Genomic DNA, 144,179 nt, shown 5'->3' on the forward strand with positions numbered 1-144,179 from the left:
CTTCCTCGAGAGCATCATAAACAATGCCATAGGTCAACACTCGCCAACCTCATCAGCTTCAGACACAGTCCCAGGAGACACGACTGAATATTTCAACAGTCTGCAAATTGATTCCAATAAACTAATCGATGGCATGAAATACAGAAAAGAAAAATCCTGATCGACTTGCATCACACCAGGCCAGCTCATCTACGAGTTTATCATTGACATTCTAAAGACGAAGAAGATCCAGAACTGATTCAACAGCGCAATAAGGAAACAATCAGTGGACTATCAGATCCAGAAGACTGTTTTTAAAGTTAATGGACATTAGAAATAATCTTTAAAATATAGAATTTCCAATTTAAAAGAACGCGCACAGAAAAAGGAGCAGCCACTTAACCAGATTCGCCAATTTCCAGAGCCGATACAAACGAATTTATTGAAAATCGCCTCTGCAACAGATCCTATCCGTCATAATCCTGCCACACTTCCGTCACAGTGTCGCCAGCGGCAGCGGTCTAATCATCGGACCCGTAAACAGCGAAAGTCTCATCGATGGTGGACGTATGCCGTTTGGCGTTGCCCCAGAGAAACGAATGCTGGCGGGTTTAATAGGGCCGGCAGTTGATTAATGAAGTCCGTTAATAATGACCATTTTCCGGGACTACCCATAATCCCATTTGCTCGAAGAGGTGAGGTCAAAATACGGAGGTTAAGTTCGAAGAGGAAGAGTGGGTGGAGAGTCGAAAGCTGCGAAGAGAGAGAGAGAGAGAAGCGGAAACTCTCCGGATGTTAGAGGGAACGCATGAGTTTTATGCGTCAGCGCGTTGTATGAAGAGGTCGGTGTGTTTTGGAACACTTCCCTCTGATAAGAGAGGTTTGAGAATGGATTTTTAAGATGCCCTCACTTCTGAGCCTATGCTAGAGTTATGTTCTGTGACAACAGGTTATAAATGCGGCCCCCTCCCCATTTAACTAAATTGTGCCATCCGGCACGTTCACAGCTACTGACTGAAAGATGTTCCAAGACGGGTCAAAGATACAAAGTCAAAAGTGCGAGGAGTAATTGTTAATTCTTAAGTACGCTAAGCAAGATAACGTGTCTGGCATGTGTCCTAATGTTGAAGTGATTATTGAGGTGGTTTCGATTACAACCACTGTTTTATATCGTATATCATAGTCGGTTTGCAAATGTGTGCCACTCCAGATATTCCACGTCCTGTAATGGTTTTAAGTTGGGCTAAGAAGTGGCAACTGAAGTTTAACATTGACAAATGCAAAGTACTGCATATGGGTAGAAGTAACCCCAGAGAAATGTACCAACTGGGTGATACTACACTTAAGGTGGTAGAAAATGAAAAAGACCTGGGAGTAATTGAAGTTTTAGATATGAAGTTTTCTGAGCAGTACAGATAGGCTGCCAGGGCAGATCATGGAGTCTTGTCAATGATATTTTGCTATTAGGAAAAAGGAGGTGATTATCCCTTTGTATAAGGCAATGGTCAGGCCACGCCTTGAGTACTGCGTACAGGTCTGGAGGCTTCATTTTAGGAAGGATGTAGAGTTGCTAGAACGAGTACAGAGAAGGGCAACAAGATTGGTGAGAGGAACAAAGGGGTGCGCTTACGAAGAAAGGCTTAAGTTCTGCAACTTGCAGCATCTGGAGACTAGGCACCTGTGAGGTGATCTGATCGAGGTGTATAAGGCCTTGAATGTCATTCATTTGGGTTGAGCAGGCGCAATGCTGATTGGTTTCAAGGGAGGAATTGGACAAACCTTTAGAGGAAATGGATGTGTGAAATGGTTTTTTTTTTTTTTTTTTTGGCTGCTTGCGTTCTTGCATCATATGCCTCTATTACTACAGATTCTTTCATTTTATTTCAAAAAGCGATTCGGAAATTTGCAAACTCCAGGAGCGTAGGATTTATAAGAAAAGTTTTCAGGAATGCAGGTCTTAATTAGACAACAGAGATTTTATTTAAGACAAAATTCAAACCAGAAAACGAAAGACAATCTTCCCCCCCCCCCCACACACATTATTAGATTGTACTAATCATAACCTCGATCCTTTTACCGGAATTTCAGACTTTTTAGCCCAACTTATAAGAATCTACAATTAACTTACTAAACTATAACCATCCTTATATTGTAGTGCTCGTATAAACAGCTACCCGCTTTCCTTCTCCTTTCTGCTCTCCTTTTTCTAATTTTTATATTTCCGGGCTTTGTGTATTGCAACGCAGAGAACACATTATTCACCGGAAACACCCATGTAACACACCGCACTGCTCTACTCCACAAACACTGCTTTCAACCACTTACTAAAAACATTCCACCATTGAGATCGAGTGCTCGGTTGCCATAGTTACCTCCTCGCTGACAACCATGTACGAGAGGATGTATTTAAGCAATCTAACAGTGGTTTTATTATCCATAATGATCGAAGTGTGTACAATAACCAAAGATGATCTAGGAAAGGCTTCTATAGATAAAAAGAGGTGACCTTTTGGAACCTTGGCTCTTGTAATGCTCTCGATGGATTGCAACACAGCTACAACCCTAAAAAAAGAAAAACGCAACATCCCACACCTCATACCTGTAAAAAATATTTGCACTGATACGCCTGCTTTATTGGCCACTGGTAGAAAAATCTCAAATAGCGATATATGCGTTGCTAAGTGACATTTTCATCCAAGGACAGAACAAACACGCCGGGCTGATGCAGCAAGGCAACAAACAAGTTAATTATGAATTCACCAAAATCTAAAAACACTTTAGGTCTAGACGTCTCGTACCATATTAAAATTGTTTTAGGTTCTTCGAGAACTGTACCGGCGCGTTCATTGTATGATACAAACGCCAAGGAAACGCTACGAAATGTCAAATAACGGACTTGAGAACTTAATAACTGGCCGGATTTCCCAATACTGTGTACTTCTTGAACGTTGAATTTGTTGTAATGTATTTTTAATGTGTTTTTGCAATCGTGTTTTATCCTTCACCTCAACAAACGAACTATAATAAGAATGACCTTTGAAGGTCATTGAAATGATATATTGAGAAGTTAATTTGTCTCCGGCAAATCAATAGAAATACGATCTCTCCCTATTTGCATTAATAGATTCGTCCAGTGCCTATAATTAACCCACTATGAAAACTGATTTAAAAAAAAAAAAGAAAAAAAAGTACGATCGGTGAAAGGCAGAGGGAGGGTGTGGAGGGTGATCATTAATAATAAATCTAGAATAAGAGATAGGAGACGTGCCCCGGTGTATAAATTACGACTATCTTTAAAAACTGTTCATTAAAACTAAATAATTCTTTAATTTGTCAGAACCATCATAACCATTACTGACAGCTTTCATTCATTTCAAGAAAACGGCCATTAAATACGCTCGAGTGGGTCAAGGCACGGCACGTGCCAAAAAAGGAAGAAAAAAAATAAAATAAAATAAAAATTGGCCGGAAAATACAGCGGTCATATATTTTTTGATTACTTTGAGTATCTTATTAACTTACAACGACACCTATCGATTTTTTTGTGCAACAATTATGTACTGTTCCCGGCGAATATACATAATTTGAAGAGTATCGCGCCATATACATAATTTGAAGAGTATAGCACCATATTACATCGATATATCAGTCTCTCGGGACAGTACATGTCAATTATCTTTCCCATTTGTGTTGCGGGCAAAAGTAGAAAGAGAGAAAAAGGCAGTATCAAATTCTAATCGTGTACAGTGGCTTTTGATGTTACAGTGGTCGTTAACTACAAAAGTTCATTATATAAATTGCTGTGGCCGGGAATGCGTATGTTAATTTTGAGGTCAATGTTGAATTTGTCTCTTTTATGACATCAATTTTACATTGTCAAGCTACACAATCGGACGTGATGCGAATTCGTAACAACTTATCCGGCGAATATTTATGGGCTCATCTATCACTCATTTCTATCCTTTAAATGTTATTTTATTCTTTGATCTCCTCTTTTATCATTAATGAAGACTTATATCGTTCTTTAATAGGGAGAAACCGCATAGTTGTAGAATCAGTGTAACTTCTTATATGATTAATATATAAGAATACTTATGATAAATAAGAAATTGCACCTTCCCCACCCCCTCGAACGTGCTGATGTTTTAAAAAAAAATTTTTTTAACTATGCTTCATTAATATATGAATTATATGTTTTTCATTTCTGTGATCAGTCACTGATGAAGGAGACTTGTAAATGCCCTTGAAACGTTAGCAAGTTCAATGTTTGGCTCTTATGATCAAAAGAAAAGTGTGACCCAATACTGTGTGCTGTTAAAGATTTAAGAGACATTTTAGAAGACGTTTAAGTATTTTTTAAAAAAATATTTATGTATTCTTAACGATTTAAGAAGATACTTAAATAATTATCGCTCACTGAAAATAATTTAATAAAAGAAATAATACTTAAATACCCGACATATTTGGGCTTTAAAAACCGAAATTTAAAATACTGGATTCTTATTCTAAAAAAAGAATAAAAAAATTTCAGTAATAAATTTGCATTAATGCACGGCTGAATTTTAAAAATAAAATATTTAATATTACTGCATTATTTTTTAAATATTTATTTAGTCTTAAAATATTCTAATATTTTATTATATTTAATATAAATATAAAATCATATTGTCGAATATTTAAAATACACTGATATCGAAAAAGTTTCGGCCTTAAATTTTAAAACTTTTACATTCAAAAAAATTAATTTATTTTTAATAACTTAATTATAGGCATTCAACAGAACTAATTATATATTTAAAAATATTAAAAATGGATTGTGTACGCAGTCTGTACAACAAACCTTAACGAAACTTTTTTTTTTTTTTGGATGTCAGAAAAATCCCAAGCACATGTCTCTGCTATGATCTCGCTCTCCTTTCGCTTCTGTCTGCAATCTCCAGTGTCTACTTATCACATTAACGTGACCTCTAAGGTACTCACTTAATACAATAAGATTAACTGGGAAAAAAAGAAAAGGAAAAAAACCCTGAAAACAGCAGAATTCACTCTTTTGTCTCCACGTTTGGAGCGTGACAAGAGGATACGTCTGCCGAACGATCACAGGTCGCCTGTCACGTGGCGATGCGTGGAATTTAAGGTCTTCACTACACTTGAAATCGTAACCTTGGTCACGCTTCCAAGAGATAAAAAGCAGTTTACATGGATGAATCTTTTCAGCACATTACTGGAAATAATTGGGCAGCTTTTGTGCAATGTCTGGTCATTCCGGTGGAAGGTCATGTCAAAAGGTGGAGTCGTTCTACCAAATCTCTTTAGACTTCTGCTGTTTTTCATACATACAAAGAGAATATTTCAAATATTTTTTGGTGTAATGTGATACAAGGCCTGATAAGAGGGTTGAAATTCTGCTAATAAGGTTGGATTTGGTGAGACTCCATCCCTCTAAGCCTACCTCATTATGTTGACATCCTCAACCTCCTATTAAAGTAATATTTGCAGATGCTACACTCGTGTCGAATGAGAATAGGAAGTTCCTGTTCTAACCGGAAGTAAAACACGTATAAAGGAAATGCGAAAATTTCAGTTTGCGAGTCCATGTGGATCTTCTACATTGTAAGTGCCCGTGCAATTAATTATATCGATTCCAATTGGGCCCCTTAAATGCTTGTGCGCAGAATTAACAACCAGTATTTTATTAACTACTCCGTCTAAGCCTAATTAATCAAATAAAAATCACTTTAGGGTCGCTGACTGTTTGAGTAGAAGACGAACAACAGTAGGAGATCTCAAACTTGGACGTTTAACAATGGAAACATCGCTTGGTTCTTTTGTCCTTCTCTGACATACACCTTTCTCTCGTGTCATTGTAACTAAAGGTAGCCTTGGGGGGGATAAAATGCAGCTTCTTTCACGAGACTGCATCCGAACAACAGGCACTCAGGAACATTATTATTACCTTACAGCGAAATCAACCCCTCCAAATCTACCCTCCCCCGTCAAAAAGTAATCCTGTTAGCTTCCCTCCGCGTGCTTCTAACTACAGTCACTGTCTACTGCAGCTCTTGACATCACGCTTCGTCGATGAGTAGCTTTGTTACAGCTAGCAAGCCCCCTCATTCGACATCAGAGAGGGGGCTCGCGGGAGGGAGGGATAGAGAGAGAGACGAGAAGGGGGAGTCGATGTTACCGTTTTCAGATACGGTCTGGAGTCCTTGGCCATCACCTGTCACGTGAACAAGATAAGGGACCGAGAAGGCCAATCATACACCGATGTAGGGAAAAAAACTAAGAGGGTGGGACGCTTACATGCCTCGTGCCTTTTGCCAAATTGCCAGACCAGTACCGCGTTGTCGCTCAGGACGTGCGCTTTTCGCCGCATGAACGCTGGTTTTCGAAGGAGCGCGACGGTTTCCTCCGGGCGCCGATAGAGGGCGCTGGCGCACCCACCGATAAAACGAAGCCGCGCAGTGATGTACAGTTTGAGTTGTGCTAGTGGCATGGTGCGCTGTAGGTTGGTGGTGCTGCCGCTCTCGTGGTCGATGGACTTAACAGTTTATTCTCTGACTAATCTCCACCGGTAAAGCCTGCTACGGACTTCAAAGTGAAGGACGCGTCACTGGCGTTCTTTACTCATCAAGGTATCGTGGATTGCGAATGTGTTGCGAGTGCTTCTGGAGGACCATCAGAGCATACGATGTTATACGCGATGGAGGAGCTCCCAGTCATGGCCTTCCACACAGCGTAAGTGTTCCATTGTTTACTTAATTTGGGGATCGCGTTTAGAGGGGTGGGGGATGAAATGCTAAACGAAATGTTTGCGTGCGGTGGAGAAAGGGTCGAGCAATAGTACTCAAAATCGGGAAAAGAAAGGAGGGTGGGAGGGAGAGAAGAAGTGGACAGAAAAAGAAAAAAAAGTTATTCCGGCGTCTTAAGATTCTTCGTAAGCACCCCAAACCCTCTTCTTAACCACAGTGGCAAAACTGTAGTTTTAAGCGTCCCCAGACTACCGAAAGTTAGAATTATGTGTTCCTTTACGTTTCCTCGAACACAAAAGAAAACAGATAGAAGAACTTAAAGTGGATACTCGGGGGATGCCATCAGCCACCGACGACTGCGAGTCCTCTGTCCGCCTTTGAGAGATGTACCACTTGCAGGCACAATCCCCGTGATTCAACGTTAAGACCCTGTCACAAATGTCGACGAGTATATCAGCGTTTATGGCCGAGATTCAGAGACGCGTCTTAATGTACAGAACGCGGCAGCGGCAGTTTAGGGATTTCGCCTTTACCTGTCTATCGCTAAGGACACAGTCCTCTCCTGCTAGCTGCATTGACATCAATCTAGGTGGATCGCAGAAAGGGAAAAAAAAATAAATAAAGAAACGAACCTCTTCGTTCGCCTTGCAAGTCCACCTGGTTACCCCATCATGAGATTTTTTTTTTCTCCCCTTCCTCCTCTTCCGCCGTTTGGTGTCGCGAAGTTCCCGCCGCTTTAAACTCGGCTTTCATGGCTTTCCGCACAGGCTCACCGATGCACGCCGTTGCAGTGGCCGTCAGGGGCGGAGGGGAGATCGAGTTGTAGGCTGTCGGTCCATATACGCCGAACAGGGTGTGGTGGACGTACGGATGAGGAACTACGGGTCCGCGACACACCTCCTCAATCCTGGAAAAAGGGCAAGCGGGGTTCTTACGGGCGGCGTCGATAAAACGCCAGACTAACGAAGGAGAGAAAATAAGGGACTCGGAAAGTGGCGATGTAATACGTAATCTGGAGAGAAAGAAGAATAAAAAAAATTATAGCGTGGAAGTTCGTAAACTTCCTTGCTCCTACTGAACTTAAGGTTGTTTCTAAAGGCTTTTGCTTATTTTTTTATATATTTTTTTTATTCCTCTTTTGGATATCCATCGCGCCATCTGACCTTCGACTGTTGACGCTGGAAGGCGCGCGTCGCTATGGTTTCGTATCTGTCTTGTGGTTGTGTCTATAGATTGCGGTGGGATGACAGGAGGCTGGAAATTTTGCGAACAACAAGATTGGAACTAGTCAATCATACAAGTTTGTTCTGAGCTGCAATCATTAACTGAAGCGCGTGGCCCAGTCGATATCCATTGTCTCAATAACTGTCCAGGTCGATATTGAATAACAATTCAACCGAGCAAACTGAATGAACCCCCTGGTCTGGTGACACAACTACGATTGTTTAATGATCCCGCTTAATTAATCTGAAAAGCGTCGTACTAACCTACTGCTGCTAGAGGATTAGTGTCCGTTATCCTGTAGCAACCAAGATTAACTTTGGATTAAAAGGCGTTTTCTTATGATAAGCATCAGGCTTCTACAGTTTTTTAAGACTAGGCTTACTCATACTGCAATTAGAGTATATGTTAGACTAATTTTAAATATTTAAAAAAAGAAGTTTATATTGATAAGTATTAAGCAAATCAGGAGCTGACAATTCTTCAAAGCAACTACGAAACTTAAGTTGAACTTTCATCTATAAACAGAAGATAGTTTTAAGTTTAATATTGCATACGTATTGAAAGGAACAACTTGGCATTTCATTATCCATAAACCGGGCCTCAATTCTCTTGTAAATTATAACCCCAAACATGAATATCAAAATAACAAACGCGATCATTAATCCTACAAGTATCTGTAGATCTAAAAATACTGCGTGTTTTTAAGATAAAGTCCAAACAGGATGAATGAAGGGTGAAATAACTGGGAAACTTTATAAATATAATTTCGTGCTTAATAACCGTTATTAAACTTTTTTTTTTTTATCCGATGATTATAGCAATATTTCAAATTTCAGAAGAATAATTGAAGTGCACGCAGGATCGGCCTGATTTTGGGTCGCCTCTGTCCTATTTGGTTTTTTTTTTGCTTTTATCCCCACAACTTTGCATATCACCTATTTGCCATACACAGTGGTCTCATGAACAGAGAGTAAACGTTATTAAAAACTATACTAATATTGCATTATTAGTATCGTTTATTTATAACTGGTGCCATGTTCTAAATTTATGAAAAAAATTGCGTACCTCCGGCTTTATATATACAGTATATATATATGAAAAGACATAAGGGTGAACTGGGTGAACCCCGGAGACAAGCAAATAAATATATTCCTCCTTAGAAAGATAAATAAAATTCCGTTTATACTTCTGGACGGCCACACAAGGTCAAATGAGTTCACAGGATGGCCTCGTATTCTCTCCATCTTAGAGAGAATAAAAGAACATACTTTTTTTGTAGTTACACGGGCTTGAACCACGGTTAAGCAAAGCGCGTGCACATGCAAACTCAAATAGAAAATTTAAACAAAAAAAAAGAAGTATAATAAATTGATGTCGAGTGATGAAATACTGAAGTGGACACTACATTCTGGAGCTTTTATGCAATACAATCGTTTTGATGGTAAAGATATCGAAGTTAATACACCAGAGCTGTAGCTAGTACTCTTCAAAAATTACCGAAGAATAAGGGCCTATAAAGATGGGGGGCACACGGATCTGTTCCATTAAAAATATAAAGGGTCCCCTTCTATGGTGTTTTCATGGAAGCCCAAAATTGTAGTTAGGCCACAGATCGGTACATTCTTCTTGTAACAAACATTTGCAAGTGTAGCTTTGGACCCAGTTGTGTTCAAATATTTCACCACAAATGATTCATTGTATTTCATTTGCTATTGCTACTACGGATTCAAAACAAGGGACTGAACCTACTTTATATCTAATAAAGTGGATTCCTTATTCCTCCATTTGATGTAAAGTTTTAAACATTTCCACCGATGTTCAAAACAGATCCACGGATGTTTTAAGTTCAGTACCATTTCCTTTAGGCCATAAACGGGTCTATTGCATTGTTACTTTTCCACAATGATCTCTTTCTGTAAGGACTGGAATTAAGATTTTGCTGTCTGAGTTATTCTTCTAGGTCTTCTACTGCAAGGTGGTAATAAATTTTCTAATATTCCTTCGGCCCATTTGTTCTTAGGCCTAATTCACTTTCATCAGAGTTTGTAGCGCTTATGAAATGTTAAAATCTGTTAAATTTACAACAACTAACACACGCGATGCACCTTTCATGGATTCTTCACTCCAGGAACCCCATTGATCGATCTTTCAGTGAATGTAGTCATTCTGATCTTCTTTACTAGCAATAATAACCTACAATTAATAATACGCTCAAAGCTTTCCTTCTGTCTAATTCCTCTTAAACCGGGCCTAGATTAGTTTTATTAATGCGAGGCCATAGTTTATTTCTATGATAGACTGCTAGTTATAACTATTTCATAATTTCGAAAGATTTAAGCCACCGATTTGCAACCAGGAAGATTGTTAAAATCCTCCTAGTTGAACCCTAACTCGGGATCCAATTTGTTATATTTGGACTTCTCAGCAGACCTTGCCCCTTATTAGTGGTACACTTAAAGCCATATTCTGTACTTAATAATTGCTCACAGTAATGTTTTGAAACTTGGTTATTCGTCCAAATTTCATTAGTTTACTTCAGACTGGTTAAAAATTACCACGGAGCAACAACGGCGCTTGTAAACCTCTCGGCGAATAGGCACGGCACGTACACTTGAATGTATGTATGCCAGAACACTCTTCCCGTAACTGCTTTTAAGTTTTCTTGCGAATAACCCGCGTTTCTGTCCACCTGCTCCAAAATTAATTCATCTGGGTATTGTACCAACCGCTTATTTTTCCTTCTCCCATACAGAATAAACGCTAGCGCAATAAGTTCGTAGATACAACTCCTGTTAGGCCCTGTGTGCTCCCAAATAAAATTCTATCGAAAAAAAAAAAAGTTTCCAAAAAATTGATCTTTGAGTTCTGACGTCACTGAACGTGTTTATCTGCTTCGAAGATATTGTACAATTGAAAGGTTTTTTTTTTTTAGTTACTTATTGTGCGCTTTTTAAAATCAGCAACGCTGGTATAATGCTAAGAATATCATTAGATGCACTTCGAAACTTAGGTATTGTTAAAAAGCAGACGAAAAAAAAAAAATCAAAAGATCGTGAGATGTTTCATTGCAAGCTTGCCATGCTTTGTAACGTTTGGTCAGGATTTCTGTATTGAATCAAGCAAAAAAATTAACGATATTCGGAAAATGTCTAAATATTTTGAATAAAAAAAAAGTGCGGTTATTACTCAATAATTAAACTGTAGTACTGGCAGTACTCGGTTATTACGTTACACATCCGTTATGTCTGAAAATGAAAATGCAGACGAAAACCAAACCAAACCAATCATTGTTTAGAAACAGATTTATCACGTGAGTTTTTGCACGAGAATTCTTCCTTCAACAAACGTTGCTATTAGCATCAGTTCGTTTGGCGCCCATAAACAGTGGAGTTAGTGCGTGGCTATCTTTTGGAGCGCAAAAGTTGGCGAGGATTTTTTCTACCAAAAAAAAGGTACGAGTTGTATTGACTTAATTGTTAAATTAAGCACGCATTTGACAATTAATTTCCAAAATATTAATTAAAATCATTTATCTTAGGTATATACAGAGACGATGTTCAAAAAGGGCTTCCGTCATGTTTCTAAATAACAATGTCCGTGAAATTTAATCCAAAACGCTGATTTTTATCGTAAAGTCGGCTATAAAAGCGGCGAATCTTCGTTTCAAGCGGAGAACAAGCCGTGTTTACTCAAAAGCACTACGCCGGCAAAGTAGTATTGGCCGAAAAATTATAGCTTTTCTCTGGCCTTATATTGTCTGTGGAAGCTGGAGGTAATTGTTTGCGTAGCTGTGGACTAGCGAAGGCTGTAAATTTTCCGAAATAGCAGAGGGAAAAGATGCTTCTGGTTTCTTGGGGAATTATTTCTTGTGTTTAAAGAAGATGACAGCAACTTAATAAAGCCGGTGATTTATTTGTACGTAGTTTAACTTCCCACACAAGCTAAATACGACCGAAACAATAAAAGCGACTTGTTTAAACTGTAGGCTTACAAGAGAAAGTCAGTCAGGTGCACTGACTGGATGGCAAAGAATACAAAAGGCCGATGAAGACTTGAGTTTTTATTTGTAAAATGTACATAAAGGGTTTTGCGGCATTTGGACAATGGTTAGATGAGACTGTGGTAAGATTTGATGTGTTACGTTGGAATCAACAAACCGTTTTTGCTAAGCCTAAAAGAAGTTTTCCAGTACTTGGGTTGCAGGCAGGAAGGACTAGTATAAGACACTCCGTGTCGAAAATTATAAAATTATCTCCAATAAATATAAAAGTTCTTGTTTTAAGATTGATTTGCATATTTTTTGGGTTTAAAGCCCAATTCCCTTTTGAGGTCAACTGATTACACTGCAGACTTGAAGAGGCTTTTAAGAATTCCTCCAGTCACCAAGGGGAATCGAATCTGGACCTGGCGAAACTAGTATGCGATTACGAAGGGTTCTTTCGAAACCATGCATGTAATTTTGGTGACGTCACGTTGGATAACGTCTTCCCACTATTAGGGACGAATTCATAAAATTTCAAACGGTCAAAATATACGTGTACGGGCCCCCTACAGAGTGAACCCGCGAGAAATTTTTCAAATAATCATACTAGAAACAGTTTTTTACTTATAATATGGAATATTCTACAGAAACACTTAGTAAGTTTAAAAGACAGTACAGTAGACCAAAGTTGGGCATTGTCACTGGCCTTAAATAATCGTCTAACCATATGCATTAATTCAGCCCTGCCCACTATACCAACAATCGTCTATATACCAACAAACTGAATACTTTAAAACCTTAATTAACTTCATGCACAATCCCTGACCTGTCAATGTCGCATTGCTTTAGATTAAGTAATAACATCAGAGACCAACATACGTTATATTGCCTTAAAGTTTGTGTTCTGAAGGTTAGTTTGTCCTAACTTAATTGGAGTTTCCGGGTGCGAAACCCAAATTATACTGCCGGGTGAGAAGTGGCGAAAGAATTTCATTCTGAATTCGAATCCTGAATTTTTAATTGGGCAAACTAAGTCGATACAGAGTCGGATATCCCTATTCGTATTGTCTGTTATCAGAGGGATGGCGCTAAACTGGTACAAAAGGCGGAATTATTGTTAGAAATATTATTCTAGCGCGAGATGTGTCAAAGGTCACGTCAGACTAATGCAGTTCGTAAAAATGTTCGTACATTTGCCTAAAGACTAAACTTTAAAGCCATTTTAACTATTTTCGACACACACAAACTAAAAATCAGAAGTAATATAGAAAACTAAAGGTTACCTGGATTAATACCCGAGCTACAGCTAGTCATTTATCAATCTTGAAGCAACTTTTGAAGACTTCACAATCACAGGACACTGGTGGCGTGTTCCAACAAATTCGGATTTTACAGCTACTCTGACCTGGATAATGCGCGTGTGGGGAGTCGGAGGATACGCGTGATTTTATAAGGGGTAGGGTAGCTTAAGTTCTCTGAAAAAATCTCGTTTAAATAGAGTGGCATAGATTGTAATTTTCTTTATACATTATTAATCGTCAAATCAGCTCTGACTGAATTTCCTTTTTTTTTTTTTTTTCAACAGCAGCTGAACAATTTAAGGCCTTGTGCACGTTCTACAGTTTTTTTTTTTTTTTACTATTAAAACAATATTCTATTTTTAAATCCAAAATAGATTTAAGCTGTTTTAATATGCCTTATTCGATAATATCTTGTTTATTGATTGCGTGTGGATTTTGTAATCCAGATGGTCGGACAGATTAAATAAATCCTCGCATCAACTGCGGGATTATTTCTTCCTTTCTGAGTTAACGTTGGGAGGAAAGCGGAGCAATCGATCCATGAAATCCCGAAATAAGCAAAGTTTGGAAGAAGAGGGGACCTTTGTTGGGGAGCTTATAATTGAAAATTTTTTGCATGGATGGCAATAGAAAATTGCGTCGAATAGCACGTGGCCACAACCGGTGGACCCAGAATAGTGTAATGAATATGAAAATTGGATCTTTGCCGAGGTTACAGTTCACCACTAATATTAACCAAACAGAAGCGCATAAACAGTTAATATTTATCGTATGATCTGAAGCTGAAATTGTAGGTTTTATTGGAGCATAAACTTTCAGATTAATCCCAGGAGTCGTGCTACCACGAAAATAAGCCCGTAATGTCACTGTTTAATGGAACTCATTTAGAATTTTTCGTAGTTAAAAGCAGCTATTTTTAACTCATTTGGCCCTTGATCACAATTGCACAAACACGATCTCGTAGTATGTAAGCCTGAAGACTGACCAATAATAGTTGATACTCTAAGATATTCCTCTAAACAACCAAGGAGCCGCATGCATCCATCTAGGATGTACGAATTTTACTCAATGCAAGGAGTTAGGAATCTTCTTAAAGCAAAGCTAATATTTGTCATATACTCAGATGCATGATTTCATCACCATTCTTGTATTTTATTGCTAATCCTGATTTCCAGTTCGCCACTAACTAAAGGGAAAAATTAACGCTGTTCATTAATCCCATACTATCACCTGACTTCCACGGATTTTGCCGTGGTAGATCCATGATGACCAACTTGGTTTCCTTTTGGCCGTTTGTATTGAGTTAGATGGAAGTGGTGGATACAACACTAGGCGTATGCCATATAATAGATTGGTTATCCAACTTTGAAACTAGAAATGCTGGATTCACTTCGCTGGTATTTCTCAAAGGAGATCATATACCTGACAGGAATTCCCTCAGGGTCCTCGCTTAGACTCCTGTCATATAATATACAACCAGTGACCTTATTAAAATTATCTGTATTGTACTAGTCTAATGTACGCCGATGACAGACCTTCTCTCTTGTCATAACAAGAAGAAATGTTATTCTTCAGGACTTCGTTATTTTTAGTATTTGAGCGGATAGAAATAATTCCAAAATAAACACTGCGAAGTATCCTAGAACATGACCTTTGACTCCAGAAAATAAACTTTAATTATACCATAAATCCTAATAAATCGGGTTATTACTATAATAATCGCTGTTATAATCACTTAAACTAGTACAACTGTTTTCCCTAAAAAGAATATACTTCACTTAGAACTTATATCTAAAATAATCAATTGTAAATATTTAAATTCTCAAGTTGGCATGGTCTTAAAGACCGAGCTTTAGATGAGCCAATCATAACTATCATCGTTATTATTGAATAATTTTTAAATTATACTAGATCTTTTAAACTTTGATCAAGCTCACATGGCACTTCAACTCATTTGTTCTGTAAATTTCCATTTGTATTTTAAGTTTACCAGGCAATCTTCATCAGGTTTTTAAAAGAGTAAATCAGCCCAAAGTTCCTTGTTACCAGGAGGTTTCAGACTGATATTTTCGGAAATTGCGAAGTCTCGTTTGATATTGCCAAAAATATGGAAACAGAATAATCCTAAACTGCTCTTCTGCAATGATGAATTCCTCAGAACTCTTGGGCTCAATCATCTTTTGAGGTAAAAACCTCACTTGGAGTACAATGGACTTCAGTTAGAGTCGTAATAGCGATTTCAGTAGGTGTTATTTATGGAAAATATTTAACTTTGGCTGCCCATGTTTACAAATCCAGTCTAAGACTTGCAGCCACAACAGAAACATGTCTTGATGCATCTACTAGAACAGAGTTTCACAAGGACATTAAAAATTTCACCATTTTGTGTTGCTGCACAAACAACTCACCATCTTTGTATTGGTCCAGCCATGGTACTTAAGACAGTAATTTAAAAATGTCTCTCATCATCAAAAGAACAACATTCGCTGGACAACCAGCTCTCTGTTGCTGCTCCCATAAGATGATCCATGAATAAGCTAATAAAATTAAGTCGTTACTATTTCCATAACACAAATTCTAGTTCCTTGAAAACGTTGATTTTGTCGTCCAAATTATTAATCTGGCCAGCAGTAATTAATTTATATTTAAAACCGTTATACGTATGCTCAAAAAAATTATTATAAATGACAACTAGTTATTAATAGATATTTTATCAATTTTACAATCGATAAGCCAAGGTTTCCCTAACAGTTTTTCACTTTTAAGCACTAGAGGGCGTCGTGCTTGCAGGCTTTTCTATTGATGGGTTTGAAAATGGTCGATTTTGAGAAAGACCAAAAATTTAAAATGCGGTAAGTGTGGTCTCGGCGCTTACCGATTTAAAAGTGACGGATGGATTTGATCTTGAAGAATTGCCTTCAAATTCTGACTTTCTTTTCGGTAAGAACGAAGAAAAGAGAATTTGGATGGGCCTTGTATTGCGACTGCGTATTTAGAAACCATGTCAGTATCAATCCCACACTCATCCTAGGGTTTACCCCGAAGGGCCAGACTCAAAAGTAAACAGATTTCGTCCTTTTAACGATGTTTTGTTTCTTTATAACCGTTCATTTCATTTTATATTTGATTCAGTAAACAACAGAAATACGTACATACCACCAGGGGTCAGTGGTAGAGTTAAGTATATACCGTGGTCAAGCGCGAGAGTACATAAGTACGCGTGCTTTGAGTGACCTGGGATTCAAGCCCGTGACTGCTAAATACGATGCTGTTTCTTGTATTCTCTTGATCTTGTGAACTCCTCTGACTGTGTGGTCCCCTCAGAGTATAAACAGAAAACGTAATTTAATTAGCTTCAGAAATCTTTATCTTATGAGCATGAAAGATTTACAGAACTACCAAGCATTTTATGACGTCACAGATGTGGCATATACTGAGTTTCACGTGAACCTTGTAAAGTTCAGATTTTATTTTTCGATCTTGCAACAGAACCCCGTGTAGATGTTAAGCAGCCCCACTTCTAGGTACAGTCCCACTTTACCGTGCCATAATCTCCATCTTACACTACCGGTTAATCCGCTTGCCTTACTGGATTAATGCTCTGCTCTTAACACTGTCCAATGAGCATCATATTTGCTACCAATGGAGGCCCGTTAGAATTGATGAGGTGCCTATTCCAGGACACACTATCAATAGAAGAAAGCAGCATGCGCGCTGCTACGTCTTTTCTCGGGTTCTGAGATTCGTTCAGGGCTACTTGCCAACGTAAGTAGTCAATCAAAAAGGAACTTAGTGACTTGGTTGAGAGCGCACAGTGTATTTATCTTTGGATAAGTGAAAGGCGGATTATCTTACTCAATTTCCGACGCTTAAACAGCCTCGTAGTCTCTAATCTTCGTTTTCCTTTGACTTGGTGCGCAAGTTCTTTTCACAGGTCTGAATATAAATCAGTAATTATCACAGTGCCACCAAACAATGAAAGCTACAAACAATCATGGCGATACCACACGACAATGAAAGCTACAAACAATCATGGCGATACCACACGACAATGAAAGCTGCTTGTGGTTTCCACTTCTCTTTAGAAGCTGTTTTTTAATAATGGAAAATACCAAAATGCAACATTGCGTCATTGCAATTAAAAGGATTCCCACAATTGCGAAAGGTGACTTTGGCAGAGAGACCCCACCGCAGTAACTTGATGACGTAAGCAGGACACAGGACACGTGGTGTAGGCACAGTGTTGCAGTTGAGTAAAGAGATCATTTATTAGCGGGGGTATTAGCTACAGCCCAAGGAGTTTGGAACATGACAGCCATTGGCACAGTTGGACAGCGACGAGGTTGGTGGGGGTGGTTGGGGGGAGGTGAAAAGAGTGGAGGGAAGGGTAAAAGGACAGACACGCTCGAGGCCTTCACGCTTGCCACAACCGTTCCTCGAAAAACCCCATGTGGTGCGTATTAGACACTAATTAAAAGTTCCCCTGAATGAACCGAATAGATTGTGGATAATCCCCCAGGAACAGCATTAATGATACCGGCCCCAACGGAGAGTAAAGGCATCGGTCGTCTGCGTTAAACGTTGTAAATGTGGCTTTATTTCGATAAACAGGAAGTAGAAATGGAAAGATATTGGTTTTGATGGGAAAAAAATGGGAAACATCTAGTTTCAGGGCTAAATCGTACGCGCGAGTATTGTCGGGATGAAAAACTACTACAAGCATCTGAACTGAAAAATATCATTTAATTTTTAGGCTTAGGATTACAACCAAAAGACACTGCCGCGAACAGTGCCCCGCGTTGCTTAATCACGCGCATCTCAGTGGCTTAAAATTGAAAGTTATTACCGCAAAGTGCGCGTAATTGTTACGCTGAAACAAGAAAAGGCTAATCTCCGGGAGATGAAGTTTCCATGGCAATATTTTAACGAATGTATCTATCAACCGGATCATTCCTCCGTGTTTTATAGCGTTCATTCTTCGAAATCGATGTGTGCTTCGTTTCTTTTCGCTCGCGACCCGCCGTTTTGTTTAACGTAGATCCACCTCGGCCACATATTGCATCTCGGGGCCCCTGCAAGTACACGCGATTTCCCACGACTTAGTGCTCGCGCGCGTTTCAGCGTGAAGGCGTGGTCTTTTTGTTGACGCTAATAACTCCGAGGCCTGCATACACTTGTATGGCCAGCGTTGTGTGCCTGAAGTGTATGTGATTTAAGACTGCGTTTTCTGCGCTATAGGGGTTTAATTTGAGATAAGACTTGCTGGCCGTACCGACAATAAATTACCGAAGTGATCCTGACGGAGCTGTAACGGAGATAGGTACGGGAGCGCGTGCGAAGGTAATTCTCCCCCCCCCCCCTCTCTCTACCTTTTTTATTTTCTTTTTTTTTTTTTTAAAAGTTTTGAGTTTTAATTGCGTGGATCTTTGGAAAGTACTTAAAGTTGGGAATTTGTCTTAAAGAAATCATTACTTCCTCTGAATGGTCTTTTAGCTGTCAAGATAATTGTTAATACGATTCTCCGATGCTAATGTTGTATGAGCTCTTATTTGCCCTCTTAAACTGCATGGCATGAAGCTTCTGGGTCTTTAAGCAATATGGTGGACTTAAATACATTTGTGGGACTCTTACTCCATGTAAAGATGGCTTTCTATACACGATGCCAAACTTTAGGAGGTTATAATGCCCCTGACGCAATATAAGGTGCATTTTCAACCATAGAGGAGTTGGTTCAACTGCTGTGACTAGAATTTCCAAGTTCCTATTCTGGAAGATACCAAGGCGTTATACATTTTGTGTGCTATCTTTTTTTGAGCATCATAAAGTTGGATTTCTGTTAGTATTACCAAATGCATCCGGATACCCCTGAGATTTGGGAAAAATGAGCCATTCCATCTTCCATTCTATTTATACAAGATGGCTACATTACTGGCTTCGATGCTTCTTGTTTAGATTCTTGATTCATTATGGGAGTTTCAGTTTGGCTTTAAATTTGGACACAGGTACGTCTGTCTGCCTCCTTGGTGACTTTTGTAGTGATGTTGCCACTTGTTGTCTCTGGAGCCACCATTGGTGTCGGTGCCATGGATTACTGATCCTTGATCTCTAGAAAAATGATTCGTTGGCTGGTGCCTTGGAATTTTTTCTTACCCGTGTCCACTCCTTTCAAAATTTACAAAGAACTAGGTCGAACCCAGAAGATGAAGCGTCATACCTGGTTAAAATGTCATCTTTACAAAGCTGGTAGTAATGAAAACAATTACATTGAGAGTGATAATGAATGTACAAGTGAACGCGCGCACATACCATGTGGATAAAAACTCCCTCCCCCTCCACTCACCATCTTTAAGATATTAATATAAAAGGGCAGTTTGAAAAGCAAAGTAACATGTTTTTTCGAGAGAAACTGTTCTTTCTCCAATAGTGGAACGTTGCATGAATGTTGCAATACGTAACGTTTGTTTTCTTCTTGTTGCAGAGCCTTGTACACCTTTTTGACATTAAAAGCCTAAACCAAAATGGCTACCCTACTTGAAACGTAGACATTGAAGAAATTCTTTGAAGGCTCTAACAGTCATACCCAGGGAACAAGTCCGTTTTTGATGCAGTTAGTTGAAACAACGATGCAACCCCTTATTTAGACGACAAAGGATACGGCGTTAGAAACGGAAACTCATTCTTTAATGAAAATGACCCTGAATTTTACAAAATATGATTGCACTCATGGCTAGGCAATTCCCTGAGTGTGATGGGTGACTGATTGAACGTCTTTTCGCTATGAGCTACCTTACTTTTCGAACAGCCCTCGTATTTAAATTAATAACAGAATGGCGTGATGGGAGATGACAAAACTCTAAACTGAGTTCAAATGAGGCATTCTCTCTTTCACCAGGAAGTACCATCCCCCATAGTTATTGTCAATGATGACCCTTCAAGAACAGGACGCACCACGGGAATGATTTCTTCGCCCCCCCTCCCCCTGTCGATAGTAAGCAAAACTTCCTTAAGACGTTATCTTTCAAAACAGAAGCAAACCATTTCCCTACCGCAGGAAGTTGGGTATCAGCGATGCCCCTCGTTTGACTGCATACCACAAGACATGCAATCGAGTGACCTATTGTATCCCGCATCATTATTTTTCTTCTTCGTCTGCACGAGCATTTACCCCGCACTACAATTATCCAATTACAGCTAGTAATGTTATCCAAATAACATTCTCCTCTGAGAGCTCTGCTTTTACTCATCCTCAAGGTTTCGTAATTAGGGGAGGCCTTACATCTGTCTAATCTGTGTTAAGTTTACTGGATCGGCCTTTTACGTTTCAAACATTAAGTTTCCAAAGACTGCAGATGAATGTCCACTGGAAGGAAAAAAAAAAAATGGAAACCAACCTCAGTAGGTTTCCATTACGATCCCGTTATTAAAACTAAGGGTAATTAGGATATTCTTAAGGCTACAATCCCCCCTTAATGTCAAAGAACGATTTTGTAATGTCTTATGGCGTATTCGAAAGTTGTGGAACATTTTTCATCCTTTAGAACACACTTTAACCTTTAAAAAAAAAATCTGGCTGTGTTCTAAATAACGACATCTCTGAGCGAATCGAAAGCACGCCTTACGACTGCGAGAGGGAGGCGCAGGTTGTCAAACTAAAAAGAAATGATACGCCTGTGTAAATATGCTCCTGCGACCAAGCTTTTATAGCTGCAATCAAAAAATAGGGAAGCTCAGAGAACAGTGGCTTTGAAAAAGTTTTGGCTTTTGTGATAGAGTACGGGTTATGTGGTTTAGGTATCCCCTTATCTAACAAGATGGAGATATTGTTGATCACAAGGGACTCCAGTAATGCGTGCGTTACTTGGAATATTTGTTTCTTCTAATCTACAGTGTATATTCGTAACCAAAATATTAGAAACATTTTATAAAATGCGTGTCTTCTGCTTTTTATAGCTTATTAACAAGTCTGTTTCTCTGTACAAATGAGCATAAACTTCCGTCCATCCTCCTCCTAACCTCACTTCTAGAAAAGCTGCGCATACCTTCTGTCAAACTGCCTTCCACTTCCGCTTCAAGACGCCTTCTAAAAATAACCCTCAGACATGGTCCTGGACATTTCGCATACCGTCTTCTGAACCCCCTCCCCCCCACTCAAACAGCTATTCTCGTGTTGTTTGGAACTTGAACCGATTGATACAATTCGCTGACTCCTCCTCGCTTTCGATAGACTTTGATGTTGGTGCCGAACTGTTTAGAGATACAACCGATGACCAATGACCACCTGGTTTTCTCGTGACTCAATTCCCTCAGCGACCATCCGCTAATCTCTAGTAGGTCTTGGCGGCAGTTCCCTAACCCAGATGACAAATTTGTTTACGATCCGTCTAATCGATAGCCAAAACTATCGACGACTATCCGAGACAGATGGAAGAGTTCACAGGGTTGCAACTTGTTAAAAATCGAGATGAATATTTTGCAGTTGGTTAGCGTGGGAAAATATCTGAATATGAAATAACCACGAATCGGTTATTTAATTGCTTGTTCTCACTCAAAAAGGGTTTAAAATTTTCTGCGTCTACAAAATTCAGGACCCTGTTGCCATGACTACCAATAGAATGTTCCGCGCGTAAATATTCGCCGTTTAAAGCAATATCTCCCAAGTTTCATTTTTGTTTAATGTGGGGAACCGAATTGGTTGTCTGCGCGCACTCACATTCAGGACTTACTCGATTGTATAATATGCAAATACATTTCTGCCTAAACCGCAAAATACCACAGATCAGTGTGGAATGAAGACCTGAAAGAGACTAGCTAAGAAAAAAAAAAAAAGAATAGTCAATCGTCTACATCCGGATATTGGACTGTGGAGTTTACTCCACAGCATTCACTTGTCGGAATGCATTGTTCACCTCATGCGGCAAAATTTCGAAGCCGGTGTCAAAAGCATCTGCCATACTCGCGTAGCTCGTGGTAAGGTGTCTAGACGATGACTTTTTTTTTCCTTCTTTCTTATCTTCCCTTTACATCGATCGAACAATCTCGATCCCAGGTGTGCTCCACCGAAAAGGATCTTCAAAGTAAATGCAGAGACAGGGTATAAATAAAGTCAGGTTAGCGCATCCTGTAACCGATGGCCTTCGTGGACACTATTTATTTAAGATCAAGAAAATGCAAAATGACACGAGGGTTTATTTTGACGGAGGACGGTGCCAGTGCTCGCGCACAAGGGGGGGGGCTGCGTCCTTATAGGTCCTTTTTCTCTTGCACTTCAATGGAAAGCCTGTTTGTGTTTGCACTTTCGCTGTTTTTTTTTTTTTTTTTTCCAGTTTTAAAGATTCATCGCTACCCATTTCATCTTGACAGGATTTATCTCCCATGCTTTACAGTGAAATATACACTGCCTTGTCAATATAATGGAACCATCACAACCGATGTGCTAAACTTTCAGAAACTGATGGCTTCTCCTCTCTATACGTGATGTTGGCAAAAGGGATTTCTGTGACAGTACAACGCTAAGATAATGTTCGAAAAGCAAGATGGAGTTGAAAAGGATTTCTAGACCCAAATAGGAGGAAGGAGGAAAAAGGTTAACCGATTTCTGTTTTTATAAGGACTGAAATCTATCGAGTTCAACAAGTAATCAACAGAGGGCGCTTGAAACTTTATTATAAATTAAATACCGGTTTTAATATCCACAGAAATCTTATTTTTTAGCTTATCCTTAACTTTTCCGAGTTTATAGTGCAGTTTTTTGTTTTTAGAACGCTAATAAATCACAACAGTTCCCTTTATTTAATACCGGTCTAAAATTTCAAACGTGTCTGTTCTAACACCGATTTAATCATGAGGCACTACCTTCTGAAATTTTAGAAGCTAGAATAACCTAGTTAGGAGTGCTTGGTCTGCCGACCGTACAACAGCTAGCTGCAGAACGTACTATCACTGGGGTTAAGGGTCAAATGAATAACTGCCTTAATTATCTCGTTTGCCTTTCCAGACTGCATAATCTCTAACTGTGGTAAATGCTACAAATTCCAAATCTTTCATTACGGAATGTTGCCCTTCGTGTTTGAATTCTTTTTCTGGTAAAGAGAGAGTGCTTTGGTCCTTGAATCTATTCAAATGCTTAGATACATTCCGGGTGAATTTTAATAGGAAAATATATTAATGAGGTTATATTAAGGTTATGCTTATTGGATATGAATGATGATGTATTTGAACTGCATCTATTTAGAGCCCAGAATAGATTTTTTGGAATGGTCAAGCGCGAGAGTACATCAACAATAAATATTAATTGTCCTTATCGAATGGCTAACTAAATTCTCAGAGCGCAATCCAATAGAGCATGCCTTGGATGCTGTAGGCAGGAGTATTTCTATTCATGGGTCAGCCTTTATGTAGTGATGGCAATTGCTACTTGGGCATTACAAGTGTCAGAAAGAGGGGTGTTACACCTGCATTGTTATCCATGTAATCAGAGATGCGTTCCATGGATTCATTTGCATGACTTATTTAGGATTGAAATTTGACCCGTCTGTGTATAATTAAGAACACGTAAAAACGAATGCTTCACTGATGTTCATCATAATCTAATGACGCGTGTTTTGAAGTTTGTTCCCTAATTTTTTTGAGCATCAGTGTATATAATTTGCGTTAAAATGTATCCGCTGTCAAAATCAGTACTAGTTGTCCTGCGTTTATTTAGGGCTAATAATACCATCTGTTTGGAATAAATCGGATTGCGTTGTTTAAAACGTCAGGCAGCTAAGGATGTGAGGATCATTCGTGTCTAGTAAACTCTGTTTAATTGTCTGTCGAAAGTAATTGGATTCAGTAAACATATCCATCGTTATAATACGTATTACTATTTGGATATAGTACTACTGTACTGTATTAGATTATATATACGTAATTTTTATAAAATGATTAGAATAATAAAATTTTAAGTTTAAATTTTAAAATTTCGTAGGGTATGTTATTAATTTTCATTAATTGTGGACGCAGATTTATTCACACCTTTTAATTTATTTTATATTTAAAACAACTTGAATTGGTGATCTGTAATGAATCGGTACTAATTTTTTTGAATATGGCGTACTACTTGCGAGTGCGACCAATCGTATGTCACGTTGTAAAGAAATAACCTTTGACATTCCGGCCACCATAATTGAGTCCAATGTTCAGTTTACAGCAGCAGTCCGAACTTAAAACGGTGATTTCTGTGACTGGCCACGGGTGCGTCAGCCTAAAAGATCATTATAACCATAGGGTTCTAATAAACAAGGGTCCATTGCTTGGCGACGACAGTCCGAATTGGAGCAATTATGTAACTGCGTTTGCGCCATTATTGTCTCTCGTTTACTCCACTGGGGAGAGATAGATGCAATAAAACATCAGTCACATGTGCTCTAACTGTTCATACTCTCATTGGGAACCACCGGTGAGGATCGACCTCATGACTTACCCATTTAATGGAACAGTCTATTTAATGGAGGGGAAGAAGACATCTTTGACTGGGACTCCTCCCTAGGAAACCATTGAAAATTGGAAGCAGACTTTTCCACTTTTTTTTTTTTTTTTTTTTAGAGCATTATTTGAGCATAAGATGTACCTGAAAAGATTAAATTGTAATCCGGATAATGGCTTTCCTTCCCCTCTCCATTATACTCCCTCGCACACATTCCTATCTAGTTTAACCCCCCTTTTTTTTTTTTTTTCTTCTTGATCTTTCTTATTGATAACTTTTTGCGTTTTACAGAAATTCTAAACGAATCTATAGAAGCCAACCCAGCAGAGCGTCCCGTTTGTTTGACAAACTTAAATCCTATCGCTTATCTAAGTTGTCAGTGGAGTTCTGTGCGTGTTTCTCTAGTGGCTTCCATAAGCTTAGATTTCGGCGTTCTGTGTATAGACTTTCTTACTTTCTCTCCTTCCAATGCTCTCGAAGAATTATTTCCTTACGTTCCCATAGCAACAACTTCTAGAGTGACTTGGAACTGACAAAGGACGCAACCAAAGAAGTTTATAAAAAAAAAACTAATCTTACCTACTCATTCACTCACCCTTTCGTACATTTGTGCAGGTCTAAAAACTTATCAGGATAGTAGGAGAAGAAAAAAAAGTAACCGGATACTCTGCCACAATTAGAAGTGGGAAGAAAGATATACCAGTGATTTCCACCATCAGTCGCTGTTCAAGTGGAGAATATGAAGATGAAAATAGGCTTAAAAAATGCAGGTTGTTTGCTGGATGAAAAACCCGGGTCTTTTTCGCCCACTGTGTGGTGGGATAGCGATCGTACCAACTGTGCTACCCATGAGGGCAAGGGATGCGTGAGTATGATCGACGGAATTCATATAGGGAGGTCTTGTACGTGATGGATGCTTAAAGATGGAGCTGTTGGATTTTTTTTTTTTTTTTTTTTTGGAACCTACTATACTCGCTATTCTCTTGCGTGGATTATCCTTTCTTTCAGATGAATTCCCCCCCCCCTCCTGCCTTCTGGTTCCTTTTATTTCCTTGCCTTAATTACAGAATTCTTTTAAATCCTACCCGATATTCTCACTATCTTTTGAAGAAAAGAAAACACGCGGTGTGTCTTCTAATGATAGTTTCTGCAGTGATGACTCGTATTACTAGGTAATCAATTCATGTAGGCAGCAACTACGCCTTCATTAAGACCTTTTCAAAAAGATTGTTTTCTTAAAAAGAAAGAAAGAAAATGTCGCATGTAAAAAAAACAATTTCTAGCAATCTGACAACGTCTGCCAGTGAAATCCGTCACTAGGCAATAAAGTAAAAAAAAAAAAAAAAAAAAATTAACAAACGAAAAAAAAACTGCATAAACGAAAGAGAAATCTAATTTTGTTTATTTTCTTGTATTGTGACGTCACAGTTGGGTGGTTTGATTGAAATGCCACACTAAATCCAACCATTATGCAACAGAGCGTCACAATCGATAAGGAGAATGTTTAGGAGGATGGAGAAGGAGGGAGGGAGGAAGGAATCGGAAAGGAATAAGAGAGGCAGGGAAGGGATGTGAAATTCTCTCTCTCTCTCTCTCTCTCTCTCTCTCTCTCTCTCTCTCTCTCTCTCTCTCTCACGTGCATCGAAAGGAATTTATTAAATTACAAACCCTTTCTCGCTTATCTGGTACATTTTAAATGGAAATATTCCGGCGTCCTTGTTAATTTTTCCTGCGTAATTAATATGGGGCTTAAAGGAGGAGATTACAGATTTTATTTTCATCTCTGTTATCTGTAATGGATATTTTTATTTTCAAAAATAATGAACTTCTACATTACTTTTTTCTTTTCTTTTTTAAGTAGTGCAGCTTTCTTACAAGTTTTTCGATTTTTTTTTCTTTCTTTCTGTTTTTATAGTAGTTGTAATGACTGAAGTGGTGAAAGTCATTAAATTTACAAGGAAGGATTGCTTTCCAAGAGTCGGCCAGAAGCCTTTCTCCTATACGACAGAAATTTCAGGTAAGTTGCATCAATATAAGTTTTTTATCGTTTGCACTTAAACCAGGGGGGGCGGTTTTAGAGAGTATAGAATAAATTCTACTGTTAAGCATTCTATTTTAATAACCAAAATGCGTATATTTTTTGAAAAGTCTCTGAAGATGAGACTTAGAAGTTAAACGAAACGTTAGGGTATATAAATAAAGTTTATTTACTTATTCAAGCGATGTCCCTTAGGATTAGCGTTAAGAATAATTAAGAAATATTGATTTATACATTCAGACATCTTTCATAAGCAGCTGAGGGAGGAAGAAAATGTTTATGTCTTTTCGAATCTTAAACGTGAAGTCAAAGCCAAAGAACTTCTTCTAATATGCAGAAACTTAAGGCAATCTTCTTTTAAAAACAGATTGTATACGGTTATGGTACCACGCCCATGTACCCCTTCGAAGAATTTTCTGCTAATAATTGATGCTATAATCGACTAGTTGCGGCTATTAGTCTATTGTTATTGCGCGAGCGCCCGAAGACTGCTTTGGACCATTTCAAACTCCAATAAACATTTTCTTTTTTTTTTTTTACGTTTAACTATAAGGCCATTGAATATTTCATTGCCGTACGTGCTTCGACCTCCAAACCGTGGTCTAGTTTCTTTAGGATGCTGCCGAGTTTGAGAAGGAAGGTGGAGGAAGAAAAGAAAAGTACAGAGGGCGATCATTCTATCTAAGAACTTCTCCACCAAAGCATGCTATTACTACTACTATTTCAGAAAGAGGTTTATATTCGACACGGGGGGTTGTTTCGTGCGCGTGCACTGGCCATTATGGTGGGGTTTATTTTTCTTTTTTAACTATTACTGTAATTTCAGGTAAGGAAGGAAAGAGGGGTGAATGGAGAAGCTCATCATGGCCCCATTTTCTCTTACCTGCTTTTTAATGGGTTTGGATATGAAGTGACGCTCCGATAATGTTCCGGACGAAATTGAAAGAAAAGTATGGCGGATGGAATTGATTTGAAACAGATGGCGGCCACAAACTATTTATAACTCCTTATTTAATTTGCCGGCTAACTGAGAGCTACGCTGCCACACGGTGAGGTTGCATTTTTAGCTCGGTGAAGAAAAAGATAGACCCGCAAAGTGGGTTGGACAATGGAGCGGTTCGTTGACAACTTCCAGTCTTCGAAGGATGTCCGGATATACCACTGGGGTCGTCCTATTGTTGGAATACAGCAAGGTGTAAATATACGTAGCAGCTTTTTCGATTTGAAATAGGCTTAGCGTCTTAAGAAACCATCTTAACTTCAGAACCCTTAGCATCTTAAGTCATGGTGGGTGGGTGTGTGTGTGTGTGTATATGGGAGATCGCATGCATCCAGACGTTTGTGATCGCGTGTTTAGAACACATACACGGGAGAAAATTGCCTTCACCTGTATCCGAATAATCAATCGGTAATTGGATAAGGGACTTCTCTTTGTCGTGAACCATCATAATCAATATATCAGGTGTCCGACAGAGGGCGTTTACAGACAACTCATACGCGTTCACACACACACAAAGCCCGTAAGGCGTTAGTTTCCCCATCTCCGACAATCAAGTGTCTCTGACCGCCGTAGCTTTTGCGGAAGAACCCGAGGACATTTTCTAGCGGTGTCGTAGGCGGTCGGCGCTATATGTGTGTGTCTGTCTGGAGGAGTTAAATGCGTTTTCGTTGATGGTTGCTAGACTGACAGTAACGTGTCGCTTTAAAGGGGGGGGGGGTTACGAAAAAGAGTGCCAAGAAATTGATGTGAGAAGCTATGATACGGACATTGACTGTGGGGGGAACTGTTATCTTCCCCCCCCTCCCACCATTTCTTCCTTCTCTCCTACGTGAAAACCCGAAGCGGGGACAACTTCAAATTGACGTTTCAATATTCGACCGAATGGCGATGTATGAAATACGAAGAGGCATTCAGTCGCTAGGGGTTGTCTGCGTATCCAGGCAGCCGAAAACAGATATTTTATGTCGCCGCAGAGCGTGTAGATGTTATTGATAAATTAGCGGTGCAGTTTTCTGTTTAGCCGCAGTATGACTCGTAGTCAAATGAAAGCGAACGAGGAGAGATAGAAGGAGGAAAAATATGCAATTGCTTTCAAAGGAGAGGATGTTTTCTGTCACAGAAGTCCGAAGAGAAAGAGATTTGAAAGTGGAGAGAGAGAGGAAGCGGAGGGAAGCCCAAGAAAGGCTTAAAGGATAAAATAGTACGAAATCGGAGAGAAAGATGGATATAAATCAGATGTATTGTTTTTTATATATACAGTCTGAGGTAGTGTTCTATTGCGGGGAAGTGTCAATTTATTTTCCACCGTCAGTGTACTTCTCCATTAAATTTAATCTGCGACCATTTTCCCTCTTTCTGCGTTTATAGATTTCGCTCTTGTGACAGCGGACACACACACGCGCGCACACACAAAACCAATAAATGATATGAAATTGCGGAAATTCGTCCGACTTTCCTCCTAATTAATTTTCATTTGATTGTGAGACCCACGTTTATTGCGATTTTATTACCCACCGAAGCCACTTCTGCCACGTCTGTTCGATGTAGTTCGCAGTCAGATTTTTTTTATCCCCCTCCCCCTCCTCCGTGCATCTGTTCTTGTGCAGTCGGAAAGGATAATTATTTGCCGATTCTAATCGTTCTCATTAAGTCAGTCCAATTTATTCGTAGTTTCTGCTGGCAAATGCTTCATTTTTTTTTTTTTTTTTCTTCTTCTCGTGTGCATCAAAGGTTTAGCACAAAAATGAGCGAAAAACGACGCAGAAGTCATTAACAGTTCTGAATTAATTGTGAATGGAGAAAAAGAAGGCCGAAGTAATAAACATTGTCATATAAAATATATTATCCCCTTTCCTTGTGCTGTTAGCGAGTTCTTTTTATCTGAAACGTTTGTACCTCTTTCCATTTGGTTGTACAGTCAAGATGTTGCCAAGGCAACCAAGTATTTAGCATCATTCATCCATCAGAAACGAACTTCAACTGTTTACAAGATGTTGGCTGGACAAATTCTGCAAGAATCCATCTTGCTCAGTGTTGAATGGTTACTCCGTTGTGACGTCATAATGCAGCACGCAAAATGTCACACTATGAAATAGACTCACAAATGCAGGTGGCACGTGCTGGATTGTTGGAAGTCACTGTTACCTACAGTGGAATCGTTATCCTTTTCGTTGGAACTGTTTTTTTTTTTTTATCGTTCTTGTCTACAATTGTGATAAATTGTACATTTTATAAGTACTATAACGGAAACCCCTCTTCCTAATTATCGTTGGGATTTATAGTACTGTAAATATGTATCGAGAATAAATCCACGTATTTATTGGCATTTAACTCCCCCCTCCTCAAAATAAGACTTTTTTCTTTAAATTTTAATTAAGAATCTATGAAAAATACTAGAAAGAAAATAATTATATTTAAATACTTTTGTTTCACATCTTTTGAGTATATGCACCAGTCTGCTGTAACATCATGACTTACTGGAAGAACTTGACCCTTGCAAACTAAACCTTACCTCTCCAGCAAAGGTCTCTGTGGGGTTAGACTCCCGTTTTTGGAGATTTTTCACTCCACAAACAAATCAGCCGTAGAATGAGGTGGCCTACATTATGGCCTACATTAATCTAATCAGTGGTTCTTAAGCTAGTCGCAGTTCTTCCTGATTTTGTGGCAAAATAAAATTAGGTTGTAATTACAATTAATTAGTATATGGAGAAATGGTACCTTAAGTCAGACGGAAACACTGGTCAAAGTAACCAATTACAATATATTCTATGGACAATTCTTCCCCGTTTAACGCGGATTCGTTTAGCGCTCTTTTTACGGGCCTAGTTAAAAGCACTATGTAGGCTACGCCTCGTGTCCCAGTAATCCAAGCGAGTATAATCATCCACTGTACCCCTCCATCCATGCAGTTTTGTAAAGTCTGTTTACACATGTGGAGTCTCTTTCAGATTTTAGTCTTATTTTATTGCGAATGTTAGATGTTATGGTAAACGAACCCCTCCTCCCCTCCACCACACAAAGCTGAAATCCCATTCTTCATGTAGCCAAGTAGATACATAGAACAAAAAAAAAAAAAAAAAAAAACCAACCGACAGAGCTATTGTTAATGCACTAGTTCTGCAACAATATTTACTTCGGCATTGTTGCTTGGATGCCATTGCTGACAGTTGTAGGGGCACTTGTACGTATAAAAAGTGAGACAGGCTTAGGTATGGAATAAGTATTATATAATATTCATCTCAGCGGATGGAGAGAATGAATTTTTACATAGCTTTCTTCTTTTTTTGAATCTTGTTCATAAAGCTGGAGCGAAATAAAAAGCGAATGCAATGCAGGTAACAGAATTATTGTTATTTTGAGGATTCTTCTGCTCTGATAAACTCGGAGAGGATGGAAAGATAGAGAAAAATCGTAACTAAAATTGCTTTTGCGGTTTACAACGGGGGTAGCCGTTTTCCAAAGGCGTAATTTATCCAGAAGTATTGATGGTAGCAGACAATTGTTAAACTCTGCTGTATCCTCACCATAATGAATATTAGACTTCATTCTTGAGGGGAGGAATTCGTTTGGTAGATAACCTTGGGTCCGTACAGCCGTCTGACCTTGGTTTATACTGCCAGTGCTACCAACGTCCTAGTTGCCGCGAGGGGGTAGTTGTTTTAAAATTTCTCTACAATAAAAGAACGCAGAAATGGCGTTTTATACCCCTAAACAAAATTGAGTTTAGGTGGTAAAAACAAGCTGTAGAATTTACCTTTTCGGCACCGCACTTAAGTGAATGTAGCGTTTAACAGGTGGCGATGACGCCCGAAGCCATTTGGGAAGTGTTTTCGTACAGGTGGGGCGGGTTTAGAGTTGGCATAAAACGCCACACTGTCGGTAATAAAATGTTTTCCAAATTGCTTTTTCCTCTTCTGCAGCTTTTGAAAGGCTTTGTTATCCTCGAGTTGCGAGTTCGCTTCGGTTTGATTCTTTTCCGCCGTGTGTACATCTACCTTTTGATCAGCAAGGCAGACGAATGCAATCGTGTTTTGTGAAGATAACGTATTTCGTCTTCGGGTTTCAAAAAAAGTGAAGGAAATCATTTTGGTAAGTTAGGTGGCTTTTGAATTTATTTTTCCTTTCACTCAGCGTTTCAATATTCAGTCACACAGCTGGATTGAAGTGAATTTTATGATTAAAAGGAATTTGAAATGCGTATTTGGCTGTTTATAGCAAACATGGCTGGAGACTCTACTCGTCTAAATAGGTACCCTTGTACATATATAATGAAGTCACCCGTAATTTAATTGAATGCTGAGATCTGGTTGGGACCAGCCTCAAAATTGGTCTTCACGTGGGCCTGGGAGACTAAATTCGGAATTTAGTTGGACTCCACAGGTTGGAACTCTGTCCCATCCTCTCTCTAACTTAATTGAGTTCTGGACAATCCTTTCTTAGTCAAGAACATCGGCTTGATTAAGTGTCTACATGTCTTCTAGCAACACTTACGTTGTTCCCCCTCCACACTTGTTGATACGTGTTCAGACAAGTGTATCAACAAGTTTGTTCTTGTTGATATGTAGTTTTGTTACTTGTATGAGCAGTGGCGTTGCTGTGCGGGTAAGCTTTCTTGGGTCTAACCCCGTTTTGGGACATGACCACTACTTATGAGTGGTCAGTTACGTTGTGTTCGACAGAAAAATAAAATAAATTATATACGTATACACTCCTGCTTGAAGATTTGGAATCGCGTTTAATTTTTCTTAATTTTCAAAGGTTTTTTTTTTATATATATTAAAATAGGACCAACTTGTTTACTGATTTTTATTATGTATAAAAAAAATTAAGAAACTTCTAGAATATCCCATCTACCACATTGGAGAAGATTCTCCAGTGTGGTAGAACATTCTAGATGATTACAGAATGTTCTAGAAAGTGGGAGTATTTGATGGTTGTAGTGGTCCGGAAAATCGAAAGGAAAGGTTAACTTGGGCTAAGAGCCATCAACGTTGGACATCTGAAGAGGGAAAAAGTACGGTTAAATGAATCCAGACGTAATTTTTTGGATCGAAGCGTAGTTTGTGATACGATCAGCTGAAGATAAAACTTGCCACATTTTTAAGTGCCTACAGTCAAGCACGGTGGTGGTTCGGTCATGATCTGGGGTTGCTGTTGTGTTTCTGGACTGGGTGACATCGTCAGAATTGAAGGAATTTTGATAAAGGGCAAAAACATGCTTGAAATGCAATATCCTTAATTATATTTCAAGAGAATGACCCGAAGCACAGCTCTAATCTGCGCAGAGTCTTTTTGGCCAACCCAATCACTTGACTTAAACCCAATACAGCTTTTATGCTATCATCTAGACCGTCAAAGTCCCGTCCGTGGTCGTGAAGTCTGCCCATCTTCAAAAAAATTGAGAAACCTTTCAGATTGCTTGGAATAATGTTAATCAAGACAAGATTATAAAATTAATCTTCGGAATGCCCATCTACATGGGAGTAGTGCAATACCAAGGCAACCAGTGGCGAAATGCCTTCACAATACGAGATTGATGCACTAAGTAGCAAACCCACTTGAACAGAGACTTCGAGATCAATTCATTTGATCAGATGGTCTCTTCGAATATTTATTTAAACTATTTCTTCTTCTCTTCCACACCCATTAGTTATCACCCTCGTTAGGCTCTGCTTCTGCAAGAGAAATTTTTCGCCCCCCCCCACTCCCTCTAATCCCGCTGCGATTCTCTTAACTTCCTTTCACAGCGATTGTAAATTGTAACCTGACAGCCGAATCTATGAAATCCGTATTCATGCGAACCATCTGCTTCCAATTCCCAGGTTTCTAATCTGCACGCGCGTTGTAACTTGAAGTCCAGCTGTGCTAACGTAGATTGATAACTTGGTGGACGCCTTTCGACAATATGATTATGCGGACCAGCTGGTTATTACAGTTCGAGATTTTAGCGGTCTAAAATGCATCTACGGAAAGATTGAATACGAACGATATTCTCTCCGTCATGACCCATATTTGTTCGTAACCTTTAGACATCCAGCGGCGTAACGAATTAGTTTCGGTTGTTCGAGAATCAAATTTAGACCAGAGAAACACTTTGTTTGACTATAAATGCTACATTGTTTAACCCCCAGCTGTTGCTGCAGATATCAGTTTATATATAACAGTGGTAGCTTACACTTAAGTTGGTTATGGAAATGTTATCGAATCAGCAACGATTTGTGCTTTTGTTTTCTATTACAGAAAACGTCTTTTGTTAATAATACGTTAAGACATCCTGATTGTGAGATTATGTTCAAGGACTTGGCAGATTTATTGGAAAAAAACAGTACTTCTAGCTCGCAATATAAGCATTTTAGTATTCATATCTTTTAGAAGTTGACAGACTACTGTTGTTATTATCACTGACTGATGACGTAACAATTGTTTGCTAGTACCAATTTGATGAAAGTCTAACAATTAGCATTGATGTCAATATCACTTTTAGCCAAACGATAGAAATGGTGTCAATATCACTTTTAGCCAAACGATGGAAATGGTGTCAATATCATTTTTAGCCAAACGATGGAAATAATATCGAAGCATGAAGACTGGTAACTAGCATTAGGATTACAAAGAAACTGTAGTTCCAAATATACCACCCGCATTGCAGAGTTGGTTAATTCATGGCTCTTTCGCCTTAAAGGGGTTCTCCAATTGGCGCTGTTCGACGGAAAAAAAAAAAAGGCCTATTTACGGAAACTTCGGTGTATCATTAATGCACCCCCTTAAACATAGGACTAACTGGGGGAGCTGTGCTTATCGTCGCCTCTCGGGCCAGAAATCGTATCAGACCACCCGCATTTGAAACAACGAATGAGTCAAAGCTTTTTCACGGTTCTGTCGGGTAGACTCAAAGATCACAGTTGGCGGCAAGTTGAACTGCTTTAATAGCCGGTCAAATTCGTCGCTGATGGACATCGCCAGTAGTTGTCGGCTGTAAAAATCGTGTCAATACTTTCTCTTCTCTCCTGCCCCCTGAAACTAATTAGTGAAGATCCCCCGCGTGGTTGTTTGGGAGGGGATTTTTACTGCTTCCGAAAGTAACGAGGTTCGTTCATGTGTCAGATGACTTACGACCTCAGTTCGTCTGCAGATGTGGTGTCGTCTGCTTGAATTCAAAGGGTTAAAAATCAGAAGTTTTGCAAACCGAGAGAGGTAAGTGTTCCAATGGACGGATTTTAGTTTTAGACAAAAGGTTAATTAATTAGTTAATCTGTGCGCATGCGTTGGGATCTTTGTATGGCATGGTCCTGTGATAATTCGTCAATTTGGAATAATTGTAGCGGTTGTTGAAGTCTCCCCGTACGTCCCCCCCCCCCCTCAATAAATAAATAATCCTGTTAAGACTGATCAGCATAAAGAACTAGAATTCAACTTCTGGACCTTGACAGGCTATTGAACTCTTTTAATCTTCCATTAGGGTTACTTATGGAGGATATTAGTTGTCATAGCAACGTATTTTTACGGCTAGGTTTCACCGGTTTCGAAAGGAATATCCGCAATTTTTTTCATAGTAAGGCTAATCCTTGTAGATGTCTGTCTAAATTCATTCAGGGAAAACCATAAATATGTTTGCGAATATTTCAGTATTCCCCCCACGATTGCGTTAACTTTAGGGGGTAATTGCGCGTTTATGATGAACAAAAATGTAAATCGATACTAAGATGTATGCAAAGATCTACTTTGTCGATTTAAAGCATTGTCGAGAGAATATTTAAATTCGATTATAGATTTGCTTAGGGAGTGGAGTCTTGGACGGAATTGGCAAAATTTGCATTTTCTCGATATTTAACGATCGTATTTGTGAGTGAGCGCTGTCGTAAGATGGTATTTAGGGCCGGTTGAAGTATGACGCAGTCAGTGAAAGAATTGATGTCTCGGAAAATTTTTTTTCAATCATCCGCAAAGGGGGTAATTGGGCACAGAATAGGGATATTAGCGTGTGAGATGAAAATGGAGCTTTGCTGTTGAACGTAATTTATGGAAGAACTGCTTATAATTGTAATTGGATTCTTCGTAAGATTAAAGTGGGGATGGAGGTAGTCATGTGGTACTTCCATGACAGTCACATGACTAAGACGCTCAACTTTCCTTTGAATTTTTTCAAATAATTCCCCTCCAGTATTATTCAAAATTATTATTATTATTCAAAACTACTGGTCTAGGGGGTGGTTTTAACTTTGCAAATGGTACAGGAATTGTAGATGTCCACGTATTGGTGGGTATCATTGAAGGGTTGAATTCCAGCCTGCCTGCATTACATGTAGCTCTCAAGCGCCAAAGATGGCCGCACTAAGCCCTAATGTCTAAGCTATCATTGAAGAACAGATGTACCATCCTTCTGTGTTTTTCTTTTATCTATAAATGATATTTTTACTGGTGTAGGAGCCTGGAAGCTACACAGTACTTATCGATTGTCATAAGAACAAAAAGTGCCCTCATACCAATATCATTAAATTCTCGTTTATTTATTTAAGACAATATTTAAGACACTCTAAAATACTCCCAATTTTGCTCATTGGACTGTTTAAAAGAATCCATTTCTCATCAAGAACGGTTCCTGAATATTTTTTTTTTACAATATTGGCTTCAAGTTTTGTATCTACAAAGCTAAATCTTAACCACGAATCGCGTTTATGATACGAGAATTTTAATGAGTTAATTTTTAAAATACCAAATTTAAGCAATTGGTGCGCATGCGCAGATTACTGGCCTTAATAAACCGCGATATTATGGACTATGGTATCAGTCGAATCCGCAGTCTACTAGTGAAGATTCAAAATGAGTTTTTTCCATCGCACATTATTTTAGGGTAAAAAAAAAAAATGGTCTTCTGTTGAGTACCGAATGGGTTGTGCACGAGCTATTCTTTAATTATAAAATAGATCATTATCACATTGATTTTTGCGTCTTATCTTTGTCTTGCTGTCCGTAATTTTTCTTTTCTAACTTGCTCGTCTTCGTACTAACTTTTTTTTTATTCTGATCCGTTAATTAATTTCACTAATTAATGTTTCGAATTAACGTTTTTCGTGTGCCTTCATGAGTTTCTAGAGATGGATGCAGTTTTTCGGTTTATCTGTTTGCTGTCACGTTGTAAATATAACTTTTAAGTGTTGCGAACATTTCTTTGCCCACTACTGTACATACCACCGAGAAGTTATCTAAATTATTGTGCAGGCTCAGTTCCGTGAACCACCGTTATCTATATGCATTCACCCCGCCGGTAACTGTGTCATGTTACCGCTTTTTCACGGGTAATTTGGAGCTATGACCCCTGGTATCTTTTGAAGTCTCCGCAACACTTCCAGCTCGATGAAAAGTCCCTTTGTTTATATTCCGAGAAATTTCTGGATGTTTGATTATTCATGCCTTCTGCATCACATCGACTGACATCTAGCGACACAATATGCAACCAATAACCGCCCCCCCACCATCCGGAGATGAAAGCGTAGTGAACTCCAATTCACGTGTAATGTCAGCGAACGTAACTCTATTTTCTCTCCTTGCCAGACCAAACTTGTTAACGGAGAAAACGACAAATGTAGACTATTACCGGTATATATAGATATGGCCTACGCACACTTGTGTGTGCGTGTGGTTTTAAATTATGGTTTTTCACTCCGGAACCAGCTTTGCGTGTCTTTCTCGGTGTGTAACTCGTAGCAACCAGAGTATTGAATACTAATCTAGATTGTGTGTTTTTCTACGAATGCAAAGTTCTCTTGTATTCGCCTTCACTGCTTCTGTTTCAAAGTTCTTAATTATTGGGTGGCAGAGTACGTTGTGTGGATCGAACAGTAAGGATTTCGCAAGTGGTTGATAATATGCGGAGTCTTAAGGCTCAAAAATCGATCGAGTTTGCATAAATGGAAGCTGTCCCCACCCCACGAGATAATTTTTCATTTTTAATGAATAAATAAGATTTCTGTTTATACTACCACACGGTCAGATTAGTTCACAAGATAGAGAATACAAGAAACATCACCGTATTTGGCAGTAACGCGCTTTGAACCCCGGGCACTTGTATTTATGCACCCTCGCGCCTGATTACTAGGCTATGGCTGGCTTAAAGCAGTCAACAGAATAAATAGTACCCTACCGACTTATTTTTTTAAACTAAAAATCCTTTTAAAATTGATTGCTTTATTTTTGAATATTTTGATAAACAGTCAAGACTCCAGACAGCGCTCTAAGATATAATGGTTCCTTAGCTGGTCGATTAAGTCGAGATAAGTTGTTTTTTTTGTTTATGGAATGGTGGAGGGGGGGATATAGTTTAGACAGGCCCATAAATATGAAAACCTTGCGATGCACAACGTCTCTAGTGGAACAATTTTTTGTGCGAATCCAAACTGATTTTAGATGCGAGCTTACCTTATTTGCGCACACACACACTAAAAAAAAAATTCTTGCTTAACTTTTTCGGCCATATTTTTTCATTGTGGTTCCAGAAATACAAAGGAAATATTTTCAGTTGTTTACTCTACCCGGCCCTGCCTCGTACCAAGCTAGATTCTCGGGAACACTCCAAAACCTTGATTACCATTTGGTTCATGCGCCTCTTGTTCTAATATGCATTTTTTTTTTTTAAGGGACCTCCGAATTTTCCCTGTATAACAAACTTCAACACCTGCATATTAACATTTTAGGTTCTTGCATTCAAAATCATGGCAGGCTTCTGGAAGAATGAAATGGTATATAACACCTTCTGGAGCAGAGGTATTTTGGTTTAATTATTTGCAAATGGTTGCGTATTCTTCGATGGGGTGTGCGCCCCCACAAAGACTAAGGTATGATTACCTAAAGAGGTGGAAGTGTGGTTTTTTTTAAATTATTGATAAGCTTCGAAGGTACGGGAAATGACACGCAAAAAAAAGATCCGTCTTAAATCGTAACAAAACATTTCTGTGGGGAAGTCTAAAATAAGAGACATAACGCACGTTATTTCCATGTATTTACTGTCTCCTAGCTACTATTCCAGACCCCACGAGTAGGCAAATACTCCAAAATATTTAATTATTAAAACCAGCATTAACTGTTACGAAAAATATAAATAAAAAAAAAAGCAACACTCAGACTACCGTAGAATGTTTTAAGAACGTAGATGGATGCTTAAGATGGAAGTAAAGAGCTACTAAGTGTCTTCCACTTTAAAATGACTGCATAAAAGATTCAATGTGTGCTGTACGTAGACGTAGCATCGATGTCTGGAAGAGTAACCCCCTTCCCCCTTAATTTGTTGCGCAGTTTAGAAAATATTCGTATTTTGGATGCGTGCCTTTAGTGGTACACTGGCGTATGCATTATTTGTAACCACTTCCAGGAGGAGGTTTACAGTTTAATAATCCAAGAATGGAACTGCTTATCCTGGGAATAAACTCTAATGGTAGATGAGAGGTTGAGCTTGCGATGATAAGAAACAAAAAAAAAAAAAAAAAAAAGAGCCAAAACTGCTTGCGCTTCAGCTCCATCTATCGGTGGTAACTGTAGGAACCCTCGGGACTTGTCTAATTTAGCAACTTCCATTTGGCGTGTTCTTAATTTTCATTTCTGTTATAGAATGGAACTTAAGGTACCAAGAAACTTCAACTGTTTGCTTTAGTCTTTCGGTTTCCGGCTTTTATTCCTCCCCTCCCCCCACTTTCTCCTCTAACCCTTCCGTCCATTTCATTTCCTTCCCTCTCCCCTCTGCGTTCCCTCCCCCCAGGGTAAAGTAAGAAGAAAACTCCTTAAGAGAAACAAGACTTGGCCATTTCAATTTGGCATGTCCCTAAGAGTTGTGAGACACAGCGCGCGCCTACGGGGAGGACAAAGACTAATGTAATTATTTTCGGACAAGAGACGGTGTATTGAGAAGGGGGGACGAAAGTGGGGTCGAAGTGAATGCTTTTGAGGTGTCACCAAGAAAATATTTTCTTTCACACAAATTACAAGCTTTTTGTGTTTCGACTCTTTCCTGGCGTCCAATCAAATTAGAACGGACGGCCTAACCGTCGATTGCACTTGAGGTTTATTTAGTGCTTGAAGTGTCGGCAACGATTCTTGCAAATGTTGCGCGGCATTCAAATGATTTCTTCGTTTTTTTTCTGATACTTCAGAAGTCTTACGTTGCGACTGCTTATTCAGAAATCTTCATCAGAGTAAAAAGTTACGTGTAATAAATCCACATAATGACGCTATGTAAACTTGAGTGCCTTAGTCCGTTAAAACCATCAACAAGTATAACGTTTCGAGAGCTGTATATTGCTTCTTTCATCAGGTAATAAAAATCAACCGACTCTGAAGCGTTGGAGGGTTGTTTTAAATGCATTAGCTGTAGATCTTATTAAAAATAAACTTAGTACAGAACGAAACTGTGTACTTAAGGGAGTTTTATGTACAATAAAAGGAAGTCAGAAGTACAGAGGTGGGGTGAGTTGGAACTGAAGTTTACATGGAAAATACTGCTGTTTTACTCCATATAAGAAACATTTCCTTTTTTCTTATACGAAGTAAATGCTTTGTTGATGGGGAGGTTTATTTACTGGTGGGTTTTGGGCGAATATCGTCTCCATTTACCGCATGCGGCGTTCCCGTAATCAATATTTCTTTCTATTTTTGTTCAGACGGTAGTTTAAGATGCATAAACTTATGTTAGATGAATAAACATGTTTTAAAGCAGTAATAAGGAAACATCTTGCAGTACACACTTGGGTATAAAGGGTTTGGTTTTTTTTTTTTTTTTTCCAGTTTCGTTTTATTAATGCACTCTTCAGATTGGTTTGTTGCTACTTCCTGCTTTTAAAAGAAAAACCACAAACAGTATTGTTTGCTAGAAAATGATCAAAATTAATCAGCCTCGTTTTCAAACAACCATTGACTTTGAGCTTTGGAATTTTTAAAAAGAAACTTCTTCGAAATGTTGGTCTCCAGACAGAAACTGTAGAGATTTTGTAAAAAGCAGTAATTTGTCAGTTTTCAAATGAATTTGCCAACTGTATCCGAAATGGGTTTGTGTCTTCACAGGGGAATTTCTTATTGGCCACATGCTTCGGTAGTGTCTCGTGCAGCTGTCGCTTTTACGACATACGGATAAAATAAATAAATAAAAAAAAAAAAAAAAAAAGAGAGAGGGGGAGGGAAAGCACCGGTGAAACTACAGGAGTAGGTAATGGCTTGCCAAATTTTTTTCGTTCATATATTTTATATAAGAACGGAACTAGTGCACTGGGAAGGAGGCTGGAAGCGAGGCTAGCAGTGTCTTCTGTTATGGAAGTCTACAAAGCGTTAGCAGAAAATGTAAATTGGACGCTCTAATTTCAGTGTTTATTTACTGAAAATGTGCGTCTATAGAAATCTGAGCGTGTGTATACTGATGGTGAAAAAATATAGTCGCCAACAATTGTAAGATTTTGTTATTAAATGTATAAAATGAACTTTCGAAGTTGTTTCGCAATGAGGGGGGTGCTGTTTGTGGTGGTTTACGATATATATGTTGACCTCTGCCTTATGCGATTGTGTATTGATTAGAAACGAATATGGGAAATCCAGGATAGAATTCTGAGACTGTTTTGAGCTGCCATCTTGTTTTTTTTTTTTTTTTTTTTCTCTCTCTGGTGTTGATCACAACAGTGTTAAACCGGGGTCTGATTTTTCTCGTTTTAGCGTGATATTTAAGCAGTTTGAAGAAAACAAGATTAGCAGAAGTTGTTCTATGGTTAGGCTTAGTAAAAACAAGATTAGGATTCTAATTTAATTTTAGAGAAAAGCATGTTTTAATTTTTACCCAATACTTTTAGGGATTAAGCAGTTGCCAACGACTGTGTGCTGATTGGATAACGGCGTACTAAATAGAAGGTTGATTTAAGAGTACTTTCTTCTTCTCTACATTAAGCAAGAAGATAAAAAGTACGGGTAACGTTAAGAAACATCCCAAACTCTTCATCTTTCATCCTATCTAAGGGTATTGTAACCGACTAGTGTTCAGGAACAGCGGGAAACAAATCCTCACTTAAATCTCCACTTAACTCCCCCTTTTTTTTTACGAGCCCTTTCTCACTAGCTTCCTTTCTATTCAATAATGCTAATGCTCGCGTTGTAAGCATTCTAAACCGATGCCACATTAAGGCATTTAATTGGCAATTATACTTTCGGATGTAATTATGTAGTCGGCTCAGAGCAAGTTGAATTCCTGAAATAATATTAAAGTCTGGGGGCTCCTTTAAGTTGCTCCCGCCCCTCAAATCGTGTTTGTTGGTGGGAGGGGAGAAAAAAAAAGAGATCGGTAACATAAGCTTTAACTGTGTCTTCTAGGGGGAGGGATGTAGAAGATTTTTCTGCCACATCCTGCAAGACATCCAATGGTAAAATGCCCTCGTATTAGTGCTACGCTATCCACTCCATTAGTTTCGCATTTGTTTCTTATGGAAATAGATGACTACATTGGCCGGGTTGTTCGCCTCTTCCTCCCACTCTCCCATCGATCTTCTTGTGTTGCTCGCTGCCGAAGGTGGATTCTTCACTAAGATGAATCATTCGCGGCGGACTCTGCCGCTCCGCAAAGAATGAAGGGAGAATTCAGGTGTTTTGCCATGCCCTCTATTGATTAGCGAGAGAATTTGTCACAATTATCCCCCGTGTTTACTTGCCGGTAAAGCCCAATGCGACAGCGCGAAGAGGAATCTCTCTTGGGGGCGTAGGGGAGGGGAATAGAAGAGGGGTGGGTTAAAGTACTCGTAAACAAAGCAACTCGAGGCTATTTCGTTTTCTTTCTGAAAAGGGGGGGAAAGGAAGCTTCTTGCAAATCATTAAACACGAAAGTAGCCATCTAGTGTGACAAATGGAAGTGAAGTTTCCAAGTAGTTCTACAATTTTTCTTCCTTAACAAGTGCTGTCTCATAAACACCGCCGTGTAGCCCTTCTCCGATAACTCGGAACGTTCATCTTGGTAGTTTTAAGTGTTAACCTGCTTCCATCCTTGCTTCTTTTGTAATCAATAAAAGTGTACGCGCTGTTTTGGCTTGTTTATAAACGCCGCGATAATTTTAAGGTTTCTACCAAACGACAAAAATGCAGGAAATCAACCCAAGCCTTTTTTTAACAATGAACAGCTATTATGTCATGAGCTCGTGCATCCAAGCACGGACAACAATGGATTTTTTTTTTCCCTTTTTTTGACTCGTCTGCTATTCTATTATAACTCACACGAAGGAAATGGTATGAATTCATTTTCAACAATGCCGACATTAGCAGTGAACCGCGAGCTAGCGCGTGGTCACGTAGACTGTGATAACAATCTCCTTCCTGTGTCTGCTCCTGGAATAGTTCGAATGTATATGAAAAGGGTTAAAAGCTTTAATAGACCAACGTGCCCATTTGGGTACCGCGAAACGACAGGTCAACAAAAACATCAAATCTTTGCCTGTCATATGTTATAGAAATGGGCTATTCACTTGTCACTGCTCGCAACTAAATTTCCTTCCTCCTGACCCCTTCCCGTTCAATCGTGCATCGAAAACTGCTATTCTTTTGTTATCGCGAAGGAGTAACTCAAGTCCAGATAGGGTCTTTAAAGATGTTCTCGCAATCACCGAGCATCTTTAGATGGCCTTGCTCTTTGAAAAACATTGGCCAGATAAATATCTGCTTCTTGTACTCGGGAACAATCCATTTATATAAACCGGCTGAGGTTTTGAAGACAGCTTTGTCACGAACTCAACTGAAAACATTTGTTGTAGACTACTGGAATCGGCCTTATTATCTCGCTATTTGGCTTGTTCCCTTAGTAACTGTTGTAATTTACTCTTCCCAGACTCGCCTCCCTCATAGAGAGCTTATAATTCAGTTCATCTGCGGATGATGTCAATTTGGGGGAGAAAAAAAAAACCGGATTTTTAAAATCCGGATGGAGGGTGAACAGTAAAAGAAACAGCGGGAAATTCATTATCGAGTAGGAACTATTCAATAAAGATGGCTGTTGAAATTAGTGTGCATCCTCCCTCCGTTTCATTTATTTAAGGATTTTGCTGCAGAAAAGCGTACTTAAAAAAAAAGCTGACTAATAAGCGTTCATCTTTTTTCTCTCTCTCTCTCACAGTACATGTTTTGAAGGGATTCGAGAATATCACCGCATCATACAAAACAACATTGCGAAGAATCTCTGGCGCATTCCTGTGTATGTAAGGAATGCAGCCGGTTGGGGAAGAAGGCGGGCCAACGTGCAGCGAGCTTTACATTGGCTGTAGCGTCAAAAAAAAAAAAAAAAATTCTAATGGGAAGATTTATTTCTTTTTTTCCTTCTTTGTACTCTAGGAGGCGTAAGTTCTGCTACTGAGCAAATAACACCTTCTTGAAATGCGAAACCTATTTACAAATACAATAGCGCATGCGCAGATTGTCTTCCATTTAAAAAAAAAGGGGGTGGAGGGGAGATGTAGGCGGATATTTCTGCTTTTACAGCTCGCTACATCCCGATCATAGTAAGGGAACTTACTCTCGCTTAATGCACTAGCCGAAATAAGAATATTCATTAATTTTATTTTTGAATTCTGCGCAAGCGCAGTTAGGACCATGAGCCATCAGTCTCGGATAGGAAGCGTAGCCACTTCGAGATCTTTTAGATATGATTAGACGGAAATTGGATAGGCCTCGCTAAGATAACTTAAATATTGGGATTTTTTTTAAATTAAGGAACCCTTATTAACCATCTCCCCCCCCCTGTATTTTTGCGCGATCGCTATTTTAAATATAAAAATAGCGATTACATCTTCTTCCAGAATTTTTAAACTTCTTTCATGACTTTCCTTATTAAAAATACGCATTTTTAGAGGGGGCTAGAATAGAAGGGAAGTATTTAATTATTAAAATGGCGAGCACGCTTCATCGAAACACTTATTAAAGTTTCCAGGCTACCATCCTAAGACTCGCATAAAAATACTTTTGGGTCTAATATTAAACGACAAATAGGATTTTTGATCGCGTGCTGGCGAATGCGCATGAAAAGAATATGAGAGATTTCGTTTGAGGGGGGGTGGTAGCAATCCCCGATGACAAAAGCTGCCTACCACTGACGCAGAAAATCCACGGAATTACATTTTTATGAATGCTGCTACCACTACAAGCGCTTGGCAGAGGCAGCGCCATTTTTATTTTTTAACCGATATCTGATTGGTGGAATCCATCCGTCGCTCATGCCCTCTGCTATGGCGGATAGTCGGAGCCGTTTTTCTTTTATTTTTCCGACCTCAGTCGAAGAAATCCGTCAATTCGAACGGGAAGGGCCTTCTGCGGCATTGCCCCCGCGACGATGGCCGGGCCAAGGTCATAGGTTCTTATCACTCATATGCCTCTCTAATTCGCGCGCACAATCTCTCTCTGCAGGTACACTACCTGATGGGCTCCACTATAAAAATAGTCGCTGTGCGGGACTTGATGGTGGTGTTTGTTAATGCTGTGAAGGTCTGGGGGGTTTAGAAAGGGGTGGGGGAAGTAGGGAAATCGGCAACAATGTAACTATACCCCTAAGGGCAGTTGGTCTCTGGTGGTCTATCTCAAAGGCGGTGGTGGTGAGAGATGATTTGGGAGGCTGGTAGAGAAAGAAAGAAAAGGGGGTATGGTAGCGTAAACCAGCTTTTGAGGGACTTGGAATGCAGTTGTATTTGTTACACCACCTCAGATGTGGAGTAAATTCGTTGGTTGATAACAAAGTACTGTACATATTGGATCTGCATTCAGAATTATCCATCTCTGCATAAAACAAAAAATGGAGTTCATTATAACGAGCGTAGATCCTTACTCAGGTGCTACTTGGAATAAATGAGTTGGTGACTCCCCTCCGACCTTCTCTTGTGTACTTGTTTCAAATAAGATGATTACCAGCTCCAATCGACACGTTTATTTCTGGTTTCCATAGAGACGACGTGGATGAAATGTTGTCCGCTTGTAATTTTAATTTGGATATCGGGTTTGGCCTTTTCTAAAAGTGGTTTACTTCGGGCAGAAAATAAATTAAGAAGCGAAAATGGTACGCAGGAAATTTAATCCAATAAAGTGGGCATTTAGAGAAACGGCTTCCTTTTATTCTGTTCTAATAAAAGGATACAGTTGTAGGAGCAACTCTTCGTTGCCATGGGTTATACCAAGCCGATGTTTAGGGATACCTTACCATTACTAAAATATCCCACTACATTTTATTTCGACAATTAACTATTGGTGGATATCTGTCCGGTGGTTTTTTATTATTTTTTTACATTAAGAGATTTCTAGATCATTGGACAGCTTTTATGCCCTCCTCCTCAACCTACAGAAAAATATCCGTTTAAAGAAACATACACGGCTCAACTTACATTATATAAACAATACAGTCACGTGACTAAACCAAGAGGTTTGTCTCATAGCTTTTACTCTTAGGAAATCGCACGATTCGATTAAAGGAATGCTTCAATCGATAGTCCAAAGTGAAATGAATCACGGGATCAGCGTTTTCCAATGGCACGCATCGTTCAATATGTTCCGAAGTCTTTTAAGGGCTTTTCTGTGGGGAAGACGTTGGGGGGTTTGTGAAGTACACTTGTGTCGGAAGCTACCGGTGTCTTCTTCCCACATGTCTTTCCATTTTCCTTGAGGTTAGGATACTAGAGTAAGCGGATGGTGGAAGGGCGGGGAGAGGTAAGTAGAAATTGAAAAAAAAAAGAGGGGGAAAGTTTCTCCCCAGTTACCTACTTTGCTACTGCTGGGAGAACCAGGTGCCCAAGAAGAGAAATAGCACTCTGACACTTCGTCATACAACCGGATGGAAAAGACATGTCCATCGGCCGTGTTGGGAATCGATACCACCATTCTGTTGCTCCCTGTACATGCCACTTAGAGAGAAGCGTTGAGAGAGAGAGAAGGGATGAGGAAAGAAGAGCTAGCCGAACATGTAAGGGCTCTCAATCATATCAGAGGGGGAAAAAATGTCAAAGAAGATTTCATCTCAGTTGGTCTGCAACATGGATGCTAAAAGAAACAAGGGGGAGAAACTTAGAAAAGTTTTAAAACCAAGGATTGCGTCATCCTCTTCGTTTACTTAGGATGAAGGTGCCTAACTGCCTTCCACTAGCCAGCCCGAATTTTTTTTTTTTTATACTGCTCTTCGTTTCTAAGTTAATTCTTTTGCATTTTTTTCCCCTTTGAGTCTGCAGAGTGACAGTTTATTAAATCACCGTCTGTAACAGGTTAAAATGCATAATCACGATTAATAATTGGATGTATAACCAACCAAATATTATCTTTATTATGTCTATCATAAGTACCATGAAGAACCATGATGTAACAGAGGATTTGACAAAAATAATTAGATATACAGGGATGGACAAAATAATGGAAACACTTGATATGAAAGTGGCCATTTTTGTAATGGCTGTATAACGTATTTATCAACGTAGTGTTAATTTTGTTTCTTGCAGGGGTAGTAGTAGTGGCATGTGATGCAAGAAAGCAAGTGTGAACTTATACAGCATCTGCAAAAAAAAAAAAATTTACAAAACAATTCCCTCTAAATTTTTGTCCAGTTCCTCCTTAAATTTATTTAACCTATCAACTTCCACAACGACAGATGGAAGTTTGTTCCAGCAATTAACCACCCGCTGGCTAAAGGCAAATTCCCGGACATCTATTCTACATCTGTCTTTCCTCAATTTATGCTCCCTAGGTTCATAGTCTAAACAAGTGGAAGAATCCCATCAGAATTCAGCGTGCCCAACCCATTCAAGGCCTTGTACACCTCGCAGGTGCCTAGTCTCCAGCCGCTGCAATTTGCAGAACTTAAGCCTCTTGGTAAGAGGATCCCTTCATTCCCCTCGCCAATCTTGTTGCCCTTCTCTGTACGCACTCAAGCAAATCTACATCCTTCCTAAAATGAGGCCTCCAGACCACCTGTACGCAGTACTCAAGCCGTGGCCTGACCATTGCCTTAAACACAACCTCATGATCTGCCCTGGCAGCCTGTCTGCATTGCTCAGAAAACTTCATATATGACTGCACAATTACTCCCAGATCTTTTTCATTTTCTACCACCCTAAGTGCAGTACCACACAGTTGGTACATTTCTCTGGCATTACTTCTACCCATATGCAGTACTTTGCATTTGTCAATGTTAAACTTCAGTTGCCACTTCTCAGCCCATCTGCCCAAATTTTCTAGTCCTGTTGCAGTAGCAAACTGCCATTACTGTCATTAAGAACCCTGCCAACCTTTGTATCATCTGAAAACTTCGACACTAAGCCTGATACACTTTCATTAATATTGTTGATAAATATACAAAACAACAGTGGACCCAACACTGAACCCTGTGGGACTCCACTAATAACATTAGTCCATGAAGAGCAGCGCCCATTGATTACCACCCTCTGTCTTCTCCCACTCAAACATCCTTTTATCCATTGTAGCAACTTACCCTTAATACCATTCTGTTCCAATTTGACAGTAATCTTCCATGCGCAACAGTGTCAATGTGTCCAACCTCGGTTTGAGAAGCGTGAAACAGAGGCTAAACATTTCAATGGATTGCGCAATCGCCAGACTTAAACGTTATTTATGCCACTGGACATATTTGAAGAGGAGAGTGAGAAGCAGATTTCTTCCAGCTTTATTACTCAAGTAGCTTGAGTAATAAAACGATTTGACGATTTTTCCTTGAAGAATCGTCAAATATTCCTCTTAAGATAATTCAATATTTATGCGAATCTACTCCACGTAGAATGCAAGCTGTTTTAAAAAGCAAAGGGTGGCCCAGGGTTCTAAGATGTTGACGATTTGACCCACCGACACTTGAAGAGTCAGCATTTCTGATTGTCGGTAATTCTGATTTCGTTTAATGAGTGAAATCCAGCTACTACATTACTGGAAACTGTCGTCTTCCTAATATAAGTACTGCCAATCATGCAACATACTGCCCAACGAAAGTCTAGCAACATCCGCTCAAACGTATCAAATGTTACTTAAGTAGCAACTCTGATTCTTGTTAAATGAAGGCTGATAAATGTGATCCTTAACTAATTAATTAGCTAGATAATCTTGGCGTTGAAAATATCAATGGTACGGTCACCCTTGACATAAATCGGACCGCATCTTCCAACGGTTTGAAAGATCAAATTCACGGTTAAAATAGGAGTTGGGCGTAGGCCATCTTGTTGGAATATGGTCTTGTTCAGTAGGGCTAACAAGTGCCAGCCATAGATTCAACCTTTTATTTTTTTTCCACCAGAAACGGAATGTGTATTTTAAGATGGCATTAATATTTGTTTCTAAAAATATCCCGAACCCCTTCAATTCCCTCTCGTATACCTTTTCGAAGACGTAACAACTTCAAGTGTCATGCACAGAGAAGCTGTTCGAGAAGCATCTTTTCAAGATGCTTCCTGTGATTAAAATCATTTATCTGAAATGAAAATACTTGAGATGCATTTGGATTGCCCGCGGCCTCTTTTCTCTTTGGTCCAATTTCTCTTGCAAGTCCTAATCCGTCGTATTATTTAGCATAGCTTCGCGACTGCTAACTAACTACGTTTTCTGCCAACATCGTGCGCCCGGTCGCGCTAAACTTTCGCCCCCTTCAGCCTACTTCCTAATGTTTCTTCCCCCTTCACTGCTTCCTAAAAGGCTGTTTGCACTCTGCGAATTCGCTTTGTCCTAGCAGCTTAATATCTCTTTCTCCCCATTTGCCTGCGAGCCTTCTGTTTGCTCCAATGACGAATCGTTTTCAAATCCTAAGACATCCTAAACGCTCGCGTGCGCGCGACTGTGTTATGTGTAGAACGGAACGGCCGACGGGCATCGGGCGAACAAAAGTAGAGTGTCTTGATCGTAAGATGCTTTTCCACTAGGGGTGACCAGTAAACTGGAAAAACAGCGACTCTCTGTACCGTGCACAGCTTTCTGGAGAAGTGATCTCGCGTCTTCCACCATCAACAGAAGGGTGTTAAAGTATATGCCTTTCTTAATAATCATCTCGCGCTCCTTTGGCATTTCACGACTATTTCTTATCTCAGTTGGTGACTGGCAGATTAATTTAGAATATCCTCTGTAAGGATGGTTGTGCCATGCCTTGTAAACCCTCGTTAAAGATGGTCCTCTCGATTTCATCCACTGAGGCCTTGTTGCTTTTGTGGAAGACATTGGCTCAGATCAGTTGCTGAAACTCAGATTTTGAACAACAGTGTGCAGTATAAAACTGGTCGTGATACTAGACCGTTGTAGGCAACTGTTCGAATGGTCTTACTTCTCCCCAATAAAGGTAATCGTCTGAAAATGTTACATAATTTATCCATTCAAAATTGTTTGCTTAAAGTAATTTTCAAGATTAATACTCTGATTTGGGTAATACGCGCCCTCTTGCAACGATATCTTTTAATTCTGGATTTAAATTAGCCACGACTTTGAATTCCATGGCATGAAGTATCGTCTAACAGTACAGTGTCGAGTATAATAAAAAGTATCTATACAAAATCCATGAAAACTAGGATATTGTACTTGTAGGGGTGGGAGGTCTATTCCCCTATTCAAAGTAGGCTCCTTCAGCAACTACATACTACTCTACTATTGCTGAATTTTTACAGTAAATGGAAGCATCTCTCAAACTCAGTCTTATTTCCACATCTTTAGATCTTTTGCCTTTTTGATGATTTTGGAGGCTGTTCCGATTGTGGAACGAACTTTCCCGAGACATGCCTTAGAAAAAAGTATCCTATGTGTTTCCTCGTTCCCAAAGATACATAGGCCTTGTAATTCCCACAAGGACTCGGTCTCAACTATTCTTACACTCAAACTTAGTCCAATGTTTAACAACCCGCTGGTGAAAGGAAAGCTTCCAATTTGGTCTCTAGTGCTTTTCTAAAACCACTTAATACCACAAAAAAAAAGTCTCTTTATTCACTGCCCCTTCTCAAATTCTCTTAAACATTAAGTAGGCCATCCCATCTAAAATAGCTAATTATATTCTCCCCTCAGATGGGCGGTTTTTTGCCAATTTCACCTACCATGTTGAGTCTTTGAACCTTTAATTTTGGCCTCCATACCTGGACACCCATTATTCTAAGTGTGGTCCCGAACTTATACAGTGGGATTGCGGCCCTCCCTCGCTGTACAGCAGTTTGATAAATCATCGTCAGGACGCCATAAGCCACTCCCTCCGTCTGTCTACGCTGCACGGAGAACCTCCTATCTGTATTATAATCCCCAAACCCTTTCTTCCTCCTACTTCTTAAAATTAAACTCCTCCCAGTGTAAAATTATTTTATAACTACAGAGCCTTTCATTTTAAATAGTTTTAAGAAAATCCGAAGCGAATACTGCAGCACGAATCCTGAGGTCCTTCCTTCATGCTCAATTCTTTTTCCAATAAACAGTCTGCAATTTGTGCAACTGATTCCACACTATGGATTCTCCTCATTTTTAAGGATCTTGATCTGTAAAGATCAATGCGAAGGCTACATTAGTTGGATCATCGGTGAACTTCCCTCATTAAGTAAATGTCCAATCGGATTTGCTCTTTTAGCCACTGATTTTTCATATGCCTCATTTCTGTAGTAATATTACGCCAACTTTATGGAGCTTTTCATCGCTTAATGTATATCTGTATCATGCTATGGTTTTTACTCTGCACTGGTCAATTCCTTATTCACCCATCACGGCATCCTCGTGCTATATTTTCTTGGAATATCCGAAGCGAATACCGCATTCGTGGCTTTTATTACAACGACTTTCAAGTTATTCCATGTCTCCCTTCCCATTCTTTCTTCAGTTGATAGAGGCCATGCAGCACTTAGACCGATATATAATCCCTTTAATGAGACCTCGCTCGTCATTAGCACTCCATTTTCGCTCTCCTAACTAAGAATTCGTGTACTGTTACTCTTGTGATACCATCAATATCCACGTACTCCGTTCTTCAGTTAAAATGGCCTGATATGTGCCATAAGAAATGCTTAACTCTTTCAGCCATTTTACTGTCATTTAGCGATGCATCTATCGATTTGTCCTTTCTATTGGTTGTAAGAACATCGAGAACATGTTGCTTTCGACAGATTCGCCCCACTTAAATGACAGCCCCCACTCAAAGCGTCTCCAAATGTCAGTTGCGTCAACTCAAGTTTTGATTTTGGTATTTTCAGACATGGCTAAATGCGACTTCCCTCATTAATAGACTTTAAGCGGCTTGCATGAACGATGGAAGCAATGGGAGGAGCTGAAAAACACCGGGGTGTGCAGTAAAATGTCTGCTGACGCTCACTGAAGCAACTCCCCCGCGGGGTGAGATTTATCGGTTATATGCACTCAGTTCTGATACTTCTTAATTAGTGCTCGCATTTTCAATTGGTAAAGTTTATTTGCATAAAACAAGTCTATTGGATATGATCGTATGGTAGGGTGTTTATTCGGAGATATAGATTTATTTATTATTAATTTTTTGGAAATTATTTCTTTCAAACAGTATGGTGGTTTCACTACTTGTCACTCACTTGAGGTTTGAGTTCAGGTCCCGTTGAAATTTCTAAAGGCTGCTTGAGTCGAGGCTTTCAAGTTTCCTTGTGAATTATTTCGCGTTTCTTTTTAGTCCACCCAACATGCAGATAGGTCAACACGCAGGATGACCGCAGTATGTCTGTCGCTGATTGTACCGAAAACTAGCAAGAACAGCAGTTGCGCATTGTTAGAAATGAAAAACCTGCCACTTGTCCATACCTTCTAATAGTTATCTAATTCTTCCTTGAATTTATTCAAACTATCCGCTTGTACACTACCAGAACGAAGTTTGTTCCAATGAATCAACTACTAACTCTTTGAAGGCAAGCTTCCACACACGAGAAAGAATGGCATCAGCATTGAGCTTGCTCAAGCCATTCAAAGCCTGAAATGTCTTGATAAGACCACCCTTTCTTTCTCTTCACCAATCTCGTTGCCCCTTTTCTACACCCTTTCCAGCAGATCTACATCCTTCCAAAAATGAGGCCTCCAGATCTGCTTACTATTGCCTTGTACGATGGAATAATCACCTCCTTATCCCTGCCCCAGAGAATTTCGTATCTGGCTGCCAGATATGAACTTCTCTGAGAAGTAATTACTACTAATGATAAACTTCAACTACCATTTCTCAGCCCATCGGCCAATTTTTTCTAGATCTTATTACTGTTGTATGTAACCTTGGAAAACTTTTCAACAGTTGTTTAGAGCCTCAATATGATTGGCCAGTTCTCTGTCAGTCACACTGATGCACTCTACTAACCTGATTGAAGACTTATTGGCAATTAGAGTTAGGTATTTCATGTTTGTTTAGTTGGGATGCTCTCGTGACACCTACAGCTTTTAAAATCTAACGTAACCCCTTACATTTAAAGGTTACGTTTATTTATATTTGAAGATCGCTGTTTATATTATGAACATTGCAAAACCAAATGATAATATTCCTCTCTTGTAGTGGTGTGGTAAATATAATCCAGTCTAAATATTACTACAAACATCAATGAATGGATTTAGATGTTTTATGAGCTCTGTAGCCTAAGTGCTCCTAAGAATTCAAAAGGGTGCGTTTATTTATCGCTTTAACATAAATATATGAAATAAACGAGCCCAGCGTGTGAGATGAATCCCTACACCTAATTGATATGCGTGTCTGAGATCTCATGTTGAAGAACACAAACACAACTGTGTCGCTCGCGCTCTCCTGCCGCCAGGGTGCTATGATTTATGGTTCAACGTCTGTCCAGGGAATTCGAGCCGCATTTGAACTACACTATGTATTCACAATAATAGGAACTTCGGAGCGGATTTAATTACCTTATTTAGGCGTTGTTGTGACCGAATTTTTCTGCGGTTATTCCTCGTGTCGGTTGTCATGGTAACGCTCTACATCTTCGCGAACGGCTTCCGTCCTGAAAAAACATTTAGCCGCATACTTGACCTTTAGCTTCAATGGCTTAAAAATCCTTGCCTACTTAATCTTTTCTGCCAATATGCTTACACTTCAATTGATCGTGGATTTTTAGTTCCAAAAAGGGGGGCGGGGGGAGTGAAAAATAAACAGTCCCCTTAACGGTACCCTCGCCAACAGCTACATGGGAACATACTTGCGTCTTTTTTGTCCTCGCTAAAAACACTTCCCCCTCCCCCATCTCCTAGTCACCAGAGGGCTCCCCGATCGTCTCTGTCGTATTGTTTATTTAGAAAACTCCCCTCCCCTATTCAAACACTTGATGCTGATAGACATCTGTTCCCAAGAATCTAAGGATAGCACAGACAGCTGTCTTGTTAGTAAGGATTTAGCACCTACGTTTCGTACCTTTTCCACGTCTCTCTTCCTCTGGCAGAACGAGCTGATAAAACGCGTTGCTATGGTAACCGGCAGACCAAAGGAGTTTCTCGAGAGACGTAAGGAAATAACCGGTAGATCATTAAGTTGTTAAATTTGTAATTCGCGACACTTAGGTCTCCCTCTGGTGCATGTAGGGGGGCTGTCATTCGCCACCCACCTTTGAATATTTCGGGTTCAAACCTCCCAGTAACTTAAACTTCCCACGCTGTTTTATAGGCGATTAATTATATTTAAAATTAATTATTTGTAGCTATCAGAGATTAGGAAGAAATAATTGTATATTTAAATGTGAAAAATGGACTATTTTTGAAATATCTTTTGATCGAAGTTATGTGGGAGAGAAAAATCGTTTTTCTAAAGGTAAATGGATGTGTTTATAACCGAATGAATGTCAAATCAGTGTATTAATATGTATGTTTATGAAAACTGCGCTACATTAATAATTCATCGAGTTTACAAGAAGTTAGTGTCAATAGCGTATGCATTTTGAAATATAAAACCAAACTGTGGAGTCGTGTGGGGATGGGGGGAGGCACATAAAAATGCTAAGTGAATGATCCAGTCGAACTTCCATACAAATGGTAAGTGCGTGCTTACTTTGGCTTGGGGGAAATTTATTTTGAAAGGGTTTCACTGTTGCAAATGAATATGGCCAAAGTAAGAAACCGTCAACTATTAAAGAGAAAGAAAAATCGCTTAAGAAACAATTCTCCTTAATGGATATTTATTATAATTCAATACATCGGTCCTGAGTGTGTGTGAGAGAGAAGCTGTTAAAAATGAAATTGCCCATAAAAGGCATTTGACTGCTTCCATCCGTGTTGAATAAAGGAGAGGTAAATGAAGGGGGGGATGGATAATTAATGTTGCAAATGCGTTTCCATAGTTTCCACTGCAGATCGGAAAAGATTTGTACGTTTTTAATGATGTCAAGACTCTTAGGTGCCTTGTACTTAAGGAAGTCTGGTATTGAACCGAGTACCTTTATTTTTTATATCGTTAGAATTGAGACGATTCTTCAGGATTGGTAAATTGGTTTATTTTATTTTTTTTGGCTTGTTTATTTGCGTTAGACACTTCGGGTTTGGAGAATTGGAGTTTGTTTTATTGAGCCAACCTCCATACTTAACGTTACTTATAGGTTTCATTATAATCCCCCCCTTCCCCCATCGGTAATGTACTGGAGTATGGAATCGTGATATCGCCAAGCACAACGCTGACATCAATAGACAGCCATATACTATCCGGAGTCACCCGTAACCTTGCCCCACATAATTGTCGGCACTCTATGTACTATCAATCATAAATTCATAGATATTAAATTCGTCTGTCGTAGTTGGACACCGAAGGTCGCAGCGGGTTTTCATTAAGTAGGTCGATTGTACATCGCCGGAAAACCTGAACTAGAATATATTTAAATTGACTCCTATAATTTTAAAAGAAATATGCCATTCCTTCTCCAATATGGGGTGGAATATTCGGGCTCAAGAGAGAGGATCCATAGTTTCTTTTTTCTTCCGGGAACTCTGGTTCCCCCCCCCCCCCATCGCGCCAAATAGAAGGCATCGATAGCGTTTATAAATTACACCCACATAATGCATACAGTTATTGACTCTATCGATGCTTTAATCACTTTGGTTGCCTTGGCGCAACGTGTGTGTACTACGAAACCCAGAGATTGCTCTAACCACAGCCCTGATTGAAAAGGCCTTGGAAGCTCCTTCGGTTTTACACTGGTTTGGACCCATCCAGTCTCCAATGGAGACAAGAGGATGATCATAAATGGGTATTGTTGAGAGCGGCCTGGAGTAGCGAGTGGGGGTCACTCAAGGATCAGTGCTTGAACCTCTTTCGTCTTCCTATATGATATTGATAAGGGAAGCTGTCAGGATTTGCCAATGACTTAAGGTGAACTGTTTAACAGTCGGGACCACGCTGTCTCTCTTCTAAAGGATTTGAACCGACTGCGACTATGGGCTGAAAAATGACAGTTAAGTTTAACGCCACCAAATTGCACTTGGGAACCGAGACCCAGGAGTATTTTGTAGATTAGTGAGGGAGAATTAGAATATGACTAGGAATTAAATTAAATGTATAGCTGTTGTTCCAACAGTTAATCGGTGAACGTGAGGGGAAACAGAGGGTCCAGTATTGGACTAGAAGAAACGATGATATAACATCGTGGTGAACCATTTATAAATTATGTAACAAAAGGAGGGAGGGGGACAGTTGGGGTGAACTCGTACAGTGCATTACGGATGCGCGGGTTTTGTTTTTTTTATCCTTTTTTAATAAATAAACGTGAGGAACTGGAGTGTTTCTTTACGATGCGATTCTTTAAAGTTAAAGAATCGCATTATGTAATTTGTAAATGGCTCTTAAACAGATGCAGTCTGGAAAATAAAATCTTCAATTGGCTGAGCATGTATTGCACATCTGTCTCATAATTCAGAGGAAAGTAGTCTAGTTATGCGATTCAATTTGCGAAGTGGTAGGGTAATGCTTGAAATGATCGCTTAAATTGCGCTGTTAACAAATTTTATACTGCTAAAATAATTTTAAACAGTTTAGGGAAACGTAAAATAAAAAATGGGGTATGGGGATTTAGGAGCCTACCCGACAACTCTCATTATGTAAACTCGGTACCAAAAAGCATCCCGAATTTAATATAAATTTAAAGCAATTATAAAAACGTATACACCAGCAAACAAACTGCAGGGAAGTGGACGGAAGTGAAAAGATAATCTGGTCTCGTGTGCGCAGAAAACTGTTCATAATAATCTCTGCATAATTATTCTTTCTTGTAGCATAATCTGGGGAGACCGCATAAAATGAGAAGTATGGAGAGTACAAGAACATCGCCGTATTTAATAGTTGCATGAACTTGAACCACGGTCATTGTTTTCGTTTGCTGCAAAATTGTTTCCCTGATATCCAGTGTCAAACTTCGGTGCGAAACTAACTTAACTTAAAGGGTCAGCATATTATGCAGCGACTGTAAAATTTGAATCTAAGGGTGGCAGGATTGATGGAATTTAGTCCGGCTTCAGTCAGTGTAATCTTGAGAGTGGCACAAAACTGCTGATAGAACCATGGCCTGGATGTGGGGGTTGGGGGTATATTCTCACCGATCGAAACAAGAATCGAAGGACACTGCTATACAGTGGCCAAGGTGGAGAGTTGGGCAAACTCAGGCAAAAATTGGACAAGCATGTTTTTTTTTTGGGGGGGGGGGAATGCTGAAAATAAGCTTGCTTCCTTTCATTGTATCATTTTTGTGGTTACCTCTGACTACTACTCCTACTTGAGAGAAGCACGATCCCTCCAGGAGGTAGACATCAATAACTATTGGAGTCCCCCCCCCCCCAGATGGTGTTTTCTTCATGGCTCTGCTTGTTCCATTAGGCAACAGACTTCAATATATTCACTCACGTCGACGATGTGAAGTTACGAGAATTGGTCCTGGTCTAATCACTCAAAGGCTTTTGTTGGTTCTTGCAGATGGACCTTTGGTCTTCGGTTAAGTTTTCCACCTCTTAACTTTAAACCTTGTTTATGGTGGCGATGATATGATCGATCACTTGTTCCTCTATATTTATGCTTATTGATCATTGCCACGTTAATACAATATTCTTATTATTGAGCCGCGATAATCCAACATATATTGCATTACCAAAAGTATACGTACAGTCCTGAACCATTGTACAGTATTTCTTTTTAACTTTCCTCCCAAGGGTTTTCTACAGTGTTTCTCCGTCAATCAGCTTCTTTCACTAGATTTCTCTTACCTTTCTCGGGTCCTTGAAGAGTACATGCCAGTATACATTTTGCTTTTAACGCTGCAGCGCCCTAAAAACGTCACAACTAATCGAGGGTGGAGACCTTGGATATCAATTGTCTGTTTTATCCTTTATTTTATTCTCTGTCAGACTCGCTTCCCACCCCCTCTTTGCGTATTGTTCGCTCTTAAATCTCTTTTCATCGGGTTGTCAAGGTGATGCGGGGGGGGAAGACTCACTATCGCATTCTACCTTTGTTATAGCGCAGGAACGCCTTTAATAATGAGGTCTGTATGTTTGGCGTTTCTCCTGAATTGTGTTGACTTATTTTTTATCATTTTTTTTTTTCATCTTCGCGTTATAGGGGGCGCTGCTGCAATACAAGGACGAGTGGTGATTAGACAAAGAAAATAGGTGGTGTTTAACCTCGTAACGGGGAAGGATCGGTTGGGAGTAGAGCTTGTTTACTTAACATGCACCCTTTGACTCAAGCGGTCGGGCTTGACGAAAGGTCAGACGGCACAGATAGCGGAAGTGAAATTTTTTAAATGATAAAACAGTTAATAGGTCATTAAGACATTGTAAAAACTGCTGATAAAGTATTAATAGTTGGTGTGTCCTCTTTGACATGGAAACGGGTTCGCACTGCCTAAGTGAATGTTCTAAGGATTAACAAGGCCTGGATTGTAAGTTGTGACTCTTAATCTTTTTGCTAGTTCGGTGAGGTATAAAGGGAGGTGTCCCCATTAACGCAAGCTCTGAATGCCACGAGGGTGGAGCAGAATTGCATGTTGTTTAGTCAGCAAGTGATCCAGGATCTTAGCAGCACTACGTACTACTAAATGTCTCTGGAATCCTTTCTCAGAATGGTTGCATTTCTCCTGTAGATTGTTTTATAACGTTTTCAGGAGCAATCTTTGTCGTGTGATTTAGCAAAAACAGGGAGATCTAGTAGGGATTTCTCTTTATGATCATTGGGTATTTATAAGGTAACGACCTACTTGCTGGACTCCCTTATACTTGGCCTGCACGCGATCATAATGGGTTAAACGTGTTAGATAATTAGTGGAGAAACTTTGGGGCATTTTCAGTTGTTTTTCCTGGAACTGTATCGGTTCCCAAGTAAACTCTCAAGCAGGGGGAGATGGGCGCTTGTGGTCTTTATCTTTACAAAGGTGGCGCTGTAATTAGGTTTATATTTCATTTAGACACGAACTGGGCAAAGTCTTCTGTTATTGATCGAAGTATTTTACAGTACTTCTCAAAAGACTAAGTGACAAATGCAAGACGAATATTTGGTTCCATTTTTATGTGTTAAAAATGTATCTTGTTTCGTTGCTTTTGATCATCAGTGTAGTATCCATCGTAGTAAACTACAGATCATGTGTCAAGGGGTAGAATCTGTTTTTAATATGAAACTAAGTCGTTTTCCACCTTTTCTTTCAGCATTAACCTCAAAACATCCTTCCACTGGGAGATAACTCCAAGTTGATTCTATCTTGTTTGTTGCAGTAATTCGGTTTGTGTCAGATCCTATTCACACCAGATGCTTGTTACCGAAGATTCTCCGGTGGAACACTTCACTCCTCCCCCTCTCTCTCCTCCCTGTTTCAGCGTATCCGCCCTTCTTCTAGAAAAGAAGTTCTGCCCTCAATCAATACATCGCGATGATGTTGATTAGACTGCGTTATCAGACTTGGCTTTTCTTGTACCCCCATTGTGGCACAGTCTGTCTGATCATTGCTTTCCCGGCTGGGTTTGTTGTCGACGGAGATGCCCCTTTTTATTCTATTGACCCGAGTTCGTACAATACAGGTCCAGTTCCGTGTGTGTAGAGTCATTACAATGACAATCAACGTACGCTTTCAATGGATGCACCAGAATGGGGTATTGTAGTTGGTATAAGACCTCAGTCTCTAGCACATGTACCGTGAATACGTTGGTAATAATTTTCAGATTACCAGCAAAGACCAACCGCCTAGTTTTAACCTAAAGGTTGGATACATGGAAGTGGTTTTTCGCTTCTTTCTTTCGCTCTCTATTCCTCTTTTTTTTCTTCACCCCCCCTCCCCCAGCTTCCCTTAGAGACCTGCATATAATGCTCCACTATAGACTCCGGTCGCTGTTTGAGTAGGGGATTTGTTCGCTCCCTACTTCTAATCCTTTTCAGGGTCCTCTCTGGTACTTATTCTTAGCCTGCCCTGCTTCCGGCATTGGCGGCCAACCGATCGACATTGTGACTGCCGTCGGAGCTGTTACCTCCCGCCCGCGAAAAAAGCTGCACTCGGCACTTCAGCAAACTTGTGAAAGGCGGTGGCTGACAATAGGTGGCGCTGTTTCTTTTTTTCTCTCTCTCTCCTCGTTTTCTTCTTATTCTGCTCTCCCCCCCTTTCCCGAAACCCTCCGAAAGGTAGCACCTGCCCATACATCAAATATCACACCGGAGGTTGCAGTTTTCAACTGGGTTCAGGTGTAGTAGTAACGCGGTTGTTGGCTTATTCGAGAAGGGTGCATTCTTGCTTTGCAGGCTATTGGGTTGGTAAGTACAGATCGTAATATATTTTTTTTTTTATGTGACCGTGTATCCACTAAAGCGAGACTTAAGTATATTATAAATAAATCTTGTTTTGTAGAAGAAATCTAAAAATGTCTATTTGGCAAACGAGAGAACAGTAAGCAATATATACTTTGGAATGCGATGCGGTGATTGCGAAGAATAATTTCTGTATAGTTAGTCTTTAGTGCGATTTAAACGCCCCATCAGTTTTATTGGGTCCATGCCAGACTTCGAAAAGCATAATATAAATCGTCCACTCTGACCGATTTTGCGCACTCTGGTGGAAAATTGGAGTTATGGTGTCTTTCTGTATCGATTCAAGCTACTTACGAGCGTACAGTTCCGATAGTGTAGTATCGAACTGTATGGTGGACGAATAATGCTATTATCGATGTCGAAACAGGGTTCGTAAAGTTACCCGAAGATGATTGAATATTCGTGGATCCAAAGAATCAGTAATCAACGTCTTCTTATTTGTCCATTATTATCTGACGCACTTCCCTTCGAAGTACGATGTCACGAGCTACAAAAAGCTATCAGCCGATAACTTGATTTAGGTTTTGTGAGAAGGCTTAAGTTCCAGTATTAGTGACATGTCCGCATCTTCGCTCACCTTAATAAATCACTAACCCCGTTCTCTCTGAAACCCCTTGTTTTGTTCACCTTCGATCGTAGGTGGAGAGTCGCTATCCTCTTGGCTCTCTACACCTCTGATTATAGAGTACAGTGATGAATAGGCTCATCGTGGCAGACGCTCATAAAAACACTGGTGGATGGTATCGATTTGCCACCTTGCGCGCTTTTGAACCACACCTGAAGGTTCCAGCGAACGATAATTCACCTAGCATTTACTTTGGCCTGACGTCGGAAACAGAAAAGCAACGCAAGGGTACCTTTTCTTTCTCCCCCCCCCCACACTTTTTGTGTGTGATCAGAGGAATCTTGTTTTTTTTTTTTTTTATTTGTAAAAAAGTTTGAACTATCGCGCCAAATTAGTTTATCAGGCGGCTGCCTGAATATTTATTCACTGCCTGTTCCAAAGACATGCAGATTTCTTAAAATAAGGTTTTTTATTTGGTTGACTGAAATTTACATATCATTCGAATAACAGAGGCTCTGGAGTGAAAGTCAATTCGAAGCCTTTTTTTTTATTTTTCATCAAACCTGTAATTGGTGTTGCGAATCCCCCCCCGCCCCATAGACCATATTTAAAATAGATCCCCCCCACCTGCAGTAGACCATAAATTTATCGGGAATATTTCTTATTACCAAAACTTCCGGTTGTAGAGGCTCTGGAGTGAAAACTGATTTAAAGCTATTTTATTTTTGTTTTCCATAAAACGTGTAATTAGTGTTGAGAATATACCTCCCATAGACAATATTTAGAATATATTCCCTCTCCAATAGACCATAAATTCATCGGAAATGTCTTAATGCTAACTTCCGGTTTGTAGAGGCTCTTGAGTGGAAGCTAGTTAAAAGCCTATTTTATTTTCCAATAAAACCTATTTGAAAAATTCTCAAATTTAGATCATCCCCCCCCCTCCAATCCAATAGACAATAAATTTATTAGAAATATTTCCTAATACCAAAACTTCCGGTTCTAGAGGCTCTGGAGCAGTATGTGATTCAAAGTTATTTTTATTTTATTATTAATTTTCCATAAAACCTATAATTGGTCTATTGTGAAACCTCCCCCATAGACCCATTTAGAATAGATTCCCACCCCCCTCTCCAATAGACAAATTTATTGGGAATGTTTCCTAATACCAAAACTTCGTGATACCAAACTTCCGGTTGTAGAGGCCGATTCAAAGTTTATTTTTTTGTTTATTTTCCATAAAATCTGTAATTGGTGTGTTGCGAATAGATTTCCCCCCCTTCCCCCAATAGACCATAAATTTATCGTGAATATTTCGTAATACCAGAACGTCCGGTTGTAGAGGCTCTGGATTTGCAGCTGATTCAAAGCTATTTTTATTTTATTTGCCTTAAAACTTCCGGTTGTAAACAATTTAGAGAAGGTAATGAAATATTGGTTAAAGGGACATTTCTTCGCTTTATAAATGTTGATGACTCAGTTTAACTATAGCCCTTGGGATAGCCTTACAACACTGTCACTATCCATTACCTCTGGCGGCAGACGTGCAACCTAAAGGCGACACACAGTCCCTCCCGCCTACGGTACTGTTGCAACCAACTCTTAGATTCAGACCAATCATAGCTAGTTACCACGGTTAATGAAAACCACCGGATTAATGTATTGATCTCAACCCTCCCGTTGGCGTCTGTACACGGAAAAATCGGCAACAGTTGAAAAATCCTTTCGTTTTTTGGCAACGGATGCCTCGAGGGGTACTTCGGACGCTGGCCACCTAACTGGTATTTGTCTTAATTTCGTGTATGATGAAGCAATTACGTTATTCCTCAAACAGGCTTCACGATCCCCCTTAAATACCGGCTGAAGTTCGTGCAGAACATCACCCAGTGCTTCCTTGGTCTCCCTTTAGTGTCTCGTCCCCCTTAGGCTGGCACAACCCCGTTTTGGGTTGTAATAAGTTCACTAAATGGTTCATTTCCCATAATTATAACCCCTCATCCCTTCGTTGGACCTGTCTCGCGAGTAATAAGTGATTATAGTGCTGCCATCTGGTGAATAAAGTGAATTATGGAGGACAACGTAGTTTAACATTGTCTCTTAATGTAGGTCACGGCGGTGGCCCACATCGTCCGCCCACTAAGACGCTTTCTTCCGGACCTTGTTACTTGGAACAGAGTGGGTGCTTTCGACTACTCAATGTCGATCAACAAAATGCTGGATGTTCTTTCCCAGGGATTTTTTTCCACTGCCAGAAAGTCGGAAATACCGAAGAGTACCGGAATTTGTGGTCAATTAAGGGAAGTTTTTTTAGTGCCCTAAAGACAGCCCTTACCCCTCCAAGAAAACACCCGGTACAACAATACTGGTAGGTAATTTTCGCTTATTACACGCTGGAAAATTACCGCTAAATGACTCGGGTTCTTGTTCCTGCACGGGTCCCTCAGTGGGAGGTGTTTATGTTCGAGCAATTGTTGCCCATCCCTCATTACACTGTAAACATCCTGGTCCCTTTCCTCCCTACATACCTGCTATTTTCTGAAGTTTCAAAATGTACGTCACGATCGACTCTTCCATTTGGAAGAACTTCCAAAAATGCGCGTTGTATGTAGAAGGTGCCAACTGAGTCAACAGCAGTCCAACTGTAGATAATGGACCCTTTTCCTATCACGTGTATCGGCTTTACTGCCACTGGAATCGGTGTTCTGTTATTATTAATAGCAGCTTGGAGACACAAGATGGCAGAGTCCTGGAATGAGAGCAGTATTTTTAAACATTTGACAAGTGACTAGCCACCGCTGGTTCAAATTGCAAAGTTGAGAAAGCCATTTGGGTGGATAATTTTCAGATGGGTCGAATTTGCGCTCGCGAGATGACGATAAAGCAGTTGTTAATCCAACCTGCCACACAAAATCGAACAGAATATTTCGCAGTCTCTTTTATTATAAGAGCAAAACTTCCTCGATTTTATTCGGCATTTATATCTGCTGATGACGTCACCAGTGGTGTTAGATCTACCATGCTGCGTAATTGGCCAGGTCCAAATAGTCCTATTTACTGCTTCGGTAATCAAAGAACGGATATAAACCGCTAGGGGGAGCTACACACAAGAAATTTAAATATTCAGAAACGAGAAGTTTACGCTAATAATGACATTTCGTCGGTCTGTCATCTCGTCTGCCATTTTTCACATTGTTGTGCGCGAGCTGTTCCCAAGAGGAAATAGACATTTCGTTTGATGAATTTTAATTGTTGCTGGAAGCTGATCAAGCGATCACTATTTTAACACGTAATCCTCTTTCTTTCATTGACTTTTTCCTTTTTCTTTTTTTTTTTTTTTTTCCTCTCTTAGCGAGCGAATCGTACTTGAGAATCTAATGGATTGATCTTGTTTCCGGCTAGTCGATTACGGGAAAGAGAGCCATTATTGAAGCTCACCTTGTTAAAAAATTTGATCACGACTTGTCTGCACTCACTGGTGCATTAGAGTTACGGAATGTGGGTGAGTAAGAGAGGCGATCGAGGGAAATATCACCGAAGATGCTGACAACGACACCTTACGGAGAACATAATACATTTTTTAGCTCCGTCTACATCTAATTAAACTGCCAAAGAAGAGTCCCTGTCGTAATTCATACCTAAGCCTAAAACATTGCTTCTTACCCCCCAACCCCGAAACACTTCTTTTTTTTTTCTTGCCCTACCTTTCATTGCTCTAAGTGTGACGGCTGCGTTATCACACGCACTTTGCACACCCTTACTGCTATCGATTTCTTGCTAATTAATATGCTGTTCTGTTTGCAGAGACCATGTTGGGGTCACGCTGTAATGGCTTTATGGTTTGATATAAATGAAGGTAGGTGAATGGCCTTTTTTTATTTAGTTAGAAAGGGACGGTGGGGGAGGGGGGATTCGTATCTATATTTCAAAGTGGATGTTACTAATGCTAACTTGTTTTTAAGTAATGCTAATGAAGCAGAGTTCTTAAACTTTTGGTGAGGCTCTGTATTATTTAGTGAGCATCTCTTGTGTCGTAAGAGAAATACCACGTCTTGATTAATTTCAAGTTCAGCTATCGTCTGATTAATTTCACGAATCATCTTCTGCGTAATTGTTACGTAATAATGCTCAATATCCTCGTTATAATGAAACTCTGATTATTCGTGCATGTAAAGGGAAATTTATTATAGTATTTATAAAGATATACCATTGACTGCAATACTTGATTTTCCAACTATCATACACCATGTTAGAACTAACTCTCAGCTGCGTGTTCTAAGACATGTACTCTACCTGCCATCTGCTGGCAATTCGCCGAAGCTTATGGGTGGCTCATCCGGCGTTGTTGTTATCAAACTTTCCACGTACTTAGATATGCGCATTGTAATAATATATTGCGATGATGCGCATCCACTAGGCTACCATGTCTCATAGGAAAACAAATTGTGTTCTTCGCGATATTTTTGTCATTTTTGAATATTATTTAAACATAAACTTATGCTGGATGTAGCGTATGCCTTTTCTCCTTTAGGAGAATTGGCAAGTGTCCTGAAGTTATTCGAGTCCAAGTGTTTAAAGAGGATTTTACAGACGCTGAACAAGAGTCATTCCTAAGACGCATTTATCAATTGGCGTTTGTGTGAAAAAAGCTATGGGGGTTGGGGGGGGGGGTTTGAGAAATAGACACTTGAACTAAATCTAAATGTATTTTTATCCAAACGCGATTTCTTCAATGGCTAATGTCTTCTGTACCACTAGCCATTTTCAACCATGTACAAACTCCATTATTCGAGACCCCAACCGGGCTACTTTGCGTTCGGCCCTTGTACTTTCCCGTGTACTTTCATTCAAATAGTTTACCGGCTCAGCGAATCCATGCACGCGCACCCATAACAATTGACACCAAACGAAGCAAATGACCAAGAAAGGACCCCGTTGAATGCTCAAGACACGACAAAGAAGATTTGTGGTAATGTCACCCTGCCTCTTGCATTGTGTTAGATGCGTCTTATAGGTCATCAGTCGCTTTTTTTTTTTCCACCCGACGCCTTCTGTTATCCCCGGACTAACGATCGACAAGCGATGTGTCGGCGGTAGGCCAGAAACTCGTCTTTTTCCATCCAAAACATCAAAGATTTATTGCAGTTGGTCTTTTAAAAACGGGGGACAAAAATAAAAGAAGAAAAAACAGCGGAAGAGAGAAAAAAAAGTGTAGGGGGGAGAGATAAGGGAAGGGGAGGGTACTGTGTTTCCCATATCACTTGAATGGTCACCGGGGGTTATTTCTTTTCGTGTGCAGTGAAGTTGAACGCGCGAAACGTTTTTCAAAATGGGGTGGACACACAGCGCACCAAGTGATGCGGCAAATGTTAGCAGAACTTGGCGACAGGAGTCCCATGTCGCTGACGGGCAAGGTCTGGCCGAACGTCGCACGTAGGGCCGCCGATGGGGTCAGACGCAGTCGTTGGTTAGCTGGAAAGCTAGACCCATTTAGCTCAGCCAATTTAACTCTTCAGTGGACGACGAACTTTGTAATTAGTTTCGCTTTTTTCTTTCTTTCCCTCTGTCCCTCCCCTCCCTCTGTCGGTTACAACGCAACCAGTGGCTTTGGCTGCTTCCATGCCCTTACAAAGCAATTTGAGTCATTTTTGATCTGGCTGGCTTCCTCCATAATTCAGCTTGTATTTTTAGTTTAAAAGTATTTTTATAATCTGCTTAATTTAAGGGTACTTTAGGGGATGTGGGGTAGATGATGCAGCACTGGCTTCCCTTACCCATCCTCCAACCCCCTCGATGAACTTCCCTTTTGCTGTTTCCGGAAGAAACACTTTGCCCGATCGGATCTGTTCCTTTCTTTGCCAACACTTCTCCTCACCCTCAGTCAGAACATCTCTTCATCGCTAATCGAGAACGCCATAGGAAACGCGCGTGTATCTGTAATTCCTGCTTCCACGTCTCTTCGGTGGTTTGTGGAAGGGGCATATTTCCGGCTACTCAGTGTCAACAAACTGCTATTAACAGAACCAATATTGGAAGAGCCGCTCTGAGCTCGTGTTGACAATGACAGAACCACCTGGGCAGTTTACCAGAGACCCCTTTCACTTTCTTTTTTTTTCATCCTATGGCGACATCTGGTAGAGTCGATTGTGGCAACTTTAAGCCAGCAGCGTTCAAAATATCGATTGATGGAATCCGTTAATATCTGCTTTATTTGATGCTTTTGAAGTGTTTGTTGTTCCAAGCGTGATTGTTGTTGCTTTAATTAAATTTTTATAATCGCATCGGGTTTCCTGGTTGTGACGTAACTTCCTGTTATAGAATAGTGGTCTTTGAAGTCGGCTTATATATAGGGGCCCCTTTTTTTTTTTGCGCGCGCAGCACGAAGAAAGGGGAGGGGGGGATGTAATCAAGCTCTCTGCGAGTAGTTCAACACGTGTTCTTGTCCTTATTAGAAACAAAAGTTTCCATAAATCAATCCTTTTCTGAGCGCCCGTTTCGTAAATTACTGGTTCCCCCGAATGTTTACGGGTTAACGGGCGCTCGCGTTTGCATGTCCGCGTGCGTGTAGCGTTCTACAAGGTGAGAAAAGCTGTAGTAAGCAAAGCAACTCACGATCTTCCCATTTCATTGTAGCTCCAAGGCCACTGGAATAGTAATAATCGTGACAGGTGTGTTGAATTCCTCGGCCAAGTCAGTATCTTAAGTCCCGTAGATCGTATTAACATTCTTGATCGGCTCAATGGCTCGTCACGTGTCTCCCCCCCCAACCTCACCACCACCGGTTTGATTCTAGTCCTTAAATCCTCCCCCTATCTGTCCGTCTCCTGAACGTGTTTTTTGTACTGACGCAACCTTGCACATTCGCAGTCAATATATTCACCAAAAGGCAGTTTTGAACCATCCCTGTTTCAACCATGAACGTAAAGGTTCTCGAAAACCTTGCGCGATGTATCGATCCTCCATTGCGACCATCGTAACATTAAACAAGATCCTATTGTAGGTAGTGTTATTGCGTTTTAAGTACTTGGAAGATCACTTTAAAAGAGAAAGAAGGAATCCAGAACATAATAATCGAATTAACTCCCTATTCCATTAGAACTTTTTTTTTTTTTTTTTTGGCCCTCTCCGAAACCACCCTTTGCTGTTCGTGTTCCATCGCATTACTGCAGCAGAAACGTTATACATGTGGTGTGTGTGTGCTCGTAGCCCTCCAGTTCTTTAAGTCTTCACCTGGTGGTGTTCGCCTGAATCATTTATAACTAGGACGTCACCAGAATGTCGCGTGACTCGGGGCCTTCACGCTACATCACGTGACGGACTGAGTTATTGCCTTGCATTGAGACCGAGTGTGAATGCTTCTTGGACAGAGAGAGAAAGAAAGAAATACGCTCACGCTATGACCAATGTGGCCGAGATTGTGGATACATGATAGAATATAAAAGCTGCTATTGAGTCGATCAACGTGGCAAGCATGTGTTGAAATGGTTTGTTGAAAAGAAGTGTGAGAAATAGAATACTCTACGTGAATCCATTGTATTTGTAGCTTGTTAATTAATGCGACGTGCTTTTCCACCCTTCCCCCTACTCCCACCCAGACCCGCATTTTGATTTGGACTATTATAACTCAATTCGTAGTGTGCATAGTTGGGCTTGGAATGTTTATTTGACCTTTGGACTTGGCAGAGATTTACAGCTGATGATTGTTGTAATATCATCCATCTTTTTTTTTTTGTCCCTCATGCTCTGAACTTCTTCCGTAAGAACGCCCCGTTTGCATTTTTTTTCCCTCAGAACAGACTCCGTTTGTATTGGAGTTACTGTAGGGTTGATGGAAGAATGGGCCACTGTTTAACAAGTAGAGAACAGGCTGTTGTGCTCTGTCCAAACCGTTATAATCAAATCCGCTCCAGCAGACCAATCCTTTCTTTTCATACTGCTCATTATTATCGCAGATGCGCAGTGCACCTAAGGGATCTTGTTTTTCAAGCTCTGGACTGGGCAACTGAAGAGCTTTGGCCAGTCCCTTTCTTTCTCAGTATTATGTAGTTATGTGCGTGTAGGAAAGGATACATAGGAGTACATTCCTATACTACCCACTCATTTGTGCTTCGTTCTGGGGGTGGAGAAGATGGGAAATCTTCCTGGACAAGTTAGCCCTTCAAAATGGTGGCCAATAATGTAATGCAGCAATTTTGGCGTCGGGTGAAACATGGAAATGGTGACTTGCGTGCTCGATATGTTAACTACAACTGAAGTGGGTCCTAAAGATTGAACAAACAGTAGCATTTATGTCGGTATGATTTATTTTGGGACCTACTGTATTTGTATCGTCCGCATAACGAAGAAAACATCGAATATAATTACAAAAGGAGTATCCGGAAAACTGATTACTCTTTCCTTTCTTTAATAAGGGAAATGGTGTTTATGGGGGGGAGGGGGAAAGTATTAAAGGCCTTGAGTCACTCTTCTTATTGCTCTGCCTTTTTTACTGCTTTAGACGAAGTCTAACGAAATGACTAGCTTTTAAACAAACCATTGCCTTACTTCTAGATTGGTCCCAGTTTAGGTCTCTCTAGGGTCCTATAGCGAACTTTGTTTACTATTGTCTGTTAATTCCCTCTGCTCTTCTCAGCACCCTTTTTTGTTATCCACAGTTTTTTTTGGAAAGTTTCTTTTCCCCTTCAAATATACATATCTGTGCGCATGCTTGGGTGTGTTCAAGAAACCCGAAGTGTTTTGTGATTTTAATCATCTTAGTAGGCTTGGCTGCTACGAAATTAGACAGTAAGATGTTTCTGCTTTCATTTTGTAAAAGCATGCGCACGTCATGCGGTCCTTTTATAAGAAAAATAGATTATTAAAATAGATGCAGTGATTGATCATTCCTTTGCCCTTTCCTGATTTTTCTTCATTCATTCATTTTTGGCTGCTTGAACAGTACGGGAGTAGCTGTGAATTACAAAGTAGCTATTTTTCTTATTTGCAATGGAATAGCTCTCAGCGGCGCGTTGTATTATGGATAGTGAGAAAGGAAACACCTGGGGTGTGTAGGTGAAGGAACTTAAGTCAATGGCTCGGGTTTTTCTAAATCCCTGTTTCACCTAGTCACTGTTTAAGATTGATTTTCGACTTGTGTAATTCCCAAGAAATCGGAGTCACGTTTTTATTTACAACTAGCTGGCCAGTATTTTATTATCGTAGCCCCCCCCCCCTCAATTTTCAAGTTGAAGATTCCATCCCCAAGATGTGAATTTGTTTTAATTATAACATTCGTTAATTAACATCAAATATTTCTGCAAGTTTTTTTTTTCATCTTAAATCTTAAATTTATACATTGGTAAAATATCAGGGGCATGCCACCCTTCTAGTTCATTCCCTTAGTGTGCCTTTGGAGCCTCTCCAACTCATAATTTTCGAGCTATGACGCTAACGATCCCTTTAATTAGGAAGATTAGCATATATGCATAATACGCCTATTGTTGCCATGTCTGTCTGTCCGCCCGCATGTAATAAATCGGCTTCTAGTGAATGGATTTTTATTAAATTTTATATTTGGGCCATTCTGGAATTTTATTTTTGTCTGTCCGTCCAAATGTAATAACTCAACTCGGTTATTTCCAATTACTCTTCCGTTCATTTTAGAAGATACCGAAAAAAAGGAAGAAATGGTTTTCGGGATTAAATAGTTGATGACACTTTTTGTGTGTATAATAAAACTCCTATTTGTTTGTCAGGGATAGAAAAGAGAGGGTTCATACAGAGCTACTCATCGCGAATTTTAATTGTGGTATTGTCGGACACGCAGCTTTTAAAGACTAGCATCCTCAGATGTATTTCTTCCGTGCTCTGACCTCGGTGTTCTCGACATCTAACAAAAGACTAAGAGCGGTGGGCTAGCAGGGAAAAAAGTCTTGGTATGGATTCCTTTGTGTGTTCAGACGCGGTACAAATTGCTCGATGCGTGACATTTGACCCCCATTTCTCATAGCTGCAAGTGTCGAATTGAGGGAAAGTTGAAGCCGAAGAATTCGGTGTACGGGGAGGTGTATGAGGGTTCATTATTGAAACTTCTTAGGAGCTGCAGGAAAAAAAAAAAGAAGCGAGATAAGGGCAATAAGGGAATAGAGGGACCCCGAAATGGTAGATTCTAAGAGTCCCGCCCCATACAAAACTAATAGCGGGCAAGCTATCGCTGTTATGTTTTGCAACAGAATAGGAGGGGCGGTGATTGGATGGAGAAAAGTGGTTCCCCGATTGAAATGGGAGTAAGTAGACCCCTTAGCCACCCCCCATCCCCTTCGTACACCATCTAAAGTTCCTCCTTCCTGTCGGCAGAGAAAAACAATCTGAGTGGTAAGGGGAGGTAAGAGGACATCGAGGGAAAGAGAGAGAGGCCTTCCGTTACTGAGGACAATGAACACCCCCGGGCAGTCGAGGATACACGATAAAGGGGAGTGGCGGGACTCCGATGTAATCGACCGATAAATACAACCGCTAGTTAATTGGTCATCGGTGTAGTGAACAAGGGATGGCCACTTTGGTCCACAAAATGCAGCTCTCCCTTCTCAATTGGTCACCGTCGCCGCACGTGCCTGGGGATGACGGAAGAGCCGGGGGGAGGGAAGAGAGGGGAGTGGTTGCGTGGACGAACAACTTCATCCAGTTCTTTTGTTTAGTCTTTTTCTTGTGTAGCGAGAAAACCGGTTTTGATTACCACACGGGTGAAAGTTAATTGGTGTCATAATCGGCGCGGTCTCCAAAATTTCCTGTTTTTTGGACACATTACTGAAATACCTTGGGCCAAATTGAAGTTCACGTGTGAGTTTTCAAGGCGCGTATACCGAGGTTAGTTTCTTAGGCGGTGTTTGACATTTACGGAAGCAATTAATGGTTGGAAAACCCCCTCCCCTCACCCCACTGGCTTCCTAAATTGAGAACCCGGTAAATGAAACCAACGCTTCTTTCGTGTTTGGTATTCGAAGCAGCAGTCAGCCATAATTTTTGCCCAAAATTAAGTTATTGCTTTGCTTCTGTTTATGGTAAATATTATTTCTAAATAAACATTTTTGTGTATTGGTATTAAAATGTGGTAGTTTATTATAATCAGGCGATTGCAGTAAAGTTTTTAAATTTGATTATAAAATCTCCTTCTCTACATTTATCCACGAATTCCAGGGGGATGATTTAATTTGATCTTCTGATCATCTACAAACTTTTGGGTGGGTGGGGAGAACTTAATTACATTTTGACGTCATTGCTATTACCGGGGAGCCTTTCGATGGTATTTCTAATCCACGAATGTCGTATAATTCAATTTTATTAATAAAAACTTCGCTGAATATCATAACTCCTCTTACATCTTGGCTTTTCAACTCAAATGAGGAATCGGAATTTAAAAAAAGCCGAAATAGCCGAGAGGACAACATGAATATGTAATTTTTTTTTCTCTTTCGCCCCTTCCAACCTTATTTTCAGACGTAATTTTACCTTAGATTACATTTTAGCGTGTCTGGGAGTATTAGTCGAACATTTTCCAGTTACCAGAGAGCTCTTGTACGAGCTTATCGTAGCTTTCGGGAGGAAGCGAGCGTTGCTCCCTCGCGCCTGAAGAAACGGCCCCGGTATAAGGTGACTTTGTGTGTGGTAAGTCTATAATAGGAGTCGGGAAATAGCGCCGATTCTTTTGCCCTCCCCTTCTCGTTGGTTTGCACATGCCTGTGGGTGACCGTGTGTGCGTTGGTTAGAGAAACAGCGTTTCTAAGAGAGGACCCGAGAAAGGGGTTCTTAGGAATGTTTGCAGGAGAGAAAGCGTCGAAGGAAACGACACTCTGTCTTCTTGTCATAGTTTCCGATTCGACTAGCCGAAATAGTGGAAGGGCCGGTAGTTAAGCAAAGCGATGTCTCCGTCGTGTTCTTTTTTTTTTCCTTTTAATTCCTCACCGGCACCCTACTTCCCAAGGCAATCATCCTTCCTCAATAGACAGCAGACTTTCCTACACAAACCTCCGAAATGGAAACCCTCCGTGGGCCTCATCCCTGGGTGTTAGAGCGTGTCTCGATGTCATGCACGCCTCTATTTCGCGCGTCTTTTGACTCTCTGACATCCCTTCAATTAAGTTTTTGCACACAAAACTCCAACGCCGGGCATGCTTGAACGCTCAGCTATTCGTTCATTAGCAGCCAACCCCCCTCCCCCACTTCCCCAGAGGAGGAGAAACCAAGCATTCCCAGAAATCAGTCTTTGATTTCAGTACTTGTGTTTATTACTCACTTGACTATATTTAAAAATCTCTAGAGAGGGAGTAGAAAACTCCCTCAGCGCCATCCGAATGAAAAGTTCTGATAATACATGTTGTATGAACTCTTAAAGAACATTTTTAGGGCAAGAAGTTCATTTTAAGACGTAAATTGAAAAGCTTGAACTATTTTAAAACCATTTAAGTTTATTCTTTTAGCTGTTTGTTTGATTTATCGGTTATTAAATATAAATTTATTCTGAGATAATGCCATAAAATTCAATATTATAATTATACAGTGTATCATATGTGGGACCCACTTCAGAAATGGATTTAGGACCTAAAAACGAAAGTTCATGTAAAGTAGTTGCAGCCATTTTGTATTCCAGCAACTACTGCTTACGAGGACCATTTAAATGTCACCAACCGGTGTGGAATAATCAATGCCTTTCAGATGGCCCCCGCAAGTTAAAATCCAGTGGATTCAGGTTCGAAGAGCGTGCAGGCCGGGCAGTGGAAAACCTGCACGAACTATCCATTTATTAGGAAATCATCCATCCAACATTATTGCTGGTGCTTAGATTGAACAACGGGATGGGGATTTTTGTTGAGCCATCGATGAGCGATGTGCAAATTGACCACACGGGAACTCCAGCTTCAGTAAGTCCTTGTACTCTTTGAACATATGGATAAAGCTCTTGGACCCGTAAAATTTTCCACGCAGTCCTAGGTCCCAAGTCCTCTGCTATTGCTATCACCATTTTCTTCAACGTGATTGAAAATTGGTGCTGATATTTCTACCACCATCTCAAACTTTTTCTAAATGAACTCATTTCCTCAAGATGTTCGTGTGTTCTCTGAAATGTCTTATTTGGCACAGGAGGATCAGGGAAGTTTTCTATGTACAGACGTCTTGCCTACTATTTTAAGAGGGACTCAAGGTTAAAGTTTGGGCCCTCCTGGACTATTCAGAGCATATTAGAAATCGATTTATTATCGCAATAATTAATTTCGTATTTAAGAATGAATCTCCCCTTAAAGTCATACAAATTCAGGGAGTTTACATAAACTTAAGTTAAATATTTTTAATTATTAAAATTAGAAAAATTGATTGGCGACTATCAAATCGATGTTTATAATGAGAAAATAAATTAAACCATTTCTGCTTCTCCTTCAGAGATACTGTATTTATATTTTTTAAATCTTTATGTGTATTTTATTGCTTGATAACTTATTTTTAAAATTCAATCAGTATTTATCCATTATTTTTTAAGTCTTTCATCCATCAGTGGATTGTATTAAAATTATTTAATAAATAATTCTGGGGAGGTTTGAGTGGCACTAGAGATTCTACTCTCGTGTAGCTAACACCCCTCCTGATAAACATTTTAAATATTCTCAGTCGAGTTCACTTTAACTTGACACCATTTTTTTCTTTTCTTTGCAGGAAATCGGAATTTTCCGAGTTCTTGAGCATTTCCAGCCGTTACTCAAGAATGACCTGTCAAGTCGCCAAGACGACCTTATCATCGTAGTGGAAAAGGAAAGACAGTGTTGGGGACTGTCGCGGATAATGTGGTGCATATCTTTGTGATTTCTTCTCTCTTTCCGCTTCCTCTTCTGCCTACACCCCCGACATTCCCCCTTCGATCCCAAGACAAGACAAGGTCCAAGGACTCGCTAAGTGAGCTTCGCAAAGATCCAGTTCACTTGGAAAAACAGTTAAACCATTCGCGTCACCGGTGAAGCGGAACTTCTCGCTGTCGGGTGAGAAGAGGCGAGCCGACAGGGGGAACAGCTGAATTGAAGATTGCCCCGAAAATAAAACGAGAACATTCTCCCTTCTTTTTGCCTCGTGTGCTTATTGGCGTGATACAATGAGGTCGTAGTAGGGTTTTTCTGCGCTCGGAAAATTTCCCAAGACCACCTTCTTCGTGTGCTGAACTGGTTCAGTGATGTTAGTCTACACCAGTAGAGGACGTAGGTCCTCTGACCGTGCGACCCAGAGACCTCCGGAGGTGTCAGACTCCGCTAATCCTTTCCCATCCTTCGGTATGTCATCATTAAGTGCCAAATTACTGTGCTTCTTGTGGATTATCTTAGTAGCCATTTCCGGTTCAGTGGCAGTTCACTATGTTGCTCCCGAAGACTGCGAGTGGATGCCGCTAGGGGGCACAGATGTAGCCTTAACGTGCCATCTCCAGACAGTCAACAGCGGTTCCCACAGCACCAACTTTACTCTCATTCAAGCAGACCACACAGCCAGTTTCACCGTGCTGTGCGAACAAGTTTTCTTCGAAAGTCAATTAACCAGGGGGGCTTTTGCCCACTTGCGGTTCCTGAAAACTTTACGTATTCAACATTGCAAGCTTCCTAACATCCCCAGTGGTGCATTTCAAGGCTTGGGTGAGCTACGTAATCTCACCATACGTACGTATAATAACGAATGGGGAGCGTTTTCTTTGGAGGTTATGCCGGGCAGCTTTTTCGGCTTGAAACAACTGGAATGGTTGGACATGGGTTACAATCACATCACGACCCTCCCAGAAGCATCATTCTGTGGCCTTAACGTTATAAAAATGCTAAATCTCACCAATAATAGAATCCAAGAACTTTCGGGTATGTACGGGATTGATAACCATACCCAAAAGCCATGTCTTCAAGAACTTCTAGAACTCGATCTCTCCCACAATAAACTCCGAATTCTCAAAGATGGTGAACTCTCTCTATTGCGAAACCTGCACATATTAAACTTAAGGAACAACCATCTTATAGAAGTTGAAGATTCGTCTTTGTTTGGTTTGAAAAAGTTGCAGACGTTGGATCTGTCCAATAATCACATAAGAAAATTACCCGCTCAGTTTTTCCGACATGCCACCGATATCCGACAACTGTACCTTCAGAACAACTCTTTGAATGGCATTCATTCCAACTTCTTCAATGGTCTACAGCAGTTGCTGGTACTCAACATATCCGGGAATAAAATCGCCAGCGAATCCATCACCTCAGAAACATTTGCTGATTTAATTCGACTCGTTGTGCTGGACCTCAGTCATAACCATCTACAGGTGATCAATGGATCCATTTTTCAATCTCAATACAGTCTCCAAATGCTCTATCTCCACCATAACAGAATTGATATAATTGCCGATAATGCCTTTTCCGCTCTTTACAATCTACATACACTCGTTCTTCACAATAATGACTTGAGACACGTTGATGTGTTCACCTTCAATGGATTATACGTCATTAGTTCTCTGGGTTTGGATAATAATAAGATAGAGCTTGTTCACCCGGATGCTTTTAAAAATTGCAGCAGTATTCAAGATTTGCGACTTGGTGGAAACACCTTGATGGCTGTACCGTACGCCCTCGGATCATTGCAGTTCTTGAAGACCATTGACCTCAGCAATAACAACATCACCAGTGTTACCAATGCGTCGTTTCGCGGACTCAAACAACTTTACAAGCTAAATCTGTCTGGGAATGATATTGGAAACATCTCTAGAGGGACCTTTCGTGATTTGCCAGCATTGACCGAGTTGGATCTGTCTAATAACCAGATCTATGGCTTAGAACATGGAGTTTTTGATGACGCTGCCGAGGTGAGGGTTGTATCTCTGAATGACAACTTTCTGTCAGATGTCAATGGGTTGTTTATGAACTTGCATCGCTTACAAAAGCTAAACATCTCCAGGAACAAGATTACATGGTTTGATTATGCCCTTATCCCTATTGAACTTCAAGAGTTGGATATTCATGACAATGAAGTGGAAACATTGGGAAATTACTTTGAATTGGAGGCTATCTTGCAGCTACGATACTTGGATGCTTCTCATAATACCATCAAGGAAATCAATGGTGCCTCTTTCCCTAACCAGATAGAACTACTCAGACTTAATGCTAACAATATTAATATAATTAATGCGTTCACCTTCATGTCGAAGGTGAACTTAACGATGGTCAATTTGGCTTATAACAGTCTTCAGAATCTTGACATCAATGCCTTTCGCCTGAACCCAGTTCCTTCAAGTATTGGTCTTCCTGAGTTCTACATCTCTGGTAACCCTTACTTCTGTGATTGCAACATGGAGTGGCTGCAGAGGATCAACAACTTAGATGATACACGCCAATATCCGAAAATCGTTGACCTTGGTGAGGTAGTGTGTCAAATGCCATTTTCTCGAACTAGTCCTTACATGCTCCTGGCCAGCGCAAACTCTTCAGACTTTCTGTGCAAATATCGAAGTCATTGCTTTGCTCTGTGTCACTGTTGCGAATTTGACGCATGCGACTGTGAGATGGTGTGTCCAGAGAACTGCACGTGTTACTCGGATCAGACCTGGAATACGAACATCGTAGATTGTGCTGCTAGGAATTATATAAACATGCCAACCAGGATTCCAATGGATGTGACTGATCTTTATTTGGATGGTAACGACATTGCCCAATTGTCCAGCCATACGTTCATTGGGCGTAAAAACATGCGTATTGCGTATCTCAATAACAGCAACATCCAGATGATAAATAATCGAACATTCAATGGCTTACACGCCCTGCGTATACTCCACTTGGATCATAACAGACTCGCTTTGCTGTACGGGTTCGAATTCGAGACGTTGATCAACTTAAAGGAGCTCTACTTATCCCACAATCACATTAAGACTATTACCAACACCACTTTTCTGCCTTTGAAATCTTTAGAGATTCTTCATATGGACCATAACTTCATAGTGGAGTTTCAAGTGTGGAATTTGAACTATAATACGCGTCTTCTCAATGCCCGATTGGGTCACAACACGTGGACTTGCAACTGTCGTTATATGGACGAATTCCGTGATTGGTTAGTCGAATTTGGATCGTATGTTCGCGACGGGGCGAGCATTCGCTGCTTTTACAACAAGACGGCTGGACCATTCCTCTCTGAATTTAACGTCACTTCTTGTTCCAATTTCACCGAAGTCACCTACTTCCAAGCCGTCTTTCAAGCAGATTATATGTCAGCTATGATAGTGGCTCCAACGTTGTTCATTATCCTCATACTGGCTTTGGTGTTGGTCTGTGTGTATCGAAAGGAGATGAAAGTCTGGGTGTTCAGCAAATACGGTGTGCGTCTATTTCATCGCAATCAACTACCCGCGGAGGCTGAGAAACTCTTTGATTCCTTCGTGTCCTATTGCAAGAAAGACGAAGCTTTCGTGGCGCAGATCCTGGCTCCGGGTATGGAGTGTGGAACCCCGCCGTATCGTATGTGTCTTCGTTATCGCGACCTCCCAATGGCTGGTTATGTGGCAGAAGCCATTACGGAGGCAATTGAGTGCAGCTATAGGACAATCATTGTCCTGTCGGAGCAGTACCTCAAAAGTGAATGGTGTCGCTTCGAACTGAAGACAGCCCACCATGAATCCCAATGTAATAAAAACCACAGACTGGTAATTGTACTGTTGGACAAAGTGTGTTTCAAGGACATGGACCCCGATGCCAAAATGTGCTTTAGGTCCGCACCCATCATTCGATGGGGAGAGAAGAGGTTTTGGGAAAAACTACGGTACGCAATGCCCGATGGTCGTGGGCAGAAACAAATGAACGGACCAGATCCGAAACTTACTTTTCCTCATCAAAGGCTTCCACACTCGAATTCGATCAAACTGGTGTGAACTTTGATCGCCTTCTTTAATGTCTTTCATGCAAAGTTTTTCCGGGGGTATTTGCCATGGTGCTTCCTGTGCCATCTGGTGTGAAAGCGAGGCTTTATTTCTAAGCGATGCTCTTAGGATGTGTGTGAATGTGTATATAGAATATTTAATGAAAACAAAAACAAAAAAAGTGGAAAAAAAAAAACTTTTTTTTTTTTTCGAGAGTTTTCCCATTTGTAAGATTAGTCATTGTTGCCGTAATGTTTTTTATACGAAATGCCCCCTCCTATTTTATTAGAATCTTCAGACAGGCTTAGCTAAAGACAGTGGATTAAAGATGTGCCCGATGGATTGCTGGTGTTTCAAGTGTAAACCCATTTTGTTCTGTTTGCTGTTTTATTTTCTTTTAATATATAACTGACAAGCTAAGCAGCGCTTCGAAGAAAACATGGACGTGCTCTTAAGAATTTAAGTATTTCTTTAAAAGGTAATCTCTGTAGATAGAAGAAAAACAAATTAGAATATGCCAATTTCTTCGAGGGAAGAAGATTTATGCAAGTGTACAGTTTAAAGAGGCCTCCGGCAGGTGGCGCAAGTACATGGAAGTGGGAGTATTGTTGGTTAGTTACCCAGGTGACTCTTAACCCTGCTCTGTGAGCAGTGCCTTGACTGAAAAAAAAAAAAAATCTTAGAAATCTGTCATGAACATTTTCATCTGAAAATTTCGTTTTAATATTTAAACGAATACTTTTTTATTTTTTTTAGTTTTGCCCGATTTTTCTGCCATGGTCCACTCGCTTTATTGACAGCTGACTTCTAGAATATTCATCAGTTTCGAATAACATTTCGCCCACAAAACACAGAGCCTCTTAAACTCCTTTTCAATGCCAACCTGCTGTGATGAATCCATTTCTACTCCATCCTGTCCAGATGTAGAGGGACTGTGGTGCTAGTTTTGACGACTCTGTCCATGTAGGGCACAACGCCATCTACCAATATTAAACAGAACTGTGATAAAAAAAAAATAAGTTTTTTTGTCAATTTTTGTATAGTTCCTAACAGATGGAGATTACAAGTGTGTGTATCATTTGATAAGTTGTTTATTGTTGTGTACAAACAAACAAAACTCACTACACCTATTCCATTTTACAAGGGTGTCGGGAAATACATGAAATCAGTGGAGGGATTTTTTGTCTGGGTATATAATATATGGTCATCTCCTATGGATGGAGTTACCAACATGCTCGATGTTTGTAACTCCATCTCTATGATGGAATTGTATTGCTCTGGAGGTTATGTACCCTATAACTGATGTGCAGTGCTTAATTCAGGGTATATCCTCCCACTTGGGTGCAGATATTTTCCTTTATGATGTACAAAAATTGCTGTAAATCCTTCCTCCTCTGTGTGGACTTCTAAATCCCTTATTGAGTTACACCTGGATTCAGCATTGCACGTACCAGTTCTGTATTAAAGATTATTCACTCAGCTTGGACTTAAATTATCATCTGAGGAAATAAATGCTGCTATTGTACATTCCATTATATAGAAGGCGTTATTCAACACCAAGGAGGACCACCAGTCCTGAGGACCAGCCAAACATTTAAGTTTATTTGTGGTAGAATGTTTTAATTGGCTTAAAATATTTCAGTTGACACAGGAAGGTGATCACAACACTAATTAGATCCCAGATATGTCTATAACATCATCCATTACATCTACTACTAGTTCCACCTGGCGGCAAGATCAACAATGAAATATAAATACCATTTTGAAATCCCATAAAGATTTAAATATTCTCTGACCACCAATTTAACGAACAAATAGGATTTTACATTTAAACTGTAGTAACGCAAACTCACGAGACTCATCAACCGTATAAATAAAATAATAACCATCCCAGTAGAGACTGCTAATATTGGGACACAGTATAGGTATGTTGGGAATGGAATGCTAACAAATGCAGTTTCAGTCTGGCGCTCACTTATTCATTGCTTTAATAAGGCTCTTGGAAATAGGCACGAAGATTAACAAACTTCGCTTGTTCTACTTGGCACTGGCGCGAGCAAATGCAAGGCGCCCTCGCTGCAGAAGACCATCAGTTGCAGAGTACATAAATATAATTATAGGTAGTGGAGGAAACAGCACGCTAGGTGACATACGAGGTGGTGTTTATTCGGAGTGCTTACGTGTCGAGTGATCTGCTAGCTAAACATAACAAGACATGGATGGCGCGGCTTGTCCTTTGTAAACCAAATATTTACACCGGGCGACCTAATACTGGAAGACCAAAGATCATACGATGTGGATGGAAGGGCGTTTTCAGTGGACCCCTTTTTAATTTTTCTCTTTTTTATTCTTCAGGAGCTGTTTGGTTGCTTATTCCTTCAACCATTTCGAAGGCGTAAGAGAGGGAAGGCTTGGGATGGAGAGTATCTTTCTGATTTGGTGCGGCTGGTTGCGCAGTTTCATCATGGCGGAAGTTCGCCCGAGGTATTCGAGATATTACGACACTTGCGTAATGGCATGGACGCATCGGTGGAAATATGGACAGATAGCAGAACTATCTGAGCTACTGCACCGTCTAGGGGAAATCCCAGCATACATCGGGAGGCTGTGCGGTTCCAATCTTTCATGGTTGCTGACGAATCCAGGGTATTACCAATTTTAATCTCTCAGCCAAAGAACAAAGCTATTTTGCATTTTGTTCGCTGCAACAGTTTTTGTTGTCTGTGTATAATAATCTTTCTTGTAACTTAGTGAAAGTTCATGAAGTGGAACAAGAGAGGGTAGTCGTTGTTCCACGTCACAACGTACCAATTATCGTGTAATGGAGGTAGAAGATATAAAAATGATTTTGGATATTTTTAGATGCGTCTCTGCGTAATTAGAAAGGTATGTAGCCTTTCTAAAGGTTTAGGAACTTTGAATGTTAAGTCAGGCAAAAATACGAAACGGAAAAAACGAGTTTGTAATTCTACGATTCCATGATGAGCCAGGCCTTTAGGCAAAGTTTTCTTCGAGATGGTGGATGAGTGGTAGGTTTTTTTTGTTATCACTGGCCCCTGCTTTATTGGAATGCGCAGCAACATTTTTAAACAAAGGATATGCCGAAAAATATAAACAAATTTTTTATTTTCTTGGAAATACAGGAGGTGGAGAAAATAATGGAAACACCTGAAACGTAATGGTTGTATGACGTATTTGTAAAGACGCAGTGAGCGTTCTTTTTTTTTTGTTTCTTGCAGTTATTTGTGAAGGAAAGACTATAAAAGGGGATGTTTGTTTTAGCCCGATATAAAAGGGTACGTGAATAAAATGACAAACCAGTCTATAAATTCCAAGAGGTCAAAAGAGTAGCTGTATCGAAAGCGATATCTGCACTCAAGTATGGAAAAAGAACAAAATCTGATAAGACAAATTGTTGCAGAAATCGAAGCTGACTGCAAGAGACTGCCACACACTGAAAAGGATTGTAGTCAGAAACATAAAAATGCTGAAGAACTTAATGCGAGTCTCGGCAATCCTGTTTCTAGAAAAAGAAATCAGCGATAAAAGGCTAAAAATTTATGGCAGAGCCGCTGTTGCCAAGCTGCTTGTAACTGGTGGTAATGTTACGATGAGGATGCAGCAGTTTAAAGAGCACAAACACAATGGACACTTGATGACAAACGTCAATTTTTCAGACGAATCATCGTTCACACTTTTTCCACCATCAGTTTACATTTGACGAATGCCAAAGGCAGTGCATCATGGGCAAGAATCAGCAATGATTTGAGTAGCAATATCATGGTATTCTTTAGATCCTGTCATCAACCTGAATGGGTAAGTTACTGCCACTGATTACTTTAATATTTTGAGTGACCAGGTTCATCTCATTGTTCCCGCAAATGATGCCACGTTTAAGATGACAATGCTCCAATACATGCACAGCTAGATGTGTCCAATCTTGGTTTGAGGAGGATGAACTGGACCTAAGTGTCTCCCATGGGTATAATTGGCAAAGAGAGTGAGAAGGAGCTCAATCTTCATGCAGAATGGTCCTACATTCCTCTTAAGACAGTTCAAGATTTGTTTGAATCTATTTCATGGAGAATACAAGCTGTTTTAAAAGCAAAGGTGGCCCAATACCACATTAGCGCATGCCTCTAACTCTTACCACAGTTGTTTCCATTATTTTGTCAATCTTAAATTCATTTATGTTTATGGAAGGGGAAATTACACCCATATTCTTCCCACTCTGCAGCAATGATGACAATACACAGCCTGATGGCGCCCTCTGGCGAACATTATAAAAATCAATGCATATTGGACTTCGTGTGTGTCCATCGAAAGTAATCTTTTGCCATTATAACAACCACTGGCTCTTCAAGTGCCTGCCGTATTTTTCGCCCACTTCAAAATAGAACTGAAACGTTTTGCTATAATTTGGCTTTCGCATGGTCAATAACTTGGTGGAAGGAAATTGAGGTGGTACAATAGAAAAAGCAAACAAAAACAAAAAATGTATTCTATGACGCTCCTTAACGCTAAAACGACATCCCAACTTCGTATCGATTTGAAGCTTCATCAATCAAGACATGGCGAACAAACAAAACAGGCCTACAACACGCATTTTGGTAATGTGACACGAAATGATGTGAACAAGTGACAAGTATGCGGGCACAATGATGTAATTTGATCATTGGAGGCTTTATTTCGGTAAGCGTGCGCTAATCCACCCTACTTTTACAAAAGAGACTGGATAAACAGATCTTTATTTGGTCTTTTCCATTGTCTCAAAGACAACCCTTATCGGAAACATCTTCGCTCTATGTAAAGCAGGATCCATTGAACATTTTTAAAGATAAAAATAACGCATTCAGTATAACTCGATAACTTAAGACAATGGTCTGCTCACGTGCATGGATTAGGTCAATAGTTGTTTTTTTTTTTAAGGAAACCAGCATTAAGTTCAAGACAGGTGCAGTCTCCGAGTTGAGTTTAATACCGAAATCCATAAGAATAAGCGCGTGAGGTTTGGGATCTCTCCAGACCACCTAAGATGCCGAGCTGTGTTCAGATTTAGGGTGTCAAAACAAACCGGAAGGATTCCGACTAACTGTAAACGTCTGATGCAATTTAAGCGTTTATACACTGCTTAGACATTATATTAGAATTTATTATCATCCTTTCTTCGTGGTGTGTTGGTCCGAATCTGTCTGACGCAATGTGGGGCCAATAGGATATTGAAGAGTGGCACGAAGACTATTGGACGATTCACGTAACCACCCCCATGTAATGGCATATGCAGAAAATTGTGCTGAACACGCTTTTCCAGTTGTGTTCGATGGAGGGGATTGGGTTAGTGTTCCTCAAAGATTTAAACACGATTGGATACTCTTCGGGATCCATTCCTCCAGCATGTTCCCTTCGATTTACATTGTTGTATGTACCTTAAACTCCCATGGTCCTAATAAAGTGTCCAAGCATTGTACGTTCTAGTTTATCAAATAAATTCATAAGTTAGTTGCAAATCTGGAAGGGATGGATGCAGGATAGCCTGAGGATCATGGCATACCAAGTTAAAGCGAAGACTAACTACGCGATTTAAATATTAGAAAATATTCATCTTCAGTTATTTTAGGAAATAGACAAAAGGGATTTTGTTCATCTTCAATAAAAAGAAAAATCCTTTTCATTCCAGTGCTCATAAATCCCGACATTTCTCTATTTGTGAGCAGCACGGCTCATTCCAAACGTCAATGACTTTGTGGCCATTTCTCACTGCCTAATAATAAAAGTAAACGGGGGGATGGTGAGGGAAATAAGGGTGGAAGTGACAAAAACCAGGAACATTTTAATAACTATAAGCCCGGCTCTCTGTTTTACCCAAGGCTATTTTTAAAAAAATCATTTCTCTAATTTGACTTTTCCTATGGCTGCGTTTGATATGGAAATACAAAAAAGAGGAACTTCTTTTGCCTTCGTAATTTTTATTTAATTTTTTGCTCCCCTTCTGCAAATGCGTTCCGTCGGTGTGTTTGTTGCTCGGAAGCGGTACCTTTTCTAACTCGTGTGGAAATTGCTTACGCTAGCCATGTTTAATAACTTTTATGAAGTCTCTTGGAAACCAATAAACCCTGTTGTATCACCCGCCTTCCAGAGAGCAGAATATTCTACTCGCTAATAGCCTCGTGACGCTAAAGAAATAGAGGAGAACATCAGACCGGCGTAAAAAGCGAGTTATACGCAGGTTGCGGCCCCGAAAGTACACATAATGAGAAGGCTTCTAAGGTACACAAACACGGTTGAGACCAAAAAACATGTAAGTGACACCGGGTAACGAGCCTGTTCGAAAATACTATTAAATATTATCTTATTTAGGATAACAACCAGTTATTTAAAGAGGAATATTTGCCTTCCTTCGTTGGATTGCCATTAAAATTATATGAGAATATTTGCTCGTGGCAGATGGAAACAAATAGCTTCAGGCAGCGAGCGCTTTTGGCCACTTAAAATAGAAAATATCTAAAGTGCGTTGTAATCGCTCGTTAAATTATTCCGATTTGGATACGACAAGCACCGATAATGCCTTTGGCATTAAAGGGAAAAAAATAATAAAAAAATAATCCAGTTCAGAATTACGCGAAGCAATTTGGAGAAAAACGTTTCGGTCAAATTTTATGCGGTCGTCATCAGGGCAAAGTAAGTAAATAAGTTTCGAATAACGAGAAATTTTCGAACAATACGTGGATGCCCACGTGCCTTAAGCAACGATCGCGAGAAAAACATTCGATATATAAACAAATACGGTGATGGATGGATAAATATTTCTGCTGCGCATGAGTACAGTGATTTTTGTGTTTGATTGCTGTAAACTCGTGCCCAATGTTACGATGATTTCACGTGCGCTCTAATTATTCGGGTTTGGTAAAAGTAGTTTCCATAGGAATCGACAACGAACGAGGACCAACCAGCAAGGCAATCAATCATTGTGAAAGCCGATTAATTATCATTAGATAATCCAGTGAAAGCTCGGCTAAAGTAACCGCACGTGTTCATTATGTATAGTCGGTGTGTGGAAGGACACTCGACTGGCAGCGCCCTCTAGCGGAGGAACGTCCAAACCGGTACATAAAATTGGATTGGGCGTATTGTGGTGGTATGTCAACCGCTTAAATAAAAACGAAATTAAATAAATAGAAAAACTAAATTATAGAATAAACAATCGGATATTTTATAAATAGTAACTTAAAATCGCATTTGGTGAACAGGATAAACAACGGTAGTTTTTTTTTTTTTTTTTTCCCTATTTCTCTGTCTTTCTAATATGCTGCCAAAAAAAGGGAAAAATCCATTTTTCGCGGACCTATTATTGATAACTGTAAGTAGCTTTCTCTGTCCCCCATTTTTTTTCCCTTTCGTTTCCGTTTATGGCTAATATTCCATAGAAATAAACGAAATTTCTCCTACGTCAACAAACAATGGAGCTCTAGACATCATTTCCTGTCAATTACCTCGAGCCCATCATCCATTGTTGAACAAACCGATGGAACAAACCCTGAGAGGAGGAGGAGGAGGAGGGGGGGATGGTTTGGGTCGTTTTGCTGGAAATGCTAGCGTTATTAACCTTCTGTTTTAATCGAGATCCTTTGGATGGCAGTTGCTAATAGAGGAAGTGTGGAAAGAACTCCGAGGGTTGGGAGTGGTGGGGGCAGAAGAAAGAGAAAGAAAAAAAAAATGGGAGGGCAAAATAAGCCATCGTCTCCCCTTAGTACCCAGCAGACTTCGTGCATTGCTGTTATCGCCGACTGCAGAAGTTGTGGCAGCCAGCATCATTCATCTTCCATCAGTGATGCGGAGCTGGAGCTGAACATTTAATGTGTTGGAAAGTCGTTGCTTTCTAGGCAGCTTCCATAAAGCATGGAGCAATACACTCGGAGAGTCCTTAACGACAATTTTATTGATTTTTTTTTTTTTTTTTCCCTCTTAGAGAGAGACGGAGGTTCGATTTTTGCTTTTGACTTTCTTATTCTTGATCTAACAAGGGCTGGAATTCAACCACACCCCTCTTTCCCCTTGTTACGTCCCCTCGGGGCTTTCTGTTCACTTCTTCACCCTGTTGAGCTTCCGATACTTAAACTGACCCTTACCAAGAACGTGGATAAGGAGCGCTTTAAGGAAAAAAAGTCTCTTTTAGCGACATTTTTGTCCACCCGTTTTTATTCGCCTGACCACAAATGTCAACGATTGCTTAGTTTTATGGCACTGCTTTTACAAGAATTACGGACATTGCCCACTTGTCAACCTCTGTTTCGGGTCATTATGGTTCATTGTGTAGCTGGTAGTTTATCGCTGCTCGTAAAATAGCGCGTGAACCTGACTGGATTTACAAAAGTGTACGAAGTTATTAATGTTCCAAATGCGCAGACCGTTTTTCAGTTTGGAATACGTTTAAATTGGTGCGAAACCGGAAAAGGCAACAATACGCAAGTTCTATATCACGTCATTGCTGATATATGGCGCGCGTATCCTATTTAGACACTTCTGACCTTAAGTGGCCACCCCCAGAGTAGAAACAAAGTTTATTTTTTATTTAATACGGAATAGTGCAACCCTCACTGAATTTTGTACAATGCAGCATTTTTCATAATTAATAAATAATAAATAAATTATCCACCTGATGGAGCCAAAACGTTTGCCAGATCACGTCCAATGATCGAAAAATAATTTCACCTTAACAGAGAAACATTTTTAAAATTCTGGCAGACGATTCAGGCAACCAGAAGATCTGCTCAAAGTTCGTCTTTGAGCAGTTCATCTGCTCAAAGCATGCCATTCAAGCTGTTGGTGATGATTTCTGTTTACTTGTGACAGGGGGGTGAGTCTCGGTTTCGAATACGAGCCACAAACAAAGACAATGTATGGAATGCCGATCAACATGCTCCCCGAACATTTTTTTTTTTTTCAAAAATTCTTTAAAGGGATTGGGATCAAGTTTTCCGTGTGTGTAGGTTTGAATAAGACAGCTATTATTATAACTGGCTTTCTTAGAAACAGTACGCAGTAATGGTTTTTGATTTTTTTCACCAACAAGGCAACTAAGGCCACGAGGCGTTGTTTATAAATTGTGTTACCGCTTAGTCAGTTCCTTTCGAATTTCGTTCTTTACCTCAGAATAAATTTTCACAAAAGTTCGGCGGAAAACCGATGGCAAAACCCTCTTTCATTTCCATCTCTCTCTCTTTCATTAAATATAGCTCCAGCTGCTTGAATAGCAGACACAAAAGGCCCCGTTGGTAAGGCCTCCGTGCTTCCATTGTTATTAAGGCGATTCTTCTACTGATTTCTGGGGTTGGGCTCGGCTGTCAGAAGTATGATGAAGATATCACTTCCTTAGTCAGCCTCTGGTAATATGATTTTTTTTTTTTTTTTTTTTTTCAGCTGCCACCCAATTTCCATACCATGACCCCAGGCCACGACCTTCTGCCGTGCATTCTAAGTACTAATAACGCATTGGTATTTTTTCTGCACGCGCACCTGCGTAAGCACGCACGCACACACACACACGTATATTTTGAACGGTGACCAGCTTTTGGGACAGAAAAAGATCAAATACTGATCAATTTAATCACACATTATACCCTCCGGAGTTCAAGTTAGCTCGCTCTCTCTCTCTCTCTCTCTCTCTCTCTCTCTCTCTTTCTTTTTTAGCGTGATGCTAAACCGACACGATGCCGGATTATCCCCAGAATTACCTACGGCATTGAATTCGGGGGCCAGATAAATGCACGCGCAAGTTGAACGAGGTCAAATTGAAAATTACCTTTATATATTATAGTTTCGGGCCTTCCGTTCAAATTAGTGACCTCTTCACCTGCCCCAGCGATCATTTACCTATCACATGGCGATAAACACATCTGCACTGCCTGCTATATAGGGCCGGAAAGTTTTTCTTGGGTGATTCTCTGTACTAAATACAAAATGATAACAAAACTCTTCAATTTTTACTCGAAAATTCAAACTGTTTCTATTGGCCGAACAAAGACAAGTCAACGGTTGTTTTCAACTAAATTTCCGATCATATATGAAATCGATAAAATGTATTTGTCCAATTGAGCCGGTCGGAGGTTAAACGGAATTAAAAATTCATAAAATACTTTAATTATTAAACAGAATTATATACTGTCTCTATTGACTTGCAGTTTACTCCAATGAGCTGTTACTTTTTAAAGGCAGTATACGTAGAGATAAAATACAACTCGTAGCTCTTAGTGGGGGGGGGGGTAGGAATCGTAATATATCCCACGTGCGCACTAAATAAGCCACGTGCGTTTCCTTAATACTCTGTACATTTTGCAGTCCGCTTCTGTCTTCAGTTGACTGTTAGATCTCTTTCTTGCCCCTCGCAGTTTATCGATCGTTCCCTCTGACCCTTTCCCCAGTTTAGTGATAAAGATCGTGTCTTGCTCTCTCCCCTTTTCCCATCTGTCCCGCTCTTTCCGTGCCTGTTATCGGCTCTTTACTTATCTGATGTTTGCGTTCCATTTACGAAGATGTGATCAATGTAGCGTTTCAAAGAACCCTCCTCCTCCTTACTCTGTTATACCCTTCCCCCTCGCATCCAGATTTCGGCAACGTTTATGCGTATATATTTAGCAAATAACAAAGTCCCTAGGTCATTATCATTTGTCAGCAGATAAGAAACATGGCAGATGACTAAACACAGAAATATCCCGGAATACGCTGGTGTTAACTTAGTTGATGAAATCGTATTGGATCAATGACGTCATGGATCCAAGAAGGTGGATTAATACTTACAAAATCCCCCTGAGCAGTGGTGTTAAATGCTGATTTACTGATGTTTCAGTGCTGATGAAATATTGCGTCATCAACGTGGTTGTGTATTGTGACGCAATACAAAACTACGCGGAATCCAAAAGATGTCAGAAACCACAAGTGGGACTTTGTACTTAATATTCATACTTTCCGAGGTGTAACTTTGTCTTAACGTTAAGAAATAGCTGTTTCTAAGAACCAAAAAATTCCTTAGTACCAAACTCCTTATCGCTCTCGATCAGCTAGACACCATATGACGTCGGCCATCCCTTTTCTAATGACCTTCGGGCTTCCCATCCCCATTTCAAACCCCCTTAGCTCAATTACTTTCTGCGCGAGACAAAAAAAAAATGCATGCGGGTGGTCACTTCTCTTTTTCATTCAAAAGACTTCTTATTTGCAACACCTGTCCTTCAATAAGCCCCCCCCCTCTCTCTCCCCAAGGGCGCTTCGTTCACCTTCGTACCATCACCACCCCTGTTGTCACAATCATATCATAATTAGTGTCCGAATCGGCAGCGATGGCGGCACCGGAGCGTACATTGGTAGCCTGCAGACCACCCTTAACAATGAGCAGCTATTCATAATTAAGGAAGTTGGGCAAGTGACCTTTTCTCTCCTTTCTTTTTTTTTCTTTCTATTTCCCTTTCTAATAGCTCTGTACGTTCGGCCAACTTTGTCTTCAAAGTGCCCAGCCGAGAAGTGTGTGACTGAATGGAGACAGGGGGTGGGCTACAGCTGGAAATTGCAACGATCAAAGGGACCTCCGGCGCTTTTCGTAATAGAGATGTAATCCGAATAGACCCCGACACACCAAACCCGTAGTGGGTAAACAGTCGGCAGATGGAACTAGTAAGGATAGAACGATGATTATACTCGAGACTACTCTGTTATTTTCTCCATGCTTTGCCTATCCGGTGTGACGATTCCCCCCTCAAAATAAGTAACCCTTGGAATCTCTTAATAGTTTCATAAACATCCCCTTGTTTGCTTTGCTGGCTTTTTTTCCACTGAAGTTTCATTTTTTATATATACAGTATTTTTAAAGATTTCTCTCTTTAAATTGAAACAATTTTCTTTTGGCAGTTGCATCCTTAGGGAAAAAATAGGCTCTTTTTCCCCCCGACTAGGGTGTGTTTTTTTTTTTTTTTTTTTAGTGGAGGAAGAGAGGAAAGAAATTAAATTTACTCTTGCTGATATTTCGGGAGCTTTTTTCAGGTATAAAAAAAAAAGATTTTTTCTAGAATAAAAAGAAATAAAGATTTATTTTATAAGATAATGGTACTTTCCTTCTTATTTACAATCGGGGCAATTTACATTTATTTTTTATTGGATGAAGAAATAATTTTCCATTTTTCGATAGACTTTTTTTTGAAAGCTCATTTGAGTTGCTTCAGATTTCGATCTATCCTTTTTAAAAGAAGATAGAATGGAGAATTTAAAAAGGTTGATTTTTATTTTCGTAAATTTTAGCTACACTAAACTACTTTGAAATTTCCACTTTATGGAACGAGTTTTAGATCTTGAAAAAGCTCTTTTCTTATTTAAGAAATTTTTCCTGAATTTAGATTAATAAAGCTATAATTTCAACAAATTTTTTCCCTTTCTTATTTTTACATTTCGTGAAAATAGTTCAATTTTTTTGAATTTTCGCAATTTTTCCTTTATTTTAATTTTCATTTTATCTATTTTTTTTTAAATTTCATGTTGGTGTTTTCTTTTTTAAAATTCTTTTTTAATTTTAATACATTAAAAAATTTATTTCATTTTATGTCTATAAAATAAAAATTAATTTTCTTTAAATTTCTTTAAAAAATTTTTTTTAAATCCTTCCATTTCCATCTTTTTTATTTTCAGTTTTTCCTTTCTTTTAATTTCGTTATATCAATTTTTAATATCATTTTTTAAAATTTCACATTTGTATTTGCGTTTTTTTTATTTTCTTAATTTTAATATATTTTTAAATATATTCATGCTCTTCATTAACTATATTTTCATATTTTTTAAATTTCTGATTATTTAAAAATATGAATTCCTTTTTTTTGTGAATTTTTCTTCCTTTTTCAGAAAAAAAAATTAAGAAAGTAATTACAATTATTTAAAAAATCAAATGAAGACACTGAAATTGCAATATCCCCTCACCCCGCCCCCGAATCACTAAAAGTCGTTTAAAAAAAATTAACGAAACTCTTTCTTTTAGGATTTTTAATGCTTCACTTTTATAAGATGATTTTTGGACAAAGATTTTCGAAAACTTAATTTCGAGACACCTTTTTTTTTTCCTATTTCGATAAGTAATATTTATTTATTTGTGTTTTTGAAAGAACTAACAAAATGTTTTCTTGGTGGAAGTCAATCAATTTTGTTTGTGTTCCTTCAAACGCCTTTATTAATTTTAATTTTGTGGGATTATTTTAGGTTTGGTTTTTTTCACAGTGGTGTAAAAACATACTTTAATAATTTTCTTCACAGATTTCCCAATTCCTTTTTTCAAATTCTGCAGTTTTAATTAGAAGCTGACATATTTTGCGACCAACTGTCTTGGACAAATATTAGGGTATGGATGGCAAACAGAATCTTAGAAGAATTATGTTATTGTGTGTAATTAAACTTATGGTGGGGGGGGGGAATATTTGATATCCCTTAGCTCTTGATTTGAATCATAAGTGCTATAGTGAAAGGGGACTTTCCTTTGAGATTTACACTTCAATCGTGCGAACAAGTGGAACTGGGAAAACAGAAATTTTATTTTATTTTTAATATTTCTCCTATGCTCAAAGGAGAATTTTAAAAAAAGAAATAAATTAACGAATGAAACAGATTTGTCATTTCTCTCTCCAACATCACTTTCCCAATTTTTCTGCTCCTTTTTTATCCTTCACTCTAAATCGCTTTCTGTGCATTCCACATTCACAGAGCTGTTTATCCGATGCCAGACCATCTTAATTTTCTCCCCTAACGTTCCCGGTTTCTGCTTGAATTAACAATGTAAAAACTAGAAGGAGAGAGAAAGAGAGAGAGGGAGAAAGAGAGAGAGAGCGCACTTATGTAAATTTTCTGACAAGTAGACGCAGTGTCACTCACTTTGCCCAAATTTCACATATTGGACAACTATTGGAGTTTTGCATATGGTCTTTATAACGACTTACAAAATGCACGAATGATGGGATCTTGTAGTGAGAGGGGATTTTTTTTTTTTATTTCCTTTTTGGTTTTGAAGTGTGTGTCGAGGACAAGTTGCTACAGGTGATTCTGCCGTCATCTGGAAGAAGATACTCATTAGCCAAAGCAGCTACTTCGATCTACGTAATGTGTGGATCACAGCTGATGGATGAATCAACACCATATATATGGTTGGCATACACTACTCTACAAGATACAAAGAGTCCCGTAGCGAAGAGGCATTGATGTAAATTGTTGAAAAGGCTTTTGTTGAGATCTAGCACGAAGTACACACCAGAAGGCTCAAGACCAGATCAGTCTTAAAATCATCTCCTTCAACACCAGGACAAGTAGAATTACTGGCTATTCTCGATAAATTAAATTCATAAATCTCTTTATTGGATTAAACCTTGTAATTTATTCAACCACTGACACAACTTTGATATTATCCTTAATACAGCACCAAGACCATCAGGGCTGCTCTACCTTACTAATTTTTCCTCTCCTTAACCAGAAAATAAATAAAATAAAAAGGACCGAAATCGGTTCTTAGTATTAAAGCGTCCAAAATGCTTTAGATTTTGTAAGAGTCCTTAAGTAAGCTGGTTACAAGAGAGAGGAAGATTCTAACAAAGGATTAGAACAGCTAAGTCAGTTTACTGAAGTAATCCATACCTCAAATACTTTAAAATGTTAGCATATTTCTATTTTCGCCTTAACAGTGGACTTGGCCATGGCTGAGTGGCAAAAGATTAGGAAACTATTGCTGATAACAATATTTTTGAATGATTTTCAATAATACCCAGACAGACAGACATTGACCTCCAGCCACTAAATGATCGTCTATTTTTAGGATTTTCAGACAGTTGTAAATGTCTCTAAGTGGTTATATTACGAAAGTGCCATAGATCTTAACTACAAGCATGGAATAATCGTAGTATTCTAAAAACTTTATAGTATAACGAGGATTTTATTTATTTATTTCTTTTTTGGTGTCCATGGCGAAACGTCAGAAATGTGCCTTTGTATTACGTAATTTTTAATAATTAAATAAATGGAAAACAAAGTTGTAAATACCTAATAAAGCTCCAGAACTATTTCAGCGGCTTCGCTGTTAAGTCACACGTTTGTAGTTATAATAAAATGAGCTAAAAATAATACTCAGTTCTATTATTTCTGCTAACATTGCAGATTGAGGACAAATAGTGGACAAAATTCACAGAAAGACCAATGAAAGACTGAATAACTGTTTATCAATTCGCGCCAAGTATCTAATTAGTAATGGCTATCATTATTTATTAATAAATTATTATTTTTTAAATAATAATAATGTAGTAGAAGAAGAAAACATCTACAACTTATCTTGTGCGTGTTTTATTCTGGCCATGTACACTCACTGGCCAAAAATTTAGAACCCTATTGCAATTGGCGTCAACAGATAATTAAACGTACGGTGCGCTCACAATTTTCTTCGTATCAGATAAATACGGTATGCTTTTCTGAGGCTTCTCACTTGATCCGGTCATGGGGATGACAGACGATCTAGGGAGTTGAAGGATCTGGGATTTGGTGCCTATACGAAAGGGCACTTCTTTCTGTAAAAAAACAATCGAAAGATTTCACTGCAGATTAGCGCCGCCAACGCCAAGATTGGACTGTAGAACAGTGGAAAAAGATCAGGTGGTCTGGCGAGTCTCGATTAACACTTTTTTGCTGTAGGGTGAAAGTGTGGCTTGAATCTAATAAAGCCATGCCTCCAGTCTGTCTTGAGTTCACCACTCAAACGGCTGGAGGTTAGAAGGTCGTGTTATCTCCAATGAATATCCTTCGTTGCTATCAACTAACTTCGCCCTGCAGTGCTTCATTTTCACCTGGATTGCGATGATCTTTCGAAATCACAACGCAACTACCCATCGAGCAAAATTTGTATCTGAATAGGTCGAGGAGCATTTTCAATATTTCCAAACTTGGCCGCCTAATTCTCCAGATCTGGATCAAATGAGAAAGACTGAACACGGTGGAAAAAGGCAGTTCGACTTCGCAGTTCTCCACCGACCGCAATACAGCAGCTGATAAATATCTTGATGAAGGAAATGGTCAAGTCTGGAGCTGGATTCCCTCAGACACCTAATGGAATGCGTGAATTCTGGTAAAATGTGGCCCTAATTGATACTGAATAAAGGTTTATAATATTTCGGCTAATAAATAACAGAAAAATGCTGCAATGGTTTTCAAAATTTGCTTAAATAAATAAAAAAATAACTACAATCGAAGAGTAGCACCTCACAGTTTGTAAAGACAAAGCCCTTTGTTTCTTTTCCTACACTGCTTCTTGGCTCTCTTCTTCCATTAGTTCAACGCGAACTGTATAGCTTCTGTAGACATCACTCAAGCTTTACATTCCGTTAATTACAAATTCTTTCAGTATCTGGCGAACACAACCTCTTTCAACTTGATAAATCTTTGTTTTCAATTTACGTGTTTGTTCCCAAGCTTTTGCGCATTAGTGTATAAAAAAATTCGTAATCTGCTTAGCGCTCTCTCATTTATATAGATTTGTATTCCACCTTTTTTATGTGACAATACACTAGGTCAGGGTTGTCCAATATGTAGCCCACCAACCTTTCTTAAATTGTGGTAGATAGAGTACGAAAACTTTTTGTTATAACCTGTATAACTGATTAAAGCATCTGATGGAAGTTGTTTCCATGATTAACCACAAGGTCTTAATCATCGAGAGTTCCAGGCTTTTCTTGAAGATGTTAAGTCACATGAAACGAATGCGAAAGACAAGTTTCTTTTTTGCAGATCTCTCACTCACCCTTCTGTCTTTTTATCCTCTGCTCATTATCTGTCTCCATCTCGCTTGTTACCCATTGCAGTATCGCGGATCCTTCCTATCCCATCACGTCACCATTTGAAGGAGAGGATGGAGCCAAGATTGACAGCTTGACACGCTGAACCCTTTGACATCCCGTACTTTCTTTTTGCTTCTGTCCGTATCGCATCCTCGGCTGTCACTCGCGCGCTATCTGTATAGCGTAATCCGCAAGAGAGATCCGTCTGTTTGTGAGCCTGGAATAAGCGAACAGCTTAACATTGGCGATCTACCCGAGGATTAAGCCCTTTCAGCTACGAGATTTCGGACACTTTCCACGCGAACAGCGTTAACTCAGTGTGTTCGCGCGTGACATCAACTTTGGACGTCCCCGTATTATGAAAGCTATGAAGTAGCGCGCTCGTAAAGGTAAGCTGTTCAGTAAAGTTGGCCAAACGATTTAGAAAGTTAAACAGTATGCCGAAATAATGCATATATTGTTGGACATGTGAACCAAAAGAAACGAGAGTTAATTGTTGAAAATGTCTTTTGGTAGATTTACTCTAACAATTGAAATAAGCTTGAAAATGTCTTTTGGTAGATTCCTCTGCCTGCTGTAACAATTGAAATAAGCCATTTGCTTTTAATGTTTCATTGTTACGTATGAGTTTTTTTTTTTTTTTCAGATTGTTTTTCTGGGCCCTATGTTGTTGTTTCTCGGATGGTAGCGCAACAAAAAATAAAATAACCGACAATGATAGAGTCGTATGATTTACCCACAACAAAGAAGAATTATACATTTTGAGTATAAGAAAAGAAAAAAGAAATAATAAAACCATCCACCGTTAAGATGGAGTCGCGAAAAATATCTGCATTGATCTTCTAATTCTGAAGATCGGAATGAAAAAACAGACCACAAAAAAGTAAAAAAAAGAAACGAGAGAAAGAAGCCGGTAACTTCTATCAGAACAAATATTAGTTCTTTGTATTAACTGGTTGTGCCGAAAAGAACGAAGTTCCCTCGTACAAGCCTCTGTCATTATCTTATCATTCTCATGTTCTTTCTTTGTGTCGGGAAACCTTTAAAATTGAACCTCAGAAGCCTCTCATTGTTTTTACTGAGGATATAAAAGTTTTCTGCGTGTGTTTGATTTTCCAATTTTTTTTTTTTTTTACGCCGTTCTCAAATCTTGTACATGTTTTTGTCATTAAGAACTTTCCTATTTCCTTCGGCTTTTTCTTTTTTTGTTATTTCGCTTCCTCATTCAAATCTTCTGCCGCTTGTGAGGAAATATCATTAATATAGCGAAAGTGGCAATAATATTTGATAATGTCTTTATCAGTCTTTGATTCTGGCAGGATCATTCTCCCATTGTATTTGCGGGGATGTTTTAATTTTTTTTTCTCCTCTGCAACTGATACGCAATCCGCCCTACACATACATTGTTTTTTTTCTTCTCCTAAACTTTTCTTTGTTTCCTTTCTATAGGTCTTTCGATTTTTTTTTAAAGTTTCTTTTATAGCGCATCCATTTTTCTGTTGTGTTCCTTTCATCTCCAGCTCTTTTTTTTTTTTAACTTTCAATTAGCTTTCGCAGAATCCTTAATCAACATTGTTGTTATTGTTGTCACCAAAGTTGCTGGTAGGGGGCGTTAGTTATAATTAATTGGACGCAGTTCAGATAGGGCTATTATTAGAAGGGAAGTTGATTTTCTACATCGCCACCTACGTTTTTTTTTTTTTTTTTTTTTTTTTTCAATTCAATTTTTTTGTTTGATCGATTTTTTTCCCCCATTAAATCTGTTGTTGAGGATAGTAGTTTTTTATGAATATTTTGTTGACTTTAAAGTCATTCCGTGTATTGGAAAATTAAAAGAAAAAAAAAAAGAGGGAATGGATTTGACAGAATTAATAGCGAGAACTGGTACCAATCAATTAGGGAAATGCAAGATTGAAATTTCAGTATGATAAAAGTTATGTACAGCATTTACGAGGGGGGTCAGGAGCTCTTTTGTAATTTCCAATTAAAACTGCTGTTTTTTTTTTCTGGGTTCATCTCTCTCTCTTTCATCCCCCTCCCCCCTTTTAAATTTGATTACTGCGAAACTTGCACTTCTGATAAGAGCTTACAAAAATTGGAAAGAGTACACTTAGACTGTATATCTCTTATCAAAGATGAAGGAGAATAATGCATGCGTAATCAATGTTTCTCCATTGCTTTCGATTTAAATATTTAGCCGATTCTAAATATTAATATTTAATATAGTTTATAAACCTTTTTACAAACATCGTGCAATAGTTAAGAGCATGATTTTATTTTTTGTATATATTTTTATCCAATAAAATACATAAATTTCAATACGTAGACTGCATAAATCTTATATATCAAAGATGAAGGGAAATGACGCATGCGCAGTAAATACGTTTATTGACTGCACTCGATTTATAGTGATTTGGTATTGCGTTCAATGAACTGATTCTAAATAATTTAATATAATTTATAAAAATATTTTGCACGCCTCATACTTAATTATAGTATGATTTTATTTTTCGTATATATATTTTACCCAATAAAATACATAAATTTCAATAAGTAGACTGCATATCTCTTATATATCAAAGATGAAGGAAAGTGACGCATGCGCAGTAAATGTTTATTGACTGCACTCGATTTATAGTGATTTGGTATTGCGTTCAATGAACTGATTCTAAATAATTTAATATAATTTATAAAAATATTTTGCACGCGTCATACTTAATTATAGTATGATTTTATTTTTCGTATATATATTTTTACCCAATAAAATACATAATTTTCGATACGTAGACATATCAAAGATGAAAGGAAACGACGCATGCGCAATAAATGTTTATTGATTGCACTCGATTTATTTATAGTGATTTGGTATTATGTTCGCAATGACCGGATTCTAATTATTTAATATAGTTTATAAAAATATTTTACACACATCATACAATAATTAGCGTGATTTTATTTTTAACATATATTTTTACACAATAAAATACAGAAATTCCAAATGTAGACTGTATCTCTTATATATCAAAGATGGATGAGAATGATGCATGCGCAGTGAATATGTTTATTGATTGCACTCGGTTTATAGTGATTTGGTATTGTGTTCAATGAACTGATCCTAAATATTTAATATAGTTTATAAAAAATATTTTGCACGCGTCATACTTAATTAGAGTATGATTTTATTTTTCGTATATATATTTTTTATCCAATAAAATACAGTACATAAATTTCAATACGTAGACTGTACAGTATATCTCTTATTTATCAAAGATGGAGGAAAATGACGCATGCGCAATGAATATGTTTATTGGATGCATTCAATTTATAGTGATTTGGTATTGAGTTCGCAATGACCTGATTTTAAATATTTAATATAGTTTATAAAAATATTTTACACGCATAATACAATAATTACTGTGATTTTATTTTTCACATATATTTTTACCCAATAAAAATTTCAAGCGTAGACGGTATATCTCTTATATATCGAAGATGGAGGAAAATGACGCATGCGCAATGAATATTTATTGATTGCACTCGATTTATAGTGATTTGGTATTGCGTTCGCAATGAACTGATTCTAAATATTTATAATAATTTATAAAAATATTTTGTACGCGAAATACAATAATCAGAGTGTGATTTTTTATTTTTCGTTTTTATTTTTCATTTTTATTTTTACACAATAAAATACAAAAATTTCGATGGCGTCACTATCCAATGATGTCATGTATTTTGTCATGTTGCCACTTTCTTTTAAATGCCTTGTCACGTGTGTTTGGACGTTTTTGTCTCAGATTTACGTTCTTTTAAAATAGAAGTTTTATTTTGGGAAATAAGAAGTCGTAGGATGATAAACCTAGCAGACTGAGGCAATGATCTGATTGTTATAATCACGTGTTTCGCCAACAGCGGTACGCTGGAGCATCGCCATGTTAAAGATGCTATTTGCCTGCCGCTCTCCTTTCCCTATACGAAAACAGTTTATCCCTTAAGGTATTTTCGCGTCCCGGGCAGAAAGATTTTTAGGCGCCCCTTTACTAAGGATATATATATATATATATATATATTTATTATTTTTTTTCATAATTTGTAAACTTTTGCGCCCCTTAAAGGATTGCGCCCCGGGAAAGGTCCCTTCTAGGTCGTACCTTAATCCGTCACTGCTTATGGAGTGGGTTCGTGTCGAGCGAATCCTTGCTAGAATGAAATATCCTTAGTGGACAAGAAGACCTCTGCCCATCTGTACACCTACACAAAGTGTAATTTAAAGCGATACGTTCGGCGCTGGACTCTTTTGTTGTTGGGTTGGTCGAAGTGTTTCCGCCAGATGTGCATCGAAGTCGAAGATCGGTATTTCGTACACAGACACGGGTGACTATGTTGGCAACTGGCTGAGATCGTAATGTTTTGTCCCTTCTGCGTTACCTTAATTATACACTTTAATTATCGGCACTGGGATCAGGGCCTGGGTGGATTGGCAGTACGGTTACAACGGTGAAATTAATGAAGCCGGCCGCTGATGGTTGATTAGAGAATTGCCGAAGTTCATTAAGAAAACGCCGCCTACAGTTTATTTCAGAGTTGTGTTGCTGATGAAAAGCGGCTCTTATAATTGGCTGAATAATAATAATTCCTAAATGGCGTTCGGATGTTTAAGTATTCAGATAACAGTTGCGATGGAATAGAGAGAGCGAATTTAAAAAAAATAATATAATAGCATTTTCTGGCCTTGCGTTATTTCACATTAAATATCTAATCGTATATATAAATTGAGAAAATTCTACCACAGGGGGGCGCTGGGATGTGTGATGGTTGTGTACAGTATTAGATATAGTTAGATATTTGTTCATTGCTAATGATTTTTAGTTTACTTTTCTTAAATTCTACACGCTAAGCCTAAATCCCGTTTAAACACATGAAAGTTATGATTCCGATAAGAAGTAATGTCGAAGTCTACTTCTTAAATATAAGGAAATTTTGAAACAGCCTCAACGCATGCATCTCCGGGGGGTCAGCAACCGATCATCCGTGACTGATGCAATGTGATATCTTTGCCACGAAACTAACACTGAAGTCGAAGAAAGGTGCAAAGAACGCGCAGAGGAGGGCAATAGAGCGGCTGGCAGAGGTCGTTCTCTGTCCCTTGACGTCGATACTGTGAGAAGTCGCTCTTAACGCGACATGATTGATTGCTAACACAGCCAGGTGTAGACTACGAAAGGGCATTTGGGGGAGGGTAGCCTGGGGGGAAAAGAGGGGAAGGAAAAAAAAGAGTACATACTTCCTATCGCGTTGTCTCCATGTGGAACTGACAAGCCGACCGCCATTGATGGAACTTCCTGGCGTGCTGCTAATGGTTTAGTAATTGAACTTGGCCCCGTGGGGTTCCAGAACACATGCGCAAACCATTCAGTCGAACTAAAGTGCCTTACATAACGTGGTCGTAAATACAACCTCGTTTCTATAGTTACCATTTTATATACCACTAACCCATGGGGGGTAGTTAAGTCTGCTGGGGAAAGCCAGGATTCGTGCCAAAGGTTAGAACGTTTCCTTGTGTCTACCTGATCGGATAGTTGGTAAACTTACGGATTGGGGCCGGCTCCCACTGACTTTAGAATGAAAAATATATATCATCCATAATTGACGGTCAAATCTTCAGACATCAAGTTTGGTTTTGAGTTCTCTTTATTCATCTTTCTATTGCAGATCGTAGAAATCAAACACGTTAATGTCCCCCTGATCTGAGTAGCTTTTTCAAGCGAATAGATTTTAATTTAAACATTGCTATCCGTATAATTAAGCGTAAACGAGATAATTCAAAAACCGGAGTACCCCAGCAGGAAATCCCAGCATCCAAGTGAAGTCTATTCAATTCGGTATTACGACAAAGCTCTTGGGAAGGATGAGATCGTCCCCTCTGGTCCCCCTGAAAGCATCATCAAATACTTCTACCAGTCCTTCACGTAATAACAGTTGTCCTCATTCGTGGATCTTCTATAAGTAAGCAGGGAAAGTCCAAAGGGCAACACGCACGCACAAGTCGGACATTTCCCCCATCAGAGTTACATCCAACGACAGAGAGATTATAATCAAAGTCAGATCACGCGCGACTCGGGGAATGGTACAATTAGCATGCCGGACTAGTAGCACTGTGGTGACATTGGCGATGAGGTTTGGAAATGGAAGCCGCGACACACGAAGGTCAGAAGGGACAGGAGCGCAGTGAAGTGTAAATTATGCTGCTGGTAATCAGGGTGTAGGAGCATGAGCTGGGTCAGAGGAGCGTTATCAGAGAAAACCTTGTCATCCGTAGCCTCTTTATTACCACATACGACGGGTCATAAAAGACCACGAATCTGAAAATGAGAAGCGGATGGGAGAACGTGGACATGCACTTGGCAGTGACCCTTCTGTCTGTCTACAAGATTCAGAAATGGAATCCTGTACACTGCTATTCAAACAGCTTCATCATTAGCAAAAGCGAACGAAACAGAGAGAGAGATAGTAAAAAAGAAAAACTTCATCTTCTTTCCACATCCGGATTGAACGAAGCGCGGTTGATCTGCACATGACAAGGTAGGTGATGAAGCAATTTGTTCTCTCTTATCTCTTTTACCTTGTCACTTCAATCATGCCACGAAGAGAGCCGAAAAAAGACTCGGATGTTTCGTTGCTAATGCAACAACACCTGGTAGTTGTTGAGTTTCTTCTCACAGGTATACCAAAACGATGAAGTTTAGAGACTGTAAGATACTGAGGGAATAATACCTGCTGTCTTATTCGTTGTCTCTGTTCCTTACTTTACTTTTTTCCTTCGCTTATATAGTATAAAAGTTCAGACAAGTGAGCGGTACACGTACAGACAGATGGAAATATTTTTAATTTGAATTTTTATCATGGTTAAAATAGCGAATGCAAAAGTACTCAGATGATGGAGAGAGATATGAATAGTGGCCTTACTTTACATAAGTTCATTGCGTTCTGAAATCCCCCCTTGATTACGCCATCAGTGTCGTTATGTGTCTGATGCGGTAGAGAAACAAAAGATGCTTACCTTGTTTTTATTTTTTAACAAAACAAACAAAAAAGCAGGTTTTCTATTGGCCAAGTTTACTGAAGTCAGTGGGCGTTAATTTATTTTCTCAAATCGCGGAAAAAAAGCAAGATTTCCCCTCTCTTATTCCCTCTAGGAGAAGAGGGAATAAGAAAGGGGGAAACTTGCGTATTTATAAAATGTTTTTCGGTGGCTAATATCTCCTGATTCGAACCCATTCCTAAAATCTCATTTTGATCATGGATTCGGACCAATATATCCGGCCAGTCCTCACAGAGTGAGGAAATGTGGACAATTGATCAACTATTCGACATTTCATAGGATGGGTAGAGAGCCATAGTGCGCAATTCGATAATCTGATTACATCATCAAGAGACTGGACTCGTGACGTGTGATTCAAACTTAGCTGTGATTCAAACGCAGACATTCGTGTTAAATCTATGAATATTTGATGGTCATATTATCATTTGATCATCCTATAAGTATGGTCACGTAGGCGTACAATATTTTTTACTCCAACTGCCCCTCGACGTGGGCACCTGTACGTGGTGAGGGGACCTCCCAGTGATGCTGCTGGTTTTCCAGATTAGCATCACTGGGATCCAACGCCCATACCTTGGTTCCAGGGTTACAACATTGGAATCCGGCGTGTGCAGCCGTGCGCCGCGACCCGTGGAAGCGGAAAGGGGGATCCTGGTGGTTGAGGGGCCCAGCCTTAATACACCACTTTGGCCCCTGCTTCGACGAGACGGGTGGTCCCGGACCGGCTCGACTGGGATCAATCGGCGGGTGGTATTATACTGCTAGGGTCAACTGCGTTCCAATAAGTCTCCCTCCCTATGGTCCTGGGACGGGATAAAGACTTATTGGTAACGTGGGTATGGTGTTCTAAGCGAACTCGGCGTCCCATTCGTGTACGCAGTACCTGCTAGTTCACGAGTGGGCGCCCCCTCGTAGGGCTCCGTGGTGGGTGAGGTACTTAGGCATCAGACATTTTTTCTTTACTCCTATGAGTAATTTAAATCCTTCTTCTGGGGCCCCAACAAGGCCCCTACCTAATCGAGATGATGACGCAGATAACACCTCTGCAAAACGAGCCAGAACTGAGGATAAACTACCACCATCAGTGACACCGCTTTTCCTCATTCTCCATTCCACCGGAGAGCAGTCCATTGGAAAGATGTCACCCTTCTTCATCCAGAAAGGATTAGAAGGGTTGGCTGGTTCACCCAAATCTGTTAAACGACTGCGTTCTGGCGACCTTTTGGTCGAAGCTACAAATATTAAACAGGCGGAAAAAATCCTGAACGCCACATCAATAGGGGGAATACCTATCATTGTAACCCCCCACAAAACTTTGAACTCTTCAAGAGGCGTCATTTCAGAGTGGGACCTTCTTCATGTTTCTGAAGAAGAGATCTGCTCTGAATTAAAAGACCAAGGAGTGACAGCTGTCAAAAGGATATCAATGAGAAAGGATGGGAATCTCGTCCCTACCCGAGTTCTCATCCTAACGTTTAACACCCCACGGCCTCCAAGTTCCATCAAGGCAGGCTATCTAAACTGCCCAGTGAGGATTTATATCCCAAACCCACTGCGGTGCTTTAGATGCCAAAAATACGGCCACTCACAAACATCTTGTCGTGGTAACCCTGCCTGTGCTCGATGTGGTGCGAAAGACCACGAGAGCAAGGAATGTTCAGCTTCTAAACCGATCTGTGTAAATTGTCAACAAGATCATCCTGCCTACTCCAGAGCATGCCAGCGGTGGAAGGATGAAAAAGAAATACAAAAACTGAAAACAGAGCTGAATATCTCCTACCCAGAGGCCAGAAAACGTATCCAACCAGTAAATAGCGGGAAACCTTCATACGCCCAGAAGGTTTCTGCTAAGTGCACTATCGGGACACAAACTGAGATGACTATTCCACCAAAAGAGTCATTCACCCCGATTGCACGCTATTTATTGAGTTCTCAAAAGCCCACCAAAAAAACACAGTCAGTTGCCACTCCTATATCCGTACCTCCTAGTGCTCCACCACTACCAAAACCAAGTGGTAAAGAGTCTGCAGTAAGAACAGAAACAATGGATGTAGAGAACAAGGAGGTACAGGATGAATCTGTCTTGGAACTCTTTGCGGAGGAAGAAATGGACACGGGACAGCGTCCATTCTTCCCCAAAAAAGATAAATCCAAGACTGACAAAAGTAAGCCCTCAGCACCTCGGAAGCCGCCTGATGGACCCACCAAGCCAAAGTAATGGCTAAATTCCTACAATGGAATTGTCGTGGATTCCGGCGAAATACTGATGACATCAAGGCCCTCCTGCAAAAGCACGAGCCAGTTTGCTTTTGCTTGCAGGAGACTTATCTAAAGGCAAATGATGATCCCACATTGCATAACATCACAATCTTTCGTAAGGATAGAATTGTGGATGGTCCTGCTCATGGAGGAGTGGCTATCCTTGTGGGTAATCAGACCCCAGTTCAGCCCTTGCTAATTACAACCAGCATTGAGGCTGTTGCAATTCGCCTGACAGTGGGATTTTTATTAACTGTGTGCTCTATTTATTTGCCACCTGGGACTGACATCTTCCAGGAAGACCTTGATGATCTTGTATCGCAGTTGCCTCCCCCTTTCTTACTTCTCGGGGATTTTAACGGACATAACACCCTGTGGGGTAGTGCTAACATCAATGGAAGGGGACGGGTCATAGAGCGTATGCTCAATGACAATGACCTTTCCTTTCTAAATACTGGAACAAACACCTTCTTCCACATGCCTACCCGTACCTTTTCTGCCATTGATCTCTCTATCTGCTCTCCTTCTCTACTCCCTTCACTCACTTGGGAAGTGGAGGAGAATCCATTTGGAAGTGATCACTTCCCTGTGATAACCTTGTTACACAGCGGGAGACCATGTCTTCCCTTCAGGTTACCACGGTGGAAGATTGATCAGGCTGACTGGACTGCCTTCCAACATCAGGCAAATTTTGAACTCAGTACGGTCAGTCAGGAGCCGATCAATGATGCAGTAACGTACATCACAGAAATTATCGTCCAAGCAGCTGCGAATACTGTTCCAAAAACATCTACCCGGTTTCCACCATTTCCCAAACCTTGGTGGAATTCCCAATGCACAGCAGCAAAAAAGGCTCAAAACAAAGCGTGGGGGATATTCCGCCGATATCCTACCACAAACAACCTTATAGCGTTTAAACGTGCACGAGCCAAAGCACGCTACATCCGCCGTCAGAGTCAAAGGGAATCGTGGATCCGTTTTACATCATCTATTACCCAGTCTACCAACTCTAAGGTAGTCTGGGATAAAATCCGGAAAATGAAGGGAAAACATACATCCCACCCTACTTCAATCCTAGATTATAATGGATGCGCTATTGCAGATCCAACTGCAATAGCCAACTCTCTTGGGGAAACATTCTCTAAAATCTGTGCAACATCTTATTCCCCAGAGTTCCTGGTCCTGAAACAAAAAATAGAAAAACAGGCACTTAATTTTAAGTGTAAGAGCGACTGTCCCTACAACAGGGAATTCACTATACATGAACTGAAAAGAGCCCTCACTCTTTCCAAAGCAAGTGCTGTTGGACCAGATGGCATCCATTATGATATGATTAAACATCTTTCACCAAAATCTATGGATTATCTGCTCTTTCTGTATAACAGAATCTTTACCGAAGGGCAGTTTCCGGATTCCTGGCGCAAGGCAACCGTTCTTGCCTTCGCTAAGCCAGGAAAGGATCCAAAAGTTACCACCAATTATCGTCCCATTGCTCTGACTAGCTGTTTGTGCAAAATCCTGGAGAGAATGGTGAATTCTCGTTTAATCTGGTATTTAGAAACCAATGACCTTCTCTCCAACATCCAGTGCGGCTTCCGAAGGAACCGGTCCACTTTGGACCATCTTATTAGACTGGAAACATCCATCCGGGATGCTTTCCTAAAACGTGAACACTTGGTGTCGGTGTTCTTTGACATGGAGAAAGCGTATGACACAACTTGGAGATTTGGCATTTTAAAAGATCTGCACAGCCTAGGCCTTAGAGGGCATCTCCCCGTGTTTATTCAAAACTTTTTAGCCAATCGATCTTTCCAAGTTCGTGTGGGATCCTCACTCTCTCGCTCCTTTAGCCAAGAGGAGGGAGTACCACAAGGATCAGTATTAAGTGTCACGCTTTTCGCCATCAAAATAAATTCCATCACAGAACAACTTCCTCCAACTGTAAACAGTGCCCTCTATGTTGATGACTTTAGCATTTTTTGTCAGTCATGCAACATGAGGGTTATTGAAAGACAACTGCAGAAAGCCATTGACCGCCTCAACTCCTGGGCACTTGCAAATGGCTTCAGGTTCTCGCCGGAGAAGACCGTTTGCGTACATTTTTGTCGTAAGCGTAATCTTCATCCTGAACCTGAATTAATGCTCGGACAAAATGCTATTCCAGTAGCAGCGGACACAAAATTCTTGGGACTCGTATTTGATAAAAAGTTGACCTTTCTGCACCACATCCGTCAACTTCGCACAAAGTGCACACGCGGGCTTAATATTCTCCGCTCGCTCTCCTCTACATCTTGGGGAGCGGACCGATGCACGCTTCTTCGGCTTTACCGTGCACTTGTGCGATCCAAACTTGATTATGGGTCCCAGGTATATTCTTCAGCCAGAGACAGTGCCCTTCGATGGCTGGATCCTGTCCATCACCAGGCTCTTCGCATCGCTACTGGAGCATATAGAACATCTCCTGTCCAGAGTTTATACGTCGAAGCAAACGAACCACCGTTATCGCTTCGACGTAAGCAGTTGTGTCTAAACTACGCTTTTAAACTGAAATCCCTGCCAGACCATCCTACGTGGCTATCCGTTTTTGAGCCACGATGGGAAAATTTGTACAATACCCGTAAGACTGCTAATCGTCCTTTTGGTATTCGTCTCCAAGAGCTACTCATAGAACTTGATATCAAGGTAGACAACGTTGCCCAAACACCGAAGCAACCCCTTCCACCCTGGCATGCTCGTATTCCAATATGTGACTTGTCCCTTAAAAATTGGGGAAAGTCGGACACTCCATCATCGGTCTACCTGCAGCTTTATTCAGCACACCGAGCTGAATATTCTGACTTCGCGCCAGTTTACACAGACGGTTCGAAGTCAGAATCATATGTGGGATCTGCTGCTGTCTTTAGGGACACCACTACATCGGAGCAGATTCCCTCTGAATGCAGTATATTTACTGCAGAGCTGCACGCTATTGAGTTAGCTTTGGATCACATCAGTAAATGCCAAAACCAACGGTTCATTTTATATTCTGATTCTCTTAGTGTGTTACAGGCTTTAATAACCGTGAGATTTAATTCTCATCCAGTTCTGTCTAGCATTCAGCAGAAGATTCACTTCCTCCGTGAACGTGAATATGATATCCGCTTTTGCTGGATTCCTAGCCACATTGGGATTAAGGGAAATGATTTGGCTGATACCGCAGCCAAATCAGCAATTCCCAGAAATAATCGCTGCCTGTCAGTCCCCTATACAGACTACAGGCAAAGAATACTCGAGAAAATACACTCCCAATGGCAGGACTCGTGGAATAGACAGACTGGAAATAAACTATATCGTATAAAGCCTGTAATTGAACCGTGGCAGTCTTGTCTGCGCAGGAATCGTAAGGAGGAAGTTGTTCTTGCCCGGACCCGCATAGGACACAGTCATTTAACTCATTCATTTTTGCTGAGGGCTGATGACCCTCCTATGTGTGAGTCTTGTGGCACAGTTTTATCAATTAGACACATTTTAATCGAATGTCCAGTTTTTAGCAGTATCCGTCTTACCGCTTTTAATGATCTGACTGAGCCATATACACTCAGTCAGATTTTATCCCACAATGACAATGTGTCTGCTATTTTTAGATTTTTAAAGTCAATAAATATTTTTACTCGTTTATAAAATTTACATTTTTCTTATACTTCTTGACATAGTGACCTAACCAATTAGGTCACTGAAAGTTTAAATTATTTTATAAATGACATGGTCTTGGCGCATTATAGCCTTAGTAGCTAATGCGCCAATAAAACCAAAACAAACCAAACCAAACCAAACCAAACTCCAACTGAATGCAATGTGATAATTATGATGCAATCAAGTTTTTTAGCCCCTAAATATTGAAGCCACTCTTTCGATGCTTCTATACATGCACGCATGCGTATTTTCTTTGTCTACAAGCGTTCGTGAGCTGTCTCACTCCTTTCCCTACGTCCCCCACCGCCTCTTTCCAAAACTGCCTGTTCCTATACGATACCGTTTTTCCCCCTCCTCAGCAACAGACTTTTCAGCTAGATGAACGCTCTCGCGCTACTTATCAACAACCCTTCCACTCAATCACAAGTCTGCTGTCCGTTCCCGACCTACACTTTCCCTTATATATTTTGACTCGGTGTGATGTATAAGTCTAAATCTGCCCTGTCACTATCAGCTTTTATTTTTGCGCCCCCGACTTCGAGTTGCCTTTTTTAGCTTCGTCTGCTATTTTCTGTACGCTGATTGATCGGAGAACTCGGAGAACACCCAGGAAAGGAAGTGGGGGGAAAAAACTTAGAGAGAGAGAGAGAGTAATTTTACACAAACTTAAGAAACTTTCTATAACAAGTGAGTATTTAACCGACTTAAAATTTTTATTCACATTTAATACTTTACAGATTCTTAAGACGGGCGGATTCGGACTTCATGCTTTTGTAGGGGGATGGATAATTAACTACTTTGGATCCATCCTTGGTTCTTAAGCGTATTAAGACAGAGATTTAGACGAACCTCTGGTTCCCACTTGAAAGATCCACTTTTTCTTTGGATGATCTTATTATCTAAAGTAAAAAATCGAATTCTTTTAAACGAGATTTTCTTGGGGGAGGGTGGTCTAATTCCTCTCCGAGAAGTCACTGAAATATTTTCTAAGTGCACGCCATCTGTGAAAAAAGCTAACTGTTGGAAGATTTTTGTCTTTCTTCGAAGTCGTTTCAGAGTACTGTGTAACAGGACGGACAACGCATTTATAGCCGCTAACACGTGCTGTTGTCCTAGCTGTGCCAAGGAGAGGGGGGGGGAGGAGGACGGATATAATACTCCATTAGGAGAGAAGTGAGCTTCTAGTCATCAGTGAGGTAAGACCAGGTGTTCGTAATGGAGCGTGTTGGGATACGTCGGAGAGGATTCTTTGCCTAGGATGCTAAGCTTCTTCAGTTAAGGAACAGGACTGACTTGGTCGTGATCTCGTGATATCTAAGATGCCTTACACTCACTGAAAAAGCTATCGATGACTTCTCCGGGCTGTTGTCGAAAGAGGCAAAACAGAGAAATCGGATGAAAGGAAATTGAGAGTAAGAAAAGCTATATGGAAGAGAAAGAGAGAGAGACAAAGCTGAAACAGATGATATAGGCTAAGAGAGAAAGAGCGCCAAAGATCTTGGGTGATAAGGTGGAAGCAGAAGAAATGAACTGCAGGAGATCTGCAATATTTCACGGATGCGATGCTGTTAGCCTTTGTAGTGGGGCTTTGGTCTCTGGTGTCGATACCCTTGACATCTTCTCGGTCATCGGCTACTTAACTCGGCTACTCTTGAGGAATTCCTTAGACGCCGAAACTTCTTAGATTTACGTTGGCTGTCTGCACGTACTACTACGCCTCCACTTGCGAATATGGTAAATAAAAAGAAAAAAAAAAAAAAATGGGCGGGAGCCATTACTAAAGGCAACGTTAGCCATGAAATGTGTTCACTCCATCCGTCATTTCTTTATTCGCTTTTTTTATTTTTATTATTGTCATTTATTTTCATTTCAACGTATTTAAGCAATCTGAGATTAGAAAAAATAACCATGAAAAGGAAGATTATAGACTAAAGTAGTTTCGAGCGGCTTCTACAGACAACTGCTTTTTTTTTTCCCACTACTGTACACATTTCGTTAGTATACGCCTAATATTTTTTCATTAGTGTTTAAATGTCCCTCGTAATGTCTGTAACGATTTTTGACCTCAGGAATGTCGCCAGCGATGTATTCTTCGTGACCTTTTGACTCGGAGGTGGGTGTCTCCGCACATTTTTACTACAGGGGGTTTATCGTCCCCGTTAATTTCAGCAGCGCTGTCTCAGGTGTGCGTACTCGTCATCTGGCTCAAGTGGAGGTCCTCCCACCTGACTTCTGTCACATGTAGACGTCGGCAGCTTCACATCTTTGTCCACAGTCATCACGATAACATTGTTACCGCCCAGGTAATCTGTCACAGCTGCAAAAAGGGGGGTGCCCCGACTTCACTAAGCCCTTGCCCACTTACCGCTCCACATTGCCCCGTTCTTCGATGTGTCCTGACTGCGAAATGGCATACGTAATTGACTTCCTGTCCCTTCCCACGCACCCAGTCTCTGTAACAAAACCCCGGCTGCTCTGATAACGGAAATATCCATCCACAGCTGCTACGCACATCCGGAAGTTTAGGGCAGTTTACGTTTTACTTCCTGTATCCTCGTCACACGTCGTGGATATGATGAAAACACTTTGGACAGCTTAGTGGGGAGGAAGTGTGGATGGCCAATCAGACACTTTACTGGGGCATAACTTGAACATCCCCCGTTCAATGTTTTTTTTTTTTTAGCCCGAAGTATGTGCTCATATACTGCCTGTTTCGATCACTCTTTACGTACTCGTACATTTGTAGATTCTCAATTTACTTTCATGATTTTCTTCTTTTGCGGGTTTCCACCGTGGCTGAGTTAGTCAGTCTCCTCTGAGACTAGCACGGTTTTTGTACGATAAAAAAAACACACCGGTTTTTCATCCCGCTAAACAAACGCGAATGTACAGGCACCTCGTGGCCTTAATTACCTTGGCGTAAATTCGGTCGATTATAACAATTTTTAACTCCTCACACTTTTCTAAGTTCGCCCTTGTAGCTCGTGCGGTCTCGGTTTATTTAGTTTCGTCTTCCTTCTCTATTGATTCTCCTTCTGAGAACAGTCAGAAAAGTGCCTTTCTTTCTTACTTACCAAGAAAACTTCTGCTTCTTATTCTGTTTTTTTTTTTTTTTTTAATTTTTTTCGGCGTTCGCTGCTAACTTGTCTCCAAGAGGCCCATCCCTCCCACTTCTGTAAAGCGCACAAGCCATTTTTATGAACATAAGGAGAAGTAATAAAAAAAAAAAATCAGTTACCAGCTGAAAAAAAAAAAAACGGAACTTCATAGAAGAAATGGAAATAATTTCTCAGCATGTTGCCGTAGTGACTTAGAACGTAACCCCCTACGTAACAATGTGGCGGCCATTAACGACCCTTTTTGCCTTTGGAATTCTTTGCGAAGCTATAAAGAGACACACCGTATCATTAACTTCCTGTGCAGTATAAAGGTGACATCCTGGCTACGCGAAAAACTCATAAAACTGCACGAATCACGAGCAATGACATCATTTCTATTTAACCTTCCAGCTGTGGTGATAGTGGGAAGAGCAGGGGAAGGAAACGATCTCCTTTTCCTATCTCTCTCTCTCTCTCTCACACACATCGTCACCTGAATTGAAATTATAACGCTTTAGTCCGGTAGTTCTCACTCCCGCCGCCAGATGGAGCCGCACTCTATTAATGGTAGTGGAAAGATTTAATTTTAGGGGCTTAAATTTTCTAAGTGAATTAAATTTTGTCGCTGTCCGTTTACGAGCGAATAAAACTGCTACAGTCCTTCCGGGCTATAATGGCACTGTTCACATAATTACACTGGTGCACTTTATGTCGCAGCATTAAGGGATAGTTTCGTATTTCGTTTTGCTTTATTTTATCTGGGCATAAACACCTTTTTGGATGCCTTTCTTTCATCGCCAGAAGGGTTCTATGGAACCCTTCTGGCGATGAAAGAAAGGGACAAGGCAAAGGGAAAGAACTTTATAAGGGACAAAGTATCATTAGGATATCCTGAAATTCAGAATTAATCCTGAAAATTAACTTAGAAATTCTTAAAAAGTTTTTGATATTTTCTTGTCCCTATATCTTCTCGTATTATAAACAGAATATTTATTTATTTATTTAGAATATCTCAAAAAGATGTATATATATTTTAAACCTAAATATTTAACCGCGTATTTATAGTTTAACTTTATTCATTTTGTTGATAAAAGATGGCGTTAGTTGCTAAAATAATGACGAAATTATACCCACAATGCAAAGCGTAAACAAAATGGCTGCTGGATGTTTGGTGTTCGAACAAAACAAAGCAATTCTACTGGGCTCCTAGAAACAAATGGTGGACAATTTGAACATCTTCCCTAGTTAACCATTGCTTCTGTACTCGCCCAATAAGTTTCTGAGGTTTGGTAATTAACTTTATTTCCTAAAATGTGCTCAAATCTTTTTGGGACACACTGTATATTAAATCCCTTATCGTATCTGTCGTCTGACTGAATAGCCCGTCTAATTTTATACCAGAAACGTTGAAAATGAAAAAAATTGAGTATATACAGTCTAAGCTCTTTATAGCGACCCTCTTTTTAACGTCCCACACGTTATAACGTTCTATTGGTTGGTGCCGGCCAATTTCTCATTAATCTATTGCTATTTTAGGAACAATCTCGATATAACGACCATTTTCTCATTCCTGGGTATCCTTATAAAGAGCTGCAACTGTCTCCGAAACCTTACACGTATTATCTTTACTTAAATAAAATTAAATTTTCTGTTTATATTCCGGGACGACCACACGGTTAGTGGAGTTCACAAGATCGAGAGAATACAAGAAACAGCGCCGTATTTAGCAGTCACTGGCTTGAACCCGGTTACCCAAAGCACGCGCACTTATGCACCCTCGCACTTGACCACTCGGTCAAGATGTTAAGATATTTATCGTATTAAGAAATGCCTGAGGTTATTAGTGAATAACGAAATGAAGTTAGAAGTGGAGATGGAAGTTAAGAAAACAGACAGAACGAAAGGGATAGACTGAAAGTAACTGAAACAGGAAGAACACGGAGTTCGCATCAGTCTTAGTTTACACGGAGTAGTACAAAGTTAGGTTTCTTCAGTGTCAGCACACAACACAGTAATCAGTGGCAGCCTCTGATGTTTGGACTCGCTCTCCTCCCAGATGTAATCAAGGCAGGTATGATCCTCCCCTCCCCCAACCGAAGTCTACAGATGAGTAGCAGACAGTTCCCCCGTCTTGTCCATCACGGTAACAGTTCCGTAACCCCCCTATTCATCGGATCCCCGTGTGTATGTGTAGGTAGTGCGCCACAGCAAGGCACAAACTCTCACAATCGTTGGCATAGATACGCACGCATCACACGCTACCGTATACGGTGTTTCCCAATGTGGAATTCATCACGGAGACGAGAGAACTGTACACCGCAATCGAGAACAAGCGGGTCTAATTATACCGTACGTAGCTTCGGATACATTGATCGTGAGAGCCGACCAGCACGAGCGGATAGGAAATCAAAAGCCCCATTTTCATATCGGTTTCTCGGTAACGACATTTCCCAACCTCCTTCGGACTGCCGACCAATTCATGATCTGATCTTTGATTACACTCCCACTCTCTCTCCCGAAATCCCTTTCGAATGTAAACTTTACACTTCCATCGACCGCCATGCCGTAAGTAATGTCATCAGCGTTAAAGTTCTCTTCGCTCCGATACACGGCTCTGCTTTCAGGTGTCTGCGCCCCCCCTTTATTTCATGACCGTGTGCCATTTGTCAGTAGTCCGCCAGCGAACGAACGCCATTAATTTCGGCTCTATTAGCGACGTGGTATGCGGGTAAAGGAAATAGTCAAGAGACCTCGAATATCGCCTGGATGCTGTTGGACGCCCATGTTGTGTTCCAACTTCATTAGTAAAGTCGGCCTCGGTTATTTAGCTTTGTTGTGACGGCTGTGGAGTCTTCGTTTCGGTTTAAACGCCAAAAATGAAGGCCACGCGCGCTTAAAGCTACAAAGTTGGCGGCGAATTGAAGAGAGAATAATTAAAAGCGTAATTTGATAAAGAGAAAACGTAACCTAGTTTCTGCGAATGTATCTGTTTTGGAAGCAAGCAACTTACACAGTCTGGGTAATTGAGACATAATTAAATTTGTAAACTCCTAATAATGGCATTTAAATTTTCGAATTTTGATAATTTTTTTTATAAAAAATATTGTAAACGTAAATAATCTGTTTATTACAATTTTAATTCTTAATTCTAATGTCAATATTTTATTAAAAATTATACAAGACTAGACTCCCTTAACTTTCTTATACAGTTTATTAATATATTGGTATGTTTTTAGCGTATGGTGTATTTCTGTCTTGCGCAGAAATCTGGCTAAATACAAGCACTTTGTGGTTGATGAAGTCATAAGAAAACTACCCAATTTGCATAAGCGTGAGAAAATAACAAATAATGAAATTCACCTCCCAACATTGTTTATTAATGGTGGGGGGGGGGTGATTTTCATTGTTTTGGCTGCCTGCAGATGGCGTTATGTACGAGAGGTGATCATTTAATTCTCTGACTGGTGAGAGATTTTATGTTTAGCGCGCAAACTTTCCATATCTGCCGGTAGAGGCGCTCTCACTGTTCGCTACTAAGCAGACTTTGTACGCGCATGCCAGAACTTGTCGAACTAGTGTTGCGTGAAGAGAGTTTATAAGCCGCGTGTCTGCTTTTGAAGAAAATATCATGTCGGGGATACGGATGAACAGCGATATGTGATTCGTTATTGTGTCAGACGGGGCTTAAATGCATCGGAAACAGTTAAAGAGATGAATGAAGCGTTTGGTAGGACCGCCATATTCCGGTATGAAGTGGTTTCTCCATCAAGACAATGCCAGGCCCCATACGGCTAATATTGTGCAGGCAGTGATCACTGCTATAGGTGCCGAGGTTTTGCCACATCTCCCTTATTCACCGGACTTAGCCCGTGCGATTTCTTCCTGTTTCCACGTCTGAAGAAAGCTCTGAAAGGCAAGCGTTTCGCGTCCGACACAACGATACTCGCACAGCTACAATGGAAGCACTTCGCAGTCTTTCGAAAAATGGCTTGCAATAAGCATTTAATGCGCGGGTACGACGGTGACGAAAGTGTGTAAAATTCAGGGGAGAGCATTTCGAGGAGAAATCCGAAGATGATGACAATTAAGATCTTGCCCCAGTCTGCGAATTAAATGATCACCCCTCGTATATTTCCAACATCTTTATTGTCTTGTCAGCGAGAGCGCCGTTTTCCTGTTGCTCCATGTAATCGAGCAGAACTCAATGCTCTGAAGTTTTTGTTCAGTAGAAAGAAGTCCTTTTTTTTCTGTACGCGTGATTTGATATTTTTATTAAATAAAAGTCTAATTAACTGTTAATTAACACTCGATTTCGGCATGCCTTTATACTCATGGATGTCAAATGCATCAGATGCCCATTTCTGAACATACCAAAACAAATGAGTTTCATTATTTTGCTTTTCCTCCAAAGATTATTCTCGAACTTTGCTTGAAAGATCCAAATTCCTAGATCATTATTAAAATCTTGACCATCTTCTTTTAAGTCTTTATAAACCAGTAAAAGCAGTCTTGTTGTGGAAGAACTTCATCCCTTCAAACTTGGCTAAAGAGAATTCAGTTTCTGATGTCTACAAACTCTACCTCAAGCAAAATTTCACATTAATTCTTTATTCTAAAAATCTGCACTGGTTTTAATTTTCAAATCACGCAATTATTGATGGGTAATAGAATATCTAAGAGAGTAACAAAAAAATAAAAAATAAAATAAAGCAGACAACTCCTCCAAGTTATGAGTCTGCAGCACCAGAGTTCAGAGGCGAATAGCTGCAGCTCTGTCCACATCCTTGCTAATAAGGTTGTTGCCATAGTTACATTTCTTCCCTAGTACCCTTAGCGACTGCCACCCTCTTTGCGATTCGTTTTAAACAAGCCCCCATGGCAACAGTTTAGCAACGAAGTGCGCGACTTTTTGGTGTCAGGTGTCTCGGTGACTTTTCAAGTGCTGTCGTAATAAACAAGTTCCGTGCTATGAAGAGTCGGCCTTCTACGACATGTTCATGACCCCAAGTGACAGCCAGCACTAGTCCAAGCCGTAAGTGTGTTTGTTCTTTTGGTTTTCAACGGAAAGTTGGCATATAATCAATACTGCAGAGCATGCTTGGGATTTTTCCCATCCCTCTACTTGCTTTAAGTTGTTTCAATCACAATATCTGTTTGTAATGTGGAGTACTCCACTGTATTGAGCTGTCTGAGAGCACTCGATCAGTGCTTCTCCAGCAATAATTAAGCATCTTTCATCTGGAGCACTCTTGCAATTATCTTAGCGGTCTTCTCATAAATTAGAGTTATCTTTTAAACTCTTGTCTTTAATTACTCGCGATTGATTTCCTTGTGTCTTGTAATCTATCTCTCTCTTAACGTGCTTTCTCTCGATTGACTTACAGTGCCTTGTCTTCGAGCGATCCAATTTATATGGGTTCCACAAATGACGTCACAGGAAGAATTCATTAAAATAATGGGTGGTAGCGATTATTGTAGGGGATTTTTTTTTTTTTTTGTTATTTTTAGGGCCTTATCGGGATAGTCCAGAGTATTTCATACATTAATGAACACAAAACCCTCTGTAGTAAGAGTATGTGTCTGTCTAGTCCATTTAAACGAACAGGAAACAATCGAATGTCCAATTTTTCTAATATTTTGGCAAAGTAGTGTACTTTATAGGTATTGGACGCAGTTTTCACCATCTAAGCTAAGCAACAACACTTTCAAAGTATTATGTGAATATTTTTGGAGGTTAACACTGTTCAATGCAGATATCTCTTACAAAATAAAGAAAATCCGTAGTCACAGACAAAGATACATTTCCCCACTACGTGCACTCACCTTTCCTGTTAGCCCCTTTAGTAGCTAAACAAATTTCTTACGTCACTTAATAACCTTAGATATTTCCGACTCATAACTTCTTTCAGGGGACGAATTTCATTGGGAAAATATTGATTCAAGGAGAGTTTCCCAACTTTGAGGCAAAGCTTTTTCCGGATTATGAACGAGCTATGCGCGTTGCCATGGTAGAGGTATCTTCTATAGTTTCCATCTTTTTAAGTACTTAAAGTTGAGCTTCCTCATCTCTAAAGGGCCGCACTACGAGTAAATGTTTTATGACGGAGGGTAGTTTTCCAGCGCGATACTTAATACAGTTTCACCCTATAAAATATGGGGCATCTTATACAGGACGTATGCAAAGACTTTTAGAAGTTTTAGGTGTTCCTTAATATTTCCTAACAGACAGAAGATATTTTATTACTTTTGTCTGCCTTCCAGTTTACAGTTTCTGCGCGTTTCAGGAGGAATATGCACATATTGTCGTTTTGGTCTTCATACTTTGTTTCTATCAATTAGATTATAAATTTCTTTATTTTGATCCATCCTTCCCTGTTTTGTTAACAGCAAAAAAACTCGGTTTTCCCTCAAATGAACTTCGAAGGTGTTTGATGGGAAGCGAGTTTTACAGGGGTAGACTATTTTTGTGCCCACTAAGTGTATTTTCCTAACTAGTTGGATATTCTGATATTTAGCTGAGTGCAAAATGATGTTCGAGTTCTAGTGGGATGATTTTAGATCCTTTTCCACTCATAGTATTTTTATCGTGTGTTTACATAAAGGAAAAAATTGGATATCCTTTTCAAGTGCCAAGCTCGACAACCTGTAATCATGTCACTGATGGATGCCTTAGCAAGCATTGCCTCCACACTACGATTTCCTAGCAACCATCAAGTTTTCTCGCCGAATGGTGGCAAAATTAGACAGTGGTTTCCCCAGTGATAGCTTCTAGGGAATACAGAATGCCCAGAGTGTGAACACACTGTCCATAAGTATGCAACAGCCAAAGTGCAAGTCCTTAGTGTGTTCAAAATCGGAAAGTGTGCAACTTTCGTCGATCGGTTTTGTAATCTCCGACGACACTAAATCTCCTCACTTTAGTGTTCCTCAGGGACTGAAAAGGCCGTTCTGTTAAAAGGCACCCCCTAAATGGCAAATGCAAAGAACCAAAAATATCCCTTTTTGTTAAAACAAACGAATGCACGCATCCATTGTCATTGTAAAGTAATTATGTTAAGAATCATGTTGATTAAAATAGCTTTTAACCGTTTTTATTAATATTTTAAATATGTTTAAAATAAATAGTGTATAAATGCTTTTAAAGTATACTCGGAATTTTTTTTTAAATATATAATTATATAAAATTTTGTTCTATATTTAATAAAGTTTACAGTCAATTTTATTAACAGTTCTTTCATATAATTGATTCTTTGGAGTTATCTCTCCTACCGGAACAAGCAGAGAGGTAAATAACAGGCCCGACAAAACTCCACCTTGTGGAACACCTGAGCTTACATGGCAGTTGAAATTCTGATTTCTCCAAGGAGCCTCCTTTTGGAGAGTATACAGTTCGAAAATGAAAGCGTGTTTTTCGGAAATATGGAAGTGCTCATGACATAGTAGGGCGACCCCTGATACACAACGGATTCCAAAGCAGACTTCAGGTCGAGATAAGTGACAGCAAATTCGGCATTGTCATGGAATGTATTGAGAATTGCAGTCGTAATCGAGAGGAGGTTGGTCGTAGTAGAAGGATTTTGTATTGCATAGTGAATTTGAGGAGATCTGTCTGACAGAAGCTGTTTGATGGGAATAGGTAGCTGGGCTTTCTCGAGAACCTTGAGTAGGCTTGAAACACATGAAATGGGCCGGTAGTGATTGACTTGTGAAAGACTCTATTCAAGATGCTCATTAGATATTCTAAGATAGATGGACTCAGGCATCTTGTTATAAATTGTGGCACCCCATCATCTCTGGAAGTGGCAGTCGGAGGTAGCATATTAATAGCTTTTATCAGTTGTTGCCTAGCGATGGTGATACCTGCTACGTCATCGGATGGTGATTGAGTCAGTGCCTGCCACTTTCGGAAATGATGGGAAGTGGTGGATTTAGGCAGACTGTGCTCTGTAGCACATATTTTTAGAGGCCTAAAATAGGTCTACTGGGGGCCCTTGAACTTAACTCTGAGCTTACGAAGGGTGGTCAAAAAGATGCGTGAACGGAAAGACAGGTATACAATTCTGTTTTTCTTTTAAATTATTTTTCAATGTATTCACTCTGAAGTTCAATACAATTTAATATTTCATTTAATCTGCAAAGTGTTTAATCCTTAAAAAAAATCTTCAGGTTGGGCATCAAAACAGGCCTCCACAGCTGCTCTTAGTTCATCATCATCTTTAAACTGAATTCCATGAAGATGAAACTTGAGGATTCGAATAAATAGTAATCACCAGATCTGACTGTGCAAGGAATTTAATTGTTCAAATGCACAATCATGAATTTTAGCTTGTCCAACCACGGTTTTGAATCCCAGAAAACTTTTCCAGCTGATTCCACTGCATGCATTAATTTGGATTCAGGATCAGACTCTTTAACGATGACAACTGCTTCAGATAGCCGACCAGACCTTGGTTCATACTTAACTGACTCCTTTTCTCTTTTGAACTCTGCCAACCATCTTCCAACGGTAACATAACTGGGCGATACTTCCCTAAACACTTTAGACATGCTATCATGGATTTCTTAAAGCATTTCTAGTCGAAAATTATGGCCCAACGCTATCAAAGGAAATGAAATGAGCTTTGGACAATCGAGACGAAGATTAAAGCGCAGTTTTAAGAAATGCTGATTTTTTTTTTGTTTGTTTTATTCTCCGTATTCACAATGCATGCAGAAATTCCTCATCGTCCTTTAAAAGCGTAATTCAATCTCAAAAGATTCTTAATAGCTCGTGTGACTCCGATTATAATTTAAACTTTTCGTCAGCTCTTTTTAACCATGGCCAAGATCACTTTGCGCTAATTATGATATTATGGCGGATGAATTATGTATCGAAGGATTGAGAAAATAGAAGAAAACTTTAGCATGTTATCACATTATGGCTGAGTAGAGAATGGGTTATGAAAATAATTAATCTTAACCTTTCCCTCCGCACTGGCATGTTACTGAGAACTCTCAGATAAGAAGGGCAGCAACGTGTCAGTCAGTACAGAATAATTAAGATCGATTAATGCCAGTATTATTGTATTTATGAAGCTCGTGGATTGTTAAGTAACCGTGGAGATGGACATAATTAGGTTTTCAAAGTCGATGAGACCGTCTTCTTCACCATTAATTTCACTCTCGGGGGTTTAAAAAAAAATTAACACCTATTTCTAATTTCTTGTGGTTTCATCAGTGTTGGGAGACTTATCTGGGGAATCTGAGGCACGTTTGTATTTATAGTTAAAAAAAAGGGGGAGTGTAAGTTTTAATTCCAAAAATTATTTTTGGCCCGTTTTTTTATTTTTCTTTTTCTTTTTATTACAAAAATGGAATGCACGTGCACGACGTTGCAGCCAGACGATAACTCAATTTGTGTGAAATTAATGTAGTAAAAAAACTCGAATCTAGAACGATTTTCTTAAAAATCCTACAAAATGCCAAATAAAATAGTAATAACAGCAAATATTATTCATTATTTTGGCTAAATTAGCTAATAATGAGAGTTCCGCATATCGCTTGATCGAGTCCGCACGACGCTACAAAATACGCGATTGAATGACCTGCCTCAGAAAGTCTGAAAGCGAATTAATGGCTTAGATTCATTAGTTAGATGAGGAGAAAGAGGGAAGGAAGGAGTGGGGGGGGGGGGGGTTTAATAGCTCATGAAAATATTAGCAAAGTCAAATTCCTCGTTTATATGAACACAGACGTAGCTTTTGTTTATATTTCAACAATACAATTAGATTACGTGACAATGCAGCCTTGAGCAGACGATGAAACTTCTCTTTTGCCTTTTCAACCATCAGCCTGAAGTGTTTTAAATCTGACTGCAAATCAGCAACGTGGCACGTGACAAGCTCATTACCCACTAATTTATTCTATCTATTCCTTTATGAAGCGAGAAACATTTTTGTTTAGACAGAGAAAAAGATACATTTTCTCAAGCGAATAATGCACGGATCGAATATTTGATTTAACAAAATTCTCTTCTTTATTTTTATTATTTTCTTTTTCATATTTCTATCAACTCTCACGGACACCAGGGCATTTTTAACAATAATTATTCTACTCCTTCTAATGCCAAACATCGATTTCCTTTCTTTTTTTTTTCTAAAATGACTCATTTTGCAGCACTCGCCAAAAGCTCATTTGCTTCGTTCGTTGTATTATAGATAATTTATGCAATAAAAGTTAGTATACCCTAATAAGTTCTGCTGTTGGTGACAGTGATCTATGGATTTTATTACTCTATCCATCCTCCTTCTCTTTTGCATTACCAAATTATTTACCCGGCATAGAAATAAGAATCGTGTTTGGTCAACGGCAAAAGTACCGGAGGGGAAATAACCGAAAGTATAAGGGGGGGGGGGGAGTTCAGCGTTCGTTTGCTACTTGAAATTCATTCATTCAACAAGTAATTTATGCGCCTTAATTAAACAACCGAAAAGACTGACGCGTTTTCAAACAATGAAACATTGTCCAACAGCCAACATCCACTGGTTGCTTGGGCAACATTAATAATCGCGATGTGCCGCGTGTTCTGACATCACTGAGATATTGCACAACCCCCGAAACAAACATGGGTCGTTAGTTACTCTTATATTAAACGTTCAAGTCTACATCGTAGAATTAAAAACACGACATTTCCTCCTGTTTAGCAGAAGATATATTTATTGAAATCAAACGATTCTTTTTCTGGATGAGACCAATTAACAAATAAAATATTGCGCGCGCTGCAAGAATCGCGAGGCTTTCACCGCCAACAATGAATTAAACTTTGAAATGAAACAATGAGTTATACTTCGCGAGGAGTGCTGAACGTTTGGTCTCGAGGGAAAATGAACATCGTTTGGTAATGACGCATTGTAATCTGTTGGCTGAGTTATTGGTTTCATTGTTGAAGAATTTCGATTGTTTAATCTTCTTTTGGAATTTTAAAAATAGAGATTAATAATAATTCAGGGGGGATTTGACTCACGTTTTTTTTAGGGACTGTATTTTTACTCCTTGTTGGCACGCAAAGAAAATTATTTAACAGAATTTTTTAGTTTACAGTTAATAACGCACACCGGATATCAATCAGAATTTTTAAACGTGGACTGCGCAGATCTGTGCGCACGAACCTGCAGCAACCTACTTCCTACTGGTAGAGCTCGAATCTATTGCGAGGGAATTTTTGTTAGCCTCACACGCGAACTCATTACTTTACTATTCATCACATTGTGCCAGATAAGGTGTTGTTAACATAATCAGGGAACTTCAAGGGGGGAGGGGGGGATAGGTATTGTCACGTCAGCAAAATTAACATTTATGACCTAGATCGAGAATCGTGTTCGCGAAAACGGAATAGATAAAGGAGTTATCTTGACTAAAAGCTGACTATATCAATATTTAGATAACCTTCCCCCTTCCATTTATTAGTGTGACACCTCGAGCTTTATTGTCGATTCGCTCCATTTTCTCTAACGCCATCTGTCGGCGTGATATCATGCACGACAGATTAGGGAAGGAATGGAAAAAAAAAAAAACCTGTTGGCTCACCTGCTGTTGTCTAACCCTAACATCAAGGGTATGGTGGAGAGGGGGGGATACCCGTGATAATTATACGCTTTTTTTTTTACGCGTAATACCTCGAGGATATAGAAAGCCGAATTGAAGAGGGGAGGGCATGAATGTCGTGATGAGCGGATCTTTGGTGTCTCCCCATAATTTGACTGTCAGAAGGACTCACGTTGAGCTCTTTATTTGGTCGTCACATGTGCACGTGCGACACGGTGTCACTGAGCAAATGAAAAGCGGGATAGTTTTAGGGGGGTACACGGTGGAGGGGGGAAGAATTCCCATTAAGATCTTATCTCGAATGTCCCGCTACCACGATGAAGCTGAGACAGACCTCTGCGTTAATTGCCCTCTTGCATGACACGGTACATTGAGTAGGCCTCCTAGTGTGCGCCTGCGGAAAGAAACAACGCTCCTTTGGATGTCACGTGAGAGAAGCGAACTTATCCTACTGCGATGCAGGATTCAAAGCTGCACAAAATGATGGGTATTCGCGCTGCATCAACCAGAACAGGAGCAAAACTTGCTTTCTCCTGGTTACATGGCTTCTGCGTAAGAGAGTAAGACTGCTTTGTTCATCACAGATGTACAATAATTAATATTCTTTCGATAAATAATTTAAAACTGCGATTATTTTTTTCTTATCCAGTCATATTTTAGGTTTATGTTTCTTTGTGGAGTATTTATCTTGCTTAGTAAACTGATCACATACGTCCAGAATGCAGTCTTAATCCCAGGTTTATTGATGACCAAGTGAAAATCCAGTTTCTCTCTCTCTCTTTCTTTTCTTTTTTTTTTTCTTTTTTTAATCTATGAGACATCGTTTATAGCAAGTATTATACTCGAACCAGTTCCCATATTAAGAACTATTCAACCTTCCGGGCAAATAAATCTTCGCCCAGGTAAAAGCTTCATTTAGTGACAACTTTATTAGCGCGGTGAGTTCAGTTTCTTTTCACGGGGCATCACGAACAAGTACGGAGATTAAATTATACTCCGAGACCACACCATTGTCATAATTCAGTAAAGTCATAATTCGGGACAGAGAGAGAGAGAGAGGGAAAAAAAAAAAAAAAACGTAATAAAAAGGAATAATGCAGCACGAGTGTAGATTGTTTAATTGTGTCTAAGACCAATCTATTATGCCACACGTTTGCCAGACAGTTGACCAGGGCTACCTCCCTAGAGAGCGTGCAGTCTGAGTGGGTCCAAACACGAAACATTCGTCGCCAAATCCGCTTACCGCAATTATTATTGTAGAATAACAATAGAAACCTCTTGCGTTTTACAATGGGTTGTTGGGAGGCTCGTGAGTTCTTCAGGATATGCAAAATCAGAGAGTGTTTTAAACGAACTTGACTATTGACAATAACTGGATGAATATTTGGCATATGGATTGAAGATGATGAAGAAGATGGTGATGGAAGGAAGAAGATGATGATGGAAGAAGTAGATGATTGAAGAAGGTGGAATTTTTGCTACGTGCTACTTGAAGCCGGCTTTAGACTGAGGGCAAAATAAGTTTATTTAATACTTTGAGGCACCTAGAGGGGAACCTCTAATGGAAAATGAATCTTCCCATTATTTCATCGCTGCTTGCGAGGGGCGCCATATTTATGAAACAGAATGGCAAAGGACAACTTACAAGTGGGTGATTTGCTACCTTGTTAAGTAGCAAGATCCTTTTCAACAAAGACTTTTGGGTGGTATTGGGAGGTGGGGTGGAGATTTCTAATCCGTGCCTAAGGGTAGTATGCCGAGGAAAACAAAGGTTCCGATGATTAAAATGATGCAAATAGTGGTCCCCACTAACGTATGGGATCCACTCTCCGAATAATGAGAAAATAGATACGAAGGGAAGTTACCTCCTCCCCCTACCGCACCCATCCGCCAAAGACGTTTCGCATTAGAAATCTGATGCGAAACTTCCTCTTTCGAGTGTTCCCGGCGATTTTCAAGTACGCAATGTGCCCGAGATGACAAACCTCGTTACTTTGAAGTTGTCACCTTCAAGTCCGAAAAGTATGTTTCTCAACGCAGCCATGGCGACTAAGTTGACCAGAGAAGTGCGATAAAAAGCGAAGCCATCAAGAAAGAAGGGGAATCTGACTCGATCGATCCTTCCACAGGGGACCTAAGCACCACCTATGGCGAGATCGCTGTATGTCGAAAAGCAATCCTCTGTGTCAGTCGACTTGGCAACTGCACGTGCGTTTCCATGGCCATGTAGTTTTTCGCGCTGAAAAAAAAAATTATGGCAGTCCCCTCCTACCCACCCCCCCTTTTCTTATCGTACTTTCCCTATTTACTGTCAACGAAGACGTCTCTCTCTCTCTCTCTCCAGACCCGAAGAGATCTTCCTTCTATTGATTGTACCTCGTGGCCCCCTCAAAGCTGTAATGATGACCACCAGCTCTCTTCAGCGCGGTGATTTATGGTGCACACGAGATGTCACGTTCAATTTCTACTTCTTAAATGGCCGCTACAGAATCTGTCGTGTCTTTTTCTCTCTAAGTAACTTTGTCGCAAATTCTAACGCCACAATCTATTAATGTCCGCGATACTGGCTTTCTGGGACTGCATTAAAATAGCCCGCAGACGTTGTACGAAAGCGATAATAAAAGCGTCAGATTCTAGGAAGGCGCCGTCAGTTGTACGAAACGCCTGTGTCTTGTAAGGCAACCGAAGATCGTAATGGTCATCTTGGAAATTCTCCGATGACAAGAGTAGTTTTCATCCGTGCCAGCCACAGGTGACTCTCTCTCTCTCTTTCGAGCACGAGCTGTTTACTGCGTCGTGGTTTGTCTCGCGCAGGCAACAACGGTCATACGGCCAGCCAAATTGACGGTGTTAATAAATTGCATCCGCCGAAATGATACAAATATTTGAAAATGAGGTCGCAGTATGCAATCTGTATTATATGAAATTTAAATATTTAATTGTTAGAAGTGTTTTTCTCGAAATAATATATAAAACAGCGCAGGAACTTTATTTTATATTATTTTTCAGTTTATAAATTACAATTTTCTTATAAAAAATGCAAAATAATTATATTTCGAATAAACTTCTTTGGAAAATGGAGAAACATTATACAAAAGTATATGCTTAGGTATGAATGTGAGAATCATGCGCATGCGGTTTCAAAAAGAAGTGTTTAAACCGTAATTTTGTTTCAGGGGATCCAAAATGGGTTCACCGGCCCTTACATAATCAGAAGTTATGTTTCCACCTGTGGTCCGCGAAACTTGACAATAAAACTGAAATTGACAATAAAACTGAACTCTTTTGCAGGAATCCTACAGTAATTTTCTCTGGTGAAAAAACCATGCTATCCTCGTCTAAGACTGACTAACTCAGCCACGTCATGAAAAAGTCCCATTAAAATTCCTTTCGTCATCGATGGGATTCGAACTCAAGTCTTTTCCACCCAGTGTGGGGAGAATGGTGGTCCTATCAAGGCTACCCACGAGGACTAATGGCTGAAAGTACAGGGTATACCTATAGTATCCTAATCTATAATTTTAAGATATTTATTAATTTGGTTTATTTTTTTTGTGGTGCCCCCCTGCTGAAACATAAATGTGGTCCGTATCTAAGAAAGGTTGAAAACATTGCTCAGAAGACTTTTCCACCATCGTACAGATGAGCATCTTCTGTACGATGATGGAAAAGTCTTCTGAAAAGTACCATCATTTGTAAATGCAGCTCCAACTTTCACCATTAAACTGGTCCTCGCTACCAATCTACAGTTGGACTTGGCGCATCATGGCCTAAGTGGCCTTTGCGCCATAAAAACATAAATCTACAGTTCTTCGCCCTGCATTCGATCCTAATAGATCTTGGTACATCCTAATACAAGTTGAGAACCGCTCCTTCCACTGTAACTGAAGAAATTACTTTCTGATGATTTCCTCTAGGGGTACTCTCGATAATAAAGACCTATCATGTAGAAAATCGTTTATAAAATAAAAAAATAAATAAAATGAACACCATAAGCGTTCGAACATAATAGTAGGACTTCTATGTATGGTGGTTTCGCCTCTTGGAGAAGTCTGAGTTCGAATCGCCTTTGTAGACGATTTCTTAAAGGTTTCTTTAATCAGGGGAGAGGTTTCCCCCATAAGTTATTCCGTTTCCCTCATCTAGTGCGCATAACGTACAAAATAACTGGCGAGTACCCATTTATAGAGACATGGTAAGCCAAATGAACTAGTTCACCACTGAGTTTGTTCATCAAATCTCAAGAACAAGAATAGTAATGAATTATAAGCCATATTTAAAAATTCCATCTCCAAGAGATTAATCTTCTATTTATGAGAGCCTATTTCGAGATTATTGATTAAAGGCAGCTCGTGGTGAAGGTGAGGCGCCTTAGCATTGACTGTTACATTTAATTTTAAAGTATAAATAAAACTCGCTTTAGAGCATACGTTTTGTGTCTGTTGGGCGCATTAGCAAACACGCATTCCCCTATTGTCCCATGTCCGTCCGTCCGTCTAACGTGACATGACTATACTAACGAATAAAATGTTTTATTAATGAATAAAATTACAAAACATGCTTATCATTCCTTACAATCCGATTTGGCCCTACTTTCGATATTAAAGTCTCGATAATCCGTTTGGCACGGATTATCGAGACTATGCTGCATACAGCACGCAGAACTATCTTCACAAATTTTAAAAAAAATAACTGATATACTATCAAAAATTGAATAGATAAATAAAAATGGCCCATGGAGTCCTCCGAAACATATTTTTATACGTTTCGTTGGATTTCAGTACGAGACAAGGAGCTAAGATGCTGTTTATTAGATAAGGACGCCTCCTCATTCCTCGGCAGACGAAAAGAAATCGTATGAAGAGAATTAGTGTCTTTGCTCGGCTCATTTTGTTTTATCTATCTCACGTGGCAGCTAACTACCTTCACTAAGCCTAACGACTCTGCAGAGAGATTTCTAATAATCTAGCAAAAAGAAAAAAACCCTAATTTCTCTTCAAACTAATTACACTACAGGGGCTATTTTAGCTATTTTAGGGATGAGCGCTCTTTTGTAAAGTACGAACGGATAAAGTTCCGTTATGAGCTCCGATGCCGTATGCGTTTGTCTTCCGCCAACATCTTTTGCTCTCTTAAAGTAGCGACTCCGTCACTGTCAGAGAAAAACAACTTCATTTGGCAACCGAAAACGACAGCGTACCAAAATAAAAATACCGCCCTGTTGCGTGGCTCCATTAGGTGACGTTCACGTGCTAGCAATTGGTAATCTCGGAATCTCAGAAATGTCACGTGATCCAGTCAAATGACATAATTAGCGTCGTGGAAAACAATACATTCCTCAGTGTAAACTCTGTGTTTGCGTAGTTGGGGGCATATACGGGTTAGGGGGATGAAGGGGGATGTCTCCAGCTTTGTGCTGATATAGGACCACAAATAGCTGACGATTGCGCATTATTGTGGCATGTACTACAAACCTTATGAGCTGTACGGGACTGTTGTATTGGAAATTAGGGCTGATGACCAATTATCCTGGTGCGTGTGCAGTTGATGTCACTTCATTATGGAGATTTTGCAATTAATGGAAACAGTTGACAATGCAAATTTAGAAGATTGCATTGTCTTTAGGCGTACGTTGTAATATGCAACGTAACCCACTAAACACTTAGAGTGGTGGGGTTCCAAAAGATAACCGTATATATATACGTATTATTGTTATCCAATGCTTTTATTATTTATCATATAATACAAGGAAGCCCAAGGCTATTGCGGCACAAACACACACAAAAAAAAAAAAGAAAAGAAAATTGTGTTCTTCTTTTCACGTAGATGCCGATCCAACTGACCTTTGACCCAATCATTCAATCAACTTGCTATCTCTTCTCAAAGTCACATAGACCTCGCTCAGGTCCCCCTCTAAGGTGCCTGGTTGCCAAGTTCTGTAACTCACATATTCGAGTCGAAGTCTCTTCATACGGGTGCCCAAGCGTGTTGCCCGTCTGGACCTTTTTAAGAAGCTCGTCTGCCTTTTTTTAGGTATGGTCTCCATACTTGAACACAGTACTCCAAGTGCGGTCTCACCTGACCTCATAATCCAACTGTATTATAAAATGGTGAGACTGCACTTGGAGTACTGTGTTCAAGTGTATTATGAAATGGTGACAAATGTTCGATAAATCATCGATAGCACACCATGGGCTTTCCCTATAGTCTGTCTAAACTGCTCGGAAAACTTCTGGTCTGCCCGTATTAACTCCTAAATCCCTTTCTACATCTACTTCTTTTAACTCAACATCACCAAGTAAGTTATTATTTTGGGGTTATTGTATCCTAAGTACAAGACCTTGCACTTTATAGCCTTATAAAGGAGCTGCCATTTGTCTAACCATCCTTGAAGCCCACCCAAGCCATCCTGGAGTAGCGCCGATCATTAACCACTCTCCCAATCTTCACATCATCCCAATTTCCACATCACGCCCTCTATTCATCATCGATGTCATTTAAAAAGATCAACAATTACAGTGGTCCCAGCACGGATCCTTGTGCAACCTCACTTCAGCACAAGTCCAGCCTGTAGATTAAGCAGTAATCACAATCCTTTGTCTCTTGTGAGTGCAGCTACACATGGAGGTTGTTGTAACCTACGAATCTCTATCACATGATAAATAATAATAATAATTATAATAACATAACAATAAAAAAGTATTCTGCAGCCATCCTGCGATCCATCTAAGAATCTTACCCATGATACCAACGTCATCGCAACATGTACCATTTTATACATTAATCTCTCAATTGGGACACAATAAAATGCATTGCTAAAATCCAAATAATGTCAGCATTATTTCCTACATCTAACTCATGAGTGACTCTTTCAAAACTTCCAACCAGACTCGTTAAACAAGATTTTCCCTTTATGATGCCCTCAAAATTAAACTTAATCGTTCAATGCACTCTCTTTCGCCGCCTCCCTCAAAATTACTGGGTATACCAGCAACCTCAGGAGCCTTACTGGCCTTGAGGTTTAAAAGTTAGTTCAATATCGTTAAACACATACTGGTTAGCTTCAGTTGCACAACCTCTTCTCATTATGAAGCATTCGTAAAGATCGATGCGACTTGTTCAATTCATCAGCAACATTGGCTTAGTGTTATCGAAGACTTATCCAGACTCATTACCCAAGGGTCCGATCTGATTCGTTTCATAATATAAGCTTCAATTACTTTTCTTCGTTCTAGTTTTGTAACCGTGACAGAAAGAGTAAGAGACATCTTTCTAAATAGGGTTGACCCGACAACTGTTTCCCTGCACACCTAGCGCCCTCTATCACCTTTTAGAAACTTGCAGAACAGAGTTTACCAACTATCTATGAAGAAAACGTAGCTTGCCTTAAACATCCTGTTCCAGTTCTGAATTTCCGAAGTAAGATAATGATAACAATAATAACTGTATTATTATTACTAACCATACTATTATTAGTACTTTATCGCAATTATCATTATAAATTTTTAGTACCCTCATTTTGTGCCATCTTTAGAACAACCGTATTATCTCTTCGTGTTCTTTTGTAATTCTGTCTATCGTTGTTATTCCCAGTAGAAATCTGGAACATTCGGATTTTGAAAAAGTTTGCTCATTGTAGGCGTCAGTGCTCACGTTTTTCTGCGGTACTCCACCCCTTGATCTATCCCAGTCGGAATATGTAATAAAAGTAATGTTCTCCGAGTCCCAAGTTACAAATTAGCGTCACACTATCGTTCCGCTAACCACCGGAATGATAATTCTCCGAAATGAATACACATCGCATTAACATCCAGTAGAGCACCCTTTTTTTTTCCAACCGCCACAGACGGAAGTACTCGTAGCAGTAATAACAACCCTTTCGATCATGAAAATCCCTCCCATCTCCCTCCCCCTGTTGTATAAAACCGTGACTGAACCAACAACAACACGCACACATCGAATTCGATCCCCCAAAGTCAATGCGCAGAAAACGAGCTAAAAATTACCACGATTGTCCCTTAATAATTCCCCTCCTAGCTTGTCTCGGTATTGTTTCGTGCAATAGAAATGTCTTCAATCACGTGATCAGCATTGGCCCGTTAGTAGTCGATGTAAAAGAATTTTCCTTCTCTCTCTCTCTCTACCCCCCCTGCCTTCCTTCCTTCCTGCTTCCCTCCCGGCCAATTCGGAATGGTAGCGACGTGACCTGCGGTGAGGTCATGCAAAACTAAAATTAAGACATCACATTGGCAGAGAAAGAAAGAGACAGACAGCTGAGTACTAAGGGTGGCATTATGCATCTGAGAACGTTATTAATCATTGCTAATCGGGTATTAGTAGGGCATGAATTGGCTTTGCCCCTATATAAGAAAGAAGCCAGAGAGAGTTTCCACTTTCGGTCTAACCTTAATTGCAGTTTCGAAAAAAAAAAAACCAAAAAAAATCCCCCTGCTTAATCTGTACAATACAATGCATCATAAACTGTTGGCTAAGATATAAAAAACTGGTTTGGGGCTTTAAGAAAACACTTATCTTACCTTCGGGCAGTTTTGGTGTTTTAATATCTTAGAAAGATTTCCTCTGGCTGTGTCAGCCATTTAAAAAAAAACAAAAAGAAGCATTTGAAGTTGGTTACAAATAGAAGTGATGCATCCTCGGATTCCAGTTTGCTAATGAAAGGCTGCTCCTCTTTAAGTGACATTCTAATGGTTAATTAGTAGTTTTTTTTTTTTAGTTTTCCTAGATACACTTTTAGCTTCAGCATAGAGATAACGCATGCGCAAACTTTCCACTAATTTTTGGAATAATTTTAGAAGTACTGTAGTTAGCAGTGATTTGCCAACTTCACCATGATCGACTGTCTGTTTCTCACCTAACATGAACTCTTTGTGGAATGGTGGTAGACAAAACCTCTGGAAGCAACTAAAAAACAGAAGTCCACAGATTTTTGCTAGAATAAGCTCGCAAGAGACAACCCTTCTTCATTGGACATACTCGTAGACAGATGAAGGAGGGCGAGGCAACTCCTCGTGATTAAAGAACGAGAAGCAGACCAGTTGCGGTGATGAAGAATCATTCACAAAACTAATCATGCTGACTAAAGAGGAAAAGAAAGAGAAAAAACAAATAGGACACTAATGAGCGCCGAAATGGATGGGATGGGGACTGTACAGTCAAAGAAACAGATGCTTCTTTAAAAGAAAAAAAGATGAAAGTTAAGACTTTGATAAAAAAAAAAGTTGCCAGAGTAATTTCTTAATAGCTCTAAAACACCCCAGTTATTGATGCTAAAAGGCCATTAAGAATTAAGAAGACATAAGATTGCTGTCTCATCAGAGATGCGTTCAGCCAGATATAAAAATACGCGTATTTCTGTTTCCAGCATGCAGAAGACTCAAAATCAGCAGATACACATTTTTTACGTCGTCTGCTTTAATAATCAAAAAAAAAGGCCATAAATAATTAAGTCCATTTCATTTTAATTTTAGGCATAAAAGGTCATTTAAGGGCATTTTATTTTCATTTTAGGTGGAAAAGTTCATTAAAGGTCACTTTTAAGTGATAACAGGAAGTGCTCCTTCACATATCATCCTACACACATCAGCGAGTTGGAGGTTTTCACTACCCGAACGTTGTTAATTGGGCAGAGAAAAAGATGCCCAGCATATCTGTTCTACCTAATTTCACTCCAAGCGTAGAATTATTTGCAAGAACTGGGTATAATGAGAGCCAGTGGAGCAGGGCCTGCTCCCGTACACGTTTCTACTTAACAAATGGAAGGCTGAAGAAAGAGCGGAGATGTGCAGATTGGAACGTCAGCTTCCCCAGGGGGGGGGGTTATCCTATTGTAGGGGGGATGGAATTAATGTCGATATGTGCCGAATACAAATAAGAAAAAATACAAATAATGAATTGTTCCTTGCGTGTTCATACGCGAAGGAAAGTCGAGCGCGCACACAGACAGTGTTGACTGCAGTGAGAAAGTTTAGATGAAAATAACTGGTACAGGTTAACGAGTAGGAGGCGACTTTTATTACGATCGATAAGCTATTCGTACCGACACGCTTCGCGTTTCTGATGGGTAGTTACATCGTCAGATAATAACTTAACCGTGGCTAAATATAGGCGAAGTACGATTCTTTTTACTGTTCAATGGGTCTCTGGTACTGTAATGGGTTTTTGCGTAGATGACTGCTACAATAGAGAAATGGGTTGTTTGTTAGTCCTCGTGTATCCATCCCCAGTTGCTTCTAATTTATTTCTGTTTCGAGAAGGCTATAATCATTTTTGTATATGTAAGGTCTGATGTTAAGTATGTAAGCGTGTCCTATAGGTTTCAGTTACTTTATACCATTCTCTCTTTTGTGTCTTTATCCGTCTACCTGTCTTTCCCTCGATTCTTTCTTCTGAGATGGGAAGGACTTCAGGATAACAATATTTCATATCCTTTTTCTTCCTCCAAAGCTTATGAATAGACCCGATCCAATAAGAAAGATCAATACGTGGTAACCCGCACGTAATCTGGCTTCATCAACATCGAAAATAATCAATAACGAAATTTGCCATTAATCAACTTCGACTAGGGCAAAAAGCTTCTGACAGAAATAAACACGATTACCTTTCTCAAGTCGCTGGAGTTTTTGGACTTGGCCTGTACACCATTCAGAAAATCCGTCTCCTATATAAAGAAGCAAAATTCTAATTTCTAAATAAGTAGGTTAGACGCAAATTTCCACACTCCAGAGGATTAAAAGAAGGACGTCATAACTTTGAAGAGAACACGACAAAACTAGACATCCTATTCAAAATATTGTCAACTGTACACTAATGGAAGTCAGGGTTTTGTTTTTCTCGAAAATAAAATAAGATATTTTGTCTTGAAAACAAAATAACACTTTTCCTTGCAAGATCACCAAGATTGTTGGTGATCTTACAAGTTAAGTAAATTAATTAGTAATTAATTTACTGGTTCCTCAAATTATAACAAAAAATTATAGCGAAAATTGAAATACAACACGCATTTGATCTTCTGTGGTTAAAAGAACGAACAAATAGTAATAATTCATTATTTATATACTTAATAACAAAAATGGAACAATTCGAAGAGTAGTCAATTTAATATGCGCAGTTTTAAACCGAGAATTTTTCTTTACTGCGCATCCGCCATATTGCCAATTTATTCTACCAATCAGCGCACTGCAGCAAATAGCAGCTCCAAAAATTCGATAATTATTCGCACGCTCTTATACAGATATAACTATATAAATAGAAATTTGTAAAAAAATAATAATAAATAAATAAATAAAATAGTACAATTTCTTGAAACTACGCTAAGTTTTGATCACGTGTGAACTGAGATTTTGATAGGCGATTTACGCAATTGGGAACTCCCTAAAAACGGATAAAAAGTATTTAACTTCTAGCAGTGATCAGGCAACCTGTTCCAGAAGACGAGTCACGTATTCATAAATCAAACGGTTCATAAATCAACGTTTATAAATCATCTAACAGCCATGATGTTAACCAGCCAACACCAAGGATGGCTAGGTTCCATTCCTAAAAGAAATAACTCCCTTAGAGAATACCGAGTATAATTTAACACCTTTAATCACATTAGTCGCTTTTCGGAACAGCTCCGTTCGACAGAGCACATTTCTAATGGGAGGGGTTAAAGCTATGAACTTTTACAAGAGGAAGTTGCTCAAAAAAAACGGTCCCTTATACGAATTTAGACTTTTATTCATTAATACAATGTTTCATGACCTAGTTCAAGTGGTTTTCGATGGGCTAATGTCATGTTTTAGCAGTTTATTACCAATACAATTTGCCCTGGCTTTAAAAGCAACCGTTTTTAATGATCCAAGAGGAGCAGGGTTTTCTCAGCTTGAGATTAAAGGTTCCATGCTCTGATTACGCGAATCAGAAAACAATAGAGACTGAGCAAGAGGGATAAACTTCCAGAAAAGCATACAGAACCGGGAGGGGGAGAGGCAAACGTTGACAAGGCAACAGACACTTTCGCTTCTTCTTCTTCTTCCTCTCATTCCTTTGTCTCCACGTCCAATGTGCAAAGATACGGGGTAAGAATGAGCAACTCTTTATGACTCCAAAGATTACGACGGATCCATGCTATCATCTTACGACCCTCTCGAGAGTGATGCCGACAACAGCCCCGGTCTTTCTTTCTTTTTTTTTTCTTTTTCCCCCTTTCTTACTTGCCCCTCCAATCTCCCAGATCACCGTCCGGCCGATGTTCAGGAGGACGGGCGGCAGACATGAGATCTGCGTGATAAGGCAAAGTCGTTAGCGGCGTTTGGATGGGAGCATGATCTCGTCGGTGCGTTGTGCAGCTCCAGCCGGATGGGGCCGTACAGGGGAAGTGCCTACCCGGCGATATCGTCAGCCACTGAACGGACTTGCTTCCGTCGTTCCCTGAGGTCCCCTTTGTCCGTCGTTGAGGAGTGCAGTGTCTCGGCACACACACAAGCCGCCCGTATCGCTGCCAGCATCCGCCTTGATGGCAGAAGATGTTAAGAGACGCTCTTATGCACGAATGGTTACGAGAGTCCGTAGTTGACGACTCCGTGGAGATCTTGCAGGAAAGTAGGAACCGCAGATGAGAGGAGTGAGTGGTGTGCCAGTCCAATGCCACCTGACACAATGAAAATAGGAAAATACCTCGGTAATGGTTGTGTTAGCCGTGGAAGGCTTCAATCAACGATGCTTTGGACTATCACAGTTTGTTTATTTATTTATTTTTTCTTTTGGGTTTCTCACCCTGGTGTGAATGCTCATTCAATAGCCAGAATATTCTTCGTTATTCTCTTTCCTGGTGCATTAAACCACTTGAAATGTCGGGCCGTTTATTTAGTGGCCGTATTTATTTTTGTTTGTTATCTGAGTTCTAAATTTATACCTTTGTCCCCGAGCAAAAGTCATAGATGAATCCCAGGGACAGTTACTGGCTGAGTGGGGGATTAAATTGAGGCTTCGAAATGCAAAGACAGAAGTAAGTAAATGCACAATCTTTTACAACAACCAGAACAAAAATCTTCGTACTTTGTTACTTCAATAAAATAAAATCCGACTTTTTGATCATCCTTACTCAGAAACTAAAAGCAGTCGATGTCAACAAGTATCTTCTTTCATCTTCTTCTTTCATCTTCTCAACCTTTCAAGTGTCTTCTTTCATCTTCTCTTTTATGCTCGGTACCAAGTACTATAGGTTCTAATACCTCTCGTGCTTGGGGGACTCATAAAAAAAATATTCCAGGGATTGAAGTTTTATTCAAACAAATATAATATTTGCAGATATTTAAGCATAGAATCGAGTTCAAAGTGATGATCTTGCTTATTTACACCTTTTTCATATCGGATATGTAATTGTTAAAATGATTTTTCGAGGTACATTTTTATTTTATTATTATTTTTAATATTCTTGATTGTTTTTGTAGCTGCCACGACTACAGTTTTGTGAATTCTTTAGTTTTGGAGGAAAATAATAAAAATTAAGCATCACAAGATGTCAGGGTGTTGTAAGACAGTTACTAGAGTGTTTCAAAAGTTATTCAAAAATTATTGTGGAACGATGAGCTGTAGAATTGTCGTGAAGAATTTTTCAATTTTTCTTTTGCTCGAAAATCAGGTTTCTCTTCCTTCTGATTGTATCTTACCGGCAACCCGTGTATGAACACTTGAACACACATAAATTAAAAAAAAAAAACATGAACAAGAATGTTAAATGAAAAAAGTAGTCATTTTTAAGACTCTGAAAGAGAGGACTAAATGAACAAAGGTGAAATTTTCAAAATGAAATGAGATACAAAAAATCAGGGAACATAAATTTAAACTGAATCTCAGATCAGCATGTTGTTACCAATAAAATAAACTGCCCCTCCCCCCTGTATGGGGAACGCCTATCGATGTTTTCCGATGTTGAGAAGATTACAGAATGATGTAGGTTGCATTAATCTCGTTCAGAGTTTTAAACCCAAGGCAACGATCCCATGAGTGAAAATTCAGAAAATGTTTGACAACACGAGAAAACTCAGGCTTTTGCTAATCTGTTTAACCCGGCTGCTTGCATCACTGCTTCCAGCATTTCTCAAGAAATCTCTCCGGAAAGATTGGCCAACTTCAATCTGATAAGCTTTGATATTTCCAGAGGAAATCTATAGTACCTGCCTTCACCTTAAAACCAACTGATCTCTCTCTTGATCTAGGCAGTCTGTCTGCGTGGATAGCACAGTGGCTATAATCACCGTCCTACCCACACTGGGTGGAAAAGATCCTGGTTAATCCATTAATGACGTAAGGAATTTTTATGGCCTTTTTTTTTTTTTTTCACTCTGTGATTGAGTTAATCGATCTCGAGAGTGGATTGCAAATTTCCCCCTCCCCGGAAACTGTTTTTCGTCCAGCTAAACAGGCAACTCGACCAGAGAATACACGCATTTCATAGACATAATACACATACACATGAGCTCATAAGATAACTCTTTGGTGGCTCTAATATGACGGTTTTTTTTTTACCTAGATGATCTTCTGTTCACAGTCTGAATTGAGTTTTCAATGCCTCAATTCAAATGGGCCCCTTCTCAGGCTCCTTAGATTTCTAAAATAAAAAGGACAAATTTTATAATTAAAGACCAATTACTGTTTCTCTCGGTCCCTGCTCAAAATCTCTCTTGTCCAAGAAAAACGTAGTAGATTCACGAAAAAAAGATTAACTGTAGCAAATTTAGCTGTTCGTTGGAACGAGCTTATCTGAACAAGTCGAAGACCTGCCAAAAGGGTTAAACTATGTCAGCTGCAGCTTATTAATAACGAAACCCTAATTATGATATGAGAGATTGTTCCTCAACTGCATCAGGAGCTACCTTGTTGGAAGGCAGAACGCAATTTTATTTTGATGAAAAATCACTCTTCCACTCCATCTTGGCTACAGGTACCCCTTTGGATCCCTTCTTGTTCTGCATCTATATGAATGAGAAATTTGTGCCACACATAGGCAATGAACCCCCAAGGTTCATTGCCTAAACTACGCTATTGTTGTGGATGATCAGGTTGCGCTTGACCTTCAGAGATAACTTAATACATCCATAAATACAATCCATTAGGCAACGCTCCCATTTATAGATTCTGTTTGCGATCTGGGAAGAAATTTTTACTCTCCGGTTTCTTAAAGATACTCTTATTTACATCCTTAAAACAACCAAAGCAGTATTTTGGGAATAAGTTTCATTAAAAGGCGTACAAACTCTTGTGTGTCCAAAAAAAAAAACCAAAGACAGGAACGAATGGAAGGCAAGATCTAAAATCTTTTCAATTTCCTTCTCACCCTTCTTCATCATCGTGCAAAAGATACGTAAACAAGCTTTTAATTAGAGATGGACCTCAAATTCTGATTTTCTCTCTCTCTCACGCCATCTTCCATCTAGGATGCATCAACGCGGACTTCCAGACACTCATAAATTACTGGCAACTTTTCTTTTTGTTCGTTTATTTTGTTTCTGTTGTTTTACATCGCTTTTTTCCGCATCAAGTGGCTTCCTTATTTCGTACTTACGTCAGTAGAAACTTTCTTTACCTCTTGATATCGCCGGCTGTCGGGGTTTCTTAATTAACGGAAGACGATAGATAATTAATGGAACGAGGTCACATTCTTGTCGTTTCGTGTCGCCGGGTCAATGGGTTGACAACGACCCGCGCCTTAAGGCAATGGCAGATGCCGTGAATAATCACTGAAGATTCACTGTTGTAGGGGGTTCCCATGAATAATGACCAGCTTTCAACCAAATAGGTTGAGGACAACGACTCCAAATTACGGGGGTGGATAGGGGCTGGTAGCAACATACATCCCATAGCGTATTTTCTGTTTATCCGATGATTTTTAAATAATTTTCTGTCTCCTAGCTAGAATCTTATTAGGCGTACAATGCAGATGCAGATGGAGATTAACGTAAGACTGTTGAGAAATGAGTTGCAATCTTGTTCGCTAGACTTGTAAGGGGGGGGGGGGGTTTGAGGAAGGCGAATCCTTGAGGATTTAATCGTCTTAGCAAATAGGATAAATACCATTGTCTTCTTTCATCCGAGACTTTTCCATTTTCGTGACAAATTTTGCCTTGACATCGGAGACCTCGCTGGTGATACCACCACCACCACCACGAGTTGATTGGCTGCCTCTGCCTGTCTTCATCAGCCATATGTTCAAACTTATTCGAGCGATAAGGTCTAAAATAATGCGCAGAATGTATAAAAGGGGGACACACTGATAGGTTCTCAACGAGTTATCCGATAGTACTAATTTACTTCGGGGAGAGATTGAGTTCTAGATGTAAAGCAATCCAAATCCGGTCCACCATATGCTCATATGTAGTTTAAGGTCTTGCTCCGTCGATCATGTGAACATCCAGGGCGAACAGCGCATGTTGCTAATTAGATTTCGTCATATGTATCCGTTTCACCTCTTGACAGGTGCATGTCGGATAGTTACAGGTCGTGGGCGCACGTGACGAGGGAAGAAAGGGGGTGGATTTAATTTGGTTTGTAGAGATGATCACGTGGTTGTCATTTATATCGAGTGTTGCTATTATGGGAGCGAGAGTTTTGTGCCATTCGAACACCTACATCGAAACTAGCGGGGGTGAGGGTGGGGTGGGGGTTGGAGGTGAACTTTGAAGAAAGAAACAGCGGATGTTTTTGAGAAGTTGACGACGAATGGTGTCTGGAAAAGTTGTGATGCTTCCTCTGCGATTCTAATGCAAAATAAGGGGGCAAAAAAGGGGGTTGGGAAGGGCGATCAAACTTCAAAAACTCTAACAGTCCTAAGGGAGTCCACAAAATGTGTTATCGAGAGCCGAAAAGATGTTCTGTCATTATAGCAACGGGGAAATGCGTCCTAAAAAAAAAATCCACCTCCAAAATAAACGCTTTCCGCTTCTATGCATGTTGCGGTGCTGCTACCGTCTAGACTCAAACAAACAGTGGCCGTTGTGGATAGATAGCATTTCCCCGGGGCTATGTAACGTGAAACCACCCACAAAGTCGACATAGATATGCATACGAAGGAAACAAAGTCTGTCGAGAACTGCTCTCTTCTCCTTTCCCCCCTCTTTTCGAAATTGTTCCTGTAGACTTTCCCTTTTTTCATCCCCCTCAGTACGCATCACTTGTGGCGGAGACTCTTTGCACGTAAGCTTATCTTTTGGCAGAAGAAGAAGAAGAAGAAGTAGAGACCCTCAAGAACATGTTTATGTAATCTGATCTTGAAACTCACGATGGTCGAAGTGTCTTGGGTGCATAATAACCGATGTATCCGCCCCTGGGTGGGATGTAGAGTGAGGGGGGCATCGACGAACAAGAGCGCAAAGATTGTGGTCAAACGTTTGCCATAGGCTAAGATCCAGAAGGGGAAATAATGCGAGAGATATGTTCTTCGCTTCTTTATTTATATCTGTTTACTTTCTCTTTGTTTGGGGTTCTAAAAGTTGTGAGAGTTAAGCCTATTTGTGGGAACACCCTGACGTAGGGACTTTACTGCTGCAGAGTTACGATGCAACGGGCACACTTCCAACACTGGTGGAACTGAATACAAACGCGGAAAGTTTTCTTTTTTAAGTGTCTCGACAAGACACCTAGAGAATATATGTACTTTCGTTATACACTGTAGAGACGTATAAATATTTTATACGGACGTGTATTTGACTTTGGAAAGTGATGTGTGTTGGCCCTTCTGCTCCGATGTGTAACAGAGAAGGACACCCTGTTACTATAAAACAAAGACAGGAGCGTGCTGGTATTCGCCTCTGTGTAAAAAATATTATTCTCGATGTTCACTTTCTATCGTACAAATAGTACGATGTATTCCTTTGTTTTTTCTGTTAAGAAGGAAAGAAAAAAAAGAGAGAAAAAAGACAAAGATATACAGAGAATCTAGAGGGAGAAACATAGAAGGCGAGTTGGAGTTCACTGACTGCAGCACTGTTGCTAGTTTTGTAAAAAAAAACAAAAGATGGGGTAGGTGGGGGGGAGTTCATATAACCATTCTAACATGATGGAAAGACAGGGTCTAAAATTAGCGCATGATGCGAGTCAAATATTTATACGCACCCATTGGTTCGCATTACTGGAAAGAAATGGACTTCAAGAGTGGATTGATTACTGGCGCACATTTATCAGATGAGGCATTACAGAAAGCTGTAAAAGCGACTGCGTAGTTACGTACGAATCGTGCTTAGCAGACCTCTAAGTATGGCATCGTTCCGCTACATAAACTCCAGATGAACGCGATATTGCTATCGAAGTCGAACAAAATGGACCACTGATCTAAATAAATAACGTACTGATGTAGGCCATTACGAAAGAAACCGATTACTGGTAATCTGCACAGTCATCCCTTTTATTGGTACACTATAAAACACGTCCTTCGACTGATTTCTTCCCCATCGAAGCATTCTGCGTCTTAAGATCTATTTTTTCCATCGCTGAAGGTCCCAAGGTCGTAAAGACTGTCCGGTTCAAGAATTCCAAACAAAACTATGCAGCCAGCACATGTGTGTGTGTGTGTGTGTGTGAAGATATCCGATTCTCGAGACTTCCGGAGCTCCTACACACACGCACACACTGCTTCGATCTTGATAGATAAAAGGAGACAGAAATGACTAATGTCCCGGATAAACGTGGACGCAGGTGAGGCAGTGATAAACCAGTCCATCTCTAAAGGAAAAGCAAGCAATACATTTTAAAGCGATGTTCTTTCTTTTTTTTTTTGGTATGGGATGGGTTCCAGAATACTTGTGTTTGTGTAGGAGTCTTATAGACACGTGATATTCACTTTAAATACAGAGGAGATTGATTATTTTTAAGTACTGCACCTACAGAGCAGGAAAAAGAGGTCCACCCTATGTCTTTCACTTATTTTTTAACGCTAATTATCGGTTTTCCATTTCCTTTCTTGCTTCCTTTCTTTTCAATCGCACTTCTTTTTCTCCAAGTCCCGCTAATTATCTATTTTTACATTCTTTCTCTCTCTTTTATTCTTTGTTACTCTCGATTTTGGATCCGGAAAATCACAGTAATTCGCGCATGCCTCGCTTTAATGCATTATGGAGTGCAACGCCACCTATAACGAGAATAATGAAACAGCGAACCACACACCTCGGAGGTCGGGTGGAAAATTACAGCCTCATTTGAACGAGAATCACGAATAGAATACATCACCAGTGCTTTGTTAAATGCCATGGTCGCTGCAATAATACTCATTTTGTATCTTTTCAACTCACTCTTTAACTTCGAACAGCCTTGCGTGATGAAACAGTACTTATTCCCAACATTCTTACAGAAGAAAGAAAGAAAGAAAGAAAGATCGCTGTCCACAGTAATTGGAAAACTCCCATATCTTAATCTTTTTCGTCTCTTGTACCCGTTCTACATGGTTGACTGAACTGTTTGAATGAGACAACGTATACAGAGAAATGGTCTTGCTGTGAGTTCTGATAAGATGTCTTTCTCTCTTTGCTGGTTTATCTTTGATCGTCGACAATACGTGGCAGAGTCTCTCTCTGCAGCTAGACAGACATTAGAGAAACAATTTGCTATAAATAAACATGCCTAAGCAAGCATACAAATGAAAGATGTAATCTGTATTCTCTAATGATTCTATTATTATTTTTTATGAATGTACAACGTTTTGGAAAGTCCATCACTAACTCTTTTTCATGTTTTGTAATAGATCGAAGTTTGTTGGAAAATCTTGATGATGGGGAGGGGGGTTTGAGCAATGTCGTTCATTGTGGTTGATGTATTGACCTGTTCTAGAGGACAATACGAATGGTCGGTTTCCCGTTTGGTCTTTCTCTAATGCGCGTGCATGTAATCGTCCACCTGCACCATTGCATAATGGTTTCCCACACTGAATGTCGTTAATATAATTATAAGCATTTGTGCCCCACTTGATATTGTAGAGATATGCTGAACGTTTATAGTAGTGGTTCTAAATGTCTGTGAAAGCGGGCACAGATTCAAGGTTAGTGCTAATTTAATAGGATCAGAGTGCTTCTGGGAATCAAATAATGCTCTCTCTCGAACTGGTCACGCTAGGATAACTATGAGAAATGGAGGGAGTGAGAAAGAGAGAGAGAGAGAGAGAGATACTGTTAATTTAAACTTTCTTTCATTTGATTCTAATGTTGCAGAAATTTCACTCTTATGGCGAAAGTGCATGCGCTACGCAGGGGTGTAATTAATTCAACTCAGTTCCACTCTGGGGGAGGCTCTCCGAATCCAAAGGGGGGTCTAAATCCGACAACGCTTTTTATTTTTATCGTTCTTTCTTTGATTTTCATAACCAGTGAGGGGGAGGTGGTAATTAGCTCCACTGTGGTTAGTTACAGTTCTCTGCTACTAGTAAAATATAGAGGAGAGAATGGACGCCTCCTTCTTCCATGTTTAAAAAAAACCCTCGTATAAAATTACTACTTTTCCTCCCTCCTCTCATTTCTTCTTCATGTTGGAGGTGATTTCAGCGTTCCATCGTCTGCAAATGACCCCCTGCAACTTCCTTGACCTCCGTCCCCCGCAGTTCACGAGAGATATTCTGTTGCTCGAGGTGTAAATCATTCGGCGTCCCAGACAAGAGTTCCGCTGTCGGCATGGTCGGGGCCTTGCTTTAAACTATTAGAGCTGGCAGACGGACGACCCA

The 144,179-nt window shown here is 39.8% G+C and overlaps 1 pseudogene across 2 annotated transcripts; it reads left to right on the forward strand.

The window, feature by feature from the left end:
* The first annotated feature begins 6,485 nt into the window (after window positions 1–6,485).
* LOC150091393 (toll-like receptor Tollo pseudogene) lies at window positions 6,486–79,668 on the forward strand (annotated as a pseudogene). Of its 2 annotated transcripts, XR_016547067.1 has the most exons (3): window positions 6,486–6,720; window positions 26,621–26,722; window positions 74,732–79,668. The product of XR_016547067.1 is annotated as a toll-like receptor Tollo pseudogene, transcript variant X1 (transcript). The 2 variants fall into 2 exon arrangements; XR_016547068.1 differs by lacking the exon at window positions 26,621–26,722.
* Window positions 79,669–144,179: the final 64,511 nt, after the last annotated feature.

The sequence above is a fragment of the Mastigoproctus giganteus genome, chromosome 1, assembly GCF_048544385.1.
Source record: "Mastigoproctus giganteus isolate SK-2022 chromosome 1, ASM4854438v1, whole genome shotgun sequence".
Lineage (NCBI taxonomy): Eukaryota > Metazoa > Arthropoda > Arachnida > Uropygi > Thelyphonidae > Mastigoproctus > Mastigoproctus giganteus.